This window comes from Tenrec ecaudatus, chromosome 3, assembly GCF_050624435.1.
Source record: "Tenrec ecaudatus isolate mTenEca1 chromosome 3, mTenEca1.hap1, whole genome shotgun sequence".
Taxonomy (NCBI): Eukaryota; Metazoa; Chordata; class Mammalia; order Afrosoricida; family Tenrecidae; genus Tenrec; species Tenrec ecaudatus.
The window spans coordinates 134,638,409-134,757,329 of record NC_134532.1 but is presented as its reverse complement, the minus strand read 5'-3'; the positions used below and the strand labels follow the sequence as shown (position 1 = coordinate 134,757,329).

At 44.5% G+C, this 118,921-nt stretch overlaps 2 protein-coding genes across 3 annotated transcripts; both read left to right on the top strand.

Moving 5' to 3' along the window:
* Window positions 1-25,992: 25,992 nt before the first annotated feature.
* On the top strand, window positions 25,993-27,179 carry STUB1 (STIP1 homology and U-box containing protein 1). The gene is given in 2 exon segments (XM_075544033.1): window positions 25,993-26,536; window positions 26,539-27,179. Coding segments are annotated over 2 exon segments (867 nt in total). The 5' UTR covers window positions 25,993-26,103; the 3' UTR covers window positions 26,973-27,179.
* Window positions 27,180-51,488: 24,309 nt separating this feature from the next.
* PKD2 (polycystin 2, transient receptor potential cation channel) lies at window positions 51,489-118,267 on the top strand. Of its 2 annotated transcripts, XM_075544032.1 has the most exons (16): window positions 51,489-52,160; window positions 63,000-63,113; window positions 80,422-80,555; window positions 83,324-83,574; window positions 91,013-91,237; window positions 93,868-94,096; window positions 98,815-98,982; window positions 100,418-100,599; window positions 102,284-102,404; window positions 107,246-107,344; window positions 110,083-110,204; window positions 110,452-110,569; window positions 111,745-111,908; window positions 115,155-115,302; window positions 116,053-116,296; window positions 117,603-118,267. In XM_075544032.1, the coding sequence occupies exons 1-15, from the start codon at window positions 51,578-51,580 to the stop codon at window positions 116,287-116,289; spliced, it is 2,895 nt and encodes a 964-aa protein (XP_075400147.1). In that variant the 5' UTR covers window positions 51,489-51,577; the 3' UTR covers window positions 116,290-116,296; window positions 117,603-118,267. The 2 variants fall into 2 exon arrangements, with proteins under 2 accessions (XP_075400147.1, XP_075400146.1); XM_075544031.1 differs by having other exon boundaries at window positions 116,053-118,267.
* Window positions 118,268-118,921: the final 654 nt, after the last annotated feature.

The window sequence follows — 118,921 nt, the reverse complement described above, 5'->3', positions numbered from 1 at the left end:
CTTTTTCAACAAAATAACATTTACGCAAGAATCAAATTAACTACATAACTAAATATGTGGGGAGAGAAGCTCTATATCATCAGGCAAAACAAGGCCAGAAGTCAACTACGGAACAAACCATCAATTGCTCATATTGGAGCTCACATTGGAGCTGAAGAGAATTAAAATAAGCCCATAGGGCCAAAGTACAACCTTTAGAGGGAATCTCATGAGCAGATTGATGCACTGAACACTAATGACAAAAGACCTGACAGGCTGTGAGATAGCATCACGAATATCATTCATGAAGAAAACAAAGGTCACTGTAAAGATCAGAAAGTGAAAATCAAAGTGGTTTCATAAGAGACTTTAAAACTTGCTCTAGAGAGTAGAGTAACTAAATCAAATGGAAGGTATGATAAAGTCAGAGTTGAACAAGAATTTCAAAAAGCAGATCAAGACAAACTATTATGAGATATACAACGATCTGGAATTATAAAGTCAAAAAACATGTGCAGCACATCTCAAGCTGACAGAATGAATTGAAGAAAGAATTCAAGCTCTGACTTGAACTATTGAAAGATTCTAGCAGTAAAATACTGAATGGTGCAAGAAGTATCAAAGCAAGATGAAATGGATACACAGTGCCACTGTACCAACAAGAAACTGGCATTCCATGATGCCCACCTTCCTGACATGATCGCTGAAGACAAATGAGTGCATGAGCAAGTGTGGTAAAGAAGGCTGATGGTGCCTGGCTATGGACAGATATAGTGTCTGGGGTCTTAAAGGCTTGAGGGTAAACAAGTGGCCATCTAGCCCAGAAGCAACAAAGCCCACATGGAGGAAGCATACCTGCCTCTGTGATCACGAGATGTCGAAGGGATCAGGTATCGGGCATCATCAGAACTAAAAATCATATCATTGTGAATGAGAGGGAGTGAAGATTGACACCTAAGGATCATCTGTAGACAAGTGGACATCCCTTTGCAGAGGGGTCATTGGAAGAGATGAGCCAATCAGGATGTAACATAGCATCAATGAAACACACAACTTTCCTCTAGTTCTTAAATGCTATTTCCCCCCCTCGCCCCCACTATCATGATCCAAATTCTACCTTACAAATCTGGCTAGACCAGAGGATGTTCACTGGTACAGATAGGAACTGGAAACACGGAGAATCCAAGACAGATGATCCCTTCAGGATCAGTCAGTGGTGAAAGTGATGATACCAGGAGGGTGGAAGGAAGGTGGGGTAAACAGGGGGAACTGATTACAAGGATCTACATATAACCTCCTCCCTGGGGGGTGGACAACAGAAATATGGGTGAAGGGAGACATCACAAAGTATAAGATATGATAAAATAATAATAATTTATAAATTATTAAGGGTTCATGGGCTCAAATAGAAAGCAAATGTTTGGAGAATGATGTAGGCAACAAATATACAAATTGTGCTTGACACAAAGGATGTATATATGGATTGTGATAAGAGTTATACGAGCCCCCAATAAAATGATTTTTTTAAATAACCATTATTGACATAGATAGAGAACAAATCAGTGTTACCAAGGATTAGGGATGGAAAAGAAGGGCGTATGAGCATAGCTACAAAGGAGTAGCAGGGATGATTCTCGTAGTGATAATACATTAAATATCTTGATTGTGATGGCGATTACAGAAAGCAGCACGTGTGATGAAATTGCATAGAGCAGTCCAAGCACACATACATGTGTAAATTGTAAACCCTGATTAAGGTTGTAGCTTCTTCTCATATCTAATTTAGCTCCATCGGTAAATGAATGTCCTGAAAGATATGTTCCATCAACATCATTAAGGATAACTTTACTTTGAGGAGGCAGCTCTACTTCAGTCCACTTTTGAGTGCCTTCCAAGCCCAGGGATACATCTTCCACCTTTGTATTCCTCATTAATTTGTCATTCCTGTATGACAGATCATGAGATTGCCTTATCTAAAATGGTCAATACCAGTGCTTTCCAGCTCATTGTTGTTGTTGCTGTTGTTCGGTGTAGATTACTGTTAAAGCACAATTTAGTCCAGTAGGGAAATAGGACTCAAAGAGGAGATGACTGGTGAGTGAGGACAGAGCAAGGACAAGAGGTGGATCAAGATGGACAGATGGTTAAGCTGATACCTCACTAGTAGAAACAGCAGGAACACATAGATGTTGTTGCAGTTAGGTGCCATCGAGTCCGTTCTGACCCATAGCAACCTTATGCACAACAGGACAAAACACAAGGTCCTGCACCACCCTCCCATGCCTGGGCCCATTGTTGAAGCCATGGTGTCAATCTATCTCTTTGAGTGCCCCTCCACTTTACCAAGCATGATGTCCTTCTCCAGAGATGGGTCTCTCCTGCCAGTATGACCCAAGGATGTAAGATGAAGTCTTGCTCTGCTTTCCTCTAAGGAAAACTCATGAATGTCTTGGGTATTGATCTCCGTTCTATCCATTTCATTTTTCTCAACTTCCAGTTTTCTAGACTTATACTTTGTATACTCCACTTTCTAGCTATTAATGGATGTTTGTAGCTGATTCTTCTCATTTTGAGTCATGCTACATCAGTAAATGAAGTTCCCGAAAGCGTTACTCCATCCTTAACATTAGGATGGATTATGTTTTGAGGAGGCAGCTATGCTTCAGTCCGATTTTGTGTGCCTTCCAACCTAAAAGACTCATCTTCCAGCACAGTATTAGACAGTGTTTCACTACAATTCATAAAGTTTTCAGTGGCTAGTTATTGAAAAATGGACTGCCTCTTCCTTTTCCCTGCTCTGTTCTTAGTCTAGAACAGTGATTCTCAACCTGTGGGTTGCAACCCCTTTGGGGATTGAATGACCCTTTCACAGGGGTCACCTAAGACCATCAGAAAACACATAAATATTTCACAATATGTAATTACATGTTTTTTTTGTGATTAATCACTATTCTTTAATTACATTTAATTATGTTCCATTTGTAGCAATGAAAATACATCCTGCATATCAGATATTTACATTATGATTCACAACATGAGAAAAATTACAATTACGAAATCGCCACAAAAATGATGTTATGGTTGGGGGGGCACCACCACATGAGGAACTGTATTAAAGGGTCAGGGCATTAGGAAGGTTGAGAACCACTAGTCCAGAAGCTCTGGTGAAACCTGTTCACCATTAAGTGACCCTGCTTGTGTTTAAAATACCAGTGGCACAGCTTCCAGCATCGCAGCAACACGCAAGCCACCACAGTACGACACACTGATGGATTACTAGGTGTGAACACCTCTCAGAAGCAGAGATATGAGGTAAAACTATGTATGATGGGCTACAAAATGTTCGTTTAAAAAAACCCCCCACGGGAGCAGATAAAGGGGCAGGAGGAGACAGTGGAACACAGTCTGGCCCACGAGGCCGTGAGGATGATGTTCCTGAGTAGAGCAGCCAGTCCACAGAGAGAACAACATGGCTGGCCCTACTATGAGACATGATGCCCCTCAGCAACTAAGGGCAATACAGGGGACAGCACTGGAGACACAGTGTGGGAATTGCACCTGACCTGATCCCACCACACCGAGGCAAAGCACTGGGGGAGTGCAGTGGAACAGCAAGGGAATGGAGTGGCAAGGTCCCCAGGGAATGCTGAAAGTGGACTTTGGGGCCAGGGCGTTGTGCCCCAACAGACTGGACTGGAAAACGCTCCTAAGGGCCAGCAAACAATCCTTGAACAAACTACAAGCCTTTCTTTTGTGAAGTGTTTTGCTTTGTTCTTTGTCAGTGGTTTGTTTTTGTTGTTTTATTGTCTGGTTGTATACTGTTGCTTTGTTTTCCTCTGTCTTGTTTTCGTGCATGTTAGTGTCTCCACAGGTCTGTCTAAATAGAATAGGCTGGATGAACTATCTGGAGGAAAAACAATAGGACAGACAGTTCCGGGGGGACAGACAGATCCGGGTGGAGGAGGGGGAGGAGGGTAAGGAAGTGGTGTTAATAAACACAGGGACAAGGGAACAACATGGGACCCAAAATGGTAGTGAGGGGGGAGTGACAGGCCTGATGGGGAACGATCAAGGGTAAGGTTGCGTAGAGAAGAGGTATAGCTGTAGCCCAGGTGGGGACGGAGCATGGTGGTGGGGCAGGAGGAAAGTCAAGGGAGCGGGAGGAAGGAGCTGGGAGTCAAGGGACATTTATGGAGGTCTAGACAAAGACGTGTACATGCAAACATATATATGAGGATGGGGAAATAGATCTAATTGTCTACATTTATAGGTTTAATATTAAGGTGGCGGAAGGACCTTGGGCCTCTACTCAAGCACTCCCTCAATGCATGAATACTTTCGTTTATTAAATTGGTACTCTATGATGCTCACTCTCCCGACACAACTGCTGAAGCCAAAGTGGGTGAACAAGTAAATGTGGTGAAGAAAGCTGATGGTGCCCGGCTATCAAAAGAGATAGTGACTGGGGTCTTAAAGGCTTGAAGATAAACAAGCGGCCATCTAGCTCAGAAGCAACAAAGCCCACATGGAAGAACACACCAGCCTGAGTGAGCAAGTGATCCCAAAGGGATCAGTTATCAGGCATCAAAGAACAAAAAATCATCATATCATTGGCTGCACACCTCCATGATAGGATCGCTGAAGACAAATGGGTGCATAAGCAAATGTGGCGAAGAAAGCTGATGGTGCCCGGCTATCAAAAGAGATAGTGTCTGGGGTCTTAAAGGCTTGAAGGTGAACAAGCGGCCATCTAGCTCAGAAGCAAAAAAGCCCACATGGAAGAAGCACACCAGCCAGTGCGATCACGAGGTGCCAAAGGGACCAGGTATAAGGCATCATGCAAAAAAAAAAAAAAGAATATGTGTGTGTGTATATATATATAAATATATATATATTTATATATATACCACGTTGAATGAAGGGGGAAGTGCAGAGTGGAGACCCAAGGCCCAAGTGTCGACCAATGCAGATCCCCTCATAGAGGGGCTTAGGAGAGGAGATGGGTCAGTCAGGGTGCAAGGTAGTACCGACGAAGAGCACAGCTTTCCCCCGGATCCTGGATGCTTCCCCCCCCCCCCCCAACTACCATGATCCGAATTCTACCTTGCAGGGCTGGATAGGGCAGAGGTTGTACACTGGTACATATGAGGGCTGGAGGCACAGGGAATCCAGGGTGGATGATACCTTCAGGACCAAGGGTGTGAGGGACGATGCTGGGAGAGTGGAGGGTGAGTGGGTTGGAAAGGGGGAACTGATTACAGGGATCCACATGTGACCTCCTCCCTGGGAGAGGGACGACAGAGAAGGGGGGGAAGGGAGACTCCGGATAGAGCAAGATATGACAAAATAACGATGTATAATTTACAAAGGGCACATGAGGGAGGGGGGAGCGGGGAGGGAGGGGAAAAAAAGAGGACCTGATGCAAAGGGCTTAAGTGGAGAGCACATGCTTTGAGAATGATCGGGGCGGGGAATGTATGGTTGTGCTTTATACAATTGATGTATGTATATGTATGGATTGTGATAAGAGTTGTATGAGTCCCTAATAAAACATTTAAAAATTAAAATTAAAAATAAATAAATAAAAAAAACCCAAAACTGAAATATGACTTTTTTTTAAAAGGACTAGCCCAAGGGACCATCACATTATAGATTGAGATTAGGACCAAAGGAAAGACACACATATACTTTGTGTTAAAAAAATTCAAATGATTTTCTTCTGGGACACCATGGGAATATAAAGAAATCTCAAATATCACCATTAAAAAAAGAAAATAAGGTGGAGAGATTGCTATAGAATTGAACAAATGGTTTGTAGCTTACAAGAGAAGATAAAGGAAAACAGTACATAAATCAAAAGACGAATCATTAAGATAGCAAGGTCATATTAAAAAAGAAAGCTTGGACTGAGAAAAATGGGGTAGGAGATATAAATTATAGCAACTAATATTAATATATTAAATATATTAAATTCCTCTATTGAAAATAAAAGGCATAAACTTTGTTTAACATATACTAGCAGCTATTACAAGAGGTAGCACACGATCAAGAACTGATGGTATTGAACAAGGAAGTCTAAGGTGCACTGAAGGCGTTAACATAAAACAGTGATCCAGGAACCAATGGGCTACTGATTGTAATGTTCCAAACACGCTGATGCACTGAAAGCACTCAGTAATCTAGGCCAGGAAATCTGGAAGACAGCTATCTCACCAACTGACTGGAAGTCATTCATATTCACACACATTCCAAAGAAAGGTGTCTGAACCAAATGCAAAATGTACACAACAATATCATTACTATTATTTGAAGTAAAATTTAGTGACTATAACTCAAAAATAGTTTCTAGGATACACCAACAGGGAGCTGCCAGAAACTCAAGTCAGACTCAGATGAGGCCATGAAATAAGAGCTGGCAATGCTGGCAATACTTGTGTTTCCTGACCAAGCAAAGGCATTTGACTGTAGAGATCATAATAAATTATGGACAGCATTAAGATGAATGGAAATTCCAGAATGCTTCATTGTGTTCATGTCCATACCCAAAGGCAGATGATTGAACAAAACAAAGGAATACTGAGTGGGTTAAGATCTGGAAAGGATATCTTGTGCATTTACGTGCCCTTTCCCCCTACTTAATTTATCTGTATGCTCGGCAAATAATCAGAGAAGATGGACTGTATGGCATCGGGATTGGAGGGCATCTTATTAACAACCTGTGGAACACAAATGACACAGCCTTCATAGGAACCAAAGAGTGCTGCCTTCGGTATGGATTGCAACTCAGTGTAAAGGAAACCAAAATAGGTAGATAACACCAACATCGTGATAAATGGAGAAAAGATTGAAATTGTCGAAGGATTTCATTTTATATTTTACTTGCAAAGCTCATTGAAACAGGAGTCTCGAAATCAAAGAACGTATTGCATTGAGCAAATCTGTTGCAAAAGATCTCTTTAAAGTATTAAAGAGCAAAGGTGTCTCTTGGAAGATCACGATGGGCCTGACTCGAGCTATGGTTCTTCCAAAAGCATTATATGTATGTGAAATCGAGACAAAGACTAATGAATACTGGAGAAGAATTAAGCATTTGAATTATGGTGTTGGCAAAGAATATTCACATCGACTGCCAAAAGAACAAACAGATCTGTCTTGAAGGGAGCTCAGCCAGAATACTCCCTTAGAATTGAGGCTATCAAGACTTCATTTCACACACTTTGGACCTGCCATTTGGAGAGACCATTCCCAGGAAAAAGATATCTTATTTGGTAGAGGGTCAGAGAAAAATATGAAGATCCTAAAAATGATTAATTGACACAGTGGTTGTGTGTTAGTTTGGGTAGACTAGAGAAACAAATTCATGGACACTTATGTGTGTATAAGAAAGAAGTTTATGTACAAGAGCGATTTAATATTGAGAAAACATCCCAGTCTGGTCCAGATCAAGTCCTTAAGTCCGATATTAGCCCAGATGCCTGATACCAATCTATAAAGTCCTCTTCAGACTCACGAAACTCATGCAATGACACCATATGCAAGAATATCACAGGCCAGTGGGTGGAAGTCTTGTGGATCCAGTGGTGGTAAAAGCATGTCAGCACTGGCAGGGATCTCCACGTGGTTTCTCCAGCTCCAGAAGTCAAGCTTCATCAGCCTCTCTTCATGTGTCTTCTCCACAGGGATGTCTCCCAGACAGTGAGCCTGAGTCCTGCCTCCAGCGAGCTATTTTTCTGCTTAGCATCTCTAAATGTGGCCATCAAGCTTCCATCTGATTGACAGGCTAAACTCCACCCCTTCCCTCTTAATCCTCAAATTGACCCCAAATTATGTAACTACCACAGGTTGCATCAATGGGCTCAAACATAACAATTGTGAAAGCCTGGACAGTGTTCACCAAGTAACAAAGTAGCAAAGTATTATAAGGCTGAAACAATCACAGCTTTGGTCTTATTGGTGCCATCTAGTGGGCTCCAGCTCACAGCAACTTCATGCATAACAGAAGGAAACACTGCCCAGTCCCGTGTTATCTGATCTTAGAATCCACCATACTGGCCACTGTGTATTTTCAATGCCTTCAAACTAGGAGGCTTTATTTTGGACAATATTCTATTCTGATACATATTTTCATTGGCTTCTTCTGGAAGTAGATCACCAAATCTTTCTTTCCAGACTTTCAGTCTAGAAGCTCTGCTGAAACCTGTCCCCCACAGGTGACCTTGCTGGGATTGGAAGCGTGGTTGGATAGCTTGCAACATCATAACAATAGGCAATCGCCACAGTGTGCCAAACTGATGGATGGATGGCAGACCACACTTACAATGCGTAAACAGTGAAAATTGAATATAGGACAACTATCCCTTAGGGTTTCCAAGACTGTAAATCTTTATAGGAGCAGGCTCTAACAGAGCAGCTGGTAGGTTTGAACCACAGACCCTGTCCTATAGGAGCAGTAAGAGCTGGAATGGATTTAGTGGAAGTGAATGTTTGGGGTTTAGGTGTTCATGGAGGAGAAAGTCTCGTCTTCCACCAGAAGAGCAGTTCAAAAACACTAGCTGCTCTGCAAGAGAAGATTTACCATCCCAGAAACCTAGAATGTCACTATTGGGTCAGAATCAACCCAATGGCATTAAGTGTTTTTGGTTTAGGAAACAAAGACAATTTCTTTGGGTAAAGCTAATTATGAACCCAAATTAAGAGAACTTCTTTTCATTTCCAAATTAGAACAAAACCAATAAAATAGAAGATTATTTAAAACTACTAAAGAAGAAAACGTTTTATGTGCTGATTAAAGTGTACAGTCTTTCCCAGGAATATTGTCAGATGAAATGATCAAAGCAAAGACAAATCCTGAAGTAATATTGTAAGATAAACTTTGGACAGAAAAGTCAAGTCATGGACAGAAAAATGTTGGGATAGTGAATTCAAATATAACCTCCCCATAGCAATATTTCACGACCTAGAAAGGTGGGGGAATGTTTACTGAGTACTGAGAAGGAGAGTGGGAAAAAGACTGAGCCAAGAACAGTACGCCCGACCTCTTTGTTTTATATGTATGGCAATAGAAAGACATTCTCGATTTTGTACAGGTTCTGGGAAAGAGGCATTAATGAGTCTTCCTTTAAAAACAAAAAGCAAAATCAAAGCTAAACGAACAAAAATGCCTACCTAATGAAAAACCTACCCAAAAAGGACTGGATCAAGCCCAACAAGGGTGAAAAACTGATGATTTAAAAGCGCAGGCTGTGAACACACAGTACAGATAAACCAAGATAGCAATGGCTTTAGAACAAAATGGAAATTTGTGAAATTTGTCCCTGTAAAAGTTTTATTCATTTTATAGTTTTATATAAAAATACACATTTGTTAATATCCTCGTCCTCCAAATGTGTACAAGGAATCTGTCAATAGAGTTCAATTTAAAATAAGAACTGGTTTGCTTCATTTTAAAAATTGGTAGTTGATATTAAAATTGACACCTGTATCTCCATTTTGACCCATTTTAAAATTGTTCCAGTTTAAAATAAACTGGGATATGAATAGTCTTGCTTCCATTAAGAGTGTTCTGGAAAGTGGATTATTGAAGATGCAGTTAGGTTAACTTTTAACACCTGAACATTTGATTTCCCTTTTGACCCAGGTGATTTTTTTTCTGCCTTTTAATATTTTCTACTTTATTTTCAAATGAGGTTTTTTTTTCTCTGTTTTACTTTGTTATTGTCATTAGTTTTTGTTGTTGGCATATGAAATTCAAGATAGATAAACCTACAGAGACAGTAACTGGATTAACGGTTTCTTGGGTGTGTTGCAAGGGAGGTTGGGGGAATTGGGGAGCTAACAACAATGGGCATGAGAAAGAATAAAATGTTCTAAAATTGATTGTGGTGATGATTTTACAACTCTTCTTACTATGATTGAACTAGTGAATTATATGTCAATAACATTTTTAAAAAACTGACACTGGTAAATGATGTCTAAATATCATTCACACAGAAACCCAGAATAGCTCAAAAATGCTCTCTCATGGACCGATGGGTAGCCCTTTCAGAAGCATCCCAAAGTAAGGAGCCTAAGACCCAAGTCAAGAAGCAATCATTAAAGGAACCCAGGCGGAAAGCAAGTTTTGAGAATGATGAGGGCAATGAATGTATGAGTGTGCTTTACACAAGTGATGCATGTGTGGATTGTGATAAGAGTTGTATGAGCCCCAATAAAATGCTTTTTTTAAAAGCAATCATTGAATATAAGTGAACAGCTAAAATCTTTAAATTAAATATCATAAGTAGTCAGTAAGCAAGAGTATGAGGAGAAATATTGTAACCAAGGCGGGATGGTATTGGTAAGAATATGCACACATATACCAAGGGAACAGAACAGTGTTTTAAAAAAAGACACACCAGTGTACAGCCTCTGTCCTATCCAGACCTGCAAGGTAGAATTCGGATCATGGTAGTTGGGGGCAGGAAGCATCCAGGATCCGGGGGAAAGCTGTGTTCTTCATCGATACTACCTCACACCCTAATTAACCCATCTCCTCTCCTAAACCCCTCTATGAGGGGATCTCCATTGGCCGACACTTGGGCCTTGGGTCTCCACTCTGCACTTCCCCCTTCATTTAATATGATATATATATACATATATACACATACATATATACATATACACATATATACACATACATACACACACTTATATCTTTTTTTTTTTTGCATGATGCCTTATACCTGGTCCCTTGGGCACCTCGTGATCGCACTGGCCGGTGTGCTTCTTCCATGTGGGCTTATTTGCTTCTGAGCTAGATGGCCGCTTCTTCACTTTCAAGCCTTTAAGACCCCAGACACTATCTCTTTTGATAGCCGGGCACCATCAGCTTTCTTCACCACATTTGCTTATGCACCCATTTGTCTTCAGCGATCCTATCATGGAGGTGTGCAGTCAATGATATGATTTTTTGTTCTTTGATGCCTGGTAACTGATCCCTTTGGGACAACTCGATCACACAGGCTGGTGTGTTCTTCCATGTGGACTTTGTTGCTTCTGAGCTAGATGGCCGCTTGTTTATCTTCAAGCCGTTAAGACCCCAGTCACTATCTCTTTTGATAGCCGGGCACCATCAGCTTTCTTCACCACATTTACTTGTTCACCCACTTTGGCTCCAGCCGTTGTGTCAGGAGAGTGAGCATCATAGAGTTCCAATTTAATAAAAGAAGGTATTCATGCATTGAGGGAGTGTTTGAGTAGCATATGAGGGTTGGAGGTACAGGGAATCCAGGGTGGATGATACCTTCAGGACCAAGGGTGTGAGGGACGATGCTGGGAGAGTGGAGGGTGAGTGGGTTGGAAAGGGGGAACCGATTACAAGGATCCACATGTGACCTCTTCCCTGGGAGAGGGACAGCAGAGAAGGGGGGAAGGGAGACTCCGGATAGGGCAAGATATGACAAAACAACGATGTATAAATTACCAAGGGCATATGAGGGAGGGGGGAATGGGGAGGGAGGGGGGGGGGAAAGAGGACCTGATGCAAGGGGCTTAAGTGGAGAGCAAATGCCTTGAGAATGATTGGGGCAGGGAATGTATGGATGTGCTTTATACAATTGATGTATGTATATGTATGGATTGTGGTAAGAGTTGCATGAGTCCCTAATAAAATGTAAAAGAAGAAAAGAGAAAAAAATGATTAGGGCAAAGACTGTACAGATGTGCTTTATACAATTGATGTATGTATATGTATGAACTGTGAAAAGAATTGTATGAGCCCCAATAAATTGTTAAAATAAAAATAAATAAATAAATAAATAGATAAAGACACACATATGTGCATACTGTCATCTGACTTTCAATAAAGGTGGCAAAGTGATTTGATAGAGAAAGGCTACTCCTTTCATCCAATGATGCTGGAAAAAATTCCATACCCATATGCAAATAAAAAAGAACTTTGATCCACTTGATTCAGCTCTCCAGCCATAGATAAGCAGAATCTTGAAATAGATGAGATACATTCATTTGAAATTTCAAGCTATAAAATGTGTATAAGAAAACTCGGCCAGAGCATTGGGTGACCTTGGATTAAGCACAGCTGTCTTAGGACACCACAAGCACCATACCTCATCGATCAAAGTAATAGTGGGGCATGAATGGAACGGAGCTGCTGTTCTTCCAGGTAAGCCAGACTAGGCCAAACGGATATAAAATAGGTAGTCTGTAACGGGTGACGGACCTGGGAATATTATACACCTCATTTATGTTGGTATCAAAAGGCATTTAAAACCATTCTGATATCCTTTTTTTTGGCCATTTAAACCATTTTAAAATGCATATTAGCTGTAGTCATAATGTTATGCAACCATCAACACAAATATCTGTTGGTAAAATTTGGGCTAGCAAAGCCACAGTTGGATTCAAAGGGGTTTTGTTTGTTTTGTTTTAAAAATTATACCTCACAGGTCCTAGTGAATATACTTGAGGTGTTGAAAAAAGTTCCACTCATGAAATACTGGCCCTTCCCTGTTCAAAAATCTTTTAATTTAGAAAAAGACATAGAGGATAAATATCGTCTTTTTAACTGACAAAAATTGGCAATGGGAAATGATAAATAAGTATTTCTTGATGCTCTTGAATAGTATGGCAACTCAGACATAACTACTATTTCAAATTTGATATTTGTCCCATGTTCACATTACATGGATTTATGCGTATGTGTCGTTGGCTCTATTTCCCTCCGAGTATCAACATTTGGGCTGCCAGCATGTCTGGGCTCACATCTTTACAGCTCCAAATAGAGTGGAAGAAAAGCTTCCATTAGCCAACAACTTGGGTGGAAAATTCAGGTCTGATTTTAATTGCATCCTAGGCTCATTCTTAAATACCGACCAGAAGATGTAATGCTCTGATTGGCCCAACCTGAATACCCACCCCTCAGTGCTTGGGAGCTAACAGTAGTGTCGGTGCATGTCAGGCACAAGCAGACCCAGAATGAGACAGTGTGATTACCTAATAAAACTTGATTTGAATTGTATTCCCCCAAATTTACTTTGAAGCCCTAACCCCTTGTACCTGTGAGCGTGGTCTTATTTGGAGGGAGAGTCTTTAAAAATATCCCCAGTCAGGTTTGACAAGCTTGAAACTGAACACCATAGATGCACCTTTTTGAGTCTTCTTTGCAGAGAAAAGAGGGTAAAGAAACTCAAACAGACATATAGGAACAATTAGACCAAAGGCCTGGTGAGCCGCAAGAACTCACTCAGCCTCTATGAACGTGCAGCCAGGAGAAGGAGAAGGTGCCCAAGTACATTACTGTCCTCTGAAAGGATCACCTTAAAAAATCCTGGATAGAGTGTAAGCAAAAACTGAGCAAAACTCAAATTATATATTAAAAAAAGAAAGACTAGGCTTACTGGACAGATCTACTAATAAAACTGCTGAGACCATGGCCTTTAGTCTGTCTTCCGGTATGGAAGTGAACTCGCCTTTGTGGCTTGATTTTCAGCAAAACAATAGACCGTAATATAAGTATATGAGCAAGAATACTAGGGAGCCATGCACTCTTGAGATCAAGAAATCATTCCAAATCAAAAGCGATCATTGAACACTAGGGAGGCATGCAACCTTAGAAAAAGCAAACTTTGAGAGAAAAAGGACAGCATTTACTTAAGGACAGGTTCAGAGTGTCCTGGTTGTTGTTGTTGAGTGCCAGTGAGCTGATTCGGACTCATTGTGACCTGATTTGCAGCTGGTCCTGTGCCAGCCTCCCGATGGTTCTTGTGTTTGAGCCCGTTGTTGCAGCCGCTGTGTCCATCCATCTTGTTGAGGCCCTTCCTCTTTTTCACTGCCCTCTACTTTACCAAGCATGATAGCCTTTTCCTGGTCTTAGTCTCACCTGATACCATGTCCAAATTATGTAAGACAAAGTCTTGCCATCCTTGCCTCCAAGGAACATTCTGGCCATACTTTTTCCCAGACAGATTTGTTTATCCTTTTATGAATTATTAATTGAAGTCTAGAGCTGCAATTGATGTCATGAAACAACATGTTTGTGAATGATTTAAAGAAAAACTGATTTGATGTGTAAACCTTTACCCAATTCAAAATAGAAAAGTTTTTAAAAATTAGGTGAGAGATAGCATTTTCCCCAAAAGCTCAGAAGGCGAAAAGGAGAAATTAAAAAGAAAGAGAAATCAAAACAGAAAAAACAAGGAAGAAATGGGATAAGTGATGTTACATTGGAAGAATTGGAATTAATAATATGAAACACATTGGTTATGAATTGTTGGATGGAAAACTGATGTGTTCCTCACCCAATTCACAATAGAAAATTGAAAGAAATGAAGTGTTCCAGTTAAATGAGGTCATACTGAAGTATGGTGGATCCATACAAATGGTGTTCTTATAAAAGAAGATATGTAAGGAAAACAGATGAACACACAAAAGCTAGACAGCACATGAAGATACATGTATGAGCCAAGGTACACTGATCACTGTCTGGGACAACCAGAAACTGGACAAAACCTGGAAGAATCTTTCCTTACAGTGGACAGCAGGAGCCTGGTCCTGCTGAAATGCTGAATTTCAGCTCCTATTCTTCAAAACTGTAGGAGTCCTGGTAGTATAGTGGATACAAAGGAGGCTGCTAACCACAAGGCCAGTGGTTCAAACCCACTAGGTGCTCCAAGGGACAAAGATGAAGCTTTCTCGTTACATAAAGATTTACAGTCTCAGGAACCCACAGGGGCAGATCTACCCTACCCAATAGAGTTGCTATGGGTCAGAATTGCCTAGATGGCAGTAAGTTTGTTCTCCAGAATTGTGAGGCAATACATTTTTGATCTTACAAACTACCCAATGCATAGTTTGGGGTTAAGAGAACCATGAGAAACTAATACACTTGTTGCCCATTACTTTAAGAAAGGAGAGTGTCACAGATTGTGATTCACAGCTGGGCTGTATGCACATAAGCTCCTCAATAGTACCTTAAATTCCATGCCTTTGGATAAATTATTGATGTTGCCAGTGCAGTTGCCTTATATCCTAAGAGGATGATTTACAATGTTTTGCTGTTGTTGCTGCTGTTGTTTTGATTGGGGGGGGGGGGTTGTCATCACTGTCATTCTTGTCATAAAATGATAACATGAGTGATAAAATTAACCATGGGTTCATAACCCGTGAGCAAGCAGATGGCGTTAGGACTCCCACTTAACTCTAGTCCCAACCCAAGAACAGTTAGTTCGTATAGCATGGTCCTGCTCAATGCTTGCCTTCATGAAGAGATCACTAAAGATACGGATGCTACAGCAAAGTATGATGAAGAAAGCTGACGGTGCCAGGCTATCAATTGAAATAATATCTGGGGTCTTAAAGGCTTGCGTGAAAATAAGCAGGCATCTAAGCGAGGCATCAACTAAGTTTAAATGGAAGAAACACACTCGTCTGTGTGATCTAAAGATGACAATAACAAACTTCAAATGTGATGAAGGGAAAAATCATGGCTTACATTGTGAACAACCAATTTGTAGAAGGCTGTGGAGGGTAGTGGGAAACCAAAATCCATCTGCAGACCTTTTAGTCAGAACAAACCTCTGACAGGGCCTTGGGGTCACAGAATGTGGACTCAGACAACTTTACGGTGGGACAGAGATTATTGTCAACCAGATTATGGTTGATGGAACTATGTCATAATATGATACCTGGTCAGTCCCTCTTGATCCAACCTGAATTTGCTCTATGTTTAAATGGTTCTTGCTTGTCCACAACAGAAATTTCCTTTGGGGCTTTATTTTAGTATTGCTGGTGGTCTTTTATTTCTTATTTTATCTTTGTATTTTATTACTTTCTTTCTGTTTTATTTTTTCTGTAAGGTTTCCCAGTTTATAAATAACAAAAACTTTTATCCTGCATGGATGGTGGGAAGAGTGAGGGGTAATTAGGGAACAAATAAAGAACGTGGGAGGCTGAAGGGAGCACTAGAACTGATTGTGACGATGCATATATAACTGAAGAGGAATATACAAGTCACTTTTTTAAAGTGACTTAATTATAGAAGTACATGATATGTGGGATTTCACACAAGTTTTAAAAATAAAGTGAAATTGGGACTTCCGGGAAGATGGCGACGGAGTGACACACACCAGAGGGACTCCGCAGAATCCAGCCCAGGAGAGTTGCTCAGAGTGAAATTCAACGCCACTGGATCGCAGGAGGTGCATCATAAAGATAAGTAGGCACAGATCCTCGGGGTTTTGAGGGGCTGGGGGCTTTTGGCTTACCTCAGTGGAAGCCGGCTGGTGCTCGACCCTAGTCCAGTTGCCGGATCTGCCCAAGCCGGGACCATTTGGAGCCTGTAGCAGGACTTGGTCTCAGCACAGCCACAGTTTTTCCCTATCTGCCTCAGGGCAGGAACAGGACTCTTGCGGCTCCACTGGCAGGGATTGGGGTTCATCTACATTGTTGCTTCTGTTTGCGTCTTTGCTTTATATTCCCACACAGCCTTGGAGGGCTGCGCAGGGGCTTTTTCAAGGCACAGCCGCAGCCGCAGCTGCGCCGCGTGGTCTGAGCAGGGAATAAACCCAAACCCCCACAGCTCCATAGGCAGGGATCAAGCTTCAGCTACACGGCGGCGTCTGTTAACATCTCTGCTCTCTGTCCCCCCATTTCTCTGGGGGCGGCTCAGCAGTTTTCTTGCGACCCTTCTTGGGGCTCAGCTGCGAACTACCCCTGGGGCTTGGGGCAGGGAGTAAGCCCTTGTAGATCCACAGGCAGGGAGTGGGACTCAGCTACATAGTTTCTTTTGCTTCCCTCGCTTCCCTGTACCCCTGCACAGTCTAGTCTCACTTTTTGATTTTTCTCACCCCCCTTGTTCCTGCCCTGCTCTCTCACACTCCATTGCGGGCTTACGGGGCACTCCCATTGCCCTAGGGCATTTGCGCCTGGGTCACACCCAGCTAGGTGAGCTCCACCCTGCATAGATAGCCCAAGGCTAGGGTAAGGCCTGCTTGCTCTCCAGGGGATACTCCTCAGACTTCTCACCAGGGAGTTCCTGCCTGTGTACCTGGGGACATAAGGCAGCTCAGCCAACACTTATCAATATTCAAACCAATAGCGGGAACTTCAGCCCAGCCTCTGCAACACTGGTGCAGGCAGTCGATCTGCCATCTGGGACACTCCCCTAATAGGGAAGCCACAGGAAGATAAAGTGGTAGGTTAATCCCATAGCAAAATCAGCTGTAGGCAGATCGAAGAAGAATTCCTATAAGTCTTCCAGAGAGAGACTAGAAAATGGCACCTGGTCCCTCAAAAACAACTCAACGCAAACAGCCATCACCCCTAACGACCTCAACGAAAAAACAGGAGAAACAAAAGGCAAAGGAAGAAGATGTCCTGAACATAACAACATACATAGAAGAAGCAGACATTGAGATGCCATACAAAGAAGCTCTCAGAATGGTGCTTGGAGCGATGCAGAATATGAGGGAAACACTACAGAAAAAGGATGAAATGACAGAGGAGCTAAAAGACATATACCAAAGGAAAATACAGGAGCTTGAGGAGCAGGTAATGAAAAACAATAGCAGAATCATGTTCCTTGAGAATCGATTGGAGGAATCAGAGAACCGCATCAGTGGCGTGGAGGACAGTCAAGCAGACTTTAATAAACGTGAACAAAAATCTAATAAGAGCATCAGAGAAGCCGAAGAAAACCTAAGAGCTATGTCTGATGCTATGAGGCGGAACAACATTAGAATTATTGGCCTACCGGAGGAAGACACAACAAAGAAGTCATCTGCAACAATAGCGAGAGAATTCTTGGAGGAAAACTTCCCCAGCCTAATGAATGAAAACCAAGCAACCATCCAGGAGGCTGAAAGAACACCAGCACGACGGGACCCCAAGAAGAAATCACCAAGGCACATAATAGTTAAACTTTCAAACTTTGAGGAAAAGGAGAAAATCATGAGAGCAGCTAGGGAAAAGCAAGCAATCACATATAAAGGTTCCCACATAAGGATATGCTCAGACCTATCAGCAGAAACTATGAAAAAAAGGAGAGAGTGGAGTAACATATTCCAAAAATTGAAAGAAAACAACACAAATCCAAGAATCCTCTACCCAGCCAAATTATCGATCAAGATCGATGGAGAAGTAAAAGTCTTCCCAGACAAGGAAAAACTCAAAAAATACGTTACAACAAACCCAGCATTACAAAAGATCCTCGCCGACTCAGTATGGGCAGAAGAACAACACTCACCAAGCACAAATAAGACACCAGCACATAGAACAACCTCACCCAGAGCACAACAAATAGAAAACAGACCCTAAGATAGAAATGGCTTAAGGATGGAAAGAAGCCAAGAATGATACACACACAAAACACACACTAATGAGAAAGGAAAGTAGGAAAACTCCCAACACAAAAAGTATAATATGGCATCACAGAGTCCACACATGGAGATAATAACCCTGAATATCAATGGCCTGAACTCAGGCATTAAAAGACTGAGACTAGCAGAATGGCTTAGAAAACACAACCCATCAATTTGCTGCCTACAGGAGACACACCTCAAGGCTACAGACAAAAATAGGCTGAGAATCAAAGGCTGGAGAAGGACCTACCAAGCAAACAGCAACACAAAAAAAGCAGGGGTTGCAATCCTTATCTCGGATAAAATTGACCTCAAAATGCAAACCATAAAAAGAGATAAGGAGGGACACTATATAATGCTCAAGGGAATGATAGACAATGAACCACTAAGCATTGTAAACATATATTCCCCGAATGAGAGACCAGCTCAATACGTGAACCAAACACTCCAAAAGATTAAGAAAGAAATCACAGACTCGACAATTATAGTGAGTGACTTCAACACACCACTCACTGAGAAAGATAGATCACAGGGAAAGAAACTCAACAAGGAGACTAGAGTGCTAAACTCCACAATTAGACAATTTGACCTAATAGATATTTACAGAGCTTTTCATCCAAATACAAAAAATTTCACATTCTTTTCAAGTCCTCATGGCACATATTCGAAGATAGACCACATGCTGGGGCATAAGGCAAATCTACATAAATTTAAGCACATTGAAATAATACAGACCTCTCTCTCTGACCACTGTGCCATAAGACTGGAAATCAACAAAAGGAAGACAAAGAAAATAAGAGCAAATAATTGGAGGATGAATAACTCTCTACTGCAAAAGGAGTGCATACTGGTGCAGATCCGAGATGAAATCAGGAAATTTCTCGAAACCAACGAAAATGAGCACACGATGTACCAAAACCTATGGGACACAGCAAAGGCAGTCATCAGAGGAAGGTTCATAGCAATACAAGCACACCTGAGAAAGGAAGAGAGACTCATGATGGATACGCTGACACAAAATTTACAAAAACTAGAGCTGAGTCAGCAGGACAACCCTTCTAATAGCAAAAGAAAAGAAATTATAAAAATCAGGGCTGAGATTCAGGAGAGGGAAAATAAAAAAACTATGGAAAAAATTAATATCGCTAAAAGTTGGTTCTTTGAAAAGATAAACAGGATCGATAGACCATTGGCAAACCTAACCAAAGAAAGGAGGGAACAAATCTCAATAGCAAGAATAAGGGATGAAAGAGGGGTCATTACAACAGACCCTAATGAAATCAAAAGGATAGTTACATAATACTATGAAGGATTGTACTCCAATGAATTCAATAATTTGGAAGACATGGACAAATTCCTGGAAAAACAATCCCTCCCTAGACTATCCTCGGTGGACATCAAGAATCTCAACAGACCCATCGCAATAGAAGAAATAGAAAAGGTTATCAAGGGATTACCAACAAAAAAATCCCCTGGACCAGATGGATACACTGGAGAATTCTACCAAGCATTCAGGGAAGAACTAATACCAATCCTACACAAACTTTTCCAGAACATAGAAAAAGATGGCAAACTCCCAAACTCCTTCTATGATGCTAGTATAACTCTGATACCCAAACCGGGCAAGGATCCCACAAGAATCGAGAACTACAGACCGATATCCCTAATGAACATTGATGCAAAAATCCTTAACAAAATACTAGCCAACAGAATACAAAAGTATATAAAACAAATAATTCACCATGACCACGTGGGATTCATACCAGGGATGCAGGGATGGTTCAACATACGAAGGACCATTAGTATTATTCGTCACATTGACATGAAAAAGTATAAGAATCACATGCTAATATCAATAGACGCAGAAAAAGCATTCGACAACATCCAACACCAATTCCTGTTTAAGACACTAGCGAAGATAGGAATGGAAGGAAAGTTCCTCAAGACAATACAAGCTATATATGAAAAACCAACAGCCAAAGTCATAGTCAATGGAGAAAAGACTAACACAATCCCACTGAAAAAGGGAACCAGACAAGGATGCCCCTTGTCTCCACTCCTATTTAATATCGTGCTGGAGGTTTTAGCTAACAGCATAAGGCCAAGAAGTGACATCAAAGGTATTCGTCTGGGGAAGGAAGAGGTGAAACTATCGTTATTTGCAGATGATATGATTTTATATATGGAAAATCCCAAAAGTTCCACAAGGGGAGTACTGGAAGCAATAGAAGAGTTTGGCAGAGTGGCAGGATACAAGATCAACAAACAGAAGTCCATCAGACTGTTATACACATCAGATAAGACCACAGAAGAAGAGATCAAAAAGGTGGTACCCTTCACAATAGCCAAATACAAACTGAAATATCTAGGGATACACTTGACTGAAAAAACAAAAGATCTATATAGGGAAAACTATAGAACACTATTACAAGAAACCAAGAGCGACCTCAACAAATGGAAGAATATTCCTTGCTCTTGGATTGGGAGACTTAATATAGTTAAGATGTCAGTTCTGCCAAAGGCACTATATAAGTTTAATGCTATCCCGATACAATTACCATCATCTTTCTTCAAAGAAATGGAAAAACTGATTACCAACTTCATATGGAGAGGGAAGAAGCCCAGAATTAGCAGAGAACTCCTCAAGAAGAAGGACACCGTGGGAGGGCTTGCTTTACCTGACTTTGGCACATACTATACAGCCACAGTTCTCAAAACTGCATGGTATTGGTACAATGACAGATACTCAGACCAATGGAAAAGAACTGAAAACCCAGAAATAAAAGCATCAGCATACACACAGCTGATCTTTGACAAGGGCCCCAAAAAGATCAAATGGGAAGCAGATGCCCTCTTTAACAAGTGGTGCTGGAAAAAATGGATATCAACATGCAGAAAAATGAAGCAAGACCCTTATCTCACTCCATGCACAAGAATAAACTCAAGGTGGATCACAGACCTTGAAGTTAAGCCCCAAACTATTAGGGCCATCAATGAGGGAATTGGGACCAACTTGAGAACTTAGGCGCAGGGAATACACAGGCTATCAGAAATAGGGAAGGACACAAACACAGAGGAGGCACAAATTGACAAATGGGATATACTGAAGATAAAACACTTGTGTACATCTAAAGAATTCACCAAGAGAGTAATAAGAGAGTCCACAGACTGGGAAAACATCTTTAGCAATGACACATCAGACAAAGGCCTTATTACTAAAATCTACAGTACTCTGCTAGCTTCCAAAATGAAAAAAACCAATAGCCCACTTGAAAGGTGGGCAAAGGACTTAAACAGAAGTTTCACAGGGGCAGAAATCTGAATGGCCAACAAACAGATGAGAAAATGTTCCCGATCTTTAGCCATAAGAGAAATGCAAATTAAAACAACAATGAGGTACCACCTGACACCCTCAAAGGTAGCCCAATTCAAAAAATCAGAAAGCAACAAGTGTTGGAGGGGCTGTGGGGAGACAGGAACTCTCATCCACTGCTGGTGGGACTGTAAGTACGTACAGCCACTATGGAAATCAATCTGGCGATACCTAAAACAGATGGAAATAGAGTTACCATATGACCCAGCAATCCCCCTACTGGGCATATACCCAGAAGAGGCAAGAAACAAACCAAGACCAGACATCTGTGCTCCAATGTTCATTGCGGCACAGTTCACAATTGCAAGGAGGTGGAAGCAACCCAAATTTCCATCAACTGACGATTGGATTAAAAAACTGTGGTATATACATACAATGGAATACTACTCATCACTAAAAAGCAGTGATGAACGTATGAGGCACATAGCGGCATGGGAAGAACTGGAGGAAATCATGCTAAGCGAAGTAAGTCAGGCACAAAAGGACAAGTACAACATGAGTCCGCTGAGGTAAGAATTAAAAAAAAAATTTTTTTTTAAAGCAAAAGTGGCATAGGGAAAAAAGCTACTGTATACAAACATTTTAGGGGTGAAGACAGTGTAGTATGGAAGAGACCAGACCAAAACCAGGGATGTACATGGTAGACAATGGTGGAGGAGGTGGGGAAAGGAAAACAAAAGGATGAATACAAGGAAGAAAAGGGTAGTGGGGTCATGGGGCATTAATCCACCCAAGGGGAGGGTATTGTTTATATCTCCACAGGGAAAGTGGGACCAGACTTCAACCCAGTGTCACAAGGTGTGAATGCAATATCCCGGCGTGGAGGAGGGAACCGGTGGAGAGGTCTGGGAGGCTGGCCCCAGCACCATAAATTAAGTGGATTCCTGCCCCTCCCCCGAAAAGAATTTGTTCCAAAGGACTACATTGACTCTGCAGCTCTGGGAGATGGACATATTTGATCAGAGCACACGGGAGCAGATGAAGGGGCAGGAGGAGAGAGTGGAGCACAGCCTGGCCCACCAGGCCGTGATGATGATGTTCCTGAGTAGAGCAGCCAGTCCACAGAGAGAACAACATGGCTGGCCCCACTATGAGACATGATGCCCCTCAGTGACTAAGGGCGATACAGGGGACAGCACCGGAGACACAGTGTGGGAATTGCACCTGACCTGATCCCACCACACCGAGGCAAATCACTGGGGGAGTGCAGCGGAACAGCAAGGGAATGGAGTGGCAAGGTCCCCAGGGAATGCTGAAAGTGGACTTTGGGGCCAGGGCGTGGTGCCCCAACAGACTGGACTGGAAAACGCTCCTAAGGGCCAGCAAATAAATGATCCCTGAACTAACTACAAGCTTTTCTCTTGTGAACTGTTTTGTTCTGTTCTTTGTCAGTGGTTTGTTTTTGTTGTTTTGTTGTCTGGTTGTATACTGTTGCTTTGTTTTCCTCTGTCTAGTTTTCGTGCATGTTAGTGACTCCACAGGTCTGTCTGAATAGGACAGGCTGGATGAACTATCTGGAGGAAAAACAACGGGACCGACAGTTCCGGGGGGGCTTGGGGTGGGGGGGTAGGGGGGGTAAGGAAGTGGTGTTAACAAACCCAGGGACAAGGGAAAAACATGGGACCCCAAATGGTAGAGAAGGGGGAGTGGCAGGCCTGGTGGGAAATGATCAAGGGTAAGGGTGCTTAGAGAAGAGGTATACTCTAGCCCAGGTGGCGATGAAGCATGGTAGTAGGGCAGGAGGAAAGTCAAGGGAGATGGAGGAAAGAGCTAGGAGTCAAAGGGCATTCATGGTGGTCTAGACAAAGACATGTACATGCAAATATATATAGGAGGATGGGGAAATAGGTCTATGTGTCTATATTTATAGGTCAAGTATTAAGGTGGCGGAAGGACCTTGGGCCTCTACTCAAACACTCCCTCAATGCATGAATACCTTCTTTTATTAAATTGGAACTCTATGATGCTCACTCTCCCGACACAACGGCTGGAGCCAAAGTGGATGAACAAGTAAATGTGGTGAAGAAAGCTGATGGTGCCCGGCTATCAAAAGAGATAGTGACTGGGGTCTTAAAGGCTTGAAGATAAACAAGCGGCCATCTAGCTCAGAAGCAACAAAGTACACATGGAAGAACACACCAGCCTGTGTGATCGAGTGGTCCCAAAGGGATCAGTTATCAGGCATCAAAGAACAAAAAATCATATCACTGACTGCACACCTCCATGATAAGATCGCTGAAGACAAATGGGTGCATAAGCAAATGTGGTGAAGAAAGCTGATGGTGCCCGGCTATCAAAAGAGATAGTGTCTGGGGTCTTAAAGGCTTGAAGGTGAACAAGCGGCCATCTAGCTCAGAAGCAAATAAGCCCACATGGAAGAAGCACACCGGCCAGTGCGATCACGAGGTGCCCAAGGGACCAGGTATAAGGCATCATGCAAAAAAAAAAAAAGAAAGATATAAGTGTGTGTATGTATGTGTCTATATGTGTATATGTATGTATGTATGTGTATATATGTATATATATATATCATATTAAATGAAGGGGGAAGTGCAGAGTGGAGACTCAAGGCCCAAGTGTCGACCAATGCAGATCCCCTCATAGAGGGGCTTAGGAGAGGAGATGGGTTAATTAGGGTGTGAGGTAGTATCAATGAAGAACACAGCTTTCCCCCAGATCCTGGATGCTTCCTCCCCCCAACTACCATGATCCGAATTCTACCTTGCAGGGCTGGATAGGACAGAGGCTGTACACTGGTGCATATGAGGGTTGGAGGTACAGGGAATCCAGGGTGGATGATACCTTCAGGACCAAGGGTGTGAGGGACGATGCTGGGAGAGTGGAGGGTGAGTGGGTTAGAAAGGGGGAACTGATTACAAGGATCCACATGTGACCTCTTCCTTGGGAGAGGGACAGCAGAGAAGGGAGACTCCGGATAGGGCAAGATATGACAAAATAACGATGTATAAATTACCAAGGGCATATGAGGGAGGGGGGAATGGGGAGGGGGGGGAAGAGGACCTGATGCAAGGGGCTTAAGTGGAGAGCAAATGCTTTGAGAATGATTGGGGCAGGGAATGTATGGATGTGCTTTATACAATTGATGTATGTATATGTATGGATTGTGGTAAGAGTTGTATGAGTCCCTAATAAAATGTAAAAGAAGAAAAGAGAAAAAAATGATTAGGGCAAAGACTGTACAGATGTGCTTTATACAATTGATGTATGTATATGTATGAACTGTGAAAAGAATTGTATGAGCCCCAATAAATTGTTAAAAAATAAATAAAAAATAAAGTGAAATTAAAACAAACTTCCCCGGGGGGTGGCGGGGTAGATGACTACTACGTAGCTAAACAATTACCCAAATAAACCAGGACCCCTACCTCACTTGGGGCTTACATTCTACTAGGGAGACAGCTCTGTTAACATATGAGGGGGTACCCAAGAAAAACAGATTTTTTTTCCTCAAAGCTTTGTATTTGATATTTTTTTTACAAAAGAACCTCATCACCTTCAAAGTACTCTTCATTACACTTGAAGAGGTGAAGAAAAAACAAGGGAGGTACTGTCAGCCAGTCAAACAGATGAGTTTGAAAAATGTTTCCAAGAATGGAATCACAGATTTAGCGAATGTAACATTTTTCAAACTCATCTATTTGGATGGCTGACAGGACCTCCCTTGTTTTTCTTCTTCACTTCTTCTATGTAGTCAAATCATTGTCTTTTCATGCCCCTCTTCATTCTAAAAACACAAAGAAGTTGTGCCGAGTGAGGTAAGGTGAGTAAGGTCATGGGACAAGAGTGGCATTCTGGTTTTTACCAAAAATTGGCACACCAAGATGGCTGCTTGAGCAGGTGCATTGCCATGGTGGCAATTAGACCTTGACTGAAAATTAGACCTTTGCTGAAAATCAGACCTTTTTTGTTATACACTGTTACACGATCTTTTCAGAACTTCTAAATAGAAAGCTTGATTAACAGTCTAACGTAGTGGAATGAACCCCAAATGCATTTTCAAACATTCTGGCAGTTGACAGACCTCCAGAGTGAGGTTTGTCATCAATCAACCTTTCACCTTTTTGAAGCAAGGAAACCACTCATACACTTGAGTTTTCCCCATAGCACTATCCTTGTAAGCTGTGTTCAACATCACAACAGTTTCTGCAGCTTTATTTCCGAGCAGGAAACAAAATTTCTCAGCCACACAATGTTGTCACAAGTAGGTCATCACAAAAGACTAGGTTCTAGAGAAAGTGCTTTTATTAAAAAGTACACTGTGGTGGCCTATCGCAAGGCCGGGCCCGGGTGGATCGCGGGGGTTCCGGCTGCGGGCTTCTGGCAGGCAGGGCGCGGAGGCCTGGAGCGGAGCCCAGGCCGAACCTCGCGGGCGGCGCCATGAAGGGCAAGGAGGAGAAGGAGGGCGGCGCGCGGCTGGGCTCAGGCGGCGGGAGCCCGGAGAAGAGCCTGAGCGTGCAGGAGCTCAAGGAGCAGGGCAAGTACCCGGAGGCGGCGGCCTGCTACGGCGGTGCCATCACCCGCAACCCGCTGGTAGCCGTATACCACACGAACTGGGCGCTGTGCTACCTGAAAATGCAGCAGCATGAGCAGGCCCTGGCTGACTGCCGGCGCGCCCTGGAGCTGGACGGCCAGTCCGTGAAGGCACACTTCTTCTTGGGCCAGTGCCAGCTGGAGGTGGAGAGCTACGATGAGGCCATCGCTAACCTGCAGCGAGCCTACATCCTGGCCAAGGAGCAGAGACTCACCTTTGGAGATGGCATCCCCAGTGTGCTGCGCATCGCCAAGAAGCAGCGCTGGAACAGCATCGAAGAGCTACCTCACACGCCTACCTCACACGGCTCCTTGTGGCCGAGCGTGAGAGGGAGCTGGAGGCGTGTCCGCGGAACCATGAGGACAAGGACGACAGCCATGCCCGGGCTCAGCAGGCCTGCATCCAGGCCAAGCATGACAAATACCTGGCACACATGGACGACCTCTTCTCCCAAGTGGATGAGAAGAGAAAGAAGCACGACATCCCGGACTACCTGTGCGGCAAGATCAGCTTTGAGCTGATGCAGGAGCCATGCACCACACCCAGCAGCATCACATATGACTGGAAGGACATTGAGGAGCACTTGCAGCGTGTGGGTCACTTTGACCTGGTGACGAGGAGCCCGCTGACCCAGGAGCAGCTCATCCCCAACCTGGCCATGAAGGAAGTCATTGACGCATTCATCTCTGACAACGGCTGGGTGGAGGACTACTGAGACTGTGGCGAGTGTCGCTCGGGCCCCCTGTCCCTGCACATAGTCTGTTCCCAGAGGCCCTCCACCCCACCCCCAGCCTGCCCACCTTTCTGCTGTTGGGCCCAGAGCCTCCCCAACCTACCCTGGGGCCCCAAACAGCAGTGAAGGTAGGCGGCTAGAGCCACCTCACCCCTGTAATAAAGTCTGTGAGCACTCTAAATAAATAAATAGACAGATAGATAAGTAAGTAGATAGATAGATAGATAGATAGATAGATAGATAGATAGATAGATAGATAGATAGATAGATAGATAGATAGATAGATAGATAGATAGATAAAAAGCACACTGTGCCCAGAGGGAACCTTTCCAGGCAATACCACTAGGTGCACTAACTCAGAACGAGTTGCTCAATGCTCACCTAGTGGTAAAAATGTGTACTGCAAAATCTCTGCTCCACCCAGCACAATTCTGTTTTTTGGGGGGTACCCCCTCATATATTGTCAATATAAGGTGGTAAGGTTTTTTTAAAAAGTCATTTTATTGGGGCTTATACAATTCTTATCACAATCCATACATACATCCATTGTGTCAAGCACATTTGTATATTTGTTGCCATCATCATTCTCAAAACATTTGCCTTCTACTTGAGCCCTTAATATCATTTTTCCCCTCCCTACCCACTGCTCCTACCTCATGAACCCTTCATAATTCATAAATTATTATTATTTTGTCATATATTACACTGTCCGACATCTCCTCCTGCTCTGTTATCCATCCCCCAGGGGGGAGGATATATGTCGATTCTTGTAATCGGTTCCTTCTTTCTACCTCTCATTCCCTCCACCCTCCTGGTATCACCACTCTCACCACTGGTCCTGGAGGAGTCATCTGTCCTGGATTCCCTGTGCTTCTATTTGCTATCTGTACCTATGTACATCCTCTGGTCTAGCCAGATTTGTAAGGTAGAATTGGGATCATGATAGTGGTGGGGAGGAAGCATTTAAGAACTAGAGGAAAGTTATATGTTTCATAGTTGCTATCCTGCACCCTGACTGGCTCATCTCCTCCCCATAACCCTTCAGTAAGGGGGTGTAGGTGGTAAGGTTTTAATAAAGATGGAAAGAGCAAATCTATTCAGGCTAGAGAGCTAAAAGTTGGAGTGACAATGCCTTGGTTTACCCAAAGATTCATAGCTCTTTATATCCTATAGAAGAGTTCCAGAGCAAAGGTCAGCAAACAAACCTGGGACTGTTTATAGGCTTTTCTTTTATGGTCTTTGGTTTTCCTTTTTCTTTTTTTGGTTGTTGTTGGTGGTTTGTTTTGTTGTTTCAGTTTGCTTTGTCTTGTTTTTCTGCTTATTATTGTTTCTGCATTTATCTAGATAAAATAGGTGAGATAAACAATCCAGAGGAGAAAGCAACGGGACTGACGATTCCAGGGGGACATAGGAGAGGGGGAGGCGGGGGAAAGAAAGTGGGTGCTAACAAACCTAGGGACAAGGAAACAACAAGTGATTGAAAATAGATGGTGAGGATGGCGTAGGATGCCTAGTGGGGATTAATCAAGGGCGATGTAGCCGAGAGGAATTACTGAAACCCAAATGAAGGATGAACATGATAGTGGGACAAGAGGAAAGTAAAAGGAAATAGAGGAAATCACTAGAAGGCAAAGGGCATTTATAGAAGTCTAAGAACAGTCGTTTACATATGAAAATATATTTATATATAATGATAGGGAAATATAACTATGTACATACCATAGATACTCATGTATATGCTGAGCTTTTCAGCACTTTTTTATTTTTTACTTTTTTTTCTTGATAACGTCGATCTTTCTTTTTTTAAATAATTTTATTAGGGGCTCATACAACTCTTATCACAATCCATACATACATCAATTGTGTAAAGCACATCTGTACATTCATTGCCCTCATCATTCTCAAAACATTTGTTCTCCACTTAAGCCCCTGGCGTAAGGTCCTCATTTTTCCCCCTCCCCTTCCGTTCCCCCCTCCCTCATGAGCCCTTGATAATTTATAAATTATTATTTTGTCATATCTTTCCCTGTCTGACATCTGCCTTCACCCACTTTTCTGTTGTTCGACCCTCAGGGAGGAGGTCACATGTAGATCCTTGTAATTGGTTCCCTCTTTCCAACCCACTCTCCCTCTACCTTCCCAGTATCGCCACTCACACCACTGGTCCTGAAGGGATCATCTGCCCTGAATTCCCTGTGTTTCCAGTTCCTATCTGTACCAGTGTACATCCTCTGATCTAGCCAGACTTGCAAGGTAAAATTCGGATCATGAGAGTGGGGTGGGGGCTGGAAGGGGGGGAAGTATTTAGGAACTAGAAGAAAGTTGGATTTTTCTTCGTTGCTACATCACACCTTGACTGGCTCATCTCCTCCCTTATACCCCTCTTCAAGGGGTTCTCCAGTGGCCGGCAAATGGGCTTTGGGTCTCCACTCTGCACTCCTCCCCTCATTCACTATGGTAAGAGTTTTTTGTTCTGATGCCTTATACCTCATCCCTTCGACACCTCGTGATCCCACAGGCTGGTGTGCTTCTTCCATGTGGGCTTTGTTGCTTCTGAGCTAGATGGCCACTTGTTTAACTTCAAGTCTTTAAGACCACAGATACTATATCTTTTAATAGACAGGAACCATTAACTTTCTGTGCCACATTTGCGTATGCACCCATGTGTCTTCAGCGATCATATCATGGAGGTGTGCACCCAATGATATGATGTTTTGTTCTTTGATGCCTGATAACTGATCCCTTCGGCACCTCATGATCACCCAGGCTGGTGTGTCCTTTCATGTGGCCTTTGTTTCTTCTGAGCTAGATGGCCACGTGTTTACCCTCAAGCTTTTAAGACCCCAGATGCTATATCTTTTGATAGCCAGGTACCATCAGCTTTCTTCAACACATTTGCTTATTCACCCATTCTGTCTTCAGTGGTTGTGTTGGGAAGGTGAGCATCATAGGATGCTAATTTAATAGAAGAAAGTATTCTTGCCTTGAGGAAGTACTTGAGTGGAGGCCCAATATCCTTCTGATACCTTAACACTAAACCTATAAATATAGGCATATAGATCTATTTCCCTGTCCTCATATATAAATCTATTTGCATATGTACATGTCTTTATCTAGACCTTTATAAATGCCCTTTGCCTCCAAGCTCTTTCCTCTATTTCCCTTGACTTTCCTCCTGTCCCACTATCATGCTCTGTCCCCACCTGGGTTTCAGCAATTCCTCTTGGTTACATTACCCTTGATCATGCCCTACCAGGCCTCCCAAACCCACCTCACCACCAATTTTGATCACTTGTTGTTCCCATATCCCTGGGTTTGTTAACACCACTACCTTTCCCCCCTACCTCCGCCTCTCCCATGTCCCCTGGAACTGTCGGTTCCATTGTTTTCTCCTCCACATTGTTCATCCAGCCTATTTTATTTAGACAGGCCTGTGGAGATAATAACATGCACAAAAATAAGACAGAGCAAAACCAAGCAACAATATACAACAAAACTACAACAAACCATGACAAAAAAAACCAAAACACAACAAGAAAGAGAAGCTTGTAGTTAGTTCAAGGATTGTTTGCTGGCCTTTAGGAGTGTTTTTGCAATCCAGTCTGTTGGGGGCACCACGGCCTGGCCCCAAAGTCCACCATCAGCATTCCCTGAGGACCTCGCCGCTCCACATCCTTCCTGTTCCACTGCACTTCCCCCATCAGCACATTTTAATGCATTTTTTGTGATAAAATTAGGTGCCTTGGCTGATATTCAGGTCAGCATATACTCGAGTATATATGGTATATTTCTATGTTGAATATTAAGGTAGAAGATAGGCATTGGGCCTCTACTCAAGCACTCCCTCAAGCCAAGAACACTTTGTTCTAATAACCTGGCATTCTGTGATGCTCACCTTCCCAAAAAGATAGCTGAAGCTCCAGAATGAAAAAAAAAATCATATCAATGTGAATTAGGGGGAACGTGGAGTGGAGACCCAAAGCCCATCTGTAGAAAATTGGACATTCCCTTACAGAAGGGTCACAAGGAAGAGATGAGCCAGTCATGGTACAGTATAGCACCTTTGAAACATACAACTTTCCTCTAGTTCTTTAATGTTTTCTCGCCCCCCTCCCTACTATCATGACCTCAATTCTACCTTACAAATCTGACTAGACCATAGCATGTACACTGACACAGATAAGAGCTTGCCAACACAGGGAATCCAGGACAGATACACTCCTCAGGACCAATAATGAAAGTATCAATACCAGGATAGGAAGGGGAAGGTTGGAGGAGAGGGGGGAAGAGATCACAATGACCTATAGATAGCCCCTTCCCAGGGAGTTAGACAACAGAAAAGTGTGTGAAGAGAGACACCTTCTGGTGTAAGAAATGAAAAAAAAAAAAAAACTATCAAGGGTTCATGAGGGAGGGAGGGAGAGAGGGAAGAGGGGGTGATGAGTAGCTGATATGAAGGACTCAAGTAGAAAAATATTTTTTAAATGATGATGGCAACATATGTACAAATGTGCTTGACACGATGGATGGATGGATGGATGGATGGATGGATGGATGGATGGATGGATGGATTGTGATCAGAGCAGTAAGTCCCCACAATGAGATGATGAAAAAAGAAGCAGAGTTCTGGAGAGCCCGTCTATTTCTAATCCTCAAGCCACAGGCAGGGAGGGAGAGTATCTTCACTTAGTTTCCTCAGAATCCACCATACTGCCTTGCATCTAGTAAACTCAAAAAAAAAAAAAGAAATCAATAAAACTCAGTGCCACTGAGTTGATTCTGACTCCTGGCGACCCTATAGGACAAGGTAGGACTATCCTGGTGGGTTTCCCAGAGTATCTCTCTACAGGAGTAGAAAGCCCCTGGGAGGGTGGTGGTTTTGAACTGCTGGCATTGCACAATTTGGCCCAATGCATAACCATTATGCATCTATTAGGTATTTAACAAATGCTCCACGAATTTATGAATATTCCTTGATTTTATCATCCGTTCGACTTCTATGAGGAGTCTGTATGGCATGTGGATACAACCATTAGTCAGAGACGGAAATGCAGTCAGACCCACATTAGGTCATCAAGAGCATAGTGTAGCCAACAATGGTGCCAAGATCACCCCCACAGAGGCTGGGAGGCATTCAGGCCAATCCAAACCCAAATCCAGACACAGAAGAATACCACAAACCCTAGCCTTGCATTACGAGAGCAGAAAATGAGAAATAAAGTAATGTTTTTCCTATGCTTTGCAGTTCTTCTTATTAAGCCCCAGACATCATTTTCCCCCACTAATGATTTCAGATGTCAAGTGGTAAAATTTTATTTCACAATGTTCTTGAACAAATAAGGATCGGGGGTGGGGAAAACGAAGGGAAACATGTTTGTTTGGGTGGGTTGCTAAGCAATGCCAACATGCCAGAATCTCCTTTTGGATTTTTCCTTTGGAAGGTGGAGACTGCAGGACCAACGGGTACTTCAGCTCTTGTTTGTCTCACCAGTTCACTCTGGAAAATTGAAAGCAAAACAGCAAGTCACAAACCATTCTAATAAAACAGAGGTTTGGGGAATATGATTCTATTAGACTGAACTTTTCAGGTTGCCTTGCAGAGCGCCTCCTCCGAGTGTCCAGTGTGGCACCCAGAGGTGGGGTTTGTAAAAATCATTCCCAGAAGAACCTCCCACGCAGATGACATAAATCCAAAAGGCCCCCAAGTGGGCTGAGCCCACGCTTTATTTCGGGAGAGATAGGCTGCTGATGTTTTCAATGTGGCAACCTGATTATGCCAACGCAGGTCAAGAAAAATGCACATCTGTGCATCGCGCTTATCTAAAAGGAGGAAATGTCTTGCTAGAAGGAGGTTTTAGGATGTGTTATTTAAGGCAGGAATTCTGTGAGTAAAGAGAGAAACTTCAAAAAAAAAAACAAAAAAAAAAAAAGAGAGAGAAACTTCCAGCCTCGGGGCCTACTGGAGCAAAGCTGAGTGTTCTGAAAAAGATATGAAGGAATAAGTGCAGAAGGAGCATATTCATTAGAAACCACAACAATGGGGAGGTATTTGAGCAGGAAGAACTTTGGATGGCATATTCTGAAAACAAAGTTTGAAACTAATGGTCAAACTCCTAAAAACATAAGACTTAAGGGACAGAGGGCTAAATATGATGCCTATTATATTAAACATACATTGCTGTGTATTTTGGGGAGGTAGGCGTGCATTTAAGTCTGAATTATGTATGTCTGGATATGTTTTCAATCAAAATGAATTTTTTAGGGGAATGAGAGTACAGCTGCCAGATTTTTTTTCTCAAGTGATTTTAACTATATAAATGTTTATTGTGACGAGGATTTATATTAGCAGCTGCAGAATAAATTCTGTACCTTTGTGGCATGCCTCTGAGGCCACTTCAGCTTGGGTGATCTCTCCACTGAAGTTCCTTTTTGTTGAAAGCCTTCACTCTTGGCTTCTGATGTTAAGTGCCACTGAGCCCGCTCCCACGCAGAGCAACCCTATGCACAACAGAGAGAAACGCGTTTGAGTCCTGGGTGATCCTCACAACTGTCAAGTATGTGCCCAATGCTGCAGCCACTGTACCAGTTCATCTCCTGGAGGGTCTTCCTCTTTTTCACTGAGCCTCTACCTTATCAAGCCTGATCATCTTTTCCAGGAAGTAGTCTCTCCTAATAACATGTCCAAGGTATGTGAGATGAAGTCTTGTCATCCTTGCTTCTAAGGAGCGTTCATCCAAGACAGACTTGTGTGTTCTTCTGTTGGTCTGTGATACTTTCAATTCTTTGTCAATGAACAATTAAAATGAACAGATTCTTCTGTGGTTCTCTTTTATTCACTGTCTAACTTTCACACATATATAAGGCGATTGAAAATACTATCGCTTACGTCAGGCAGACCTTGGTCTTTAAAATGAAACCTTGGCTCTCTAACACTTTAAAGAGAATGTCTGTAGCAAATTTTCCCAGTGCAATCATCCTTTCATCACTCGACTGCTGCTTCCACAATGTTGATTGTGGATCCAGTAAAATGAAATCCTTCACTTACCTAAAATTTTATTTACCCCCTGTTATGTAAATGACCCCTGGTGACACAAATGGGAAAGCACTGGGCTGCTAACCAAAACGCGGACAGTTCAAACTCACCAGCCACTCTGTAGGTGAAAACATCAGGTGGTCTATGCTGGTAATGCTTACAGCCTACGAAACCCTAGGCCCATGAGTTGCAATTAACTACACAACATCATTGTTCCTAAGATTCAATTATATCCCTCTAATGAGATGATAACTCCATGAATGAACTAATTAATATTTTATTTCCTTTGTGCAGTGTAACGGAAATAATAATGTTGCTTTCTGTGCACAAAAGACAGATTTTTGAACTCAATAGTTAGATATTCTTGAATTAATTAGTTTATTCAAGTTGCTTGTTTTCTTCTTTCCATCACTATTTTCCTTCATTCTTTTCTACACACTTGCTAGAGGACATACTAAGAATATCAAGCAATGAGTAAGAAGTAATCTGCTTTCTTTCAAATTTTAAGCTACTATGAGAAATCAAAACTTCCTTGGAGAACAAATAATACAAAATTGGAAACATTTTTTAGTAGTGATTTCATAATACCTTTTTAAAAAAATCATTTTATTGGGGGCTCATACCACTCATCAAAATCCATACATACATCCATTGTGTCAAGCACATTTGTACATTTGTTGCCATCATCATTCTCAAAACATTTGCTTTCTACATGAGCCCTTGGTATCAGCTCCTCATTTCCCCTCCCCCCCATGAACCATTGATAATTTATAAATTATTATTTTGTCATATCTTACACTGTCCAACATCCCCCTTCACCCAGTTTTCTGTTGTCTGTCCCCCTTTCTACCCCACCTTCCCAGTATCACCACTCTCAGCATTGGTCCTGAGGGGTATATCTGTCCTAGATTCTCTGTGTTTCCAATTCCTATCTGTACCAGTGTACATCCTCTGGTCTAACTGGATTTGCAAGGTAGAATTGGTATAATGATAGTGGAGGGGAGGAAGCATTAAAGAACTAGAGGAAAGTTGTATGTTTCATTGTTGCTATACCGCACCCTGACTGGCTCAGCTCCTCCCTGTGACCCTTCTGTAAGGGGATGTCCAGTTGCCTATAGATGGGCTTTGGGTCTCCATTCTGCACTCCCCCTCATTCAAATGATATGATTTTTTGTTCTTTGATGCCTGATACCTGATCCCTTTGACACCTCATGATCACACAGGCTGGTGTGCTTCTTCCATGTGAGCTTTGTTTATTCTGAATTAGATGGCTGCTGGTTTATCTTCAAGTCTTTAAGACCCCAGATGCTATATCTTTTGATAGCCAGGCACCATCAGCTTTCTTCACCACATTTGCTTATGCACCCACTTTGTCTTCAGTGATCATGCTGGGAAAGTGAGCATCATGGAATGCCAGTTTAATAGAACAGAGTGTTTTTGCATTGAGGAAGTGGAGGCCCAATGTCCATATGCTACCTTAATAATAAACCTATAACTATATGTATATAGATCTATTTCCCCATCCTCATATATAAATAAATTTACATATGTGCATGCCTGTATTTAGACCTCTATAAGTGCCCTTTGGCTCCTAGTCCTTTCCTCTATTTCCTTTTTGTACTAGCCTGGGTATTTAGAGAAACAAATCCACAGAAATTCACATATAGGAGAGAGTTTTATATAAAGGTTAAGTGTACATCAAGAAAACATCCCAACCCAGTGCTGCACAAGCCCACAAGTCCAACATTAACCCATATGTCTGACACCAATTCACAAAGTCCTCCTCCATCTCACAAAACAGACACAATGATGCCTACTGCAGGAGGATAGCCAAGTCAGTGAATGTGTAAGCATCTCAGTGCTGGCAGGTTTCTCCACATGGCTGCTCCAGAACCCAAGGCTGCATCAGGGGTAGGTCTATGTGGCTTCTTGTCAGGGATGTTTTGCAGGAAGTGAGCCTTGCAAGCTAAAGCAGGAACTGGCCAAGGCAGCTGCACTCTGGTCTGACCATCAGAAAACAAGAGACCAGAGAACTAAAAAGGTGAGGCTCACCAAGCCATTTATCCCTCCGCCCTTCAATTAACCCCATATGTGTTTATCATCCAGGTTGGCACAATAAACTACCTACCACACTTTTACTTTCCTCTTGTCCCACTAGTCTGCTCAGCCTTCATTTGGGTTTCAGTAATTCCTCTCGGTTACATTGCCCTTGATCAAGCCCTTCCCGGCCTCTTACATCCTCCTCACCAATGATTTTGTATCACTTTTTGTTCCCTCGTCCCTAGGTTTGTTAACAACACTTTCTTTCCCCTACCTCCCTCTCTGCCATGTCCCCAGGAACCATCAGTCCCATTGTTTTCTCCTCCAGGTTGCTTATTCTACCTTTCTTATCTAGATAGACCTACAGAAATAATAATATGCACAATAAAAACAAGACAGAGCAAAACAAAGCAAGAAAAGAAAACAACAACAAAAACCAGTGACAAAAAAAGAAGACACACCTGTAAGTAGTTCACGGTCTGTTTGTTGACCTTTAGGAGTGTTTTCTGGTCGAGTCTGATAGGGTGCCACGCCCTGGCCCCAAAGTCTATTTTTTGGTACTCCCTCAGGACTTCCTGGATCTGCTCCCCTTGCTGTTCTGTTGCATGTCCTAAGTGTTTTGCCTTGGTGTGGTGAGATCAGATTGGGCACAATTCCCACACTGTGTCTCCAGTTTTGTCCCCTGAAGGGCTATGGGTCAGTAAGGGATGTTGTACCTCGTAATGGGGCCAGACATATGGTTCTCTGTGTTCATTGATGAGCTAGGATGTGCTCCACTCTCTCTTCCTCCCCCTTCATTTGCTCCTTTGTGCTCTGATCAGGCATGTTCCTCTCCCTGAGCTGCAGCTTCAGGGCTGTCCTCTAAAGTAAATTCTTCTGGGGGGAGAGGCAGCTGTCCACAAAGTTGGGATTTGGTCCAGCCCTTCAGACCTCTCTACTGGTTCCCTGCTTCATGCTGGTATGTTGCATTCATATTTTGGAGCACCTGGTTGAGGTCTGGTCCCTATTTCCCAGTGGAGATATCCCTGGATTTGGCCTGGACTCAGCCATACTACCTGGACTTCACCCCAGGACTATTTGTATACAGTAGTTTTTTCCCTAGGCCCCTTTTGCATTTTTAAAATCTTACTTCAGTGAACTCATATTGTACTTATACTTTTGTGCTTGGCTTACTATGCTTAGCATAATTTCCTCCAGTTCATCCCATGTGGCAATGTGCTTCATGCGTTCATCATTGTTTTTTAGTGCTGCGTAGAACTCCATTGTATGTATGTACCACAGTTTTTTAATCCATTCATCTGTTGATGGAAATGTGGGTTATTTCCAGCTCCTTGCAATTGTGAACTATGCTGTGATGAACATTGGAGCACAGATGTCTGGCCGTGGTTTGTTTCTGGCCTCTTCTAGGTATATACCTAGTAGGGGGATTGCTGGGTCATATGGTAGCTCAATTTCTGTCTGTTTTAGATATCGCCAAATTGATTTCCATAGTGGTTGTATATGCCTAAAGGTCCACAAACAGTGGATGAGAGTTCCTGTCTCCTTAGAGCCCCTCTGACACTTGCTGCTTTCTGATTTTTTGGATTAGGCTATCTTTGAGTGTGTTAGGTAGCATCCCATTGTTGTTTTAATTTGCATTTCTCTTCTGGCTAATGATCGGGAACGTTTTCTCATATGTTTATTGGCCATTCAGATTTCTGTCCTTGTGAAACTTCTGTTCAGGTCCTTTTCCCACCTCTCAAATGGGCACTTAGTTTTTTTCTTTTTGGAAGCTAGCAGGGTTATTGTAGATTTTAGTAATAAGGCCTTTGTCTATCATTGCTAAAGGTGTTTTTTTCATTCTGTGGGCTATCTTATAACTTTCTTGGTAAATTCGTTTGATGTACACAGGTGTTTTATCTTTAGTATATCCAGTTGTCAATTTGTAACTCATCTGTGTTTGTGTCCTTTCCTATTTCTGATAGCCTATGTATTCCCTGTGCCAAAGTTCTCAGGTTGAACCCAATTCCCTCATTGATGGCCCTAATAGTTTGGGGTTTTACCTCAAGGTCTGTGATCCACCTTGAGTTTATTCTTGTGCATGGAGTGAGATAAGGGTCTTGCTTCATTTTACTGCAGGTAAATATCTATTTTTCCGTAGCACTAATTATTAAAGAGGGCATCTGCTTCCCATTTGATATTTTTGGGGCCCTTATCAAAGATCAGTTATCTGTATGCTCATGATTTTATTTCTGGGCTTTCAGTTCTTTTCCATTGTTCTGAGTATCTGTCATTATACCAATACCATGCAGTTTGACCAGTGTGGCTGTATAATATGTGTTAAAGTCAGGTAAAGCGAGCCCTCCCACTGTGTCCTCTTCTTGAAGAGTTCTCGGCGAATTCTGGGCTTCTCCCCTCTCCATATGAAGTTGGTAAACAGTTTCTCCATTTCTTTGAAGAAAGATGAGTTTAATTGCATTGGGATTGCATTGAACTTATATAGTGCCTTGGGCAGAACTGACATCTTTACTATATTGAGCCTTCCAGTCCACAAGCATGAGATATTCTTCCATTTATTGAGGTCAGTTTTGGTTTCTTGTAATAGTGTTCTGTAGTTTTCCTCATATGAATCTTTTGTTCTTTTAGTCAGGAATATCCCTGGATATTCCAATTTGTGCTTGGCTATTGTGAAATATACCACCCTTTGATCTCCTCTGTGGTCTTATCCGATGTGTACAGCAGTATGTTTTTTTATCTTGTATCCTGCCACTCTGCTAAACTCCTCTATTGCTTCTAGTACTCCCCTTGTGGAACTTCTGGAATTTTCCATATATAAAATCATATCACCTGCAAATATCGATAATATCACCTATTCCTTTGCCAGGTGAATACCTTTGATGTCTTTTCTTCTCCTAATACTGTTAGCTAAAACCTCCAGTACAATGTTAAATAAGAGGGGAGACAAGGGGCATCCTTGTCTGGTCCCCCTTTTCAGTGGGATTGTGTTCACCTTTTCTTCCTTGACTAACACGATGACTGTTGGATTTTTTATATATAGCTTGTATTATATTGAGGAATTTTCCTTCCATTCCTATCTTCTTGAGTGTCTTAATAGGAATTGGTGTTGGATGTTGCAGAATGCTTTTTCCTCATCCATTAAAATTATCATGTGGTTCTTATAGTTTTTCATGTCAGTGTGGCAAATGATATTAATGGTCTTTCCTATGTCGAACCATCCCTACATCCCTGGTATGAATCCCACTTGGTTATGGTGAATTATTTGTTTTATATAGAAGATATTGCTCCACTCTCTCCTCTTCTTCATAGTGTCCGATGATAGGTCTGAGCATATTCTTATTTGGGAAACTTTATATGTGATTGCTTGTCTCCTTTTCCTCAAAGTTGGATAGTTTAACTATTATGTGCCTTGGTGATTGTTTCTTGGCATTCAATCTAGCTGGTGTTCTTTCAGCCTCCTGAATGGTTGCTTGGTTTTCATTCATTAAGCTGGGGAAGTTTTCCTCCAAAAATCCACTAACTACTATTGTAGATGAAATCTTTGTTGTGTCTTCCTCTGGTAATCCAATTATTCTGATGTTGTTCCCCTTCATAGCATCACACATAGATTTTCTTCAGCTTCTCTTATGATCCTATTAGATTTTTGTTGGCATTTGTTAAAGTGTGCTTGGCTATCCTCTAGGTCATTGGTGCAGTTCCCTTTAGTATATGGACTTTATCTCCTCTATAATTTCATCCTTTTTTGTATTGTTTCTTTCATATCCTGTATGATTCCAAGCAGCATTCTAAAAATTCTTTGTGTGGCAGATTAATGTCTACTTCTTCTAAGAACAACGTTAAGTTCAGGACATCTACTGATATTGCCTTTGTTTCCCCTGTTGTTGTTGAGGCTTTATGCTGTTTGCATTGCATTGTTTTAGAGGAGTCTGGTGCCATTTTCCAGAGAGTGTAAAGGCACTGGGCTCTCTCTGAAAGACTTGTAGGAATGCTTCTTCGAACTGCCTGCAGATAATTGCATTATGGAATTGGGCTACCATTTTATCTTCCTGTGACTTCACTCTTTCCCTTGTCAACCAGTATTCTGTTATTTGGAGGGAAAATTGGATGGACCTCTCAGGGGATGCTGGTTTGGTTGTTGTGAACCCACAAGGGTGGTACTGTACTGGGGGATCTAACAAGAAGTCATGATGGTGTGGTCCATGGCAGCTTCGGGTGCCTTAGAGGGTGTGCAGGGTTCCCATTGCAATGGGAGTGGCACAGAAGGCTGGGGGGTTAACCGCTTTGGTTTAGAGCACTGCGAATGGTGGGCAGAATTTCCCTGGTCAGATAGATCACTGTGGAGGTTGGGCAGAGGTTCCCACAGCAGCTCAACGTGGATTGTTGGTGAATGTTGGCCAAGCTGCCTTAGGCTGTGTGAGGCACTATGGCAGGTGAGAGAAAGGTCCCTCAGTCAGTTGAGACCACAGAGGATGGATAGGATCTCTCCTAGCCACACAGGCAGAATTTCCCTCAAAAGAAGGGTGGGATTTCCCCAGCCAAGTGTTAATCACTACAGAAGGTGGGCAGGTGGAATTTTCCCTGGAAGAATTTGGGTAGGATATACCCTCCTGGAGGGTTGGACTTTCCCCAGCCTCAGGTTATAATGCAGAGGGTGGAGCTCTCCTAGCTGGGTGGAGGGCAGGTATAAATGCTCTAGGTTAAGGGGAGCTGTCTGGAGGTCAGCAGTGGAGTGTGAGAGAAAATGGAAGAAAAAAAGAAAGAAAAAACTAAACCTGCTGAGACTGTGGGCAGATAGAGAGAAGAGAGGGAAATAAAAGTAACAATATTGCTGAGTCCCGATCCCTGACCATGGGGCTGGAGGGATTTAATCCCTGCCCTGAGGCAGCAGCAAGCTGTGGCTGTGTTTAGATAAAGCCCCTGTGTCAGCTCCAAGATAGGGACAAGGTCAAACCCTAGTCGGCCTCCACTGTGGTAAGCCAAAAGCACAAGCTCCTAAAAACCCAGTGGATCTGTGCCTACTTATTTTTATGATGCTCCTCTTGCCACCCAGCAGTGTTGAATTTCCCTCTTAGTAACTCTCCTGCACTGATTTCTGCGGAGTCCCTCTGGTATGTGTTACTCAGTTGCCATCTTCCCGGAAGTCCTTCATAATAGCTTTAAATGAGTCTGAGCTATTCAAGGATAGCTGGGGGGCAAAGGAGTATAAGTTAAAAGGAACTCTATGTGCAGTCATGTATAAGTTAAAAGGTCAGATATAATCATTTTTAAGGTCAAAGGAACCCTATGTGAGGTCAAGAGACTCCAGATTTAGTCAAAAGACTAGATGTGTGGCTTAAAATGATGGCTCAATAAATTCAACAATGCAACAAATCTCTGTTGAATATATAATCCAGGAGGTCTAGTATTTTGACTATTTTACTGATAGCTCTCTCTTCTAGAGTTGTGGTTGGCTCATTATAGTTATTGAATAACCATTTGTTATAGAGTCCCTGTCCTCAAGAAGTTCAGAGTTCAGCTGGAACAAAGACAACCAAGCAAACAATTATAATAAATTAAAAATAATTCATCATAATTAACATATACTGTTGTTGATATTGTTAATTGCTATTTGTGATAGTTGGGTTATATGTCTTCTTGGCTGGGTCAGGATTCTCAGTGGTTTGGCAGTGAGAACCTAGTAAGTTATTGCCCATGATAACACGACGTAACCAACTCGATGATGGGAGCTGCTATGAGCAGACAATCCGTTGTAAGGATATCATGATGGGATGCAACCATCATACTCAGGTCACAGCCTTGATGCTGTGATAAAATTTCCTTGCTTTTGGCTGGGTCTGGATCCTCCATTAGACTCATTGACCACCTCCAGTTGTTTTTTAGGTTTGTTTGTTTGTTTTTTTAGCCAATGACCTGTTGTATTGTCTGCTAACCCTAGGAGCCATCAGTGGCCTACGATCTGACTTACTATCTGACCTGCCAACCTTGAAATCATTCATCTCTCCAGTCACAAGCCTTACCTGCTGACCTTGGATTCATATGGCACTGCAGCAACCAGCCTGCGGTGTTTCTGCTGATCTGGGGTTCACCTGGCCCTTAAGCAAGCCTCTCAAATCAGGACAAGCCTCCAGCTTAATGTTTGACCCACAGACTTGGAACTTGCCTGGCCTTGCAAGAGACTTGCCTGTTTCTACAACTATGAGGGATTGTCTTGATATATATTTCTTTCTAACTCCTACAGTGCCCAGCCTATCAAACCATTGATTCACCTCTGACTCGTGGAAACCCCACACACAGCAGAACTGAATGCTGGCCAGTTCTCCACCATCCCCATGAAGCCTCCACTGACAGATGGGTGAGGTGCTCCACATGAGCTGTGTTGGCTTGAAACCAAGCCCTGTTTTTCTTACCTAGAAGGTGAGACAACTACCACTGAACTCTAAGTGACTCCCAATTAAGATATATTATAGTTGTTATTAGGTGCTGTAGAATAATTTCCAATTCATAGTAACGTGTAACAAAATGAAACATTGCTCAATCCTGTGCCTTCCTCACTATCATTCCTATATTCTAACTTATTATTTTTCTAGCCACTGTGCCAATCCATCACCTTAAGGTGCTTCCTCCTTTTCACTGATACTTTCTCTTATCATGCATGAAGACTTTCTCCAGGGATTGGTTCAAATTAATAGCATGGGCAAAGGACATGCTTAATTCTTCCAAGACAGAGTTGTTCTCTCTTTTGACAGTCCATGGTATAATCAGTATTCTTCACCTACACCGTAATTAAAATGCATCAATTCTTCTTCATTCTTCCTTAGTGATCATACAGCTTTCACATGCTTGTAGGGCTATTGAAAATATCATAGGTCAGACACATCTTAGTTTTCTATTGATATCTTTTATTTTCAATATTTTAAGATCATTTTATTGGGGCCTCTTCCAGCTCTTATAACATTCCATACATCAATTGTGTCAAGCATACTCATACATATGTTGCCATAATCATTTTCTAAACATTTACTTTCTGTTTGAGCCCTTGGTAGCAATTCCTCTTTTTCCCCCCTCCCTGTTTTCAATATTTTTTTGCAGTAGGTAAGCCCAGTGCAAAATGCCATTCCATATCTTGACAACTGAATCTATAGATGTTGATCTAAGTCCAAGAAAATTTAAATACTTGACAACGGAAATATTTTCTGTTTATTGTGATGTCTCTTATTTGTCTGCTTTGAAGATTATTGTTTTGTTCATGCTGAGGTGTCATCGCACTAAAACCTGTCTTTGACCTTCGTTAGTAAGTGTTTCAAGTCTCTCCCTTTCCAGCAAGAGGGTTGTGTCATCTGCATATTGCACACTATTAATAAGTCTTCCTGTAGTTCTGATGCCATGTTCTTCTTTACATACTAGAATTTGGAGGATTACTTGCCCAATGTATTGATTGAGTAGATACAGCGAAAAGGTAAAACTCTTGCAAGCACTTTTCATGATTTAAAGCATTTGCATGTCCTTGTTCTGTTTCAATAATTGCCTTGTATACATTCCACATGAACACAAGTAAGTATTCTCAAATTCCCATTCTTCAAAATGTTATCTATAATTTTCTCTGGCCAAATTCAATGCCTTTGCATCATCAATAAAGCACGGGTAAACATCTTACTAGTATTCACTGCTTTCAGCCAAGATTCATCTGATGTGAACAATCATGCCACTTCTTCTGAATCCAGTTAAAGTTTCTGGCAGTTCCTTAAGGATCTGCAACCATTGTTGGATAATGTTCATCAAAATATTACCTGTGTATGATTAAGATATTGTTTGATAATTTTCTCATTCTTTGGAGTGTGTGTGAATAGGGATCTCTTCTACTCAGTTGTCTTATAAGTTTTGGGGCATAAACCAGTAAGCATCTCCAGTACTGTATCAATTTGTTGAAACCTTTCCATTGGTGCTCCATCAATACCTGCAGTCCTGTTTTTTCCACCAAAGCCTTCAATGCAGTTTGAACTTCTTCCTTCAGTTCCAATGGTTGTTGACCTCATGTGACTTCATGAAATGGTTCGATACCAGTTCTTCCATCTTCTTCTGATGTTTTCTCAGTTACTCAACATTTTGCCTATGGAATTCTTCAGTATTTCAGTTTGAGTCTTGGATTTTCCCTTCAGTTCTTTTGTCTTGAGAAATGTCACATGTATTCTTTCTTTTGGTTTCCTAACTCCATGTCTTTGCATGTTTCTTTTATCTTTTTGCACATTTCATTATAATACTTTGTCTTCTTAAGTCACCCATTGAAATCATTTGATCAGTTGTTGTACTCCATTATTTTTCCATTCCCTTTAGCGATATGTTCATGAGAAAGTTTCAGAATATCTTCTGGCATCCAATTTGGTCTTTTCTTGCTTGTTTTTTAATTGATCTTTTGATTATTCATGTATGATGTTCTTGATGTCATCCCACAAATCACCTAGTCTTTGATTATTAGTGTTCAATGCATCAAATCTATTTTGAGATAATACTCACGGTCATATCGTGGTTATTGTGGACTTGTTTAACCTTTCTTCAGTTTCAACTTGAACTTGCATATGAGTGATTGATGATCTGTTACACAGACAGGCTGTGGTCTTGTTTTGATGAATGACTTTGGCTTTTCCCTGGTCTCCTCCCACAGTAGAATTTGTTCCATTTGGTGAGGGCCACATACGTATTTGCTATTTATGTTGCTGAGAAAAGGTATTTGTTGAGGTCTAGGCACACTGTCAGGGGCAGAGCCAACCTACCAGGGATGATGTGGCAGCCAACTAAAAAGGAGGGGAAAACAAAACACAACAAAACAGCGGACATGGATAACAGGGGAACAGAGCACTAACTCACACATAGGGATGGTATGGTTGAGGGGCCAGACCTCAACCTGGTGCACCAACCCTTGTGGGCAACATATCATCAGGAAGCAGCAAACTAACAGAGATGGGCCTGGCCCCAATCCCAGCTACGCTGACCCCTTCCTCCGAAGAATGCACTACAGAGGACAGCACTGAAGATACAGCCCAGGGAGGGTGACGGGTCTGCCCAGACCACACAGGAGCAAACTAAGAGGGAAAGAGAGTGAACCACATCCTGGCCCACCAAGCCTAGAGGATGACATTCTTGCTTGGAGTAGCCAATGCACAGAGAGGGCTGGCCCCACCACGAGACACAAGGCCCTCTTACTGATACTCAGCACTATTTGGGATAGTACTGGAGACACAGTGCGGGAATTGTGCCAGGTCTGACCCCCACACACCAGGGGAAAACACAAAGGGAACACAACAGAGCAGCCAAGGGAGCAAAGCAACAGAGTCCCTGAGGAATCCCCAAAATTGGTGGGGATCTTATTAAAAATATTCATAAGGGCCAGCTTACAGGCCTGGAACCATTTATAGGATTTTGGGGTGGGGGGCAGGGGGTTGTCTCATGTGTAATTATATAAGATAGGCAGGATAAACAATCCCAAGGAGAAAACAATGGGGCCAACGACTCCAGAGAGACATAGGAGAGGAGGAAGTGGGGGAAAGGGAAGAAGCATCCAATAAACCTACGGACAAGGGCACAAAAAGAGATCTAAAATCAATGGCAAAGAGGGTGTAACATGCTTGGTGGGGGTTGATCAAGTGCAAGGTAGCCAAGAGAAATTACTGAGAGCCAACTGAAGGTCAAACATGAGAGTGGGACAGGAGGAAAGTAAAAAGAAAGTGAGGAAAGAACTGGGAGGCAAAAGACACTTATAGAGGTATAAATATAGGCATGTACATATGTAAGTATATTAATATATAATGATAGGGATATAGGTCTATGTACATATATTTAAATGTTAAGCAATAAGGTAGTAGATGGACATGGTCTCTACTCAAGTACTCCCTCAATGTAAGAACCCTTTGTTCTAATAACTTCCCAACATGAACACTGAAGTCAAAATGGGTACAGAAGCAATTTTGGTGAAATAAAAGATGATGGTGCCGGTAATTAAAAGATACAGCCTCTGGAGTCTTCAAGGCTTAAAGACAGACAAGCGGCCATCTAGCAGGAAGACAGCAAAGCCCACTTTGAAGAAGCACACCATTCTGTGTGATCATGAGGTGCCATCAGAATCAGGTATCAGAAGACCCAAAACAATTATATTAATGCAAACGATGGGGGTCGGAGTAGGACCCAAAGCCTATTTGTAGACAATTGGACATTCCCTCACAGATGGGTCACAAGGAGGAAATGAGTCAGTCAGGTGCAGCATAGCACCAACGAAACACACAACATTCCTCTAGCTCTTTAATGCTTCCTCCCACCACTATCATGGCCCCAGTTCTACCTTACAAATCTGGCTAGACCAGAGCATGTACATCTACACATGGAATCCAGGGCAGATAAACAGAAATGGGAGTAACAATACCATGAAGGTAGCGGGATGGTGGGAGGAGAAGGTGGAGAAATGGGGGACCGATTGCAATGATTGACATATACCCCCCTCTCAGGGGGACAAACAACAGAAATGTGGGTGAAGGGAGACAGTGGATGGTTTAAGATATGAAAGTAATAATAAGTTATCAAGGGCTCATGAGGGTGGGAGAGTGGGGGAGGAAGAGAAAAAAGAAGAGCTGATATCAGGGGCTAACGTAGAAAGGCAATGTTTTGAAAATAATGATGGCAACATATGTACAAATGTGTTTGATACAACTGATATGTGGATTGTCTAAGAGCTGTAAGAGCCCCCAATAAAATGATTTATTTATAAAATGAAAGAAAGAAAAGAAAAAAGGTATTTGCAATGAATATGCTTATTGGTTTTACAAAAGTCTTTCCAGCCCTCTCTGGTGTCATATGTTTCAAATACAGATCCTTCTTTGTTTACAAGTTTGCATTCCAACTGCCAGTAAATATCAATGCATCTTGATTGCATGCTTGAGCAACTTCAGACTGAAGAAGTTGGTAGACTTCTTCAGGTTCTTCATCATTGCTTTCAAAATTGATGGGTAAATTTTAATAATTGGTCATATTAACTACTTGTTCTTGTAGACCTGTGGGTGTTATTCTGTCAATCACAATCTTATACTTCCGGGTAGATCCTGAAATGTTCTTTTTGATGATTTATGATGACAAACTATTCCTCCTCAGTCTGTCATTCATAGCATAAGAGACTGCAAGACTGTCTGACTCGGTTGCCAGTCCCAGTCCTTGCCCGTTCACTAATGCCTAGGACATTGGCTTTTCTGCTAGCCATTTTATTTTTTATTACTTCCAACTTTCTGGATTCATATTGCATATGGCCCCCATTCGGTTATTAATGGATGCTTGTATCTTATTCTTCTTGTGTTGATTTGTGCCCCACCAGTGAATGAAGGTTCTAAAAGCTTTATTCCAGTCACGTGGTTCAGGTCAGCTTTGCGGAGGCAGCTCCTCTTCCACCCAGTGTTGAATGCCTTCCAGCCAGAGGAGGGCCTGTCTTCCAGTGCTCCATCTGACCCACTTTCATGGCTTTTCAAAATGTTTTCATCGGTCTGTGTCTTCTTCTTCAGAAGCAGGCCATTAGGTCCTTCTTCTTAGTCATTACCTAACTCCGGACAGTATGCTGAGTCTGTCCACCATGGTAGACCCTGCTGATATTTGAAAGACCAATAGCAGAGCTTCCAGCACCACAGCAACATGGAAGTCACCGCAGTATGACAAGCGGAGAGTGGTGGAATTAAGACATAAGAGCTAATAAAGTCACACTTTACATTTACCATGTGCTAATCACTGTTCCACATTCCTTATAAATAATAATTCACTAATAATAATTTACAGCAACCCTATGAGGTGGGCCCTATTATTACTGCGTTTTTCCATCTTCGTCATACATGAAGGTGAAGTTACTTGCCCCAGGCCCCATTGCTAAGTGGCAGAGAAGGGGCTGAGCCCAGGCAGGCGACCTCAAGGGTCCTTACACTTACCTCCACTCCCCTGAATTCGCAGAAGCTAGGCACAAGTCTGTGTTTCCTCTAAGTCTGGGAATCCGGATGATGGCATCGTTGGTGATATTGACATACTTGCAATAGGGGACAATGTTTTATGAAACCCTTGCCATGTGGAAAAGATGGGCATTTCTGACCTGGGGGTACCTATAGTCATCTAAGACGTTTTGGAACCTCACATTAGAAAACCTGCAGCTAGAGTAAATAAGTTAGAGTATGGGGGCATGGGTGGTTCCGTGATACGGGAGACCAGGTGCTCTGGTGGTGCAATCAAATAAGAGTTGTGCTGCTAATTGACGCAACCAAACTTTCCCTGGGTTGATCCACTAACCACTCTGAAGGAGAAAGTTGAGGCAGTCTGATGTGGTGGTCTGTTTCTGTAAATATTTACAGCCTCTCGAACATTAGGGATAAGTTTTCAAAAATTCACTCACTACCATTGAGTAGATTCCAGGCCATAATGCCCCTAGAGGACAGGGTGGAACTGCCCCTGTGGGTTTTGGAGACTGTAATTCTTCATGGACCCATGCTTTGGACATGGTGTCAGGAAAGACCAGGTCTATCATGCTAGGAAAAGTAGCAGAGCAAAGAAAATGAGGAGGACCTTTGCTAAGATGGATTGACATCACCGCTGCAAACAATGAGCTCAAACAATTGAGAGGACGGCACAGGACAGGGTGGGGTTTGCTCTGTTGTGTATGGATGGGCTCGCTATGAATTGTAACAGACTTGGCAGCACCTAACAATCACAACAAGCAAATCTTTACGGGAGTAGGAAGCTTTGTACTTTTCCTTCAAAAAGGCTGGTGGTTTCAAATGGCTGACCTGTGGTTGGCAGCACAGGCATGACCACATAACCACCAGGGCACTGGGAAGTTCTACTCTCTCCTAATTAACTTGACAGCAGGGGGTTTGGTGAGAGACACAAATTTGATTCCCAACCAATGTGCCTCATTATGCAGTGAAGGTTTATATGTTGCCATGGTACTAAGCAAGGGCCCGGGTTTCCAGACTAAGGCATACTAGGAAGAAAGGTCTCTTGTTCCACTTCTGAAAATCAGTGAAGGAAACCCTATGCATTACAATGGTCTAATCTCCATCCTAGGGAGAGCTCTGGTGTGGACAGAGCTTCCTTCTGTGTGCAAAGTGTCACCATGCCTTCAGAATGATTTGCAAATCACAGGAGCCAGCCCTATGCTCTGGATCCAGCCCTGCCTTCCGGTAGCTCACAGCAAAGTGAGGAGCACAGATACCTAAGCGCAGGGTCAGGAGGTACTCATTCACTGCCATGGAGACAATGCTGACTCATAGCGACCAAGCAGGACAGGGTAGAACTGCCCCTGCGGGTTTCCAAGAGTGGAAACCTCAGCGTTCTCCCTCGGAGATGCTGGTAGTTTTGAACTGCAGCCCAAGACATAAGCACAAGAGCTCCCATAGGATCAAGTGGCAGGTAGGCTAATTTCCTAAACAGAAGCGGTGTGTTTTGAGCACACAAGAAATCAACAAAAAGCTGCACTGGGAAACTGGAACACATCAGGATGGTTGATGTTGTTGTTGTTAGGTGCCATCTAGTCAGTTTCGACCCACAGCGACCCTGTGCAAAACAGAACCAAACATTGCTCAGTCCTGCACCATCCCTGCCATTGCTCCTAGGCATGAGCCCCCTGATGCAGCGATGGTGTCAATCCATCTTCTTGGGGACCTTTCTCTCCTTAGCTGCCCCTCCACTTTACCAAGCCTGACGCCCTTCTCCAGGGACTGGTCTCTCCTGACATGTCCAAAGTATGAAAGGCAAAGTCTTGCCATCTTTGCCTCTGAGGAGCCCTCTGGCTGCACTTCTTCCAAGACAATCGTGGTATTGTCAATATTCTTCCCTAGCGCCACAATTCAAATGCTTCGATTCTTCGTCAGTCTTCTGTAGTCAATGTTCAACTTTCACATGCATATGAGGAAAGTACAATGGCTTGGATCAGACACACCTCGGTCCTAAAAGGAACATCCTTGCTTTTCAGCCCTCTGAAAGAGGTCATGTGCAGCAGATTTCGCTAATGCACCTCATCTTTATCTCTTGAATGCTGCTTCTGTAAGCATTACGTGTGGGTGTAAGCCAGATGAAATCCTTCATTACTTCAGCCCTTTCGCTAATCATCATGTTCCCTAGTGGTCCAGTTGTGAGGATGTGGGCCTCCATTACATTGAGTTGTCATTCACACTGAAGGCTGCAGCCCTTTAGCTCCATCAGCGGAATGGTAGGTAATGAAAACGTAATTTGAAAACAGACCATGACGCTTTACTGAATTAAACCATGGAATTAAACATTACCCTTTACACTGTTGGAAGCCAGCCGAGGTTTCTAAGCATCAATGTGACATTGAAGGGCTTTGATTATGGAGTATGATTCTGGAAACAGTGGCACAATAATATGGACAATGGAGGCGAATTCACAGACACCTGTTGCTCTTATTGGAATCGACTGGAGGACAGTGAGCTTGGTTGCTTTTGTTGTTCTGACGTGGAATAAAAAAGCCATAATCCTGTAGTAAATCATTGACAAGAGGAATGAAAACTACAGGTCTGCTCAAAAGATATTTGTAGGACAAACAAACAAACAGGATGAGGTGAAGATGAGGTTGGAACCAAAGAGTAGGCAGTGCGGCTTGGGAAGATGCCCTAAACCTTAACTTTTTAAACTGGGGGTGTGTGGAGAGCTGGATACCGGGGTGAAGCAGGTTCAGAAGAAGGAGAAGATAACACATTGAGTTCAGCCAGGTTCAGGAGACAACTGAAGAGCCTCACATTGGATGCGTTCTGTACAATGGACAATGTGGGATTCGGCTACTCAGAGCCCAGTAGGGGATGCGATCAGGCGGGAGCACCGGCGGATCTGAGAGGTCCCAGGATCAAGCCTTGAGATCCCCAACGTCTGTTGGGAGAGGGGTCAACCCAAATGCAAAAAAGCACCCCGAAACCAGCCAAAGCCGGGAGAAGGTTTGTTGCAGGCAAAGGAAGTCAGCTCAGCCCTTTCCAAAAGAGGGAACGCTTTCTTTGCCTTTGCTGGAGACTTCCCCACAGTCTGGATTTCGCTCATTGCCATCACCCGCTGTCTCTCCCCACTTGGGTAAACCGAGGCAGAAGTAGCTCGCGGTTCTGCGGCAAACTCCCGCCAGACATTCGGTCTGGCAGCCCCGGGCCGCTGCAGGCGGTCAAACCTCGCGGCGGGCGGGCGGGTCAGCCCTTCCACCCGAAAGGAATGCGGGCGCCGGCGCCCGGGCTCCGTGTGCACTTGGATCGCGCGCCCGGGCGCCGGCCGCGGGGGCGGCTTCCTCGCGGCTCCCCCCAACTCCCCCCCGCGCGCCGCGGCCCCTGGGCGAGGCCGGCCCGGGCGCGGGGAGGCGGGCCGAGGGGGCGGGCACGGGCCGCGGGAATGCGGGGCGGTCGGGGGCGGGGAGCCGGAGGCGGCGGGCCGGGGAAGAAAGGAACATGGCTCCTGCCGTGGGCAGCGCCGGGCGCGGCGCGGGGCCGAGGCGCGCCGGGCGCCAGTGAGCGCCATGGTGAACTCCCGCCGCGTGCAGCCGCAGCAGCCCGGGGACTCGCCGCGGCCGCCCGCGCCCCGAGCCGCCGCCCCGGGCCGGCTGCTGGCGGGCGGCGCCCCGGGCGGCCTCCGCGAGCCCCGGGGCCTGGAGATCGAGATGGAGCGCATCCGGCAGGCGGCCGCGCGGGACCCCCCGGCCGGAGCCTCGGCCTCCCCTTCGCCGCCGCTCTCGTCGTGTTCCCGGCAGGCGTGGAGCCGCGACAACCCGGGCTTCGAGGCCGAGGAGGACGAGGAGGAGGACGAGGAGGAGGTGGAAGGGGAAGAAGGGGGCATGGTGGTGGAGATGGACGTGGAGTGGCACCCGGGCGGCCGGAGGTCGGCGGCCTCCTCGGCTGTGAGCTCCGCGGGCGCCGCGGGACGGGCGCTGGGAGGCTACCACGGCGCGGGCCACCCGAGCGGGCGGCGGCGCCGAAGAGAGGACCCGGGCGCGCCGTGCTCCAGCCCAGACGGCGGCGGGGACCCGCTGCACCGCCACCTCCCTGTGGACGGGCAGCCGGCCCGCGTGGCCTGGGCCCGCAGGCTGGCCCGCGGGCTGCGAGGTAAGAGTGGCTGATGCTCCGGGCAGCTTGGCGCGGCTGCACCTGGCATCCCCCTCGGCCGGGCATCCCGGCCTCTCTTGGCAGAGCCTTCCCCTCTTCGCTCAGTTTCCGGTACCCAGTGCCGAATGCTGCTGCGCCCTTGTTGGTACAAAAGTTTGGAATATCCCATCCTTTTAAGCTATGTCAACGTATTTCCTGAGTGTTTAAGCTTCCCATCTGGAAGTAAGTGGAAACCGAATTCGAGTGGAAGGTTACATCCTTGGGATTTCTTTTCCCTCTGGCCACTGGAGGGTGGGGTGGGGTGGGGAGGGGGGAGAGTAATATTGCTTCTCGTATAATGCAGACCTCTTTGTCAATCTTCCATATTAAACCGAAACGTATGTACTAGCTCCGTGGTCTTATGCTGGTGTCTATGGGCCATTGCCCGCTCATCCCCGAAAAGGGTTAACCACACAATGTTTCCCAGGTTGTGGGAGGCGCGTGGTTTGTCGTCCTGTTGATGTAAGTATTGCTCTGCTGGAGTCGCTATGTATCGAATAAAATACTGCCCATGCAAACAGTTATTTGGTGGCCATTTCTAACTCTAAGCATCTTTTCCTAAAATAATTGCAAATAAAAGGTTATGTGGTTAGGGGTGGGGGTGGGGGGCAGAGGAGCAAGAGGAAGTCTGCCTTTAAATAACAAAGTTAATGTTCTTTGAAATTCTTCCAAGCTGGTGAAGTCACCAGACACTAGCTGGTAAATGTGTCAGAAATCCAGGGCACCCAACTCTCCAACAGGCGGGAGAGGAATTTAAACTTTCTCGCCAGTGCCTATTTCAAGGACACACATTTTCCGAGAGCAGATGGGCTCTGTTTGCAATGTTTCGTCAGCGGCATCCTTGGAAAAGTTGCATTTGCTCTTACAGTCAAATTCTTTTTAAAAAATCTCTACTTTTAGGAGTTTCCACTCAGGTTCTCTTGCAGTTTCCCTTCCTTTTCCGTCAGTTTTCCAACCCTTGGACACAAAAGTATCCAGGTGTTGCTATAGTAACCTGGGAAGACTAGTTCAGGTCCAGACACTAAAAGCAATTCTACCCCTCACTGATGATGTGGCCTTGAGCAGGTTTCTTCACCTTTCTGAGACCAAAGTGAGCTCCAAGATCTATTCAAAATGCCCACGGATTTAAAGAGAGAGAGAGAAGACCGACATCACTTCTACTTACATTGTCCTGGCAAACATCTTGTATCACGTGACCAAGCGTAACTGGGAAGGGAGCTAGAAAATGCGCCACAGCTTTGCGGCCAAGAAGGGAGAAGCAGACTTGTAGCTAGCTAACAAACCTCTGCTGCATTCCTGCTCACACTCAAATGGAATACTCTTCATTTTGGTAAAATAATTGGGCCTTGACATTGACGCTGGCATGAAGTTGGCATGCATGCAGTTTCTATTTGAGTAACAACAATTGACTTGATATCCCCTAGTACCTAGCCGAGTGGAGATTCACAAGGAATTCTTGCTAACTGCATGGACAGCCTTCAGTACAGACACACTCACTATCTTATTTTGGCATAGTCTAAATTAACTGGCATACCCTCCACCTGATTGTTAAATTGAATAAAAATCATACATGATTGAACACCAATTGTGTGCCAAGCATCATGCCAGCTGTATACATAAGCTCCTGTCATCCTGACCACAAACATGTGATTAGAACTCTTATCACAGACATTTTATTGATGAGGGAAGTAAGGCTTTTAGGGTTAAAGTGACTTTTCCAAGGTCACAAGTAGTAAGCATCAGAAATGGAATTTAAATCCAGGCTTTTTTTTTTTTTTTACCTAAACAGATGCCCGATACACTATGCTGTAAACCCAGAGTGCCCAACTCTTTAGCTAGCAATGCTTCACCTTTTCTTACCTCTTTAAATATTTATATATTGGGACATTCAGGACAAATTATACCTACATGATCTGTGTCCCCGAAGCTCCAATTGATATAGGGAGTTAGAGAGCCTACTTTTACCTTACATCACTCCATCTCTTTTCCCTCTCCTGCTTTAATTGACACGCGTGTTTTAGACAAACGAGATTTTTACATTTTCATTACTGTGGAATTTTGTGAGGAGGCGTTGCTAACTTTTGAGTTTGTGGTCACATCGTGACCGGGTTAGAATTCCCGCTGTCAGCCAATATTTGCCGAGTCTCCTTTGCGCTAGCTACTGGGGACCCCAAACCAGCTTCTGTGCAGTTGATTCTGCCTTCAGGACGACCTCCTGTGTGCCAGGGTGGGGTTGTGCTCCTTAGGCCATTGCTCTGCCAGACCTTTCTTCCCAAGAACTTCTGGTTGGAGTCGATCTTCCAACCTTTGGGTTAGTAGTGGATAACATTAACCACCTCTACCCGCCAAGGATGCCCTTCAGGATGCAGAGGTGAGTCCTGGTGGCACTGTTGGGTCAGCATTGAGCCACAAGTTTGGTGATTCCGCCACTCTTCGGGAGAAAGCGCAGAGTGTCTGCTGCCATATTGACTTTCAGTCTCAGAAACCCTGTGCAAGAGTCCCAGGAGGCAGAACAACTTGTTTGCAGTGGTGTTGTTTTGCAGGGGGAGTGTCTTAGGGCCTTCAAAAAGTTCATTCTCTCTTCATTCCATTTTCCATGATCTTTTTGAAGCCCTTTCAAAGTCTCCACTCACCCGGTGCTCGGAGTGAAACAGGTTTGATCACTGCAGTGCATGCTCCCAGGGACACGGTGCTCACACAGGAGCAAATCAGCCCTACTGGGGAGTCTGAGAAAACATCACGGAGGCAGTGGAGCATGCTTGATTATTGACGGATACGAGTCAGAGAGAGTGCGAGCTGAAGCAAGTGCGTGTAGCTCCTCCACCCGATGGACTGGCCACTTGGTTTTTTTCCTGTAGGTAGTTGGAGTCCGAGGGTACTTCTTACTGGAGACTCGTGATGGTTTACCAATCTGAAGGTAACTCTAGTAAGAATGGAGAAAGAAGGGTGAGCTGTGGCTACTGATGATTGCCAGGAGACTAGGAAGTTTGTAGTGTAGGACTGGGGTGAGCAGCCGCGGACCAAGAGAGTATGCACTTGAATGGAATGAAGTCAGATTAAAGAGCTCATCAGAAGTGTGGAACCAATTGGATATGAGGGGTAAGGGGAGGGCCTAACCTAAAATGAACCTCGGGTTTCAGACATGGTACCACTAATATAAACAGGAGGAAGAGGTTCACAGGAGGGTGGGGTGAAGGATTTCTTTCTTGGCATTATGTGAACTTTCTGGAACAGGCGGCTGGAATGGATTGTTAGTTGAGTATCTGCACCTCAGGAGAGTTGATGGAGAATTTAAGATTTAGGGGTCAATATTGTCTAAGGTAGCAACTATTTTCTACAGGAAATGAACCAATAGTAGTAAAAGTTACATCTTCCACAATTTGTGGGGCTGTACTTGCAATTTGGATACATATTAGTAATTGTTCTGTGAGACACCGCTCATAGCACAAAAAAGAGCATTCTTCAATGATATAAATGCACTGAGAATTTGGTCAGGGCACTATGCCCAACTGAAATGCCCTGTGGATCTGGGTCTTTTCCCCCTTCTGAAGGCTGGGCTCTAGCAGTGTGGCGTTTTATTAGATTTAGATGTGTCACTGAAGCTGTAGATTGACTTCAAGCACCCTATGTGCTTTACACTATTTCTAAGCTCCAGAACAATATGTGGAAATGGAGGCATGTGACATTGGCTAAGAGCTTACAGCTAATATGTGGCGGGTCCCTCATTTAAATACACAACTAATACTAAAACCCCACATTGCCCCGGATCAACTAGGTAGTTGGTGTATTTCTAATGGGATAGAGTTACTGTGTAGCCACAGATCCAGATGTCTCAGAGTTTTCAGACCTTAAACCTGAGGCTGTGGAAAGGCCACCATTTTATCTTTTGACCCCATTTCTTCTCTAAAAGAATGACGTAGAGGGAAGAATTTTATTTAGTCTTGCTCAGATTCTAAAGCCATGTCTTAATCATTGTATTAATTCAATTGTATGAGCCATCTTTTGAGTCACCCAGAAGGAGTGTCACTGGCAGACTTGTTTTTTTCCTTAAGCATAGCGAGATGTCTTCAGTCCCCACTGACCTGCTGTCGATGGAGGTACTTGAAGTATTTATAGCGAAAATGCTGTAATATCCAGGATTTGCTCCAAAGTCAATGGGCAGGAACAGAGGAGGGCTTAGATCAATGAAGATGAGATGAACTGGAAGATAGGTGCATTGGGAGTTCATTGTACAGCTTGCTCTAATTTTGTATACATGTGCTATTTTTAGAATAAACATTTGGATAAAATAGTAAGAAAATGCCGACTTTTTCAGGAAAGTCAGTTATTTCTGTTCAGGGCATCTTTTGTTTCGGATTATCCATATGAGAGTTCTCCTCTAAGAAGTAACATTGAACAGAGAAGCACACCGTATAGATGACGCCGTCCCATTGGGGTGCTGGTGTTTCGCTAACCATCATACAGACCAGCCGCCACTGAACCGGTTCCAACTCATGGCAACTACATGTGTCTCAGAGTAAAACTGCTCAATAGAGTTTTCAGGAGCTGAATGTTTAGCAGTAGATTGCCAGGCATTTCTTCCAAGGTACCTCTAGGTACAGCCCAAGCACCAGTATTTTAGTTACCATGTTATCCATTTGCACCACCTAGGGATTCTACAGGAAACAGATGAGGCTTTCTACTCCCAAAAAAGAGTTACAGTCTTGGAAACCCACATGGGCAGATCTTCCTTATCCTATAGGGTCAATAGGAGTCGGAATAGACTATGGTAGTGAGTTGAGGGCCTCCAGAAATCAACTACACTCACCAGCTCTTGTGTCTTATTGGCCTTGCCAAGGCATTCCGCTGTGTGGATCATAACAAACTATGGTTCTCCTTGAGAAGGATGGGAATTCCAGAACACATATTTGTGCCCTTTAGGAACTTGTACACGGATCAAGAAGCAGTTGTGCAAATAGAACAAGGGACTGCATTGCTTTAAATCAGGAAAAGCGTGTATCAGGATTGTATTCTCTCACCATACTTAGTCAATCTGCTGAGCAAATCATCAGAGAAGCTGGCTTATATGAAGAAGAATGTGGCATTAGGATTGGAGGAAGGCTTATTTACAACCTATGATACCTAGATGACACAGCTTTTCATGCTGAAAGTGAGGGGGGGTCTTGAAACACTTGCTGTTGAAGATCAAGGATTTCAGCCCTCAGCATGGATTTTAACTAATGCAAAAAAGACCAAAATCCTCACAACTGGACTAATAGGTAACATAATGGAGAAAAAAAATTGAAGTTGTCAAGGATTTTGTCTTGCTTGGATCCACGATCAAGCTTGTGGAAGCAGCAGTCAAGAGATCAAAGGATTCCTTGCATTGGGCGAATCTGCAAAAGACTTCTTTAAAGAGTTAAAGGCAAGGATGTTACTTTGAGGACTAAGGTGTGACTGACCCAAGCCATGGTGTTTTCAGTTACTTCATGTGCATGCTAAAATTGGACACTGAATAAGGAGGATTGAAGATGATGCATTTGTATTGTGGTGCTGGTAGTGTACATTGCAGTGGTTTTTAACCCGCAGGTCTCTCCCCTTTTGGGGTCAAATGACCCTTTCACAGTTGTCGCCTTTCACAGGGGTCATATGTGTTTTCCCATGGTCTTAGGAACCGAGCTCCTCTATCTGTCTCCAGGCAGGTCCGCCCACCTATGAGTACCCATTGTGAAGACTGTTACCCATGATACACCATGCTTCAAGACAAAATTTCTTTCATTTGTATTTAGAAATAAATATTTCGCAATATATAATTACATATTACTTTTGTGATTAATCATTTTGCTTTATGTTCAGCATGTAACAATGAAAATACATCCCGCGTATCAGATATTTAGATGATGATTAATAACAGTAGCAAAATTACAATTATGAAATAGCAACGAAAATAATTTTATGGTTGGGAATCACCACAGCGTGAAGAACTGTATTAAAGGGTCGCAGCATTAGGAAGGTTGTGAACCACTGGACTGTTAGAAGCACCGTGGACTGATAGAAGGACAAATTTATCTTGGAAGAAGTATGGCCAGAGTGTCCCTTAGAGGCAGGTGTGAGAAACTTAGTATCATGCACTTTGGGCATGTTGTCCCTGGAGAAGGACAATATGCTTGGTAGAGAGGCAGCTACAGACAAGAATGCCCTCAACAAGATGGATTGACAAAGTGGCTGCATCAGTGCACTCAGGCAGCGGAGCAGTGGTGAGGATGGCTTGTTTCCTTCTGTGTGTGTAAGGTTGCTGTGGGTCAGAACTGACTCCTTGGCACCGAACAAGAACTGCCAGGGAGTCCATGCTGGGAGCAGAGAGCTTCCTCTTTCTCCCATGGATGGGGAGTTTGAACTGCTGACTTGGCACCTGGCGATCCAATGCCTAATCCGCAGTGTGCCATGGCTCCTGGAGGCCATCTCCGCAGCCTCTCAAGGAAGAAAGCTGCAGGCAGCACTTGCTCTGAATGTGAACGCCAGAGGACTCCTGCCACAAATGGGACAGTGGAATGTGAAAGAAGGGAGTTGATTTTGAAGAATGCTGATCTATCCTTAACCCCTTTTCAGAGTAGACATGATTGTATTTCCCCTTTGATTCATGGAGTATAACACATCCAAAGAAGAACATGCTGTATGTATTTGAAGAGCTCATCGCGTCCAAACAATGACAGTAAACCACCCCTTCTTTTTCCCTTCCAGACTCCCTCCCCCGCCCTCTCCTGGCCTCTTCAGAGTCTTTTCCTTTGGTGGGTGTAACACCATGTTGCTTGTGGGTTGGTTTTCCCTCTAAGAATCCAAACTCCTGATATCGAGTTGATGCCCACTCGGAGAGACCCTAGAGGACAAGGTGGAACTGCCCCCTGGGAGTTTCCCAGACTCTAACTCTTGGTGGGAGTGGAAAGTCCTGTCTTTCCCCAGGAGCGGAGGGTGACCTTGTGTTTAGCAGCCCAACTGGGAACCACCACCTCACCAGAGCGCCGCTAAGAATAGTGTCATGAAATATGCATTTTTATGAGCGAGATTCACTAGCTCTGCTGAGCATGTCTTCCGATGTGGTCCATGTCATGAGGTGATTGACAACCTCATTGTTTTTTAGAGCTGCATAATATTCCAATAATAGACTTTTTAAGAGCAGTGTGAGTGGATTGAAAAGTTGGGCGGAAAGTACAGAAAGTTCCCGTATAATTCCTCTTCTTCCGGCATACTCTTTCTGTGATCAACATCTTGTATTTGTGTTGTGTGCAGTTTTTATATGGATGAACCGATACAGACGGATTATCAGTCACGAAAGTCCATCGTTTCCATGAGGCTCACTCTGTGGTTTGTACATGCTCCGCCACGCTAGTCATGGGACGTGGTTGGCTCCAAGACAGGGATTTTTCCTGTTTGCGCATGCAGTCTCTCCCCGTGGTCCCTGTGCCCCGAGAAATACCCTACACACACACTCAGGAGGAAAATTAGATTTAAACATTTTAAGCAGCACGTATGTGAGGAAGGACTGGAGTCCTATAGAGACTGGAAGTATGCCACAAGGCAACACACAGACACACACATCGATGAGGTCGCGTTCCCTTGGACATGGTGCCGTCCAGGCCGGAATGAAATTGCCGGGGTTGGCTTGAAGAAAGGTGGTGAGGGTTTTCTTTTTGGATTTTTTTAGTGTTTCTACTTGTAAGTCAAGCATGGGAGAATATGAGAGCCGGGACTTAGCTGTGTATACAGAGAAATCACTGCTTCGCGTGAGGTAGAACAGCGCCTTTCCTGGTGAGTGACCAGCGGTCTCTGTTCTGTGTGGATTTGAGACCTGGCCTCCAAAAGAAATAGGCCCAAATCAATGGTGTGGTTGTGTCCAGGGCTACTGAGCCTCGTCTTTGGCTGCCTCTGTGTTATTCTGAGTGGTAATTTTCCATGTCATCTAAATTTGTAATAATTCTTTAATGGTAGAATGTCAACGAACAAACTTCTGCTTGCCGCATTTCTTCTGAATGAGTAATTCCCTGACAACGGCCAGATCTTGGCAGCAGCGGCCACGGTCATAAGTTATGCTCCGCTTTCAGTGTGGTGAAACGTATCCTGCGTAACACGGTGTCTGAATTCAGATGCTGATTTTCCTAAAGGAAATGTGGGGACGGAGGAGAAAAGGAAATGAAATACTCCAACGTCGGGAGTTGGACTAATATATTATTACAAAACGTTAAAAATACCTCCGCACCAGGGATGAGATCATGCCTTCGAAGCCAAAGATCACGTGCTGTTTCCCTTGTTCGTCTCGGTGCGGCTGGCCGGGGAGGTAAGCGGCTGCAGCCGTTCAATGCCGTGCACGAGTTAAGGTCTGTGAAATCAAAGTGTGGGCACAGCGCAGGTTTCCTTTACAGCCCACCGCCCGGCCGCTCTCAGTATGGCTTTTCTTCTTCTTTTTGTGGAACATGTGATGGCCCTTCCAAGTCACCAGCAACGTGACTTGAGCTCCCTCGCTGTTCATTAACCAGGCTTTGGACGGCCCGCAGCCTGAGCGCCAGTGCTGCCAGCCAGCTCACGGAAGGTCATGGCTGCCTCGCTTAGCCAGCCCAGCCCTTCTTCCATCTGCCACCATGTAGACCAGGGCCGCGGAGCCCGCTCTTTCTCCAGAGAGCGAGAGCTAGGGAGTCGGGAGAGGCGGGATGAGTCAGTGCTCTTCATTTAAAGAGTATGTGTTCATTGAGGTTTGAAAAATTAGCTTTGCTAAGCGGGCAATCAGCCACCATCTGATCCTTGGCAGGATCGAGGCAGGTACAGAACAAAGCTTTTATGCTAGTGCCGTCATGGCGTGTTGGGGTGCTAAAGCGCGAGGTCAGCAGTTCATAACCACACACAGGAGGGAGAAGGCCCAAGTTTTTCATTCCCGTGAAGTGTTTCAGTCTTGGGACCCGCAGGTGCTGCTCTGCCCTGTCCGATAGGGACGCTGCGAGTCAGACTTGACTCCATGGCAATGAGTTTGGCTTTGCTTTTTACAGGCCTGCTTATTGCAAGCAAGTCCCAGCCAGCACTTCTTCTCCTTGGGGGTGGCCCAAAAGGTAAAGTTTGCAAGCAAGTCACATCAAGGGCTGGATGAGAGTTATAGGCTGAACCATCCCCCAAGGGCCCTGGTGGCACTGTCGGGTTAGCAGCTGCTAGGCCTGCCGTTCTAAACCCACCTGCCACTGAAGGCAGAAAGATGAAGCTGTCTGCGCCTCACTTACACCCTCCGAACTCTGTGCACGCTGTCATGAGTCTGCATGGGTTCAGTGCCAGTGAGGTGGGACATGTTACATTGTTTAATCTCCTTTTAGAGGCTACTGCCATTTCCTGTTGTCTTTAGAAATGTATGTTCGTGGTTGGTGCGAATGGGGCTGGAAGTGGGAATTGGCTTCATCTTGGTGGCACAGTGGTCTCAAGCTGGGCAGAACCAGCAGCCATTCCACCAGAGAAAGACCAGGCTTTCTCTCAGGCTCAAGGTTAGGATCTGAGAAACTCACAGGGCCAGTTAGTACTACTTCAACCTACAGGGCCGCTGGCAGTGAGCTTTTTTGCCTTGTGTTTTGCACATTTTTAGGACAGTCGAGCTGATGCGTTCTTCCATCAGGGGTGAAACTGGTTGCCGTCAAGTAAGTGCCGGCTCGCGGTGTGTGAGAGCGGAATGATACTCCATAGGGTTTTCCACTGCTGATTGTGTAGACCTTTCCTCTGAGGTCCTGCTGGGATTCTCATGGTTGGCAGTTCAAAACCACCAGCACCTCCTTGGGTGAAGACTGGCCTTTCTACTGCTGCGAAGAGACGGTCACTGCGTCCGCGTGGACTGGATGGCAGTGAGTTTGATTGGGGAGGGAAATGAAAGGAGCCTGGCGGCGTGGTTGGCTCCTCGTGCTGAAATCGTTTCTCAGCTGCATTTAGAGCACACCAGACAAAATACACGGCGCCCTGCTGTCCTCGTGGGTTGTGCACTGGGCTGCAAGGACGGCAGTTCAAAACCACCAGCCGCTCTCCAGGACAACTGTGAGGCTTTCTATTCCCGTAAAAAGCTAGTCTTGGAAACCCACGCGGGTAGCTCTACTCTGTTCCACCAGGTTTCTGAGTCAGGCTTGCCTCGATGGCAATGCGTTTTCTTTCTAAGAAACAAAATACACGAAGGCGCACCCCCCTCCAAAACGGAATTTTCCCCCCAACGTTATGTATTTAATTTTTTTACAAAACAATCTATCACCTTCAAAGTACTCTGCATTACACTTAATACATTTGTCAAATCTGCAATCCCGTTCTTGGAAACATTTTTCAAACTCCTATTTGGATGGCTGACAGCATACCCCTCCCCCCTTTTTTCCTTCACATCTTTAAATCATTGTCCTCTCATGTTCCTCTTCATTCTTGGGAAAAAAAGAAGTCGCAAGGAGCGAGGTCAGGTGAGTAAGGTGTTTGGGGCTAGAGAGGCATGCTGGTTTTTCGGCAAAAACTGGTGCACTCAGCTGACTGCATGAGCAGGTGCATTGTCATGGTGGCAAATCCAGTCCCCGTCTGCCACAAAACAGGCTTTTTTGGTCACACCCTGTTACTCAATCTTTTCAGAACCAAATAGAGAGCTTGATTAACAGTCTGACCCAGTGAACGGACTCCAAATGCACTATCCCCCTCACATCCAAAACACAAATGAGCATTGATTTGGGGGGGTACCCCCTCATATATAGTTAAAAGTCATACCTTTTATCCCTTTTGACATTTATGAGATTTTTTTTTAAAATGAATGTTTCTTCTTCCATTATTCTGAAGGTCTCTGGGGAACAAGACTCATGGAAGAAAGCAGCACTAACCGAGAGAAGTACCTTAAAAATGTTTTACGGGAACTGGTCACATACCTCCTTTTTCTCATCGTCTTGTGTATCTGTAAGTAAAATATTTCCTTCCTCTAGTGAAAATGCTTTGAGCTGTCAAAACGATATTGAAACGGAGGTGTGCATCACCAACAAGGTCTACTCAGAAGTCTTCTCAACTCTGTTTTCAGTTCCACCTTGTAACCTGAGAAAGTTCTCTGAAATCGGGTAAACAGTGATTAATATTCACCATTACATAACAGATTAATTCACTGTATCTTGTGACCTTTTTCACTACGTAATGCACAGATCAGCCTTCTGTGCACTGGAGAACCCAGTGAAGGGGTTAAGAAACCACAAATACAGGTGCACGATTGCATTAGGAACTCTGGTAGCATAAACGGTTACAAGTCGGGTTTCAGTCCACAAGGTTGGGAACAGTTCAAACCACCAGCAGCTCCTTGGGAGGAAAGATGGGGCTTTCCACTCCCATAAAGAACTAGAGTCTCGGAAACTCACAGGGGCAGTTAAACCCTGTCCTGTAAGGTTGCTATGAGTCAGCACTGGCTCCATGGCAGAGTTATTTTGCACTAAGGATCCCTCATGGCACCGTAGTTAAGTTCTGAGTTACTAACCCAAGGGTCAGTGGTTCAAACCCATCAACTTCTGAGAGAAAGAAAGATGTGGCTATCTGCTTCCCTATAGATTATTGCCTGGAAAGCTATTCTGTCCTATTTCATCACTCAGAGTCAAATCAGCATCAGTAGTTTGTTGTTATTGCTTTTTAATTGCATTAATTAGCGTAAAACTACAAAAGAATGATTTTCAGCAAAACAACTTTCCAAATGCAATGTTTGGGAAATACAAATAAATGTCACTTACCGTTCCTTTCATAGAAATACTCACTTAAAGCCCAATGTGGGGGCTGGATCTCTTGTTATCTGTGCCTTCGTTCTGATTTATGCTTTTCTCCTAAATCCCCAGGAATCGATTTGCATTTTTACGATAGATTCACCAAACAGGTCTTCTATAAAACTAGTCCTTTATTTCAACATCTAACTCTCACAAGTGGTGATTTGTAAGATCCCAACCCAATGCCGTCGACTTGATTCTGACTCATTGTGACCCTACATGACAGAGCAGAACTGCTCCTCAGAGTGTCCGAGAGTGCGGCCTTCCTAGAAGCAGACAGCCTCATCTGCCTTCCAAGGAACAGCTCAGGGGTTTGAACCACGAACTACCCATTTAGTGGCCAAATGCTTAACCCAGTGTGCCAGCAGGACTCTGTTGCATGGCGGTGCAGCTCATATATACTAAGGTATGTCAAAAAATATATATTGCTCCCGGGATCCAGTTTATACATGCACAGGCTGTTGATTTAGCCAACATGTTTAAATATGTCTGTGCGATCAGTAGATGTCTACAGACACGTTCTCGCCGTGATAGACTTGCATTAGTTTCAATTGAGTGCTTTCAAGTAAAAAGATCCAAACAAAACAGTGCCTGCCAAGGGGATCCGCTGGGTCAGTAAATTCAAGGCAGAGAGGTCAGCTCAAAGATTATGCAACCATTTGGGGTTTGCCAAAAAGATAATTCAAGGGTTCCTCTTCATAGATTGTTCTTGTAGGTCACAGGACAGGCTTGTTATGAAGAAGTTTTAAGAAGATGGAAAACTGTACTGGTTAGAAAACCACTGGGAAAAGTATGCCAAGGACTTTTGCTTCCTTATCATGGTCCTGCCTCGGCTCATCCATTGAGGGTAGCAAGAGCTATGTTATGAGAATTCACTGGGAATCCTTATCCTTTTGACCCTACAGCAAAGGGAACACAGTTTGAATCCCTTGAGGAAGCCAGGATGACTGGTACGGTGCTCTGTAAATGGAAGAGTGCAGAATTCTTATTGTTGTCAGTGGCCATTGAGTTAGTTTGGACTCATAGTTTGGAATGCCAGTGTACAAGAGAATGAAACATTGCCCAGTCATAGACCATGCTCCCAATTGTAGTTATGTCTGAGGCCATTGTTTCAACAACTAGGTGAATCCATCTCGTTGAATGTCCTCCTCAAAAGTGGTTCCTTCCTCCGCAACACTTTAAAGAGGTCTCGGGCAGCAGATTTCCCCATGTAAAACGTCATTGATTTCTTGATTGCTGCTGCCTCGCATATTGACTCTGGATTCAAGAGAAGCAATTCTTGACAACTTCAAACTGTTATCCATTTATTTGTTTGTCCAGGTGTGAGGAAATTTGTTTTCTATTGAGTTGCAATCCATACAGAAGGCTACAGTCTTTGATTTTAATCAGCTAGAGCTTCAAGCCCTCCTTACTTTTAGCAAGTTATGAAATTTGCATATCGCAGCTTGCTAATAATCCTCTGATCCTTATTATGCATTCTTCCTCACATAGCCCAGCTTTCGGAGTGTTCGTTCAGCATGCAGATTGAATCGGTATGGCGAACGGATACAGCCCTGACCCACACATTTCCTGAAATTAAATCATGCGGTATTTCCTTGTTCTGTTTGAACAACTGTCTCTAGCGCTACGTCTAGGTCATCATGAGCAGAGTGAACTGTTCTGGAATGCCAGTTCTTCTCCATGTTATCCATAGTTTCTTAGGACCCACAAAGTCAAATGCTTTGCATAGTCAACAAAACACAAGTAAACACCTTTCTGACAGTCTCTGCTTCCAGCCAAAATCCATCTGATATCTTTTGGCTCCACATCCTCTTTTAAATGTGGCCTGAATTTCTGAGAGCTCCCTGCTGATGTACTGCTACAATCAGTTTTTAATTAACCGCAGCAAAAATTTGACTTGCATGTGCTACTAAGGATGTTGAATGATTTTCTTAACTCTGCTGGATCACTTTTCTTTGGAATGTTTTCAAATATGGATCTTTTTCCGTCGTCTGGTCAGGCAGTTGTCGTCCATATTTTGTGGTGTAGACGAGCGAGTGCTCCCAGTGCTCTGTCAGCTTGTTGAGGCAGTTCCCTTGGGCTTCCACCTATTCCTGGAGCCTTGTCTTTGACTTAGACCTTCAGCGCAGTTTGGCCTTCTTCCTCCAGTACCATTGGTTGTGGATCATACGTTCCCTCTTGAAACGGTTGAATGCCGGCTCCCACTTTGGGCGCAGGGGTTTTCTATTTTGTCCTTTTTTTCCCTGTCCATCTTCTTTTGTTGCTTCCTGAGTTGTATTTTTTGGGCCTGGAATGTTTTGCACGTAGAATCTTTCACTACTGCAACTCGACGCTGGACTTTTTATTTAGTGCTTTCCGTTTGAGACATGCTAAACTAACGCTTCAGTTTTGGCTTTGTAACTCCAGATCTTAGCACATGCTGTTACAATCTTCTACTTTGTCTTCTTAAGCTACCCTTTGAAATTTTCTGCTCAGCTATTTTACTGTATCGTTTCTTCTGCTTCCATTAGCTTCTCTACATTCAAAAGCGAATTTCAAAGGCTCTTCTAACATCCACTTTGGTCTTTTCTTCTGGTCTTTTAAAGGACCTTTTGCTTTGTTAATGTGTGATGTTCATGTCATCCTGAAGTTCATTCGGTTTTCTGTCATTAGTGTTTATTCAGCATGTCAGCTGTGTTCTTGAGATGTTCTCTAGATTTAGGTGGGACTGTGGCCGTCCAAAAGTACAAATAAGGCTGTCTTAGAAGAAAGACAGCCAGAAGGCTCCTTAGAGCAAGGCTGACCAGACTTCATCTCACGTGGTTTGGCCATGTTGTCTGAGGAGAGAGGCCCCAGGAGAAGGGCATCACGTGGTAAAGTAGGAGAGCAATGAAAAAGAGGATGGCCCTTGACCACACGGACGGACATCACGACAACAGTGTCCATAAGCACAGTTGTGGGCAAAGTGCTGGAGAGGATGGTGTCTTGCTGTCTCATACAGAGGCGCTCCATGTGTCAGGGCTGACTCCATGGTGCCTGACAACAACATACCCAAAGTTGTAATCATTGGCGGATTTTTATTTTATTCAACTTAATGTGGGCTTATATATGAACAATTGATAGTCTATTCCATAGTAAGCCCCTATCCTTGTTTTGCTAATGAAACAGCTTCTCCATCATCTCTTCCCACAGCTATAGTCAATTTGATGTCTGTCTATTCTTTCTAGTGAAATCCACATATAGAATCACCTTGTAGGAAAAAAAATTGCAGTGAAGAAATCATTGGTTTTTTCAAAGATCTGTCATGTGAGCTCCGGCTTCATTTTCATCACGAAGGCCGTGTTTTCCAACTACTACTTCCTCATTCTTTCCAAACTCAATCATTTCATCACCAATAATTATCATTGTATCTTGGTTGCTTATTTTCATTTTGGGTGGAAAAAGTTGGTAAAATTCTTTAATTTCTTCATCACTAGCTTCAGTGGTTAATATGTAACTTTGAGTATATGGTCTACTATTCTCGGAATGACAACTTCAAGAAGACTAGCATGTATTCATTATCAACAGGAAGATTGCAAGGTTTATCTTGAAATTCAGTGTTGTCTGTGAGAGGATACTGTCTACACATTTTTAGGGAATCCTGTTAATCTGCATACAGCTTAATGTACATGCCGGATTATGATTCACATTGGCTAATGCCTGTGCATTTGGTCCATGAATGCCTAAGATAGTTATCTTGCATTTTATTTTTGACCACCTCCAAGTTTCCAGATTCATACTTTGCACATTCTACATTCCAATTATTAATGGATATTTACAGCTTTTTCTCCTCACTTTGAGTCATGCCCCATCAACCAGTGAAAGTTCTGAAAGCCTTACTCAATCCACATCATCATGATTGACTCTAGTTGAAGAGGCAGTGATTCCCGGCGTATTCTGAACGCCATCCAACCTGAGGGGCTGGTCTTCTGGTTCTCTATGTGATAATGTTCTGTTATTCCTAAACCTTTCAGCTGCTAATCCCTCAACAGTGGATGACCAGTCCTTTCTTAGTCTGGAAGCTCTCCTGAAACCTGTTACCATGGCTGACCCTGCTGGTATTTTAACCACTAGGGCATGCCTTCCAGCATCACAGCAACAAGCAAGCCACCACAGCACAGCACAGCACACTGACAGTTGAGTGGTAGAGGAAGGGCTTGCTTGCAGCCATCATCTGGCAGATAATCTCTTGAGATCTTCTGATATCTTATTTCTCATCTTTATAATCCTCTTTCAAAATATACATTTTACATAGGAGGAACCAAAGGTTCAGACATGTTGTCACTGAAGCTAATTTACTCAAATTGGGGTACAGCTTGCAGTCATTGAACCTAGGACCCTGTTGCAGAGTATACTTTTCCTGCCATGGCATGTTACCCCCAGAAACCTCATTGTTTCATCTAAGAGCTTAAAGAATTAAAAATCACAGAGTTAAACATATTATCATAACCACAGTGTATTGACTTTGTTATATTTGGTCAGTTGATTAACTACTGCTGGCAGGATTTTAAAATGAGTCATAAAAAGATAGTTTCTGGACAATGGAAGCCTGTAAGACTTTGCTAGGAATAAATCATACCTGTTGATCCCCGCTGCCTTTGAAATGTGATCAACAGCTGATTAATCAAAGGGATGGTAAAGTTACTCAGACAGGCATTTTAAAAAGTTTCACTTCTGATTCATGACGCATTGGAGCTGGGTGATTAGATACTTCAGTGAACTCCACCCAGTGAGCTTGAATCAGTAGACTCATGCTCTTGGATCAATCCTGTTTGATTTATTAATTCACTAAGATAAGAACTTGTTTGGGAAGAAATACAAACAGAATGTGCCTTAGAAGTGAAGGCGTGGAGACTGAAGCTCATGTACTCTGGACACGTTAGCAGGATAGACCAAGCCCTGGGGAAGGGCGTCATGCCTGGTAAAGTACAAGGTCAACCAAAAAGAGACAGATTGACACTGAGGCAGTAGCATTGGGCTGAAGCATAACAATTCTGAGGATGGTGAAAGACTGATGAGGACATGGATGATAACAACTATACTGATCATGTGAAGCCGAGAGGATTAGCTGTTATGAAGACGACTGGGAATTTCAACAGACTGGAGCGATGTGTAGATCCTAGGGAGTTGAAGTTTAACAGGCTGGATGAAAGTCCCCACTGTGAACCAGGAGGAAGTGCTCCAGGGCTAGCTGAGGAACACAGCTCTCGCCTTACAGTATGTGAAGAGATCAAAGAAGCATCTCCCTGAAGAGCCTGGCGATCTTAGGATGCCTGAACCACAGTGTAGAATCTGGAGCGAAAAGGCTCATGGCCCATGTGGCTACTTCTCAGTGGTGATCCTGCTGTGCTGCTAAAGCCCCGTCCATTCAGACTCACAGTGATCCTACAGGGCCGGGTAGAACTGCCCCTGAGGGGGTCCCAGGCTGTAACACTGCACTGGAGAAAAAGCCTCATCTTCCCCCTGAAGCGTGGCTGGTGATTTCAGACTGCAACCCAGTGTGCCCCCCACGGCCCCACCAGGGGGTTTCCAAAGGGACGACAGTAAACAGAGCGTGTGCCAGGGGACGTTCTATCAGGGGAGAAAGACTTAAAACACAAGCCTCCAGTCACATGATCAAAGAAAAGGAAGTTTCAGTTTTCTGTCTCCAAACTTCTGAAGGACTGAACTGAAAAAGACATAAAAAAAGAAAAATGCTTGGGCCTACTGTAATTGGGTGATTCTGACACGCAGGCATTATTGGAAATCAATGTGTTCTGGGCTCATGGACAGGCTAACCTTATATTTTAATTTTATTAAAAACGTGGCATAGTGAGCATGCTACTGCAAGGTCAGCAACTCAAAATCACTGCCCCTCTGGGGGAGCAAGAGGGAACTTTCTACTCCCATGACGACGCACAGCCTCTGAAACGCCCAAGGCCAGTGATGCTGGGTCCAGCAGGGTCGCTGCTATGAGTCGGCCAGGTCTCCATGATAGTCAGTCTTACCTGAGAGGAAACCTTTTACGCTTTTTAATCAACCGGTTAATATTTAAGGCCACTGCAGTTTAATATTTAAGCACCTTTTCTATGTAGGCAGCAAACTTAGAGCAACTTAGAACATAAAAATTGAAAATATCTCATCTCTTGCTGGACAGCTCTGAATTAATGAATACATCCCTGCTAGCTTCTCACGCTTTCTGCCTTAGAGAACACGTGTGAACGTATAATGAAAGACTTGTTATCCAAGACAGCAAGGCTGAGACACGTACAGCCATGTAGCCTAGTTCGGAGTTGCCAAGGAAAATATGTGACATTTATCTCTTTTTTTATGCTCTACGCTTGCTTCCTGTGTCGAACAAGTGTTTAAAGGTGATATGGGAGAACGACAAGGCTTTCCACTCCCTGAAGCAGCAAGAGTCTCGGAAACACACAAGGGCAGTTCAACCTGTCCTTTAGGGTCACTGGGCGTTGGCAGTGACTTCGATGGTAGTGACTTTATCATTTTCCAAAAGTGTGAACATTCCTTTCTAAATAAGTAGCAGGAGCTGTGAGACAGTTCATCAGGAGAGGAAACTGAGAGGATACAGGCTGTTAACTTCCTTTTGTCTAAGGTTTCTTTTGGAGAGGCCACCGCGTCTCAGGAAATTCAAAAGAACGCGAAACAAACCCCACTCCTGTCAAGTCAGCTCCTTCGCCCGACAGCCCCGTGCGTTAGAATCGAGCAGAGCCCGCGTGGTTTCGCTGGCTGCTGTCTTTACAAGGAGCCCTGCTGGCTCAGGGTGAAGAACCACCGAGCTGTTACCCCACAGGTCCACAGGTTCAAGCCTCCAGCCATTCTTGGGGAACCGGTGTGACAGCCTGCATCTGTGAGTCTCACCCTTGGAAACCCTAGGGTGGCCTCCTGCTCTGTTGGATTTGATTCCGCAGCAAGGGGGTTTTCGGACTGGGTCCCCAGTTTGCCAGGCCTTTATTCTGTGGAGCTCCAGTTGGGGGTCAGATGTGGAAGCTTGAGTTCAGCAGCAGCTCACAAACCACTTGTCCTCCCCGGTATCTTAAAGTGAACACAGGCCTTGTGGAAACTCACTGAGCCCTCCTGTGATTGATAAAAAATGGCCTCAAAATCACCCCATGAACTCAGCTGCCACCAGTTGATTCCGACGCCTAGCAACAGGGTAGAAATCACAACAATCGCTGTCGGACAGGGCAGAGCTGCCTCTGGAGATTTCTGAGACTGGAATTCTGTATGGGAATAGAAAGCCCCATCTTTTTCCCCTCTGAGTTGCCTATCGTTTTGAACTGCTGACCTTGTGGTTAGCTGTCCAGGGCATATGCATCACCATTAAACCCCCAGGGCTCCTAAAACCTGGCCTAAGGATATTATATAATGTCTAACTTAATGAATGTCAATGTTCCGTAATACTTTACAGTCAGTCTTGTTGTCCTTGACACAAATGCCAGCTCAGTCTAGTTTCTATACTTACACTTGCCTCTCTTTAAGTTTTTTTCCAACTCATCCTATTAGATTCTTCCAAACTTCTAGTGAAAAGTAAAAAGAAAAGGTAATTGACTCAAAAACAACAACAACAAAACAAAACAGAAAACAGTAGTTGAATCAGTCATAGGATCAAGTGTTTCACTGAGCATGAGAAATTTTTACTTCTGTATGTCAAAAATGACAGATAAATTAGAAGGGGAAAAGCTACCTCTAAGAATTAAGATTTTTTTAATTAATAAATCTTTTTATTGGGGCTCGTGAATTAAGATTTTACAACCAATTTGAAACTCACAAACTGTTAGGTCTCTCTCTCCGGGACTAGATTTCAGCCTCAGTCCTTGGCTCCCCGCGAGAAAGATTTCACACCGAAGCCGGGCTCATGATCCAAGTGAATTTAATGAGGGTTAAAAGAAGCTTCAGGTTTTACGCGGCACCCATAGGATTCCTTTGACCATGCGGCCTGGCAGCGACTGCCCCAGGTCACTCAAGGATCTCTCTCCTCCCACGAAGATGACCAGACCGCCCAAGCAAGACCCCTCTCCCTCTTGGTCCCTGCCTTTTCAAGGGTTCCCGGGGGAGGCATGGTGAACGACCCCAAGTCGATCCCATTGGCTGAATTGCAGTCACCTGGCCCAGGTGGGCTGCTCCAGGTGTAAGGCCCATCTGCATCCACCGGCGGGAAAATCCAGCTTTGGCCTTTGCTGGCTCTCCTGGGCATGCGGAAATGGACTTCCCAATTCCCTAGGCTAAGCTACCTAACATTCCCCCCTGAAGAGATATGGACCCAAATCTTTGGGTACTGGATGATGACATCTCTAGCTGCTTCCTGCTGACAAAGGGGCATAGTGGGGTTTTGGGTCCATACCCTTCCTACTCTGTTAGAAGGGGTTGTCCATTAAGAGCCCAGGATAGATAAGGTCGAGGTGGGTTTTGGAGGCGGTGGTCCTGGAGAAGGCACACTCGGTTTAGAGGCCTTTGTAACCTGAGAACTGGAAAACAAACAAACAAACAAACAACAGGTGAACAGCTTAAGTGAGACAAGGTAAGATTGTAAGGTGGCAGTGCCCTTGAAGCTAGGTTAGTGTCACAGACTTTGGTCATTGTAAACACAGGAACGGAGGGAAGGTATTCACTGGCCTGAAGGCTGTGAGGGGTCTGAGGTAGACTAAATGGACTTCCCAATTACCTAGGCTAAGCTACTTAACAAAACCACTGAGTGGAGGGGCATGGGGGTGGTGGCAGGAAGACCCTGGGCCCCCTGTAAATATTGTACAGAAAAAAATATATAGCATATTCCATTGAGTAGAGAGCATGATTGATTTGTGTGGGAAAGTCTGTAACTTTAAATGCACAGGTCTCCAAAGAAGTAATGAGAATGAAGAAACATATATAGACCAGTCGTATGATACAATTTACAACAAGAAGAATCTATTCAATCTCCCTTTTTTCGCCATTTTAATTTTTGTACATTTTTTTGTTTAAAAGAAAAGCATAATTACTACAAATTGCAAAAGACTAAAGGCAGGACTACGATAATGAATGACTCACTTCAGTCTGGAAATCAATCTCCATTTTTTTAATCTCTGGAAAAAAGAGACTTTGCATTGTCTCCTTAAAAAAGAAAAGAAAATTTTGTTGTATTTTACTTGCAAAGGTCTTGCAAAGATGAAAGTCTAAAGACTGTTTTGTCATCTGCAAGAAAATTCACACAGCTGAAGCGGGTGATAAGGAGATCATTGAAGTCAAGGTCAGTGGGTTAATCATCACCCAGTGAGGAACAAATTCAGTCCCCAGGGAGTCACATCCTGGCAGGTCCCCAGGTCGCATCCCCCATAGCAGTCAAGGTCCAAGCCCATGGAAAGTAATTATGACAGCCGTTGACTCGGGCCAAAAAGTGGTTGGTCCTTTTTGATAAACTGACTGGGTAGAAAGACAGTGTTTGATGACAAGCAATGAAATATGTATAAATCTTACTTTCAACAAGGCCTTTACTCCACTTGTGTAGTTTCTCTTTCCTGTTATGCGAGGGGGCTTCTAAACATTCAAGGGAAATTTCCACTATCTTTTCATTCCATTTTTCAGTAAACTCTTGGATGCCCTCCGAGTATTTCCATTTCTTTTATTTTTAAAACAAATGTGACACCAGCCTTATTGTGTTTATTTGCAACCATGACTACGACCACCACAACAAACCATTGTTAAAATATAAAAAGTAATACCAGCTGAATCCAGTTCAGACCTTCTCAGAAGGATCTGCATCAACAACATGTATCCCTTTAGGATTTCCATCAAAGCTGTCCCTTAAGATTTTCTTATTTAAAATTGTAAGCAAAACTGTTGAGAGATTTGACTAAACTTCATGCCACCTGCCTTACTTATTCTGCAGTCTCACTTCTCCATCCTGGGAGGCCCTCACCAAGACCATTGGGTCTTCAGAGTGACATCTTTGCTTTGTAACACTTTGAACACATTCAATCTGCTTTTGTAACAGATTTTCCCAAGGCAACACATCCTTTGATTTCTTGATTGCTGGTGCCATGGTTTGATTGTGGATGAAGTATTCATACCTGACAAGATTGATTAAAATTTTTTTTAAAAATTTTTAATTGATTAAAATTTTAAGATGACTCACATTTGAGTCAATGCCTCTCAATTAATATATTGATATTATATTAATTATTAATGTAATTAATATATATTAATTATGCCTGTTGTCCTGATTGATGAGCCCTGATAGTATAGTTGTTATGAATTGGACTGTGATCCACAAGGTCAGCAGTTCGAAACCACCATCATTTCCAAAGTAGAAAGAGAAAGCTTTCCAAACCCATAATGAGTTACAGCCTTGGGAACCCACTGGGGCCATTCTGCCATGTTCTATGAGGTTTCTGTGAGCCAGCATCGACTAGATGGCAATGAGTTTGGGTTTTATTATATGCCTTATCTCTCTCTCAAGTTATTCATTAATTCATTCACTCAACTGGTTGATAATTTAATTATAAGCAGCTTTAGCACGTGCCCTTAAATATGATTAGTGAAAAGATAAAAAAGACTTTGGGGAGAGGAGTGAATCCTTCCAGGACTGTCTATCCGAGGTTGGAAGCAAGAGTGGGAGCCAGTCCAGTGCAGGGCTAAGGGTCGAGAACATAGAACTGCATGGATAAAGTTCTGAGGCGGGAAAGCGTAGAGAATATTCCAGAAGCTCAGTGCTGCTAAGTAAGTGGAGAGGGTGCCACTAGGTGAGTTTGGAAGGCTTGCTGGGCTTTGCTAAGGGGCTTAAAGGGAGAAGTGTGTGTTAAGCAAGTGAGTTTTAAAATTTTAAGATGGCTTCATTCCCACCCCCCCAAAGAAATGACTTGTTAAAATTAAACAAATAAATAACAAGAAGGCTTCACAAGCCGTGTGGACCACGGACCGAATAGGGGCTGCTTTCCCCACCTCTGAGCTTCTTGAACTCTCAAGAAGGGCCTGCAAACTAACTGCCCCCTGAAACCAGATGGAACCGGGTCACACCCCGCTTAGCATGCTACAGTCACGTCACCTGCAAGATAAGGTTTATATCCTTTCAATAGCAGGTTCACTTTGTGCTGTACAAAGGACTTTTGCAAGATGGGTGGGAAATTTTAATTATCTCTTAGTTCCATTTTTTCCATGAACTTCTGAAGCCCTCTCTATGACCTGTTTCAGACTTGCCATTCACTATAAAACACCTGCTACGTCGGCCCAGAAATGATTCCCCAAAAGGCCTGGGCTTAGACACTTTCCTGCTTCTCTGTCTCTCATTCCTCCTCCTCCTTCAAGATCAGCTCAAGAGCCACGTTCTCTCAGAAGCCGTTCCTGGTGCCCACTAATCTAGCTCCCTCTTTTCCTGGGCTGTGCAGTGCTGCAGCCCCCTCTGTGCTAGCACACCATGCACAGGATCTTCCCCCATGGGAGGGGCGGTAACCAAGGCAGTATGCACATCTCTGTGACACCTCCTATCCACTCTCACTACATATTGACAGCTTTGCCCCCTTTGTCACTTGTACTCTGATAATTCTACATGGAAGGTCCTCTATCATCACAACTAACGATTCAAATCCTGTAATAATCTGCTTTTTATATAGGTGCTCTTGTGGCACAGTGGTGCCCTGGGGTGTAGTGGTTATGCGTCAGGCTGTGATCTGCATGATTGGCAGTTTGAAACCACCAACAGCTCTGAGGAAGAAAGACAAGATTTTCTATTCCCATAAACAGTTACAGTCTCGGAGTTCCACATGGGGCCACTATGAGTCGATTCACTGTCAGTGAGTTTTGGTTATGGCCCAGTAGTGGATCACTCAGGTGCTAACTGAAAGCTCAGCTATTTAAACCTACCCACTGAACCAACCAGCCCCTCTGGGGAGAGAGGCATGGCAGTCTGCTTTCATAAAGACAACAGCCTTGGAAGAAACCTTATCGGGCAGTCCAGTAAGGTTGCAATTAGAATCAGGTCAATAAGAATGGGTTTGGTTTGGTGCTGGGATGTTGCATTCATGTACAGCACCTTACAGAGTCGATTATAGTTAAGTAATATGCCCTTCTCCACGGCAGCCCTGTGAAGATACGGTACAACATGGAACTAACAAAGAGGTTGGGTTTATTGTGCTAAAGAGATGGCTTCACTTTGGGGGAGATGAGCTGGCACACTGGGCCAGCTTGGGTCTGATACCTCTCTATATATGTGGTGCATTTCGGCCCCTTGGTTCTGATACCTCTATACATGGTACATTTATAATATATGACCACCTTGCTGGCCCGTTTGGTCCAAAGATTATTAGGAAAAATGCATTTCTTAACTCTAAATTTTGCATGTGGGGATTTATTTGCTTATTGTCCATTACTTTCTGGATCTATAGTTTTAAAATGTTGACTGGTCAGTTTTAAATTTTAGGGATTTGGGGATGGTCTCTTTGTGGCCTGGCATTTGACCAGTTTTTGTAAATGCTTTGTAGATGTAAATATGTGAATAAGATGAGAGATCCCTTTTCATACAGCAACAACTTTTATGCTGACATCGTCAAGCTGAATAATCATATTCAATTCTGACCTTTGATAGCCTTTGATCAGTGTTTAAAAATCTACTTTATTAAAGACAGACATATATTAAAGTTCCCAAGCATAATTGGCGTCTTGATAATTGTTATGCTACAAACAGGCATTGCTTTATATATTGCTGTGCTGTTATTTAATACATAGGAATGTATTATAGTTGAAAAACTATGATTGTATCATTTATCAATATAAAATTTTCACCTTACAATCTCTTTAGCCAGCCGATTATAGTATAACTTAAACCTTTAAAAAACAGATGCTCCTCATTTATTATTTGTTAATTCTTGTATTTTTAACTTCATTTTAGATGTGTCTCATAAAATGCTTTGAGTTTCCTTTATTTTAAGCTCCGCTTTAAAACTTTGTCTTGTAGTACCAAGGCTTTACTCATTAATGGATTATAATGTCAACTAATCGCTGTTAATTTTTCTTTTTTTATGCTTTTCTGATATTTTCATTTTGTTTCTTTCCCACAACGCGATCTATATTTTGCCCTTTTAAATCAAATTCATGTAATAGATTTGATTCCATAATCTCTTTTATCTCTTTTTAACATGTGAGCCCATTTTTCCCCTTTTATCCCTACAGTATTAAGAATAAAGTTTGTATTGGGTATTTTGAAATGACAAGCCTTTTTTAATGACATCTTTTGTTAGTAATGCTGGGATATTTAGTGATACTACAATTTAATCTTTTTTTATTCTGACTTAGTCATGGAAAATGGAAACTCTGGTATTAAAACAAGAACTATATAGAGGCAGATTTTCACTATGAAACAAAGCTGAAGCTCAAATGCAAATGGTGTGACTTTCGCAGTGTGGGAATCATCGTTGACATTCAAAATTAATCAAAAATAATCTTGCTCCCCTTCCCATCCCCCCTGGGTGCACAGAGGAGAGACGATTTTTTTCCTGCTCCGGGAAACATTTACAGCCTTGGAGGAGCAGGTCTCCTTTGCCCTGAAATATCACTATGGGTGGGAATCTCCTTAATGGCAGTGGATTTGGTTGGTTTTCTGTTTTTTAAACTTCATGTCACCGTTTCTTAAATTATCCAGTAGGTGGCACCACATAGCTGAAGTCTGAGGACCTGAGCTCACTCCAAAACACCACCTCACTGGTGTGGAGTCTGACCCTGTGACCCCCATAGGGCAGAGTAAAACTGCCTCTGTGGGTGTCCCAAACTGTTACTCTGCGGGAAGAGAAAGCCTCATCTTTTTTCCTGTGGAGTGGCTGTTGGATTTGAACTGGGGCCTTGTGGTTAGCAGCCCGATACGTAACCAATTAGGCCACAACAAGGCCTCAGAATTTTAAAAAGCAAAAGTCAACATTGAGCCTTGAGCACAATAGGAAAATAAAAGGCACATATTTTAAAAACCAGTGTTTACAATGCTTATATATGCATTTCTACATATATCTATTGCAATTGCTAAATTAAAAAAATTCTAAGCAACTCTCTGACACTGCCACCTCTTAAAAAAACAAATCAAAACACCCTGCAGGTTGAAAACACAACTCCAGAACGATCTAAGTCTGTTCGCAGCCTGGTTGCTGGAGATGGACTTCCAGGCACACCGGGGTTTGGATCCGTGTTGTGTACCTCTCTCCTATAACAATCTCAAGGCGATGATGCTTGGTAGATGCCCTGGTGGCTTAGTGTCTGTGCATTGGGCTGCCAACCTGCAGGCTGGCCATTTGAACCCACCAGCTGCTCCTTGGAAGAGAGATAAGCAGCCTTGAAAAGATCTCCAGCCTCTGAGTCCCAGGGAGCATTTCGACTCTACCCTATAAGCTTGATAGGAGTCAGAATTGACTCAATAGTCTTGGGGAGTGGGGTATGTTCGTTTGGGTTTGGTTTGACTTAGGAGGGGAAAGGAGCTATCCGAAGGAAAAATTAAACGCAAACCAAGAAAAACAAGCTCACTGTCCTGGACCTGATTCCATTGAGCAACTCTGCAGGGCAGAGTCGAACTGCTCCTTTGGGTTTCTACTAAATCCACGAGCGTTACAGAGCTGCCTCAGAAGTTGTGTTGAAAGGAACTATAAAACACGTCTCCTTTGCTCCTGAAGCCTTTTGTCAGCTAACATGGGAATGATGGTTTTTATAGCTGCAGCCACCAAGAGGCTGGCATAAGACAGAGCTGATAGACGGCTGTGGTCTGTGACCATTGTATTTCAGCATCGCAGTTCAGGAGGGCACGCAAGGTCACTGCGCACTTGCAGAGTGCCAGCGCAGATGTAATTTTTAATTCCCATTTAAGCACCCCAAATCCTTTGGAATAGGTCACCCCCTCTTACAGAAGATACAAGAACCAGCTCAGGAGGTGTAAGCATCATTCACAGACACACAACAACTAAGGGGCAAGGCTGTCCTTGGACCCCAGGAGTCCGTAATTCTCTTCCCAGGACCATTCGGACAAAGTCCCACAACAGGGGTTTAGCTTGAGGTCGATGTGAAAGGCTGGTGGGAAACAGATGGGCCGATACCAGGAAGGATCCTAGATGGGAAGAGATGGTGAACTTGGAATGATAATTAAAGAAAAGATAATAAGGGGCTACTTACGGAGGTGTGTCATGAATCGGGGAATCAACAAGCAAAGAGGAGGCACCCAGGAAAGGTTACCCTCTCCAGGCCTGAAGGGGCTGAGCGAGCAGGTGAGGGCAGACGTGACGAGAAGGGTGCGGTGTGAACAGTGAAAGCTGTTGCCTTCCGACAAACCAGGTCCCCCCTTGCAGCTGTGGCAACAGTTGGAGGACTGACCACTCAACTTCATCCTGGCGGCGAGAGAATGGAATGTAGGGGTATGAGAAATGAACCCATCCTTCACCTCCGGTCCCCAGTGCCTGTCGATTTTCAAGGCACAGAGAAGAAAGAAGAAACGAACTATTTGGAGGCAAAAAGTGGAGAGCCACGCTTCCTACAGGGAGCCTAAGCTTCACCCGCCGTCTCCCAGGAGTTGAAGCCCCTTCATGAAGGCTTGGTTGGGCAGCCTACCATGTGGAGAGCTGATCCAGGGTCTGGGGAGATGGACTTGAATATTGTTGTTTCCCAATGCCTTTGCATCCTAGTGACACGATTGGGCAGGGTAGAACTGCCCCTGTGAGTTTCCGAGAATGTAATTCTTTCTGGAAGTAGAAAGCCTTGTGTGGGCGTCTCCTGTGTGAAATGGCTGGTGGTTTTGAACTGCTGGCCTTACCATTTAGCAGCCCAAAGATGGTAACCACTGCGCCATCACGGCTGGAAGTGCTAGAAGTCCTAGCAAGGGATGGATCCAAAGTTGATACTCCGTTGTAAGCCTGTGTTGTGTCACATCCCCATTGCCATGAAGTCGTGACCCTGTGCGTGTCATGGTAGAACTGGGCTGCAGAGGGTTTGCGAAGAGATTTTAGAAGTAGATCCACCAGACCTTTTTCCAGAAGCAGTTCTGGGTGGGCTCAAACTTCCACTCTTAACTGCTTTCGCCACCCAAGAGCTCCTTCATTTCACACAAACTCATGCGCCCTGGTGATATCATGGGTGATGTGTTAGGCTGCTAGTCATGCGGTCAGCCTTTTGAAACCACCAGCAGCTCCCAGCGAGAAAGATGAGGCTTTCTACTCCCATAAAGAGTTATAGTCTCAGAAACTCGTGGGGAGGACAGGCCAGGGGGTGGGATTGGGGGTTGGGGCTGGTCCTACCTTGTCTCATTGTATAGCTGTGAGTCCGAATCAACTCTATTCCATTGAGTTTGGAGTTTGGGAGGGATGTTAATTATTCATCTGAGAAGACTCCACTAGCCAGCTGGACGAGGGCTGATGGGAGGGAAGGAAGGAGGGGCGAGCGCGGGTGTTGTGTGGATGCTGGTTGCCGATGGCCGAGGGGACCAAGCTGTGTGGCGTTCACCGGGCTCCCCTGTGTTCCAGTGACCTATGGGATGGTGAGCTCCAGCGTGTACTACTACAACCGGGTCATGTCACAGCTCTTCATCGACTCCCCGCTGTCCAAGACGGAGAACGGCAACTTTAAAACGCTCTCCTCCATGGAAGACTTTTGGAAGGTATTTACAATTCACTGTGCGAGGGTCCTTACCACCAAAAAGTACGGTTGGTTTGCCGCCTTCTGTGCGTGTCAGTGGTATCTGCAGGGCCTGCTGGTCCTCAGCGTGGCCTGAGAGGTGCTAGCTTACGCGGTGCGTGGTTCCTGCCAGAGAAGGGAAACGCATGTGTTTCTCACTGCCGTGAGGAGCCACAGGGAAGTGGTAAGGACCCCAAAACCCCGGAACTCAGAGCCGTCCCATGGAGTGCTGGCCCTCGCCAGCCTCGTTCTGTAGAGTCAAGTCCCTACTCTCCCAGAAGCACTAAGGGCTTACATGCTAATGACCACATGGGCGGGAGGAAGCTAGTTCACCGGTGCAATACAGTCCATCATTCACCGATTCAGTACATTTTTGTGGCGTGTCTGCTGGGACACTTAGTCCAGGAGCAGAGTTGTGAAATGTTCACTGTTGCTTTGTGGGTGGATGTCTAGTTGTTTTGTTTGTTTGTTGACTCTTGGTTGATGACTGTATGGACCCCTTAGCTTCTTGAATGGTACCTAATGAGCCCTAGCCACAGCCATACCCATCGTCTGTCAAAATAATGAGATTGTATGTAAAATTCCACACAACCCCTTCCCAAATTGTCATGAGCCTGCTTAACCTCAACCTGGCAGCAAGCAGCGAATAAATGCCCCTGGCTTGTGGACACAGGTAGTAAGACCATCAGAGAGGAAATTAGAAAGGAAACCATTCTCTGGTGCAATACTCTGGTGAAATAATGTTAGGCCAAGATGGTGATTTAAGAGAGAAGAACTGAGTCACAGGTACTTAGTAACAAAAATATGGCTGACTTTTCAAAGCACACTGAGCTGGCCAGATCAGTCCCTCTCCACGAATCATCTGAGGCGCGGAGAAATGACTGCAACTGGCTACCCCACAAGTTTATGCGGGTGTGGAACAGTAATAAGTGGGGTGTCCCACATATGCACGATCCCATGAAAATAAATGTCAAGATCTAAAAATGGGTGAATAGTGTTGGGCAATTCAACACAGAATAAAATAGTATGGATGATGAGTAGATCCACTAGGTAAAATAACAAACTGGATAGTCCATCAAAATGTATAATTCTTTCCTACAGTATACCCAAAAAGGGGGCAAAAGGACAAAGGTTATGGCTTATATAAGGGGCCTTCAGCCAGAGCATGGGGAAAAATCGATTTTATATATTTTTTTCCCTTTTAAGTGTGAGAGCTGTATTATGGCTATTCAGAATACATTGAAAAAAATCACGACACATTTCTGATATAAGGAATTGACACAAGGTTAAATCATAGTATTGGCGTGATTCACATGTTGTTCCAATAGTGCTTCAATCATTTAATGCACTTTTTGAAGTCCTCCATACCACTGTATAACAGCAACACAAAGAAAAAGAAGTCGTAAGTTCTAGTACCGCTTGAGTACAATGAAACATTTGGAACTAGCTCTCCAAATTCAAAATTTTAGGATGTTGGCTTCAAGTCCAGTCATTTGCCTGTTAGTGATGCTAAAGTTGCTGTTCTCCCCTAAGCTGGGTGAGTGGTGCCTGGGGTCTAAGCTGGGGAGCAGCTGCCGAAGTTCGAACAGTTGATATCTGTATGTCAAGAGAGGAGATTGAGGAGTTGGAAACAGAACTGGCCCAAAAAACAAGCCAAACGCAGAAGCGCTGCATGGAGCCTGGCCCCCATTACTGATCTGTGGCTCCAGGACGACTCAGTAGATGAGTCTAATCAAAAGGGGGCTAAGGGTGAGTGGGAGAGATTGTGGAACAGAGTTCAAAAGTCCAGACTTGCTGGAGCTGTTGAAATTGGAGGAACTCCCAAATCTCTTGTCGCAGAAAAAACAAACAAACAAAATGCAACATTCTTAAAGACTTGAGCTGAAATTATCCCCTGCAGTCATCTTTCAAGGAAACAGCAGTTAAGTTGAATAAGTAAGAAAGATTCACCTTGGACACTGCCTCTCATTAAAGAACTACCTGCCCTTGAACAGAGATGACAAGGTTAGAGGGAAACCCTTCAGTCCATGGTGGAGTCACAATCTGCTCAGCGAGCTGGAGCCTAGTGGTACACTATGAAGAAGGGAACCACCACCCTGGAGCTGCCTTGGATGGGTGTATGCCCTGTGTGTGGGAGCCCTCGTGGCATAGCGGGTTATGTGGGTTATGTGCTGAGCTGCTCACCACAAGGTTAGCAGTTCAAAACCACCAGCCGCTCCATGGGAAAAGGATGAGGCTTTCTACTCGCATACAGATTTAGTCTGGGAAACCCATGGGGGCAGTTCTACTCTGACTAGGAATCAGAATCGACGTGATGGTGGTGAGTTTGGTTTTTGGTGTGTGTGTGCTTTCACCAAAAATCGTAAGACAAAAACCCTCTTGGTTCATCTCCAAACATGTTTAGAACCGTGGTTGTATTGCCTTTCCTACTTTAGTAAGGGAGAATCGAGTTCATCATGTGTGTATTTACACGCCCTCTTCCTTGTGGCCCTCGAATAAAAGTCCAAGTTGCCATATATTAAATCGCCCTTCTGTGCACAGCGCACTGAGGGTGCAAAGATGGATTGCACAGCGTCAGGGACCCTGGCCGAGAGGCCTCACAGCAGACAATGGAGAAATAGGAGCCAAACCCAAGGCTTTCTGGTAATAAAGCCCCCTCTTGCCAAGCGATTGGCCATTCAAGCATTCCAGGTGGAAGCCAGGGCACATGCTGAGCCTGGCCCTTTCCAAAAGTGTTTCCTTTGCTTTCAGTTCGCAGAAGGCCCCTTGTTGGACGGACTGTACTGGAAGATGCAGCCCAGCAACACAACGGAAGTGGACAACCGAAGCTTCATTTACTACGAGAACCTGCTGTTAGGGGTACCGCGCTTACGGCAACTCAAAGTGCGAAACGGGTCCTGCTCCATCCCGCAGGACTTGCGGGATGAGATTAAAGAGTGCTACGACGTCTACTCTGTCGGTAGTGAAGACAGGGCTCCTTTTGGTCCTCGAAATGGAACCGCGTAAGTGTCTGGGTCCATGACTGCCCTTCTGCGCATTCGCTGCTTCTTTCACCGCCAAGCTGCTCCAGTGACTCTTCAGTGCGTAGGTTTCAGGACTTAGCCAAGTAGGCCTCTGGTTTCTCTTGTTCTCTCAACTCTGTACCCATTTCCGTTCCTGTCTGTAGACTTCGCCAAAGGCTCCATCCTGGGCCCTGTGTCTCATAAAAAGAAGTTATCTGATCCCTCAAGATGCTTAACCCTATTTTGATAGGTCCAGGAACATTTTCCTCGGGGTCTGAAGTTGAGCAGGGCCGGAAGAGCTGAACTGAGCTGCAGTCAGAGAAGTCAGTTAGGACACTGACCCAGAGGGAATGTGGCTGGGGAGACTTTCAGTCTTTTCCTGGGTGGCTGTCCTGGGTGCTGTCAGGCTCCCCCTGGCTCATAGCAGCCCTATGTCCATCCACCAGAAGGAAACGCTCCCCGGCCCTGCAGCCCTTCACAATAGTTGTTAGGTTGGGGCCCACTGTTGCAGCCACTGGGCCAACCCGTCCCATTGAGGGGCTTTCTCATTTTTTTCCACTGACCCTCTACTTTCCCAAGCGTGCCTGGGACTGGTCTCTCTTGATAGCATGTCCAAAGTGAGGGAGGGAGATGGACGTTGTCTTGACACGCTCCCGTCTGAGGCCCCCTCCAAGACTGATTTGTCTGTGCGCTTGCAGGCCGTGGCACTTTCAGTGGTCTGCACCAGTGGTGTCGTCGTGCAAATGCATCCACGCCTCTCACATCATCCTTGCTTGTGGTCCAGCTTCCACATGCGTAGGAGGTAATTGGTAGTGCCATGGCTTGTGCAAGGCATGCCCTGGGCCTCTGCATGACAGCTTTGCTCTATTACAGTAAGATCAAGCCTAGGGAACAGAGCCCAGCTCCCCTGCCCTTTCTTTCCCCAGGAAGCAGACCTGGGCAAAGGTCAGGTTCATCAGGGCGGCTGCAGGAAACTTCTCGCTGTGGAAATCTTGCAGTTTTTGTGGACTTCGAGGAACTAGAGGGAGGACAAGGGCTGGAGAAATACTGAGTCACAGTAGGGGAGGAGGGGTGAAGTTTGTCCAGGTTTCAGGCCACAGAGAGGTACCTTCTGGAGGGTTCTCATCTAGGATGCAGCTATGCAGAGGAAGGCCAGTTGGGGGAAGGGGTGTGGCTGTGCACCCAGTCCTGTGGGGAGGGTAACTTTGCCAGGCTAAGCCTTTGTCATGCCCTGGGGTCACCTGCAGTAAGAGCTCTGGTAGCATAGTGGTTATGCGTTAGCTGCTACAGCCTTGTCAACCTATAGGGGGAGTTCTACTCTGTCCTACAGCCTTGCCACGGATCAGCCCGCTCAAAGACAGTGCATTTGCTTGTTGTTTTCTGAAAAAGAAAAAAAACGTATAGTTGGGTTTTTAGCCAGGAGCAGAAGGCTCAGCAACTAGGGCTTAAGTCTGGTTCAAGGAGTTTCTACTAGCTCTTTTGAGTGAAGCGGCTGATCACGATGCAGTTGTTGCCAGTATGCAATAAGCTTGCATGGCAGTGTCCCTGTCTGGTTGGAATAGCAGCCTTCCCGAAGGTGTGCTTATGACTGGAGTATGCATTTGTACATGTGCCCATTTGCAGGGTCGTTGTGTGTGCGTGCTCATGTGCACACGTGCGTAACCAGACTTCAGATCCTATCTAGTAAGGGAGCTCACTCATTCTTTTTAGAATTACCGCTGTTTTGATAAAGAAACTGAAGACCCTCTTGGGCTCTTCTAAGGAGCATGTCTGCGGCTTGAGGCTTGTTCCAAGGAGCCCTGGTGTCGCTGGGTGAGCATTGAGCCAGGTGGGCGGCGCGAACCTACCCACGGCTCTACTGACGGAGGAGCTGTCTGCTCCTGCAGAGACTGGCGCCTCCGAAAACCTACGCGGGGTTACTTTGAGTCAGAACTGCCTCATTCCGTGGCAGAGGATTTGGTTTGGGGGTTTTCGGAGGTGCGTCTTTGTGGTCCTGAACTGTCCTCAAAGCTTGCAGGCCCGGAGCACAGAAGAGAGTCCATGCGTGAGCTCATTTACCCCTCACCACACAACTGTGGACGGGGTTTCTCTCCAGTTTGTAGAACAAAGGGATTGAAGCTCACGTGGCCACGCTGTGGGATTGACCCCTGCTTCCCGGACTCCACAGTCCACTATTTCTTCCACACCAGTTTGGCGTGGTCCTGACCAGTTGGGCTGCTAACCTTGAGGTTAGTAGTTAGAAATCACCAGTTGCTGGGCAGGGACAAGATGAGGCATTCTACTCCCGTACAGAGTTCTAGTCTCAGAAGCTCACAGGGCCAGTTCTACCCTGTCTGATAGGGTCAGAATTGACTCAACGGCAGTGAGATGTTAGGTCTACCATGTTGATCAAGTGGCCTGAGGCTCCCAGCTCCCCACTAGGACACCAATTTCTGGACGACAGGGACCCCTAATGCCACCCAGATGCAGTGATTCTCTAGAAGTACTGGTCAGACGTCCCAGAGTCCTACTCCAAGCTGAGATTTGCTGCAGGGAAAGGATACCACACCCAATGGCCAAGGGCCAAGGAGCAAGGCTGACACACATTTCCAAGGACCCTTCCCAGTGGGCTCAGGCACCAAACCTGCCGCTATTTAGTTAATGCCAACTCCTACCTAGTGACCCTAGAGGACAGGATAGAGGAGTAGACGGCTCCTCATGGTTCCGAGAATGTAAATCTCTACGGGAGCAGACAGCCTTCTACTTGTCCTCACTGACCTCCCAGGGGTGGAGGGGGAAAGTGTGTCAAGGTTCAAGATGCCTCCTTCCCCTGATTAGAAGGCTCCAGCCCCAGGGCCCACGAAGGCCTGCAGGCCTGCCATAAAGAGGCCTCCAACTGCCAGTGCCCCTGCAGGAACACACAGGTGCAGCAAGTATGGCCAGTTGGGTGGAGGGGGTGGTGGTGGTGTTGGGTTGATGGGGGTCCCCAACACTTGAATAGGTCCTCAGGAGTGACTTTGCAATTGTGGGAACTATTAAAGACAGACAGACAGCGGTGCACAGGGGCTTCTCCTCCCATGTCAGGACTGAGAGAAGGGAGGCATTTTCCAATGGGGATCGATAATGGGGATTACAGATCTCTCAAAAGGCATACGCATAGTGCAGCCAACCTACAACCCCATCAATAAGTAATACCATATGAGGATAACATAATAGCAAATGAGGTGAGTCACCACCTTGACCTAGTTCTAGGTGAAACCCAATCCCCCCTGAGCCCTCCCCAGGGGTTTGCTACATTTTACATTTGTTTGGGCAATAGAATCTTATTGCTCTTGCTTAGGGATAACCTCCAGGCACAGAGAATAGCCAGATACAAAAATGTTTCATCTTATCTGGTAGCTCCTTTATGACAGCTCCTTTACAGGGTGTTGTTGGACGTACTGGATCTTATTGTGAGAATGTATATTTGAGATTCGTTTTATATCACATAACCTTGAGGCTCTTCCCCCCTGGAGGCTGCTTTTCCGACCTGCATAGAGGATTCAGCTGCGTTACATTCTCGAATTCTCATCCCTCAGTTTACCACAGGGGAGGGGTATGCCCGAGCACTCAGTCTTTTGTGTGTGTGTGTGTGTGTGTGTGTGTGTGTGTGTGTGTGTGTAGGGGGGATAGCTTTGCCCATGAGTCCTCTCTAGTCACCTGTTGTCACCTGTAGGATGGATCACTGTGTGTCAGAATGAGGACTATGGCAGCGAGTTTGTTATTTTCGTTGGTTTGTTTTTCACGTCTGGGGGTGGGAAAGAGGCACTCTGGGATGTTTAGCCAGGAGCAGGCTGCTTGGTGTCCCAGGGGCATTTCTAGGTTCGGGAAATTGTTAGGAGCCCAGTGATCCCCACCCCCTGACCCAGGGCTCGGTGGGGTCATGCAGATACATAAAATCCTACGGCAACATGTTGGGGCAACTCGTATGAGGAGTTGTTCTCGACTAAGGCAGCTCCTTAGAGATTTGTGCCATGTGATTTCTTTTGATTGAAGGCCAGGCTCTCTGAAGGAAAGCAGGTGTCCAGTGTAAATCTTACTGTGTATACAGATTGTTTAGCTGAATAGGCCACTCTTATCAATTCCAAAAACCAAATACAACTCACCGCCATTGAATGAATGCACAGGGTAGAACTGCCCCTGTGAATTTCAGAGACTTTACTGCTACGGGAGTCGAAAGCCCCACCTTCTTCCACTAAAGCCACTGGTGGTTTCGTACTGTGGACCTCGTGGACCCCAGCCCAGTGCACAGCCACCATGCTACCGGGGCTCCTCTGATCAATCAAGAGCCCTGTGTCAGTGTCACCCGAAGTGCAGGTATTTTATTCTGGATCATCTCAAGCCGATTTACTCCAAGTAGAGGAAGAAGAAGCAGGTTTATTCAGAAGGTGCACAAGTGTGGACAACCTGGCAGTGCAAAACCCCCTCTTTGGGGTGTCCTGTTTGAAGTCGCAAACCATAGAGATTGTATGCCGTTGACTTTGGAACTTACACTTGGGAGAGTCACATATAGATGTTTTACTTGAACTCATGTTTCTGGGTAACTGGGGAAACGACTGGTGACCAGGAGCAAGCAAACAGAACAGTGAGCTTTGCTCAGTCTCCGGCCAGTCTCGGGGGTCTTTGTTGGCTGACTAGAGACAAGGCCTAGGTTTTCATCACTAACAAGGAAATAGCAGGAGGCTCTCAACTTTCTCGGGCCTTTTTAGGGACGTGACATCCACCTTCAACCTCTCTGCTTTGGGGCAATTTAGCAAGTTATAAGACTTCCAGAGAGACAGCATTAAGTAAAGAACTTTAGGCTCACTGCAGTTCGAAAGGGTTCGTTTTGCTTTATATAGTAAGTAAAATAACATGCGTTACATCACTGTAGAATTGTTTCTCTGCCCGGGTCCCAGATGCCAGACCAAGTGCGGTCTGGCAAGCAGGCCTTCTAACGAGCAGTCATCTCAGGTCTGCTGTGTCATTTCATTGTTTGCACCCGTTGCTCTTGGTTGCTCCAGGCTTTCCTGTGGCCAGAGTAATACTATTGTACAAACTGTCCTCTGACTTCACAAGAAGGGGGACAAAATTCAACGTCATCTTAGCCCAAGGCCAATCAGTTCCTGTGCTGTAGAAGCCAGACATGCCTCTACTCTCCAATTGGCCTCACCAATTCTCATACCAGCTATCTCTCCCCCGGCACTCGCTACTTCTCTGCTGGGTTCATCCACTGCAGAGGCCATGCGGAACTCACAGCAATACTTGTGGTGCCGGGCCTTGGGGAAGGGAAGTTAACAGGTTGCACGTCAGAATAAAATATGGTCAGGGCACACTTCTACCAGGATAGCTTCCTCTCAGTCAGGACCCTTGGCCGCTGCCCTCTTGGACAGTGTTCCCAATGTCTTTCAGAGCTGTAGAGAAATGCTCAAAGGGCATGCCACTCCGCCACAAGCCTCGGCTTGAAGGTGCTGGTCAGAATGGGAACAAAAGGAAGAAAGAGCCAGAGCACGGGTTTTCAGGAACAGGTTTTATTAGAGTACTCGACCTGCCTGGTGCTTCGTTTGGAAAGACAGTAAAGGGGACAGGATCAAGGAAGATGGGAAAACAGAGAGAGAGAAGAGCGGAAAGTAAGAAAGGGGAGAGCTAGAAAGAGGAAGAGACGGAGTGGCCACATGAGAAGGTGAAGAAGTCAGAGAGAGATACGGTGAGGAATCCCATGTTGTTAAACGTTGGGGGCAGAAATAAATTGTTATGTCTAAGCAGAGCCCATGTTTCCTCTCATTGGCTGTGGCACTGGCAGACCAGTGAGGGGAGGTTTCTGGAGACCTGTTGAGAAGACCAAGTGGCACTTTACACTTAGTGGGGACAGCAAAGGGGTTAGAGATGCTGGCTATGGCTCAGAGCCTTAGCTTGACTGCTGGACCTTTGAGTACTCCGTAAATCTAGCACCCCTAATTAAGTGCATGGGGAAACGCTACTCCCGTAAGCAAGCGTCTTGCTGGAAGATACTCAGCTGTTTTCACTCACTTACTCACTCACTGATTCAGCGCATATGGTTTCATGCTCTGGTCCTTGGTTCTGCTGCTGTCCCCCTGCCACTCTCTGGTGTCACGTGCCCTGACTCCTGGATTGAGATGATTCCATGCACAGGGACTTCAGGATTCAACAAACAGAGTCTACTACCTGCTCTTCTTTATTGGTGGTAGTAATATTTCTCTACTCTGGATCCTAAAATGGCTCATTTTTATACCCCATGGTACGGCAAAATTGACCAAGCCCATGTTATCGTCCCAAGCTTACAGAACCACGATGAACTCTGTCAACAGTCACAAACATCTGAATCATAATCCACCAGCCTCTTTCCCCCGCCTTCTCTTAGCCTGTAGAAACACACCCAGTCTGCAAGGTCCCCCCAGTCAATTAGGAGGAGTTTCAAAGGCTATTGCTAAAAACAGCCATATCAAGTCAATCCCTGCATCACACCTGTTTTGTGCCTTCCAGACCGTTTCCCATTGGGGACCCCTTCACACCTGTCTGGAATCTGATTAAGGTCTGCCCGTCAGCATCAACGGAAATGAAGTTGTGCTCGCCGGCCCTGAGTTGCTCAGATTTGAAAATGCCCTTTTATCAACCTGTGCAAACCCAAATCCTACATTAGTTCACATCCCAGGTCCAATACAATTCATCCCAAAGCCGCCTAGTGCCACGCCCCGGCGACCCACCGCTGCCATCCTTAATGAGAGGGCGCTTTTTCTCTGAACTGCCGTGGCAGGTTCTCTTTACTTCTCTTCTTTTTATTATTGTTATTACTTTTCTTGTTTGTGTCATCTTGCATTTAAATCATTTAATTATGACTTTTCTCCCACTGTTATAAACGGGGTGGGAGTCGGGTGAGGGACGCGCTCTGGGTGAATTTTTCAATCCTCATGAATACCAAAGAATCATCTGGTCTCAAAGAAATCCTCTGTTGATATTAGCGGATGGGATCCCGAGCTTTATGTGGATTTTCATGTCGTTCAGTTGCAGGCAGCGGAGCTTGGCCAGCCTGCCCTTCTGTGGGCTGCACTTTTCTTGGAGTGCTTCGAGTCTTCTGGGTAGCGTTACCCCGGAAAGGCAGCTATGTAAACTGAGAGCTGAGGGCACGGGCTTCCGAGGCAGACATTGCTGGTTTCCTTGGCCGACTCTGCCCTCAGAGCCTTTGGGACCCAGTAAACTGACTGAAACCTCAGGGCTCTCTTTGCTACAAGGAGTCTTAGTCACTGTATCCAAGAATTGAATGAGGCAGCACTTAGAAATGGCTGTGCATGCTCCACTTGACAGCCGCTATAACTGTTTATGACCCACTTATCACTGCACCAGGGACCACTGCCTTTGAAGTTGCTGTTGCCTCTGCCTCCATGGGTTCTCACTTGCTTCTTTTGTTTTGGTTCTTAATTAGCTGGATCTACACAAGTGAAAAAGACTTGAATGGGAGTAGCCACTGGGGAGTGATTGCAACTTACAGTGGAGCTGGCTACTACCTGGATTTGTCCCGAACAAGAGAGGAGACAGCTGCCCAGATTGCCAGCCTCAAGAAAAACGGCTGGCTGGACCGAGGAACCAGGGCAACGTTTATCGATTTTTCTGTGTACAACGCCAATGTTAACCTGTTCTGTGTGGTCAGGTATGTGCTGAGGGCACAAGCCCTCCCATTCTGTGCAGTTATATGATCATCCTGCCCGGCAGAGAGGCCAGGAAGCCTTTGCCATTGATTGATTAAGGGAGGATGCTGGTAGCAGGCCAGAAAACTGAAGCCTGATAGGTATGATATTTGGGGTAGGAAGTAGTTCAGATTCTAGAGTATTCTGAGTCGGAAGGAACTTCCAATCTGTTCCAAGTTTTTCTACCCTGTGTCCTTAGCCATCATCAGGAGGATTGGTGCTACGTGCTCCTTCACTAAGTGCCTCAACCATCACATCCTGCCTCATGTCACACTCTTGGTTGATGCCCAGGCTATTAGGACAGAGCATAGTCACAAATAGTCACAGGACATGCCCAATGTTGGCTGGGATACCCAGGCCAGGTACCTGCTTGTGCTTAAGCCTCACCCCAGGCCCGGAGGGTTCCTTTCACTCTGTGGTAGGCCATGGGAGCGAAGGTGGAGCTTTGGGCTGATCAGCAGAATCTGTGCACTATCTTGGGACTGCACTTCCCCGAAACCCTTGCGATCCCCAGCGGAAGTCCTCGATGTCTCCTCTGTGGGGAAGTGCTAACAGCCTGTTCAGCCAGTGGCAGACTGGCAGGCGGATCAGGTGGCTTTTCTCTCTCTTGGGAGACTCACGATAAAATTCTCTGTGGGAAAAACCCTTTCCGAGTAAACATTTTCGGAAGGCCAGAGCTCCAAAGTCTGTCAACACTTCCCTTTGATGCGCCCTTGCAGCCCCTCCGTGGGAGACAGGGAGGAAACAGAGAAAAGTGCTCCTCTGGGGCCTCTCTTTGGTTTGTTCGAGCATTTAAGGGGCACTTAAGAGGTGCCAGGTCCGACCCTAGGCGACACCAGTGGTCAGAACAAAGAGCTCTGCCTTTGAAGAGCTGGCATTGTACCCGGAGGAACTAGCCTATAAGCAATACGCAAAATACATAAATGTATCTTACCCCAGAAAGTAGCAAGGCAATCCCCAGATGGTGCAAACCGTGATGTGGTCAACTCCTGGCTGGAAGGTTGATCAGATGAGCTCCCCCGGAGCTCCCTGGGAAACAGACCTGCTGATCTGCCCCCAAAGGGCACAGCCTTGGAAAACCTTTGAAGTTGTTCTCTGCACACATGGGTGGCCACGGGTCAGAGTCATCTCAAGAGTAACCAATGAGCACAGGAGCAGGTCACCCGTGCTGTTAGCCACAAAGATAAGGAATGGAAGAGCTGACTGCCGGGAAGCGAAAGTCCACCCGCTTCAATCCTAGACAGCACGTTGACAACGCACACGCACCCCACCCCACCCCACCGTGGGTTATGTACTCACAGACTTACACGCGCACAAGGGAACTAACGTCTCACAGTAACCTTCGTCATCATTTTTGAAACTCAGCTCCAGCCTGCTTCCTAAAGCCAGCTGACTTCCCAATCCTTGCCGTCGACTGCATTTGTGGAAAGTAGCGCCACGTGGCACCGAGTACTACGGACGACTGGCACCGATTAACTTTTCCTCACAACCCCAATGAAGATAGAGAATAAAAATAGACAGGCATTTTTAACTGCCTGGCATTTCAGCAAATGTCTATTTTTAGGAGGCCTTGAACCGCTCTTTCATTTCCTCTCCATGCTTGAGGAAGAGGCTTGCAAGCAGGCTCTTGTTTTATTTCATAACTCGGTGTTTCCAGAAGGGGCCCGGGCAGGACAGAGTGATGATTCGACACACACAGGCAGATTGCTGAGTTTGGGGTTCTCTACTGACCAGCACATCAAAGAGAACAGGAGAATAGAGAAGAGAGGGGAGATGGGGTTAGAAGAAAGGGAGGGGGGATGGGCTTACATGTGTCTTTGACCAATGCTCATTCTTCTTACTTGGTTATTGTTCACGGTTGGGTCCTAGATTCTTGGGATCAAGGCTTGGCTGCCCAAACATAGCAATGGTGGAGAGAGTTATGCCTAATAGTTAACTAAAGGCCTTTTAAGTGATTTAAAGGTCTATTTGTAGTTCAGTGACATCACACCTACAAAATAGTTTTCCAGGAAAAAAAATCTTCACTTCAATTATGATAAACCACTATAGATCCGTGCCATCCATCTGAAATGAAGAAACAAACTACTGCATTGTTACTTCATGCTTAATGCATACCTACCAACCCGTCACATGTGGTAAGCTAGAAAAACGCTTCCCAGCGAGAAAATCTCCCATGGTAGTAAGCGCTGGGGACGCAGCCCTGTCCTCACACACGCACAAAGCACAGCGTCTCTCTCCACCAGCGCTGGCAAGTTTCGGATGGACTTTCTCCCTGATGGTCTTCAAGTTGTCCCATATCCCCAGGTTTCTTTCAGTCCTAAATTGCTTGTGTGCCAGTTCAATTTTACATGAAGCCTATGCACTGTTTCCCAGCAGTTCCAATACGGAACAAGTAGAGGGGAGACCGCGGCTTCATGGATCCTTTGAAATAAGCGGCGGGGGCATCTTGCTCCTGGGCTGTTCACTGGGTCGAAGCATTTTGCAGCCTGTTCAGGGCAGCGGCAGCGGTTTTATTCCCATAGGGACCCGATAGGTGAGTACCTCTTGCTAGCGATCCCCGTGTGTCATTTTAATTATTCTCATTGCAATGCAGGTTACTGGTGGAATTCCCAGCCACAGGCGGTGTGATTCCATCCTGGCAATTCCAGCCTGTGAAGCTGATTCGCTACGTCACCACTCTGGATTACTTCCTGGCGGCCTGTGAGATTGCCTTCTGCTTCTTCACCCTTTACTACCTGGTGGAAGAGATTTTGGAAATTCGCATTCACAAACTGCAGTATTTCCGGAGTTTCTGGAATTGTCTGGATGTTGTGATCGTTGTGGTAGGTGGGAGCATAATCTCAAATCCCCGACCGAGTTTTAAAAAAAAAACACCATGTTTTTTCTGCAGTATTGTGGATCTTGGTTCTCATAAAAAAGAATTGAAAACAAAACCCACCCCCACCCCACTCCCCAGCCCCCTTTGTATCGACTTCAGACTTCGTCATTATTTTCTTAGTTTCCATGAATGACCCTTCTGAATCTAGAAGGAGGGAAGCCTTTGCAATCGGCTGTCCGCTGGCCACATGGATAACTCAGCCATTCATACTTGGCTTCGGCATGCCACACGAGATGTGGGAGAAGAAATTATGGGTTTTTTTATGAATAGTATTTGCCATCAGCTGCTAGTAACACGAATTTATCTTTTTCTGCACATGGTCAACTGTGACCAGGAGAGACATCCTCAGAATATTTTGAGCGGCAGGGAAAAGCTGCCCATGTCTCAAAATGTCATACAAAGAATCCACAGAGGCTACGTGTGGAGTGGTGGTCCCAGTTTTCTGTGTGAGGCATAAGAGAGCATAAGGCAGATTTGTGACCCAGGCAAGACCAGGCTACCTCGTCGATGCTGTGCCTGCCCTGATTCAACGATAGCTTTTAATATGTGTTGAGGTATCTACCTGAGTTTCTGCATGAGCGCTGGGGTTTTTACAATAATTTTCATTTGGGTGAAAAGTGCACAGAGCAAATTCATTTTTCCATTCGACACATCATACACGGTTTGTTCTGGGACATTGACTGCAGTCCTCACAATGTAATAGCACGCTTCACCCTTCCTCCCTGGGTTGACCATTTTCCTGGGCCCTTGTCTGTCTCTTCCTGCCCTCCAAGCTCTGCCTCTGGCCGTGAACCCTTGGCGTGAGCCGTGTGGTCTGATGTGGCTCACGGTGCTAAGGGCTGCAGGTCTCCCTGCTGTTAGCACACATTTCCCCGCCCACCCCTTGTGGGGCTGGAGGCACCATGAGCGTCCTCCTAATCATTTCCTTCCCGAGGCTCAGGGTGGAAGTGGATCACGGCACGGGCTCTTCTCCCTTTGCTAGATTTCGCTGCGTCCTGGTACGCATGCTTCATTGTTAGACCCCTAAGAGTTGCGATGGGCACCCCTACCATCCGTCACCCCGTGGCCTCCCCACCCCGAGGCAGGAAAGTCCCTGTGCAGTGTGAGTAGGCGATGCATTCCCGTGAGCGGTCTCGGCTGTGCCCCCACTTCACAGCCATTGTTCTTCCCACCCCTAACGGCGTGTGCATCAAGCTGCGACCGAGCCGTTCCTCGCCAGTGTTAGTAGACAAAACATAGAGACTATTTTATCCCTGTGTGGGTAAAAGAACACTTCAGACATAAAACAGGCATAAAAATATGCGGGGGCTTCAAGTATTTCATACACGAATTAATTGCATTATCTTTCAATTACGTTTTCCTGCACCCGTTGGAAACCTCTCAGAGTAACACCAGTGGCCCTTGTTAGGGGCCATCAGGGAGGGGCCTGGGTACAGCAGAGCACGAGCTGCCTGGCCCTGTGTCATCCGCACAATTGTTATGTTCAGATTCAGCACTGTAGCCACTGTGTCCATCACCTTGCCCAGGTCTCCCCCTTTCTCATGGTTCCCCTGCGTTCCCCAGCATGATGTCCTTTCCACAACAACAGCCGTGACAATAACAATGGCTGGGCTTCTCCACCAGCCACCTTTGCGGGCGCTTTTCAGATACACAGGTCATTTCATCTGCACAAATCACCCTCCGAAGCCACTCTGTCACTACCTTTCAGATCACATGTGCATGCTTTGTATAAATGTGCATGCTTTGTATAAAGAAAAAGTTAACTTTAATGCAAAATAAAAATTCCCATAGAAGCAGTTCAGTACGGGACCCTTCTGAGCCAAAGCGGCCATGTAACATCACATCATCGGTGCAGTCCCTCGCTATGGGCAATCCCAGGTCCTCCATGGTGGATGAAGAGCAGCATCAGCATTTAAGTGGCTGGAGAGGCCATGATAGGAGGGCCATGTTTCAGCCCACTTCTCCCTGGGTGAGGGTGGACTGCAGTCTGTTATACATGGTCACGGCTGTTGTGTGGACACACTGTCAGTCTAGAAACAACCATCATTTGGAGACCTCTGAGGATGCAATGCCTGCTCTCTGTTTTGCGTGGCTATGTTTATATTTCAGACACTGAGGATCATACTAAAACCCAATGTGATATTATACCTGTCAATAACAGGCCGCTTTATTTTTAATGGGAAAAAAATCTCCAATACCAACCCAAGACTAGTCAGAGGTACCCTCTCAGTGAACCTCTGTCTACACACCCAAGTGTTTCATATGTATTTATATGGTGGTGCCATGGGGATATAAGGAACAGCATACACAATTCATAGAACTGAGATATTAGCAATGACTCGAAACATGAGTAAGATTTTCTTCCCACACTCCACTGACTTGCTTTGACCTCAATTTAGAGACTGCTGGAAAAGAGTATCCGGCCTTGTGCTTTTATTTAGAACACATACGGGCCCCCCAACGTTCCATTTTCTCTTTGAAACTTTCTCTCACCAAGTTGATGTCAGGCTACCCTTTATACTCATGCACCAAGCATGCCCTGTTTGCCACTTCAAAGCTAAGCCTAGACTTCTGGTCTTAACTTGCCCACCTTTGCTTATGTCCACTTAAACTTGAAAAATAGCCTCCTACAGATAAAGGTACTAAATTACTAGGTTCACGTGGGCACCGCCCCTCCCACACAGTCATATTCCTCATTGTTTCTCTCTGAAACACCAGGGAGTCTACCGCATGCTTCAGTCCGGCATCTGCTCTAAGCAGCAGTATTTTAAGTCCTGATTCTGTAAAGATTACAGACAAGGAAGCCTTGTGGATGTCCGTGCTATGCGATGACACGAGTCAATCTGAGTGACTCAGCTTAACGGCAGAGGGAAGAGGAAAGGACAAATGGCCACGTGGCCAGTTTTCTTCTAAACCTCTTCATGTGCAGAGTGAAGTCATCCGGGTTGGGGAAATGTCAGGAGTAACAGACTGTACGCAGGAAGAGTTGAGCAGAGAGCTATTGCTGGATTTGTGCAGTCAACAAGGTCAGCTTCTCCCCTCTCAGCTGCACCTTCATGGGGGAAAGACCTTTCCAGTGTATACTGGAGGGCTCAAAGCAGATAATCCTAAGCCTCCGGGGGGAGGATCAGGGAGGTGACGAGGCGGGCATTTATAGCTCTGAATAGCAGCTCAGGTGCCATCAACAGCCATGTGGGCCGTGGCTCTGAGAGAATGTGCCGTGATCTGCACGCCAGGCCCCGAACAACAACATCTGAGGCGGTCTAACCAAGTGGGTTTTGACCATCACCCGTGAGGAGGAAGAATGCACGGGAAAGGTTACAGACCCCCTCCTGAGGGCAAGCTCTGTATGGTAATGCTGATGCTGAACACATACACATTTTAGCCCACGGTAACAGAAGCCAAGCAGAGGCCAGTGTTTCTTCAGATTTTGTTTTAAAGTTCAGAAACAAAGCAGATAGGAGAAGGTGCATGTGCATGGGTTAAAACAGAAACAAGAAAGAGGAGGAGGGAGCCCTTAGCTTTTCTGTGCTGGGCTGCTTTCTTGCGCTCTCTGCCCATCATTCATAAGCTTCTTTTAAGACTGAGCTCAACCTTCCCTCCATTTTGGTATGTCTTGTTTCACCCCCACACCTTATCTAACTCTTAAGTTGTGGTACCGTTTATCATTGTGTATTTATGTGGTCTTTGAGCAGAACCGGTATGTTTTTTGCCGGCATGGGGTTGGAGTGGGGAAGCAAGGTTTATGCTTTCCTTTTAGCCCCCGAAAAGTCTCTGCCCTTAGCCAACCACTCTGTGTTTGTGGAACAGAGGAAGGAATGGAAGGCTGGAAATTGGAGGATGAAGAGAAAGCAGAATTTTTAAAAAGAACAGGATGAGGCTGAGAAAAACAAGTCTAGCAAGCGATTTTGGTGAAAGTGCTAGACAAAACCGGAAGATTGTCTGTGTAAGCGTAATGTAGCCAGAGCATCTCACCGGCATTGAATTTCCTTTTTTTAAAAATCATTTCATTAGGGGCTCATACAACTCTTATCACCATCCATCCATACATCAATTGTGTAAAGCACATTTGTACAGTCATTGTCCTCATCATTCTCAAAACATTTGCTCTCCACTTAAGCCCCTGGCATCAGCTCCTCACTTGTACCCCTCCCTCCCTGCTTCCCCCGCCCTCATGAACCCTTGATAATTTATACATTATTATTTTGTCATATCTTGCCCTGTCAGGCGTCTCCCTTCACCCCCTTTTCTATTGTCCGTCCCCCAGGGAGGAGGTCACATGTAGATCCTTGTAATCGGTTCCCCCTTTCTAACCCACCCTTCCTCTATGCTCCCAGTATCACCACTCACACCACTGGTCCTGAAGGGATCTTCTGTCCTGGATTCCCTGTGTTTCCAGTCCCTATCTGTACCAGTGTACATCCTCTGGTCTAGCCAGACTTGCAAGGCATTGGATCTCTATTCCTGATTGAGGAAGTTCAAATTCAGGAAGGGCTCGCTCAGGACGGTCCCTTGTGTGGGTGACTTTCACGAATGCTGTTGGGTTGGAATCATGGTGAGCCTCAGCATTTATACATTAGTTTTAAAAAAAATTAACTAGCTGCTTAAACGAAGTTAGAGATTTCTAGTGTACTGTAATGAACCGGAATCTCTGTGTTTCAGCTGTCAGTGGTAGCTATAGGAATCAGCATACACAGAACGTCGAGCGTGGAGGTGCTGATGCAGTTTCTGGAGGATCAGAATGCATTCCCCAACTTTGAATACCTGGCTTACTGGCAAATCCAGTTCAACAATGTCGCTGCGGTCACAGTATTTTTTGTATGGATTAAGGTAATGTCTAGATTGCATAGTTTAGCTTTTTTCCACCCCTAATATCTTCCTTCTCTCTCTCTTATTTTTTGTTTTTAGCTTTCACGATATTTTTGCAATCCTAGACTCAATCAAAACCATCTCATCTTCTAGACGTCCTCCACACTGAGCATGTCTCACCGTCTTCTGTCCGAGTTCGAATGTGCCTCTGCGACCCAACTCAGGTGTCCCTCCAAAGCTGGCCTAGTTGTTGCGTATCAAACTCACTGCCATCACATCCCCATCAGCCCACAGCGACCCTATCGGACAGGGAAGAGCTGCCCCCAGTGGGTTTCCGAGACTGCCATTCTTCACAGAAGTAGAAAGCCCTGTCCCTCTCCCAAGTTGTGGCTGGTAGTGTCAAATTGTGGACTGTGGGGTTAGCAGCCCAGTGCATCACCACTCTGCCACCAGAGTACCATATTTTATATGTACTTTATGTGTGACAGATGGGGCTATTCTTGAAAGATCTATCCTTAAATAAATCAAAAAATAAAATTGAAAAAAAAAAAAAGATCTGTCCTTATAGGTGCAATGTAGCAAATTCAGTATGAAACGTTTTCATTTGGTCAGTTGAGCCTGGTGCCCCAGGCTACTCTGACAAGTCCAAGTGTCACCTGACGGAAGCTGAACAGCTGGAGAATCGGGCACTAAAGCGAAAAGAGGAGGAAGTTCCAGGTGAAAAGGAAGAAATGCTGGTGCAGGTGGAACGGCTTGCTGGACTGGCCCTCAAGTGAAGGCCAACGGTTATCTTTACCTGGAATTAGATCGGAACAGGCTCCTCTTCGGAGCAGATCCGCAATCACCCACTTCCTTTCATCCCTAGGACACTTGGTGCATTTCCGTACAGGTGCAAGGTTAGGGCTTCAACTCTAGCAACGCATCACACTTCCCTAAGCCTGAGGCAGCTCCCCACCTGTTCTGTGACTGCCCTTTCAAGCAGTAACCACCAGCTCCCTGTGGCCATTTGAATTTAAGTTTATAAAAATAAAAAACAATAAAATAATGTAAGGACTCAATCACAAACTCCAAAAGAAACCAAGTTCACTGCCACCAAGTCCATTCTGACGCAGAACAGCCCGTAAGTCACAATAGCACTGCCCTGTGGGCTTCTTCTGAGGAATGGCAGATGGTTTTGAACTGCTGACCTTGTGTTTAGTCTCCTTTCTTCAAGCACACGTGTCACTTTCTGAGTGCTAAGTATCCACGCGTGACTAGTGGCTACAGCACAGGGCAGTGCAAGTGGAAAACATTGCCGTCATCTACAAAGTTCTCTTGAGAGCAGCATCGCTCTAGAGAGTGCCCACCCTTGGTACTCACCCAGAGGTTGAAACTCCTGGGCTTAAGGGGAGAGAACATTAAAAAAAAAAAAAATTAAAACAAGTAATTGAAGTAATTTCTCCCTTCTCTTTTATAGCTCTTCAAATTTATTAACTTTAACAGGACCATGAACCAGCTTTCCACCACCATGTCTCGGTGTGCCAAAGACCTCTTTGGTTTGGCTATCATGTTCTTCATCATTTTCCTGGCTTACGCTCAGCTGGCCTATCTTGTCTTTGGAACTCAGGTTGACGACTTCAGTACGTTTCAAGCATGTATGTAAGTATATCTACAAGTTCGAAGAGAAGTTATCAGAGCCGTCAGTGCCTTCTGGAGGAGAAGGAACACCAAATGCTTACAAATATTTAGTTAAAATAAAGTGACTTACCTTTCCCAGAAATGTTGGCTGCCAATGCATCCTATAAGCCGATTTATTCTGGAATGCGATGCTTCAGCTAGCAGCCCGCAGGTTAGTGCAGTAGAACCACCTTGAGAAGCCATCACTGTTCACAGACCAATGTCTGTTTTGCACCACACGCACGTATTGTCTTTTAAAAGGCCACTGGGCTATATTTTTATTCCTGTTGAATAATGGTAGATAGATGTGGAGCTTCATCTTAAGTTCTAATGGTGTGTGTATGGGGGGGAGGGTGATACTTCTCACAATCTAGGGGCAAACTCAGGAATTACCCATCTTCTTTTGCCAAACTTCTTTGGCCAAATATGATACAAAAGGCAAAAAAAAAAAGTAAATAAATAATGAGAACAGATTGACCCCCAATTCTATCTTACAAATCTGGCTAGACCAGAACATGTGTACTGGTACAGATAGGAGCTCGCTACACAGGGCATCCAGAAGAGAGAAACCCCGCGGGACCAACAAGGGGAGCAGCAATACTAGGAGGGTAAGAGTAAGGCAGAGTAAGGGGGAATCAATCACAATGATCTACGTATGCCCCACCACCCCTTCCAGGGAGACGGACAGCAGAAAAGTGGGTGAAAGGAGACAGCTGTTGGTGTAAGACATGAAAATAATAATATATAAATTATCAAAGGGATATAGGAGAGGACAGGGAGTAGGGGGAAGGGGGAAGTGAGGAGCTGATGCCGGGGGCTCAAGTAGAAAGAAAATGCTTTGAAAAAGATGATGGCAACATATGTACAGATGTGTTTGACACAATGGATGGATGTATGGATTGTGATAAGAGCTGTAAGAGCCCCCAATTAAATTAAATTTTTTAAAAAGAAGAGAAAGGAGGTGGGAATCAAGGGAGTTAGCCAGGCTTTGGACATTAGAGTAGAGGATTCCTCCTTACTGCTGCTGCTGTTTGATTCAAGTGAGGAATGAACTGAATTTGGCTGAGGAAGACCCCGCACCAGCAGCGTGTACTCACACCCCATTCCGAGTACACGTGAGTGGCTTGGATCTCTTTGTTAACATGCCATTTAGCTATCCTTCAAACACCTTTTAAAAAAGGGAAGGTGGGCTTTTTAATTCAGACCCAGGATGACCATGGTAGATGGATAGATCACCAATGCTTTATCCAGGTCATATACAGCAGGCTTAAAAAATTCCAGGAAAAATATGAAGAAAAGGTCATGGAATTTCGCCACCCCCCCCCCATTCTTATCAGTTCTTATCAGACAATAGCTATATAATTTAACCATGTTTACTTTTTTGCCAACTGGAAATAACATTGACCATGAAGTAATGGCACCTAAACAATGACCATCTTCAATGTGAATGATGATAAAATGTGATTTAGCACGAAAGAATCTTCTCTACGTCAGCAGCTTTCAATGCAGGTGACTAGCAGGGCCTTCCCAAAGGGGGACTGCAGCGTGTCAGCTAGCTACATTGCAAAAACGACCCCCACGTGTGGAATCGTCTTTAGGAAATGTTATCTCCACTGCGAGACAGTCTTTGCTTTTGCCATTTTGGTGTTCTGTTTTGTTTTTATAGCTTCACTCAATTCCGTATCATTTTGGGCGACATCAATTTTGCAGAGATTGAGGAGGCTAATCGAGTTTTGGGACCAATTTATTTCACTACGTTTGTGTTCTTTATGTTCTTCATTCTCTTGGTATGTACATTTTCATTTACCATGAACGATTGAAACTTTTTGCTCAGGCGTTGCCGGCTGCTTCTCTTTGCTCTCGCACCTGCGCCTTTGCCTGCCCTGTCATCTCACCGGGAGATGCGGGCAGGAGAAGGAAACGTGGGTTCTAGGAAACGGACTAGACTCCTCATGTTTGCCAGTTTCTAAGTCTTAACCACGGATCTTTTCCCTGGTCTTTCCTTTAGCCCTCGGTATGCCAAAAACGTTAGGTAAAATGCCACTTTAGTTAACCAACATATTGCTGGGTTGAAAAAGTAGAACACACTTACACGTTGGTTTCTTTGAAATTTCTGATTGTGAATTAGGTGGGGTCACACACCAGATGGTCATTTTTGTACTCAGCAACTGAACTTAGTGACCCTCCCCCAGCCGTTTACTCGGTCTCCAAGCCCCCTGCCTCGCTTTCGATTCTCTTCTTCTTCCAGGAGATTATGTCCCTCTCCACCCACATTCGCACCTGTCGGCCCGTTAGCCTATCGCTTCCCCTTCTTTCAAAGCCTGTTTCTTTTCCTATGAAAATCTTTTCCTGTTTTTTTTCCTCTTGTACCAGTGGTCTCTTACAATATTTACCCTTTTGTGATTGACTAACCACTCAGCATAATGACCTTCAAATCCATCCGTGTCGTGAGGGTGTCCGTTTCAACATCATTCTAGGATCCCGTTGTGTGTCGCTTACATGCTTTGCATGCACAAATGTCTGCACGTTCGGAGTCCGTGTCGAGCATGACTTGGCTGGCCTCTCGGTGTCTTCTTCTTTGTAAACGGCAGGAATGGACAGAGCAAGCTGGATCCAAGAACTCAAGACTGTTATGTGACTGAATGATTTGCTTGTCAGAATGAAGATACTCCATTTGAAATTACTTACGTGTCACACATCTAGAGACAGATGATGTCACACAGCTTACAGAGGATATTTAAATATTAAATTTAAACCTCAGTCTGAATCGAACACTGAATGGAAATTGCTTTCAAAATTCATTTCAAAATAGCTGGGTTTAAAAAAAAAGTTCAGGCAACAATTGCGGGAAGCAGCCAAGAGAGCTCAGCACACAGTAGATGCTCAAGAAAGTGGCACCACTTGTCACCATCCCATGCCAACAGAGCTTCCTTACTTCAAAAACCCAAACCTCAAACCCAGTGCCCAGTGCCTATGATTCTGACCCGTAGCGGCCCTATATAGAATTTCTGCAGCTGTAAATCCTTCCTGGCTCATCTAGCATGACCCCCCTGGGCTCCCCTCTTTGCCCCACAGAAGGGAAGAAATTATTTTTGACTTGTATTTCTTTTATTTCTGTCAAGTTGGTACACATGAACTTCCCCCCCCCCCTCAGAGGTAATTAAGATTTTAAAAGGCATTTTCTTCTTTGTTTTCATAATCATGCATTCATTTTTTACCCTGAGAAAATATAAAATTCGCTTAACTTAGGCAATTGGCATTTTTAGAAATCCAAACAGGAACATTTAAGACTTCCCTTACACAAAGTACCATCTTAAGAAAATAAAATTGCTTTCATTTTCAGTCAGTTTTATAAAGGTCTTTTATGTATGATTGAATAATTGCATTTTAGTAATTAAGTGTGAACCAAAATAACAAACAAACTCACAGCCATGAAGTTAATGCTAATCTATAGAACTGCCCCTGTGAGTTTCTGAGACTAACGCTGTACTGAAGTGGAAAGCATCATCTTTCTCCCAAGGAGCCTCTGGAGGTTTTGAACTGCTGATCTTATGGTTAGCAGCCCAGTTTGTAATCACTATGCCGCCAGGGGTCCTTTAGTAATTCAGTGTAAGTGCATGGTGTGTGGCACATTAAATCTATAACTACCAGGACCAAAAGAATCGGGGGGTATGCTCTAATTATCTGGTGTGCCTGTATTGGCTAGCTTTCAGCTTACGCCTCCTAAGTTTCTGCTTCCTGCCATATAACGAAAAAAGAGGGGTGGGAAATAGAGGGGGGAAAGTAAGCAGGTGTGAACTTAGAAGTACTTTAGATTCTGGAGCCATGGCATCCCAGCGGAGTGAGAGAGGGAAACCAGAGACGGGAGGAGCTCTTTAAATGGCCCTTTGGTTTCTGTCCGACCACCCACATTTTGTAGTTTGTCAGCCTACCAAATAAGGAGCATCATGCGACAATTTAAAAAAACTCTCAAATAGACCCTTTTCAGTGTTGGCATTTAGTAGCTAACACTTTCTAGATGGTTCAGTGATTGGATCAGGCTGATCACCAGAACACACAAACACACACATAAAACTCGGTGTTTGTTTGAAATAGAAGTAATTTTTATACGAACACACACGAAAAGGAATTATCCTTCTTCTACCTTTAAAAAACAAAGGCTAATATTGATATAAACCTTTCTTCTTTTTTAAAATATATACTTGTTGAAATAGACACACCAAAACATACATCAACTCAGCATTTCTATGGGTACTATTTCTGGCAGTCTTCAATGTAACCATTTTCACTCCTTTGGCAAATTATTCCATCCCTGTTACATCGGCTCACATCGCTCTAAATGCATTATCTCTCCTTTCAAACTGCTCTTGTCAGTAGACAGTTTTTTTTAAAGAGCACAGTGCTCAAGGCAGGCATTCTTCACTAAATAAACTAAACTCTTGGCAGAGAGGGCCCTGGAAGGACAATGGCATGGCAGGCTATGCACCGAGCTGCTAACCAATGTCATCCGTAGGAACCCTCCAGGCGCCCCTTGGGAGAAGGGTGAGGTTGTGTACTCCCACAAAGATTGACAGTCTCAGAAACCCACAGGTATGGTCTACTCTTCCCTGGAGCGTCACTGTGAGTCAGAATCAACTCAATGGCAGTGTGTTTGAGTTGCCTGCTGAGATATGACTTTCTTATAAGGAAAGGAGAGGCTGAGTGAAGGGTTCCACCAGAAGCCTTGCTTAAACAAGAAGCCTGTAAGTCCTGATATGGTCCAGCTGAGCAAACATCCTGCCACCCAGGGGGAAAGTCCCTAGTATAGTTCCCCCCTGGCCCTGCTCTCCCTAGCTGGCAATTAGGTGAACCTGGAGAGAAGGAGGTGGGTAAAAGTCAATCTCCATACTTCTAAGAGCCTTTCTCTGACACTTCGTTTTTCTCAATCTCAGAGGATCCATACTTTTCCATCCATTTCAATGGAGGTGTTAGTTAACTGCCATCTGGAAAGGAGAACTGAACACTGATTGCCTGAGTTGGGAGGTAGAAGGTGGGAGATGTCATTCCAACTGCTCTTGGAATTGAAGATTAGATCAGGGACTTTATTGTATATTTTATTCTCATTTCTGCTACAGAATCTTACACAGCATTCTTCTTTCATAAAAATTTAGGGTCAAGCCCATTAAAATAATAGAGCCTGGATTTGTTCTTTCATCCAATTGTCCAATAACGTTTTAGTGAGCTGCTCTTATTCCAAGTAATGTGCTAGGTACTGGGGATACAGTGGTAAGGAAAAGAGGGTTTAACCCTGCTCCGTTTTAAGATTCCTTAGACATGAGGTGGGAACAAAAGTGCTCAGATACCCATCACTGTCAAGTCAATTCTGACTCATAGTGACCCTGTAGGACAGACTAGAATTACCCCACAGGGTTTACAAAGCTTAAATCTTTACAGAAGCAAACTACCATAATCTTTGTCCCAAGGAGTAGCTGGTAGGTTCAGACCTCTGGGTTAGGAGCCATGTACATTAACCACTGTGTTACCAGAGCTCTTCTAATACTGAGACACCTAACTATGTAGTTACATGCTAAAAAGGAAAAGCAGAGGAAAGGTATATTAAAAAAGGGATCTGATCACTTATATGTGGTCTTTCCAGGAAGCCTTTCAAAATACAAACCATGTTAGAAACAGTAACCATTTCTGAGGAGAAAAGGAAAAGTCAAGAAAAGAACCTAATCATTAGTGAGTAATCATGTACTATATAGTTCTTCCCATGCATCAGGCCCTGTCTCAAGCATGTTATAGAGATTGGTACATTAATTTTCACTGTTAGAATGATTTTATTATTTTCCTGCTAGGTAAGTACAAAGATGGCATTTAAATTGAAGCTTGAAAAGGTTGACAACATCGGGGTGGCAGTGCCCAGGCTGAAACATATATTTATTTAATTCTTAAGTCTCTCTTTCCCACTAAACTTCTCTTGCTTCTTTGTCTAGAAGACGTGATTGTTCCTTATGTATTGTTTTTTGGTGTATTCATTCAAGCATGTTGAATAACTTTACAATGGTCTTCAATTTGTTGACATGCTTTGTAAATCTTAAAAAATATTTGTTATTTAGTAATATTTAGGCACAGAATTCCACTTGTTCATTTTACCTATTGAAATCTGAAGTACTCTCCACCCATGCCATGCCGGGCACAGGGCAGCTGACACTTTGTGGTGCCCCCACCCGTGTCCCTGACGAGCCCAGGAGCTGCCGTGGTGGGTGCCCAACAGCTGATAAAAAAAAAAAAGAAAGAAATCTGAAGTACTTTTTAGAGTTCTATATCTCTAGGAAATTATGTAACTGTAAAAACTATAGAAAAAGGGATAAACAAAAAGAATAAATGGGTTCCACCATGTATAGGTACGTTCATAGTCCTCTGCATTCCAGTCTTGTCTCTCTCTGGAAAATGCATCTCAGTAGATGCTTAACAATAAGTCGTAATATACATTGATGTGATTTAATGGAAAAAAATCATTTTCTTAAGTATGATAGCAAGTTTTTGAAAAGTGAGTTAAAAAAAACCACATTTCTTTGGCTTGGTGTTTGCAAAATGGACTGCGAGCCCTTTCTCTGATGGGTGTTTCCCTTTGACTTGCAAACAGAACATGTTTCTGGCCATCATCAATGACACTTACTCTGAAGTCAAGTCCGATTTGGCCCAGCAGAAGGCTGAAATGGAACTCTCAGATCTCATCAGAAAGGTAGGAGTGACCTTGCTCCGCATGTTTTATTTCCTACACACTCTGCACCTTGCCAACGCCAGGTTTCTAAAACAGCATCCATCCACTGAAATTGTTCAAAACAGAGAGTAGATTTCTCTGTCAGGAAAAAATTGAATCTTATCTTTCTTTGGCGTCTTGATGGGGATCCATGCATGCTACGTAGGACTTACATTCTGGGAAACGTGTCTGCCCTGGAAATCAAATGCCCAGTCATCTCTTGCCTCTTGTCAAGGGAGACTGCTGTGTGCACAGCTCCTGCATTTGCTTGACTCCTCCTCTCCGTGGCGGTTCTCACTTCGAGGTCAGACACTGGAAGAGAGGATCCAAGGAAGACCCTCTGACTTCTTCTACTTCAAATCCCATTAACAAGAGAAGAAAGAGTTTGAGGGGGCCAGGCTTAGTCCTTTACCCTTTGTCCTTGCCCTTCCCAAAGGAAAACCAGACCAAGCTCACTGCCACCCAGTTCATTCTGACTCGTTGGTTTAAAATAGTTCAAGGAAAAGGGCGTAGCCTACAGGTCTGAGAACTGCTGCTTTGACACGGGCTCAGGAAGGAGAACGTTGTTCAGTGGAAGGGCAGGACAGGAAACTGGGGCCGCTTTGTTCTCACAGTGACTTCTTTATTTGGCTTGAAGTAGAAACCCCCATAGCAACGCGCACTTTTAAGTACACAGCTTGTTCCAGAGCCTCATTTTGCTCGGATATAGTGGCTTTAGAGGTACAGTGGATTTTCCTTTTGGCTCAAGTCGCAGGCCTGTGCTGTCTGTGACTAAGGCTATCCTGTAGCTTGTGAAGATAAATTCCCTTAGGGGGACGCTTTAAGATTCGTGTGCCCCTGAATTCAGTTACACGTTAGGAAGTTTTTCATGTGTGTACGGCCAGCCTTCCCTTTGCTCCGTTGTGATATGGGGACACTTATTTTGTATAACACCAGGCCCCCAGTCACACAGTGTTGAGTTTCACGTATTACAGTATGCAAACGTGAGACGTCACGTGCAAACTTAACTGCTAGCCCTTCAGTCCACACTTCACCCTGGACACAGCAGATGCATGCTGTGATCGGCGATCCATCACATCACTTCCTTCAAAGTCTGGCGGTGATTGGTCATCGCAGATGTGTGATTCCGTTGATGCACAAGCAGCAAAGCGTGCAGTTGTGTTGCCTCTTTACCTCCTAAAGGGAAACCTACCCTGACGGTTTACAGACACGTGCAAGTGCAAGAGAGGACAAGCGGTAACCTATCAAGGTGATTCTGTCGTAGAACTGAAATCTTTAAGGAAGCAGACTGTCCTTACCTGCCTCCTCTAGAAAGAGGGCTGGTGGGCTCAGATCCACAGTGCCGCCAGGCCCGTTAAAGCGTTAGCATTGGAAGCGCAGTCTACGTTGCATGTAAATGAAACAAGATACGACATAGATGATGTAGAGGCCTGTGGGGGTGTTGAGACCCTGCTGTCTGGATGTGTGGGCCTCGGCCCTCGGTGAAGGTACACTTAGAAACCTAAATGAGGAATGTGGCTGTGATGGAAAGAAGTGAGGCGAAACACTTCCCATGTAAGGAACTTTCCAAGGTGCTTCACCTCATTGGAAACAACAAAACATGACAGGTTGGATGTTTATCCAAACGGACGGGAGTGTGTCGGGTAGCCAAAGCATGGAAAGATGCCCCCTCCCTGTCGCTAACACGATGACAAGAAGGTAAGGGTTTTCCAAACTACATGTGATGAGTGTTTTACCGAAGAAGTACAACACGAGTGCTCAGTGTTTCTAATATTCATTTCCATGTCCTAAATAAGTATCAGCTTTGCCATTTTCATGTCTTTACAACGTTATAATTGACAGGAAAGGAGTTGTTGATGTCTGAGTTTTCAATCGTTTTATTGGCATGTAGCTCACAGACCATAACATTTAGTCGTTCGAGCGCATGCAGAAGAGTTGTGTGGCCAACCCCACCGTCAATGTCTTCTCGTGGCTGTCGCTAGAGCCCTTGTCCACCCAAGCTCCCCTGCTGTCCCCCGGTAATTATGAATCCAGCCACTGCCCCTCTGGATTGCCCTATCGTGCTTTTCTGATACCGAAAATGATACAAAGCCCAAGCAAACCCACCCCAGCAACAAGGGCAAAACAAAACAGAGAAAAACTCACTCAAAAAGAAAGCAGAAATATTGAAAACCGGAACAACTTTAAAATGAGTTAAAAGGGAAATCAAATGATAAAGCATGACATTTTACTTTTTGGTCAGAAATTGTTCACAGTCACAAAACATCATTTTTCCATGGCTGGGTAAGATCAGTTTGTAAAGTTTCAGCGTGGGGGTCATTTTAAGCATTCTCACAACACCAGACAAAGTAAAACCTGGTTGAAGCTCACAGATATCCTTAACTTGATTTCCCTGAGATCCCGCCCTCGCCCTCCCACTTAGCGTGTTAGGACGTTATCACTTGTGAGATCCTATTTCATCTATAACTCGGGTTTTGCTGCATGACAATTCTTCTGGCACCTATACTGAGCAATAGGCATTTCATTCTTCATTTCTTGAAACACCACAAGAGTTTCATGGAAATCTCCAACTGCGTGTGGTCATCCATGTAGCCGTCCAACATGTCCTTGTCCAGTGACCAAGCGCTCTTCTGGTCGCTGGGTTGACAGCCGTTACCCTGTAGGTTGATGAAGCAAATGCAGAATGAGCACATAACACACCAAGTCTTTTCTCTCGGTAGGGCTGCCACAAAGCCTTGGTCAAACTGAAATTGAAGAAAAATACCGTAGATGACATATCAGAAAGTCTGCGGCAAGCGGGAGGCAAGTTAAACTTCGACGAACTTCGGCAAGATCTCAAAGGGTGAGAATCCCATTTCCTGAGGCCTTGGCCATTTCCTGAGGTTTCTGAAGATAAGTTCTGGTGGCAAGGGTATCATTGATGCACGTAGTCATAGAAAGGACTTTTTCCCAGAGGTGGGTGTCTTTCTGGCGCCTGTTCGAAGAGGAAGCCTGGCCTTTGTCTCTGTTCCCCCTGTGCTTTGAGGTCTGTGTTTGAGTTGGACCCGGGACAAGAATGTGTTCATCTGTTATCCTCTCAATAATTGCAGGAAGGGCCACACTGATGCAGAGATTGAGGCAATATTCACAAAGTATGACCAAGATGGAGACCAAGAACTGACCGAACATGAACATCAGCAGATGAGAGACGACTTGGAAAAAAAGAGGGTAGGTCCACATTAGGACAGCATGATTCAGTTCAGTACCTCCAATGTATCCAATACCAGACCAAGGGGTGGGCTATTGAGAGTCAGCCCGCCCCCACTTCCTTTCCCTCCCTTTAGCACTCACACTCCCGAGTCCCTACCCCTTCGTAAGAGCCCATCAGAGTATAACGGAGCAGAGAAGCATATAGATCATATAAAGGTATTATCATAAAGGCTATAAAAGCATAATAGTGCTAGAGTTTGACAGTAAAATAAACCAACTAGGTTGTTTAGTAATTTTTAATGGTGTATGGATCAGTACCTTGTTTATTCCCAACCTTTTACATTATGTTGATTTCCATATTACATTATGTAATATACCATATGTAAAAGGACTGTAAATTAGCCTATAGGAAAGGAATGATGCAAAATGAGAAAATATAAAACGAGGCTACAGATGAATCTAAGACATATGCTTATTAAGATTAGGATGCAAATTAGGCCTTAAGCTTCCTAGTCAACTTGAAAAGAAAAACTTAATTAGTTATATAGTTCATAATGTACTGGTTATTAAAAAAAGATTTCTCAGAAGATATAAAGTTGTAGTAATTCTAATCAGCAGCCATTCTTTAAGGAATTAACATTTAGAGTTGAATACTCTATTGCGTAATCATAAAAATAATGAAAAGCTTTAGCATTAACTTTAAAGTCAGTGATGAAAGCAAGTTGCATGGTAAACTGAGGTGCAGAGAATGTTCCTTACTGGGAAGGAAAATGGGGAGACCACTGTCCCCGGAGTAGATCAGCTCCAGAACACTGGTTTCTCTGTACGCTGCTGCACAGAACAGTCCTGGCCGCTGATGGAGTGTTTACCAATCAGAGTGAAATGTGGACCAGAAGACAATGAGTAAAATATTAAGTCAAACGTCTCATTCGGAGATAACATGCTTCCTGGGTCAGATCTATTAAAAATATTCTATAAGTGCATAATCATGTCTTTCTGTTGACTTTTCTCTCTATGTGTTAATATTTTCTTATACAATTAGTAACTTCTTGCTTGTCCAAATGTGCTTCACAAATGTCAGCCTATTATTCATTTTAAAGGGGTGGGGCTCAGACTCGGGTGGCAATCACAATGAAAGCCTAATAGATGGCAAGCACCGTTTCCTATGTCCCTGGCTTCTTGGTGTTCTTCAGGAGGACCTGGACTTGGATCACAACTCCCTGCAGCGCCCTATGAGCAGCCGGAGCTTCCCACGAAGTCTGGATGACTCTGAGGAGGAGGATGACGAGGACAGTGGGCACAGTTCCAGAAGGAGAGGAAGCATCTCCAGTGGGGTTTCATACGAGGAGTTTCAAGTGTAAGTGTCACGAGAGAACGTGGGGTGACGGGGGTTCAAATAAGACCAAGGAATTTGCTCTAGTTCTCCCAGTTCACCCCTTCCCATTACTAACCTCTGATTCGAATTCACAACTTGCCCCCACGGTTTGCACAACTAGTATGTTCATCATAGGAAAATTAACCAACAAATAAAATATTAAAATCTTCCATCTTACTCACACATCTCTGGCTCGTTGATTTTCAGCAAGGTTATCAAGACCTTTTAATGGAAGAGGAATATCTTTTCAACAAATGGTGCTTTCCATTGGCAATAGAGAGAAATTCGACTCTTCCCTCACACCACTCACATGAACTATCTAGAATAGGCAGATTCACAGAGGAAGTAGAGGAGAGACCGCCAGTATCTGGGGAAACGACTGAAGAGTTACTGTTGTATCCACACAGAGGTGCTCTCTGCGATGAAAAGTTTGATGTCTGCAAAACTCTGTGACTGTGATAAATTCCATTGAATTTGAAAAATGGTTAAAATCAGAAAATATCATGGTTTGCCACAATACAAAACACAGAGGGGGAAAAAGTCTCCCATAGCCCCACCAAGAATATCTATTATTAACATTTTAGTATTGCTTCCGTTTATCTGTTTATAAGGATACAAAGAGATTGGAAATAAAAGGGTGGAAAGAGATATATTGTGCGAGTAGCAATAAGAGAAAAAGCTGCCATCACTGTAGTCATAAGAGATTAAAAAAACTTTAAAATAAAACTGTTATTAGAGATAAAAGGGATATTTTATGACTATAAGTGGACTAATCACCTGGAAAGATGTAACAATTATAAACACGTATCTGCAGCAGCATATTTATGGGGTAGCAAACAGTCTCTACTGGACAGTGTTCTCTGAGCATACTCCGTTATTACTGAGTGAACTGTTGTGTAGATATTGCCTAAGCCTTTTCGGTTTATTTTGTTGTTCAAGTCCTCCGTTTCCATGTCGATTTCCTGCCTGCTGATCTCTAGTTTGAAAACTGGAGTTTCAAAAGTGGTTAGCTGCCAGTTATTATAATCGGTCAGTTGTCTAGATCGCCCTTCACTTCTCTCAGGTTTTGCATCGTGTATTTTAGAACTCTGCTACTAGGCAGACACTGTTTATAATTGTTACATCTTTCTAAGTGATTAACCCATTATTTTTAATAAAAACAACCCTTTAATTGCTAGTTCTTATTTTAAGGTCTTTTCTTATCTGTTATGACTACAGTGGTGGCAGCTTTTTCTTTGCTTGCTATTTACACGATCTCTCTCTCTCCATCCTTTTATTTTCAATCTCTTTGTATCCTCATATCTAAGTGATGTCTCCCTTAGCATATAGTTGGTGCCTTTGTAGGACTCATTTTTGAGGTCAGACTTTGAGGTTGGTTCTGACCCAAGAACCTCTTCTTGGCTGTCTCTGTTCCTGGTTCTCTCTGGTAAGCCATCTCTCTGAGCTATTGTTTTAACTATTGATCTTAGCAAGTACCCACCTCTTAACCAGTTACCCCTACAGTCTTTATTATTTCAAAGAGCTTGAACCTGCTCACACTTGGTTCCAAATGGATTCATTCATTTGGAGCTTGGTTTCTTTGGCCTGCCTCTCCTCAACAAGACCTCTGGCACTGCTGGGGGAACATGGGTAAGGAGACCAGGGACAGTAGCTAGGTCCCCCTTTATCCATGAGCAAAGCACATGTCTGAGTGGCAACCTATGGCCTTCTCAACTTGCCCCCCATGGTGTGGAAACTTCATTTTATAAATGGGGGCTAAGTAGAGGGAGAGTGCCCATTACTTCTCAGCCACTCTTGCCCGAGTTAGAGCCTGTGCAACCTGGAACCCGGAGGAAGAAGATAAAAAGTGCAGACTGCCCACTTCCCTCCCTGGGGATACTGATAGCATCGTTCTCACTGGGAGTGGGGCACGAGCATTCCTCCCCGCACCTGTCCAGAAGGTAGGGCTTGTCATACAGAGCTGGAGCTAGAACAGCAAATTGCGGCTCAAATGCTATTCCAGAAATGTCAGTTTTCTAAATAAATGCCTATTTGTTGTAGCAATTATATAAGTAGCAAAACACTTGGCGTTTCTGCAGTTGTCCAGTGTTCAGCTCAGTGATATTGATTGCGTTCATCACGATGTTCAGCCATCATCATTCCCAAGTTACCACTCTTAGCAGGGCTGTGTCTCCTGGGCATTCTGTCGTCTTTTCCTCCACTCCCCCCCCCCCTTCCGGCCCTCAGCCCTGATCACCATGAGTAAGCTGGTCTCTATGCGCTTGCCTCTTCTAGATCTTTCCTAAGAGTGGGAACATACAGCCTGTATCCAAAGTGATACCTCTTCCTTGGCTGTAGGCCCCAAAAGTTTTTCCAGAGATTTTATTTCTCCAAATAAAAGGAGGGAATTGTTTATAAAATATTTTATTTGATAATATTTCCCAGTTATGATTGGTTCACGGGAAAAGATTTCACAAATCCCTTATGCCTCCATTTCAGAAATTGTCTCCAGTTTATGTGCTTTTGAAGTCTTTATTTGATATAGCATTTTATTTATTCAAAATAATGGGATCATTACAAAAATAATAATGGGATCATAACTATTCTTTTCTAATAGTATTATTTACTTCATATATTGCCACCATTATTCTGTTTCATTAAATGTTGTGTCTCCTCGCTGTATAGATAAACAAGCACTAATTTACTTAAATTGTCTCCTGTTGATCGCTTAGCGTAGCCCCTTTTAGGGATCCCTCACTGATAAACAGCACTCTCAGTATTCATCCTCACAGCCCCAAATTACACATAGGCGGAATTCTTTCCTTTTGAATGTTTTGAAATGGTATGTTGGAGTAAAGAGGCACCACTACCACCAAATTGATTCCACCTCATCAAGACCCTCTGCTGGGTTCCCAAGACTGTCAACCTCGATGGCAGGAGACAGTCTCATCCTCTTCCTACTTCTATGGGTGGCCCAGGAAGTGGAACTCCCTATTTTGTGGCCAACAGCCCAACTCCTTAACCCAGAGCACCGCCAGGGTTCATATTTAAGGCTTGCAGAAAAGTCTCACCGCTTCACATTGCCAGCAGCTGTGTTTGATAGGATATCTTCAGGTTTAGAACTGCTTGTCAAGATGCGTAAGATTAGCACGGTATTTTAGAGGGTGGCAGTAACATTTCCAAAAGCTAGCAGGTGTGAAAAGATGATGTCGTTGCGGCTTGGGCCCTGTCAACTGTGGTTCTCTGCAGCTTGGTGAGACGAGTGGACCGGATGGAGCACTCCATCGGCAGCATCGTGTCCAAGATCGACGCTGTGCTCGTGAAGTTGGAGATCATGGAGCGAGCCAAGCTTAAGAGGCGGGAGGTGTTGGGGAGGCTACTGGATGGGGTGGCTGAGGTAAGTGGTCCTGGCTGGCAACTGCTCACCAGTGAGCAAGGCATTTATTACGAACAATTTGTGGTTAATGAAACGGTTTTCCATTTTTATTGAAGAAGAGTAAAAGTGTTACAGATCTTTACAGAAAATAGCTCAGCGCTTGTTGTTTTTATTCCCTGCTTTTATTTTAGTGTTGGTTGAAAGAACAGCCATTTCTGATTCTATAAAATATCAGTGACCTCATATTTTAGAACCTCTCATCAAAGAGATGTGTCTTTCTCCAGAATTAGAGATCCTTGCAGCTCAAAGGATCTCCATAGAAGTGTTTCTCTCCTAAGTCTCCTCATGCACCATGATGGCCCTGCCTCCGCTGGAAGGTCGAATTAGGCATTGCTATTGCATGTTATACAACCCGACCAAACTCACTGCTATTGTGCCAAGTCCGACTCACAGTGACGCTATAAGACAGTGAGTTTCTGAAACTGTAACTCTTTAGAGAAGTAGAAAGCCCAGCTTATTTCCCTTGGAGCAGCTGGTGGCTTTGAACTTCTGACCCTGCAGAGAGCAACCCAATGTGTAGCCACTATACGCTCACAGTTCCTTTCCTTGCTGTATAGTTTATATTATTATATCGACAGCTCTAATAAGGCTGTCAATCTCCAGCCTTGCCTTCTTACACATCCTTAGGCCACAAGTTGCCCGCCGCATGTTTGAACGCAAGGCTGTGCTCCGCGTCATTCCTTACACTTTGGATTTTCTCTCCTTTGTTAGGATGAAAGGCTGGGCCGTGACAGTGAAATCCACAGGGAACAGATGGAGCGGCTAGTGCGGGAAGAGTTGGAACGCTGGGAATCAGATGATGCAGCTTCCCAAATAAGCCATGGCTTGGGCACGCCAGTCGGACTAAATGGCCAGCCTCACCCCAGGAGCTCCCGCCCCCCTTCCTCCCAGTCCACAGAAGGCGTGGAAGGTGGAGGTGGAAGTGGGAGTTCCAATGTCCACCTGTAGAGACTAGGTTAGTATGGGTGCTCCTATTAGGTAACAAGGTGGCAGTTCTGAATTGCCTTACCAAGTACACTATTTATATGCCTGGACCACCGTAGGATGCTGGTCTTTGTGACCCACTGTTTATTCTTCTGCACTTTAATTTATTTTACATAAACATTGCCCATGGATCAAAGAAGATTTTTTTTCTTTTTCTCATATAAGAAATCTAGGTGTAAATATTGAGTACAAAGGGGTGGGGGTGGGGGGGTCTTTGTCATATATATGGAGTGGTGTGTCCAATTGCTACCATGACTGGGTCTTCTCAGCTGACAATGAAGCACCCTTTGAAAGCGAGGAGAGAACTGGCAAAGGGCTTCTGAGTTTCATTTCCAATCACAAAAATCAATATTGTCATTTCTTTTTTTCTGCCCAGCGTGTGAAGGGAAAATTCTTTTTCCACTCAGGCTGAGCTCATGGGCTCAATACATATCCTCCTTATAAGAAAGGAGCCTTTTCTTTCTTTCAACTACCTTGCTGGGTCAACTTTTCTAAAAGATGAGCTAGAAAAGAACTCCAAACCGAGCAATGGGTATGTAATCGTATGCTGGCATTGGAATGGATGAGTTCAAATTCAATGCTGAGCAGTACGCTTTGTGTTATTTTGATCTAATATCTGGGGACTGACCATTAACTCTTAATTTTTACCCTATTTTGGCTCTCATGTGGAACAAGCTGAAAGAGATCATCACAGAGCAATGAGGGGTTTAACAGGTCCTCTCTAACAGAAGAAAATCAGACGTACCCCTACGTTTCTCATGACGTTTGGCTTTTTTGAGTAATTCAGAAAATTTAGTGTTTTGTTGGAATTTAAATTTTTTGGAATTTTTTTTAATGAACTTTAGTTTGGTTTCAAAGCTGATCCATATGTTCTTTTTCCCATGTGGCTCAACTTAGTGTGGCGTTTCAAAGTCATAGCTAACCTGGCAAGACCAACTTGCTAAACGTTTTAGTGTCCATCCAAAGTGTTAACTTATGTTCATATTCAAGAAATTTTAGATGGAGTGTTAAAACTCACATCAATATTTACAAAACCAAAGTCATAGTAATGCACACAGAACTCAGATAGTCTTGATTGTCTATTTCCAAAAGTAGGACTTTTGCTCTAACGGAGGCTCAAGGTAATGGAAAGGTTTGGGTACTGAAAGTTCAGAATTTATCCTCAGTTCTAGTTTGTAGCAATTTGTTATTCGTGGGGAGGTGTCTTGCCAAACTGATGGAAATTAAAAATAGGTATTAACCAATGAAAATCAAAAATCCTATTTTTCAAACGTAAGGTTTCGCAAGAGCTGATGGGACAAAGGCGAGACCGTGCAGCATTGGGGACTAATACACTCACTTGAAGAACCAACAGAAGAGAGGCCTTCATTTTTACTGCTGTGTTCAAAATTCTCAAGTTGTCCGTAGAGTGGGAGCATGTCGGTACAATTTCGGCAAGCAGTGAAACACGTGGGGTTGCTTTGATTTCGGTTTAGCTCACAGTTACTCCCTGTGGCTGCTTCGCCTTCACTCACGTTCTTTTGAATGTGCTACACAAAGTTCTTTATTCATGGGCACCGAAGTGTGCATTCCAGGGATATTGAGTGTACATGTATTTATGTGTGTGTGTCATGTTACATGTGAACAAACTTCAATTTGAAGTGCAGCCATTATGTGGTATCCATGTATGTCGACCATGTGCCATATATCAATTATGGTTACTAGAATGCCTTTTATACTTATTATTATATTATCAACGTACAAACAGAATTTTTCACCCACTTTTTACCCACAAGGTACTTCTTCTTCTTTAGTCACGAAGAAGTCCTTGTTTTCCTCTCCTCCGTGTTAGCATTGAAATTAAGAAGATGTTACATATGCAAGTCCTTCTCGACAACCGAGGATTCCATTCATGTATAATACTGAGCACTTTACTTCTTAATAAAGACTTGATGTAATAGCAGGTGTAAGAGTTTGTCTATTTCCTAAGCGGAAACAGTTTGGTAAATTGCCTAACCTCGTGAAATGAATGATAAAGGCTGACATTTTGAGGGCATCTCCTCGGTGTATGTGTGTGACCCAGAGTTGATGCAGGACTATTTCTGCACCAAAGATGCCCTGCAGGTAACCAGTCAGCTTTAGAGCACGGGGCTGATAGGCAGGATGTCAGAAGCAGCCCTGAGACAAAGGCTCTGATGCAGGTGGCTTACCTGGGAGGTGTAGGCAGCAGGATGCGCGCAGTGAACTAAGACCGGCAAGGGAGGGCCGTCAGGACACACGGGGTGAGCAAGCTTTGTGCGGAGCCCTGGTGGCACCAAGTCCTTCAGCGGCTAACTGTAAGATCGGAGGTTCCGATTTGCCGGCTACTCCATAGAACAGCCATGTGGTAGGCTACTTCCATGTGGATTTACTGCCTTGGAAATGGGGACACGGGCTTTGGTTGATTTGTTGCTCATTTTTATCAAACATTGTGGGATGTGGGATCTTGATTGCTGTGGGGAACCGCTGGAAAATGGTGCAGATGATACACCTAGGACTCCTTTACCGCCCTAGCGGCTAGGACTTTGGGTAGAGGCGCCTCTGGGAATGCGGTCGCACGTTCCGAGTTACAATAGGG

Excerpts from the sequence above, each read along its gene's own strand:
- PKD2 (XM_075544032.1), top strand. The coding sequence starts at position 51,578 with ATGGTGAACTCCCGCCGCGTGCAGCCGCAGCAGCCCGGGGACTCGCCG. Across the intron at positions 63,114-80,421 it reads TCTCATCGTCTTGTGTATCT|TGACCTATGGGATGGTGAGC; the intron begins GTAAGTAAAATA and ends CCTGTGTTCCAG. Across the intron at positions 110,570-111,744 it reads ACGACTTGGAAAAAAAGAGG|GAGGACCTGGACTTGGATCA; the intron begins GTAGGTCCACAT and ends GGTGTTCTTCAG.